General features: G+C 35.3%; 8 protein-coding genes across 15 annotated transcripts in view; 3 read left to right on the top strand and 5 right to left on the bottom strand.

Moving 5' to 3' along the window:
* Positions 1-1150, top strand: part of LOC114174079 (GRAS family protein RAM1-like) — a 2475-nt gene extending 1325 nt beyond the window's left edge. The window contains exon 2 of the mRNA XM_028058830.2: positions 1-1150. This exon is cut by the window's left edge and continues 93 nt beyond it. Within this exon, the coding sequence (XP_027914631.1) occupies positions 1-1011 (1011 nt within the window). The 3' untranslated portion in view covers positions 1012-1150.
* Positions 1151-21746: 20596 nt separating this feature from the next.
* LOC114175083 (Pollen Ole e 1 allergen and extensin family protein) lies at positions 21747-23219 on the top strand. Its single transcript, XM_028059842.2, has 2 exons — positions 21747-22215; positions 22564-23219. Exons 1-2 carry the CDS (start codon positions 22032-22034, stop codon positions 22899-22901), a joined length of 522 nt encoding a protein of 173 aa, XP_027915643.1. The 5' UTR covers positions 21747-22031; the 3' UTR covers positions 22902-23219.
* Positions 23220-35848: 12629 nt separating this feature from the next.
* On the bottom strand, positions 35849-38050 carry RWP1 (HXXXD-type acyl-transferase family protein). The gene is made up of 3 exons (XM_028057981.2): positions 37891-38050; positions 37293-37743; positions 35849-36828 (listed from the first exon to the last, which is right to left on the bottom strand). The coding sequence occupies exons 1-3, from the start codon at positions 38043-38045 to the stop codon at positions 35971-35973; spliced, it is 1464 nt and encodes a 487-aa protein (XP_027913782.1). The 5' UTR covers positions 38046-38050; the 3' UTR covers positions 35849-35970.
* An 18894-nt stretch (positions 38051-56944) lies between these two features.
* ARP2 (actin related protein 2) lies at positions 56945-73328 on the bottom strand. 8 transcript variants are annotated; one of them, XR_014993432.1, is made up of 17 exons: positions 73160-73328; positions 72903-73013; positions 72611-72745; positions 72459-72530; positions 72078-72156; positions 71676-71725; positions 69062-69165; positions 68910-68978; positions 68764-68827; positions 68111-68179; positions 67796-67879; positions 65491-65576; positions 62904-62962; positions 58416-58482; positions 57604-57824; positions 57441-57524; positions 57299-57344 (listed from the first exon to the last, which is right to left on the bottom strand). XR_014993432.1 is itself a non-coding variant. In XM_028078008.2 (15 exons), exons 1-15 carry the CDS (start codon positions 73199-73201, stop codon positions 57264-57266), a joined length of 1170 nt encoding a protein of 389 aa, XP_027933809.1. In that variant the 5' UTR covers positions 73202-73328; the 3' UTR covers positions 56945-57263. The 8 variants fall into 8 exon arrangements, 1 of the variants encoding a protein (XP_027933809.1); XR_014993426.1 differs by lacking the exon at positions 65491-65576 and having other exon boundaries at positions 57308-57344; XM_028078008.2 differs by lacking the exons at positions 57604-57824; positions 65491-65576 and having other exon boundaries at positions 56945-57344.
* Positions 73329-82442: 9114 nt separating this feature from the next.
* On the bottom strand, positions 82443-93965 carry LOC114189488 (uncharacterized). The gene is made up of 3 exons (XM_085666332.1): positions 93176-93965; positions 92996-93130; positions 82443-82591 (listed from the first exon to the last, which is right to left on the bottom strand). The coding sequence occupies exons 1-3, from the start codon at positions 93963-93965 to the stop codon at positions 82443-82445; spliced, it is 1074 nt and encodes a 357-aa protein (XP_085522458.1).
* LOC146888807 (uncharacterized) lies at positions 93966-101973 on the bottom strand. The gene is made up of 12 exons (XM_085666329.1): positions 101899-101973; positions 101084-101222; positions 100696-100764; positions 98191-98265; positions 97975-98073; positions 97224-97277; positions 97069-97126; positions 96348-96616; positions 96140-96265; positions 95878-95989; positions 94433-95352; positions 93966-94324 (listed from the first exon to the last, which is right to left on the bottom strand). The coding sequence occupies exons 1-12, from the start codon at positions 101971-101973 to the stop codon at positions 93966-93968; spliced, it is 2355 nt and encodes a 784-aa protein (XP_085522455.1).
* Positions 101974-103568: 1595 nt separating this feature from the next.
* Positions 103569-106247, bottom strand: LOC114189482 (uncharacterized). Its single transcript, XM_028078056.1, has 7 exons — positions 106089-106247; positions 105708-105975; positions 105523-105586; positions 105315-105436; positions 105158-105242; positions 104473-104593; positions 103569-103766 (listed from the first exon to the last, which is right to left on the bottom strand). The coding sequence occupies exons 1-7, from the start codon at positions 106245-106247 to the stop codon at positions 103569-103571; spliced, it is 1017 nt and encodes a 338-aa protein (XP_027933857.1).
* A 6907-nt stretch (positions 106248-113154) lies between these two features.
* LOC114185205 (uncharacterized) lies at positions 113155-121410 on the top strand. Its single transcript, XM_028072801.2, has 11 exons — positions 113155-113506; positions 114327-114389; positions 114487-114578; positions 115244-116068; positions 116199-116298; positions 116384-116533; positions 116641-117426; positions 117560-119716; positions 119794-119860; positions 120474-120622; positions 120700-121410. Exons 1-11 carry the CDS (start codon positions 113440-113442, stop codon positions 121035-121037), a joined length of 4794 nt encoding a protein of 1597 aa, XP_027928602.1. The 5' UTR covers positions 113155-113439; the 3' UTR covers positions 121038-121410.
* Positions 121411-144179: the final 22769 nt, after the last annotated feature.

Raw genomic sequence — 144179 nt, 5'->3', positions numbered from 1 at the left:
CACCACCTCAACCGAGTCGTCACTCCCTTAGGCGACTCCATGCAGCGCGTGGCGGCGTGCTTCACCGACTCGCTCAGCGCTAGGCTCAATGCCACCCTCACTCCGAAACCCTCCAAACCCATCAGCCCCTCAAACTCCATGGAAGTCCTCAAAATCTACCAGATCGTGTACCAGGCCTGCCCCTACGTCAAGTTCGCTCATTTCACCGCCAACCAGGCAATCTTCGAAGCCTTCGAAACCGAAGAGCGCGTCCACGTCATCGACCTCGACATCCTCCAGGGATACCAATGGCCCGCCTTCATGCAGGCCCTCGCCGCCCGCCCCACCACCGCTCCCTTCCTCCGCATTACCGGAGTTGGCCCCTCTCTCGACGCCGTCCGCGAAACCGGCCGCTGCCTTACCGAGCTCGCCCACTCCCTGCGCATCCCCTTCGAATTCCACGCCGTTGGAGAACAGCTCGAGGATCTCAAACCCCACATGCTGCACCGCCGTGTCGGGGAGGCTCTCGCTGTTAACGCAGTCAACCGCCTCCACCGCGTGCCCGGGAATCACCTCGGGAACCTTCTCAGCATGATACGCGACCAGGCGCCGAACATAGTGACCCTGGTGGAGCAAGAGGCTAGCCACAACGGACCCTACTTTCTGGGCCGGTTTCTCGAGGCGTTGCACTACTACTCGGCGATCTTCGACTCGCTGGACGCGACGTTTCCGGCGGATTCGGCGCAGCGGGCGAAGGTTGAGCAGTACATATTCGCGCCGGAGATAAGGAACATCGTGGCGTGCGAGGGCCCGGAGAGGTTTGAGCGGCACGAGAGGCTGGAGAAGTGGCGGAAGATAATGGAGGGGAAGGGGTTCAAGGGCGTGGCACTGAGTCCGAACGCGGTGACTCAGTCGAAGATTTTGCTCGGGTTGTACTCCTGTGAGGGGTATAGGTTGACGGAGGATAAGGGCTGCTTACTGCTTGGGTGGCAGGATCGGGCCATCGTTGCGGCGTCTGCATGGCGGTGTTGATCGATGCTATGCTCACAAACTTTTCCATTCAATGTCTCTTTGTTTTTATTACATGCCATCGTTGATGATGCTAATTGTTACATGCTTACTTTACCATAGTTTTTATCATAAACACAAAGCAATATACTACTTTTTAACACATTCATTTTGATCGGCTGAAATTTAAATGAATCTTATTAAATATGACTCTGATATATTTAATAGATTTTGTTTGTTCCATCGCGTGAGATTCACCTAAATTTCAGCTAATGGAAAAAAATGTGTTAAAAGATACTTGGAAAGCAGGTTGCTTCAAATTGTAGGACGTGGAATTGAAAAGGAGTGTGCTTGTGAAAGGAACATAGGTTGATTAATACAAACTCTACAACTGTTCCCGACTCTCATAGTAATAAGTTTGTTCTTTTCATTTTTACTACTATTCACTTTTTGGAACAATCTCAAACACAACATTGCAAATTAGAAATTAATAGAAACAGAACATACAAAAAGATGAAAGCAGAAGTTAAAGTATTACTGTATTTTTCAAGTTAGTTTTACAAGGCAACACTTTTTATATAGATGTGTGCTATTATAAAAGAATGACAGTTCTCAGGACAACTGTCCCAAGAGTGATTACTGTCCTGTCCTATAGATTAAGAGCCCCCACAAACTCAATGGGATTTTGAATTAAAAATGGATTCAACAACATTGAGATTGAAATGCAAAAGTAGAAAGCGACCGCGAGAAATTGGTTTTTTTCCGGTCTCAAATTCTAAGAAATGAGGTTTTTTTTTTTTTTTTTTTTTTTTTTTTTCCTTTATAGGCATTTCAGTGGGTTTATTACGGCAGTAGGCACATTTTTTTAAAATTACCAATATGAGCAAAACGTGTGGGAATTGAACGTTTTCATACGAAGAAATCGTTATGTCCCCAAACGTTTTTTTTGTCAAATATAGTCAGAGGGCGAAATCATGTGGGGGTGCACTATTTTAAAAAAATATGGTGGGGGACACGTTTTTACATGAAATCGTGCAGGGGGTAACGTTTTTGATGCAGTAATCGATTACCCTATGATGTAATCGATTACTGCATGTGTTGCAGTATTCTGGGTCTAATGTAATCGATTATGGACGAACAGTAATCGATTACGGACGAACAGTAATCGATCACAGGCGTAATTTTTTGAAAAAAAAAGGTTAACACAAATTTGACTGGATAGAAAAACAATGACATATAGTCGAATATGAAACAAAAAACAGTGATAATAATGGAAAAAAAACATTACAATGAATTAAAGGACTAACATAACAAATAATAGTGTCAATGTGAAAGTGCATTAAACAAATACAAAGTTTTTGAATGAAAAAAAGATCAAATGCACCTAAGAAGGAGGAAATTGGCGCCGCACATAAGCCATGTCTTCCTCAAGTTGACCAACCCGAGCATCTATATTGTCAAATCTTGAACTAACAAAAGCTCGGAGATCGCGGATCTCGTGGATAATATCATTAAGCATATCAGTAGATGCATCCTGGGTAGGCTGAAGCGGTGGAGATGGTGTACGTTCATCATGAATAGGTTCATCCTGCATATCACGTTTATGAATCCATTGACCATTTTGGTTTTTTACAAAACCAAATGAATGAATAACTTCGGCACCAATTGTAACATCCCGGCTGGATATTACGAATTTAATTAATAAAATAAGGATAAGTAATTAAGCCGCAATCAATAAAACCTCATTTCCCAAAAACGCGGGAAAATTTATAACATTTTATTAATTCCAATTAAAACCATAGTTCATAATTCATAAAAACTAAACATAATAATAAAGTCTCTCATAAGAGTTTACAAGAAATTCCAAAGAAAAATAATATAAAACTCCCAGGCTTTCCCCCACTCCGCGGCTAAGCCTCACCAGCTCCACCTACAATATCATTTGCTCACGTGTACCGCATACACGATCATTGCCAAACACAAGCATATAGGGTGAGCTAAAAAGATAACATATAAATATACACCAACCATATAATATATAATAAACTACATCAAAATTAAATCTCTTCTTTTATTTCACATGGCCAACACCATATATAATATCATTTCACCACCAAGGAACCTCTTCCTTATTTATCACATGGCCACAACCATGTAATACCAATACACACCAAGGAAGACTCGTTTCCTTCCTTCCACATGACCACAACCATGTAGTATCAATGCACATCAAGGAGACTCGTTCCAGCTCATCCACATGGCCACAACCATGCTATTCGTGTTCTACACCTTCTAGTGAATATCTCAAGGCGTCTTGCTGCCACACCTATCGGCCACAACCGATAGAGCACGTGCGGGAACCATGCTACGGATCACACACCGTAACGCCAGGTAGAGTTCCCAAATACGAACATAGTCTGTAACGTCCCAGGACTACCAAACTCGTCAATGAATCATTGAGGAGGGCAATCCATCTGGACCCATCCGTACTGGCCACAACCAACACACTCACACCGGCAACACTTGCCAACCTGAGTCACAACTCAAAGGTTCCTCGTGTCCATCCGCTATCCCGAGCCACAACTCAAGGGAAGTCATTATGGGCCACAACCCATAGAATGTCATGTGCTTAACCCCTATCCTAGGCCACAACCCAAGGATACGTTCTGGGCCACAACCCTAGGAACACCAGCAAGCCCACTATTGAGATATCTTAGAAGCCTTATAGACCACGCCTTACAAATTCCATCTCATCCCATTAATACAACAGTAACACATGCCTTGAATGCACCACAACACCCTCGCTCGCTTAGGCTAAAAGCCTTTGTTCAACCAGTCCAGCCTATCTCGCTTAAGCAAGACCCACTAGCTTGGGCGAGCCTCTAGAACCTCTGTAGCCTATGAAGTCTCGCTTAAGCGAGCTCATTCTCGCTTGAGCGAGACCCTCACTCGCCCAGAACTACGTACCTCGCCTAGGCGGCGAGTTACACAAACCACCAACCAAACCTCGATTCCTCGCTTAGGTGAAGAGCTCTCGCCTGAGCGAGACAAGCTTTCGCCCAAACAAACTAAGGTTTCGCGCCTGAGCGGAACATGCAAACAAACACCCAAACTCTCGAGTTCTCGCTTGGGCGAGGGACGCTCACCTAAGCGAGACAACTAGTCGCCCAAAAATGTCACTCTCCGCCCGAGCGAGATGAGCGAGCAGTATCAGTCCTAATTCTCTGCTAATCTCGCCTAGGCGAGCCTAGCTCACCCGAGCGAGAATTGCAAAGTTCTACACAGAGTTACGCACGCAACCACTACAACAAGGTCCAAACCATACTCTAATCCATGCTAAACAATTGAACGTAGTAAACCAACATGTGAACACAAATTTAGACCCCAAGTAGTTCCCAAAATCTATGTCTGAACCAATAGTAGCATGTATAGTGCAAAAACCCCTCTTAGTCATGCAATTTGGTAAAATTTCGTTCATCAATATCAAAACCCCCAACCCCAAATTCAGACCATACATTAGCACGAATTTTTCATGGCAAACACACATCAAATCATGCACATAAAACAACAATTACTAAAATTTGGTTCAGCTCCCCTAACCTAAAATTTCCTGCGCTTATAATTTGAATTACGCGTCTTCCCTGGAGTACCAATGCTCTCTCTTTGATCCTTTCCCAAGCCAGCCCCCAATTGCCCCAATACCCTGTCAAATTCGCTCTCCTCTAAAGGTAAAAATAATCACACTGCAGAAAACCCTTTTCTTACCCAAATTCAGCCTTTTATAGGTGCCTTAAAGGTTGGTTTAAGTGCCAAAACGAATTTTAACTTAATAATGGTTTAACTGCTATTCAATGCCCATGATTTAATGGTTTTTCAGTCCTCTCATAGAGCCCTCTGTTAGGGTTTTCTATGCCCTTTCAAATTCAAGACACACCAATTATTAGCAAAAAGAGAGTTAAATTTGGGTTACTAAGGTTCAAACCCATGACCATGCCTATTTTCAACCAAATGCACAACCACTCAACCAATTTATGTTTAGTGATAATTCCTATAAATATAGAGTTATATTATCACTCCTCACGCTCAACATATTATTGAAATTAATTATAAAACAAACAACACATAATGGTATACATAGGACTTAAACCCAAGTTCTTTCACACAATTAAGTACTCTCAATCATTTGAGCTGGTACTTTTCCACGTCAAACCCATCAAAATTTAATGTCATAAATACGCTACCTACCCACATTTATTAATTAATTATTTAATTAATTAATTAAATTATGCGGATCTTACACCAATTGGACCTATTCTCTAATTAACCTCCTCAAATGGTTCATCTTCTAGAGGAACATTAAACTTAATTAAAATATCAGTAATGTGGTTTGCATATGGTAAAGGGGCATGGTCTCTTAATGTCTTTTTCATGCAATATCTAACCAGATGACCCTAGTTAAGCTCCCTTCCGGTCAGCATTGCCCACATTAAGATAATGTATTCTTCAGTAGCTTGGGGAAGGTTAGTTGATCGGGGCACCAAACATCGACATAGGATGTAGTGCAGGATACGTGTTTCCACTTTCATTTGACCTGCCAGTATTCTTCCTCCAATATTTTCATTGTCACGACAAATCATTAATTTTGCATTGTGACTAGAATAATCATCTCTCTATTCCTCCACCATGTTTCTCTCAAAACAGACACCTTGAGTCCCCAATTGGGTTATACGATAAAACATATTTATATCCATTCTAATCTTTACATGCTTAACTTCACTAATAATAACCCTTTCATCATTAATTTGCAAGTTAGAATAAAAGACTCTAACTAATTCCGGATAATAACATTGACAATTAGTCAAAAAAGGTAATAATCCCAAATTGTGCAGTATATCATAGAACTCAAAGTTTTGCTCGACAATAAAATCATCAGGATATCTTGGTTCAACAATATCTCTGCCGGAAAATTTTTAAGTATACCTTTCTTATTGTGCTACGGAAGAGAAAAGTCTTTGTGGCTGTGAGGGTGCAATCATTTCATCAAGTTCGTTAGCGGCGGCACCACGGCGGTGGCGGGCACCAGTTTGAGTCGTGCATTTTCTTGAAGATTCAACCATTTTTTAGTGTTTTCGACGATTTTAATCTGTGGGTTTTGTGGAGAATTGAAAATCAGAAAGATTGCAACGAACGGGAGTTGATTTGGTTAAGAAATGAAGGAACAATGGTGAAAAACGGTGGAGGCAGTGGGGGCGCGAGGGGTGTTTGTGGTGTGCAACGGTGGAGAGAGAAAATGTTGTTTTTATAGTGGAAGACGAGCTGTAATTGATTACAAGGTTAATGTAATCGATTGTAATCGATTACAGCGTGAAATTGTTTTTCCCAAAACCTCCTGTTAATCGATTACAGGGCTTATGTAATCGATTACCAAGTTAAAAATAATTTTCCAAGAGCTCCTATTAGTACGTTAATCGATTACAGACTTTGTGTAATCAATTACGAGTTACAATTTTGTTGTAGGACCACGCGTTAATCGATTATGGGTATTATTTAATCGATTAAGGTAAGTTGTAATCGATTAACTTAATCTATAATCGATTACTTTCGCATCAGATTACAAAAATTGATGATTGTAATCAATTACACTATGAAGGTAATCGATTACAATATGTGTTTTTGCACCAAAACAATTGTGGTCATGGATAACATGGTCCATATAATTGATTACAGCATAACATATTTTTTTTCAAACCATTTGTACTCCATTAAATGGGTCCCTTAATGAAAAAGTTAAAAATATTGTACTAATTAAAGAAAAATAAAATGATTAACAACTTGCACATAACTTAAAATGAAAAGCAAAGAAAATAAATTAAATGAATTACGGCAACCATCTATATCTTGTTCTCCCCCGGTGATCTACAAACCATGCAGAATTGATATCTTCTTATTCTTTGGCAGGTGTTGGTGGTCTGATGTCTCTAGTTTGGATGAAAAGCTCGATATAAAAAGAGATATGTGGTTTTTTGACAGATTGGTCTAGACTTTGTACATGGTTCAAACGACTGATCATCTGTGACACGTCAAAGTCACATTTGATTTCCGCGGTGTCATGCACTAGTCGCCTGTTGCGTATTGTTGTAGGGCGATGATAGTCAATTTGTTTGACAATTCTGTGATCACCACACTCGACTAATTGAGTTATGGTTTGTAAGAATTCATTGTAGGTGCAATCATGTCTGATGGAAAAAGTTTTCGTGGCATCCAAACTAAACTCAAGACTAAAACCAGATGGACTCTCTGTGATACCAGCACCACTTAAAGGTCCACCATAATAAATAATAGTTGGTGAAGTTGGGACAGAGTTTGAGGATGATGATGATGGGGTGTTTGTAATTAAAAGAGAAAGGATTTCTTCAGGTGATCTTGTGAACGTGACATACAATTAAATCATTGTGTTCAAAGGGAAAGACGACTTACATTGCAACATTGGAAAAACATGTTCATCTGTTTTTAATTCAAATGTGTCATACATAATATTTCCTTCAGAAGTGATGGTGGGTCGTCTGAAGTATAGGTTGTTTATGGATGTGTTTGATGGGCATGGAATGGCTGCACAAACTCTTTGTTTCAACGTGTTGTATGTGCAGTTGTATGGAATGCGAAATATCTGAGGACTCTGACATATGAACTTGACTCCATCCTCACAGAGTTTCATTTCCTTATTTGTGTATAAGGTCGCTATGTAAGAATTGGTGAAATCCTGAGACTCTGTGATGCCAAACATTTCAGGGGAAAAATGTTCCATGTTAGGGTTTTGAATTAAGAAAGAAAAGATAAATGGAGATGGCAAGGAATGAATGTGTTTGACACTTGAATATTTTCATTTCCTGTAGTGTAGGAAGGTGGTATTTATAAGCATAATGACACCATTATTGAGTGAAAAGAAAAAAAAATATTATTGAGCTTCAATTGATTACGTACATATCAAGTTGTCATATTTAAATAGTACAAACGCATAGTAGAATATTGTCCCATAATCTCATAATTTTATTTCACAATAACATTATTCAACGATGGCTGCCTGTGTCGCATGGTGGCCTTTGTGCGGGTCGTCGCGGTCGTCTCTCGGGTTGTGGGGGAGGAGGGGGTGACTCACTTTCGTTATCAGTATCTTCCACTTCCACAGATTGAGAACCTTCTTTTGAAACATGAAATGGAATTTCTGGTCTGTAATATTATTGTGAAGATGATGGGCCTCAGTATGCGGATGGTGGAGTCAGTGATGGTGTCCCAAACATTTGTGATGGAACATCGCCATAGCTGGAAAATTGTGGGGCAGATGAACCACCATAATATTGGGATGGACCCGCTCCAAAGGTTGATGGCGGTGGGAAAAAACCATATGAAGTCGGGACCTGTTGAGATGACGGTGGAGGTTGCATTCTTTGATCCCAATTCCCATAACCTGGAGTTAGATTTTGTGAGTGAAGAAGGCCAAAAAAGAGTCTCTCCGTACGAAGTTACTGATGTGAAAGCGGATTTTGATATTGCTCAGGCATGTCATACTAAAAGAAAATTAATAATGAATTGACATGTTTGAAAATCAATAATAATAAAAATTCAATAGGCGAGATATAACGGATGGTATGATTTATGTACCATTGCATGTAGGGAGAGTTATCACGCAGATGGCCACTTTTAGTGAAAGGTTCGCCCTGAACAATGGAATTATGACGATTATTCCATAGTATTATAAACCGATGATGATATTGCCTCCAATTAATTTCTCCTCTTCCTCGGAGATCAATTCGGTGAACCTCATCCAGGTTCATCGGGTCGGCTGGGATACTCTGTCGCCAACCAAATTGTCTGACTACCGGTCGACTTGGTGGAATTCAATAGTTGCAAAACAGATAAGAGGAACCAATGCCCGACTTATGAGAGAAACATTTATGATGATCATGTGACTAACATGGGGTTGTCGATATGGTGTCCATAAGAATTGCAAAAATTAAGGTTAATATTAAACATAAAAAAAACAAAGGGAATTTGAACAAACAAATTAGTAGAGCACTAGTGATAATGAACCTGTTTTGGTTGAATATGATCAAATTTTTTTCGAAACTCGATCACAGTTGTTTGGTCATGGAAGACGGAATGTGTTTGCCGACACCACCTCACACTTAAGGGGAACGCAAGACCAGCCACAATCTCGTCATCTGTGACTGGTTATATTTCTGGAGAGATACATGTGAATCTCTCCCACGCCCAACACTGCAGCAATAACATGCATCCACCAATGTTGTCTTGTTGGAATTTTGTGTTGTGAACCAATGCACGATACAGACATGCCAACACTACGGATCTCCAACTAAAATTTGAAACATGATCCAATTCTCTTAACAATGGCAAGAACATAAAATGAACGAGACTGGCTGATGTATCTGGCATTAACATGCTGCCAATCAGTATGAGGATGTGTGCTCGTGCATACTGTCCAATTGTTGCTAGGTTTGCGTCATCTGGTAATTTCTCGGAATCTAGTATTTAGCCATGATAGCTTTATCCGGTTCCCTGTGATCATATTTTCTGGTGGAATGTCCTCCAATAAATCTTAACACAATTGCAGCAGGTTCACCATCAATTGGCACCCTCAATTGTAGTGAAACATCCTTAAGGGTAACAGTTGTTTCTCCTAGTGGCATGTGGAAGGTGAGTTTCAATCCTCCACCTTTCGCATAGTGCTATTATCATGAGGTGGTTAATCTCCATATTACTCACTTTCAAAACGTGACCAAAACCAGCTTGATCAATTAACATTCTGACCCTAGGGTCAATAAGATTTGTATGTTTTAAAATCCAGATAGAATGGCGTCGTGGTCGGAGCACTCTCTCGTTTCCTTCCCAAATCTGGTTCGTGATGTGGTCGTCTTGATGATGCAATACTGAAAAGTTTGCTGACAGATTATTGTTCTGAGCCATAATAAACTACGTAAAAGAATATGAAAAGATTACAAGAATATGATTTAAACTTAATGAATAAGAAAACGTACACAAAAATAATTTCATAAAATTGACCGAACCTGTGAGATTGACGGATGAGAACTTATTTTTGATACACTGCAATTCCAACTACAAAGGCAAAGCTATGAAGTCTTTTGTGATGTGAAATAAGTGTTGCACCTAACATGCCTATTTAAACTACAACAACATACTATTCATTCACATGCCTTCCCTTTTTTTTTTCTCTCTTTCTCTCACGTAACAAATGACTTGTCTCACTAATGACAACCTATTGTACTATACCTGATAAGTGCCAAAATTCAGTAAAGATTCATAACAAAATCTGGCACTTATGCTTTTAATGGATGTTCATTTCATATTGATTCTCCCTAAATCTAAGTTTCAATCACATGCTTCCAAGTTTTGATTTAAAGAAATCATTTGATCCTATTTTGTGTGTTTTTTAGGAAAGATTAAAGAGAACTCAAGAAGAGTGAAGGAGAAAGCAAGAAACAGAGAAAATAGGGAAGGAATGCTGTCAAGGTCTCTCAAACCAAAGCATTCTCGCTTAAGCTAAAGCAATTGCCGCCATTCTCGCTTAAGCGACGCAGACTCTCGCTTAAGCGAGACTGGAGACCCTCTCTTGCCGCCATTCTCGCCCAGGCGAGCTCAGATGTTGCCAATCTCGCCTAAGCGAGATCCTTTCTTCAGCTTGAAGTATTCTTGCTCGCCTAAGCGAGATGTTGGCTTCAGCACATCTCGCCCAAGCGAGAGGCTTTCTTTGGGATGAAGAATGTTGTCTCGCTCAAGCGAGACTTAGGTAGCTTGAGCGAGACTTCGTGGGTATATATTCTCCGTGCATCAGAAAGTGATTTTCAGCTGGGAATTTTTGGAGAAGAACGCATCCGCGCTGCAGAGTTGTTACTGGGAGCATCACACAGATTATAATTCTTCTTCTTTTTCTTTAGCTCTTAGGATTTTGATAGCTACCATGAGTGGCTAATCTCTTTCCTTGGGATTGAATGTAATCTACTCGAACTTGAATGTAATCTGGTGATATTTATATATAGCATTTCTGTTTTACTCAGTATTGGTATTATTGTTCTGCTCTTAATGCTTACTTCTATCTGATCAATAGATGTTTTGATTTTGATTTTTAGATCTGATTGGAAAGTATTTCTAAAAATCCGATTTGAACAATGATACTTGATATACTGTGATGCTAGGAATAGATCTCAATATATCAATTGCTTTTAACACTCGACCGTAATGCTGGATAGTTTGTTGAATATGTGAGGAATCAATATTCAGGGAACTAATCTTATGAATTTTATACGCGAGGGATCGGTATAAATGTTTTTTTGAGTGTGCATCAATATTGGTATTTTTAGATGTTATATATTATATTCATCCAGATTACAGACAAGGGAAATAGATGAAATTCAATCCCAGTTTCTTTTATTGATCTTTTAACTAATTTTCTGTTTTACTATATTTTATTTATGCAATTTAGTTTAACTGCTGATAATTCATCGAATTAAAATTTCTGCATATATATGCTGATTGAGATAATTATTAATTTTCACTGAATCCGTTCCTCGTGGGTTCGACACTCCTACTTTAAATCATTATACTACAGTTGACTTTTGGTACGCTTGCCAAGAGGCCAACAAGTATACCCCGCATGCACACTACCACATGACTTCTTCTATTCACCACACACGCCTTTCTCTTGAATAATAATGGTCTTCTGAAAGATTCTCACACCAATTTTCAATGTTGCAGGTGAATGAGAGAACGGAAAAACATGCATTATTGTGAATAGTATTGTGCAGAAGCGTGAATTATTGTGAATAGCATTGTGCAGAAGCATGAATTTGGAATAGTAATATGGCAGCTTGCAGGTGCAACAGACGTTCAGGAATCACGTTCAAGTGTTGCAAAATAAAAGTGTAAGAAAAAACGTCATGGGGGAGCACGTTTTTTAATTGAAAGTGTATGGGGGTGACGTTTTCATAGTGGAAAGTGTATAGGGGGTGACATTTTCTAAATAGAAAACGTTGGGGGTGCATGTTTTCTAAAAAGAAAATGTCGGGGGAGGGGGGGTGGTGCACGTTTTCTAAATAGAAAATGTTGGGGGATGCACGTTTTCTATATGAAAACGTTTTGGGGGTGCACGTTTTCTTTAGTTCCTTTTTTTTCTTTTCGCACCCCAACCCATTCCTTTCGATTCTGGAAACTGAAACGCATTTGGTAAATAATGTTATGCCAACCACTTTCAAGTGTTTATATATACAATCACACCACCATTTGTTCTTCTATCAATATTTCCCTACATACCAAGCTTGACATCTCAAATCTCTTAAAATATATTTGCATACCAACGTGTTCATAATGAGTTCATGGAATTATAGAGGATCTTTTTTGTCTAATCCAATCGAAGACGAACCTGTCATTCCAAACATCGTCAAAGAGTTTACTTCCGATGATTTTTATGAAGACAATGTAGACGATCAAGAAATTGTTCTGGTTCCTACTATGGATTACAATCCATATGGGGAAGTCGAACTATAGGAACGAATGCAATTCGATTCAAAAGAGACAACAATGTCTGCCATAAAACATTATCACATCACCAATGGATACAACTTCAATGTGGTAGAATCGAAACCTCATCTTTACGTTGCACGATGCATCCATTACAACAATGGATGTCAATGACGTTTGAGGGCTAGTTACAGTAAAATCAGACATCATTGGGAAATCAAGTCCATTGATGGTACACATACATGTTTCTCTACATTAATTTCACAGGATCACTGCAATCTGGATTCCACCCAAATTGCTTCCATTTTTTTTCATTTGGTCCGAACAAATCCAAGCATTCGCATCAAAAGCTTGGTAGCAAACATAAAAAGTCGTTACGGATATACGGTCACATATAGAAGAGCATGGATAGTGAAGGAAAAAGCAATTACCATGGAGTATGGTGATTAAGACCAAACTTATAATTAAGTTCCCAGATGGTTACAAGCTGCCCAACAAACTAATCCTGGGACAATTTTCCAACTTTCCGATCCTCCAATTAATGTTGATGGTGAGGATGAGACATCCACATACATTATGGAACGTTGCTTCTGGGCATTTGGACCATGCATTGAAGGTTTTAAGTATTGTAAACCTGTTGTTCAAGTCGATGGAACATTTTTAACAGGCAGATATCATGCCACCTTGCTAACTACAATTGCTCAGGATGGAAATAGAAACATATTTCCTTTGACATTTACAATAGTAGGTGCGACAAAAGAGACATTGATTTGGTTTTTTCAACTACTACGAGAGCATGTAACTCCTCAACCAAATCTATGCCTAATTATTGATAGAGGCAATGGAATTTTGTCAGCCCTATGATCGAAAGAAGTTGACTTGGAATCATACAATCTTCACTTTGTCTATTGCATACGTCATCTGGGTCCAACTTCAACAACCGCTTCAAAAATGCAGATCTCAAGAAACAATTCATTAACTTGGGTATGACATTTTCCTAACTTTACATTCCACATGCACAAAATATTTCCTTCAAACAAAATATTATTTCATTTAATTATATTTTTCTTTTTCACAACTTACGAAGTCAAACAACCTACCGTGCAAGCAAAAATTTCAGCTATGAGGTCCCAATTCCCACAAGCAGTAGCTTAGATTGATAAAATCACCTTACATAAGTGGTCTCAGGCTTATGATGGGGGGCGGAGGTACACCCACATGACTACAAACTTGGTGAAGTACATGAACTCTATGCTTAAGGGGGCTCGATCATTATCTATCTGTGCACTATTGAAAATTACATTTCAAAACATAAATGCTTGGTTTGTTGAACGTGGCTTAAAGGCAGACTCTATGTTAAGAGCTGGTGTCAATATCCAGAAGACGTCACTGCCTTGCTCCAACAAAATCACCAGAAATCCGCATATTGTCATGTTCAACGCTACGATCAAGATAATTCTGAATTCGAGGTGCAAGAGATATCGAACCCCCATCAATATCGGCCAAAACCAATCTGATTCACTGTCAGATTAAATGATTGGTGGTGTGATTGTGGTCACTTCCAAGCTAGTTGACTACCCTGTCATCACGTCATAGCTGTTAGTTCTTTTGGTCATATGCCACTTACAAATTTTATCGATCAAGTTTACAGCCTTGATTACATAAATAAGGCTTATCAAGTCCAATTTCACCCACTACGAAATGGAGACTATTGGTCAACATATACAGGTCTTAATTTCAATCCGAACCCACAAACTAGGCACAATCCGGACGACCTACAACGACTAGGATCCATAACGAAATGGATCAACCCATTACGGATAAACCAAAAAAATGCTTTTATTGTCCCACTGAGGGTCATCATAGGGGACAATGTCCATTTCGCCAATAATTTGTACATTTTTAATTTCAATTAATTTACTTGTCAATGCTTTTTTCTTCTTTCTTCAATGTCAAAATTAAGACAATTTTTATGAAAATAACATTTCTTATGCGTTCATCCACTATAATTTCAAATACTTTATTCTTTGATGGACCAAAAAACTCTATAAAATCATTACAAATTATTATGCTTGCCTTTGTATCCAATTCAAATTTAATCAACTTTTTTTTTTTAAAAATTGGGACTGTAATCGATTACAATACCTTTGTAATCAATTACATTTAACCCAAAAATAATGCATTATGCATGTAATCGATTACAGTTCGTCCGTAATCGATTACATTAGATCCAGAACACTGCAACGCATGCAGTAATCAATTACATCATAGGGTAATCAATTACTGCATGAAAAATGTTACCCCCTGAACGATTTCATGTAAAAACATGTCCCCCCACAACGATTTTTTTTAAAAATAGTGCACCCCACACGATTTCGCCCTCTGACTATAATTGACCAAAAAACGTTTGGGGGCATGACGATTTCTTCATATGAAAATGTTCAGCCCCCACACGTTTTGCCCATATTGGTAATTTTTTAAAAATATGCCTACTTCCGTAATAAACCCAACTGAAATGCCTATAAGGGAAAAAAGCCAAGAAATGAACTTGACTGGAAATTACTCTCTCTGATCTCTATTTTGCCTCCTTTCTTAGTCACAATAGGACTGTTTTTATAGTCTTTTTCCTCTATTTTACTGACATTCCAATTAGTAAGTAAGGCCTGACCTATCCTCCCGCGTTGACTTGCATAACTTTCCCGTATATCTTGCCAAGTCGTTCTCCCTGCCACGTTTTCAGATTCGTGTCTATATTCGCGGACTAGTTCCTGATATCTAGGCCTATTTTCCTCCTATTGGGTGTGCCCTCTTTCGTGGTGGAGTTTAGTATCCATACATTGGGCCTAATGGGCCAAATTAAAATTCTCCATACTAAACTTTTGGGCCTTTGGCTACACAAGTCGGATCCCGAGCTCGAACCCTTAACAACTTATACAGGTCGGATTCCGAACTCAGATCTATACCAGTACACCATACTAAACCTTTGGACCTTTGGCTACACAAGTCGGATCTCGAGCTCAGACCCTTAACAACTTATACAGCTCAGATTTCGAACTCTGACCTATACCAATACAATTTTATAAGAGCATTTGTCCATTGATCGACCGTCGGAATAATGATAAACACGAGGTTTCTTGGATAAAACATTTTTCTTGAACAAAAAATATAAATTTTCATATGTTTTCTGCATGAATGAATAACAAGAAACTAATTTTAGAAACAAAAGATCGTTAGTCACGATAGTGACCAATTTAGATACTAATTTAAAAAATTAAAAATTATTGGTTACTAAAATAGTCATTATTATAAATAAAAAAGTATAATTAATCACTAATTATAAATAAAAAACCAGAATTTGTCATTAAATTGGTCACTAATTAATTAGAGACTAATTTATAAACTAACTCATTTTAGTAGTCAAAACTTAGGTAGCTAACTTTTAGTGACCAATTTCCTTTGGTAGCTAAAACCATGGTAACTAATTTTAAAGACCAATTTTAGTAACCAATTATAACTTTTTATTCATAATAGTGACTATTTTAGTAACCAATAACTTTTAGTTTTGTAAATTGGTATCCAAATTGGTCACTATAGTTACTAATTATTATTGATCACTAAAATTGATTAGTATTTAGATGTTTTCTTGTAGTGATTGTTAGTGACTACCCTTGTACTTTGGTTGTCACAATAGAGTTGGAACAAGAGAATAAACTGATAATTTAGTGAGCAACGTTTGTATTTAGGTTATTTTAGCAACAACACTAGCCAAACAATGAAATTCAACTTTAGTCGAGGATGTAACAATAACATGTTATTTCTTTGACCACCAAGAAATAATATTTTGTGTCAAAATAAATGGCAGCACCTGAAGTAGAATGTTTATCATCTAAGTCTAAAGCCTAATAAAAATCATAGAGAGCCTTTATCGAAAAGGATTGTGAAGAAGAAGCCGGTTGAAGACATAAACAATAATGAAGTGAGCATTTCAAGTATCGCAAGATACGCTTAACTACCAGCCAATGAGAATCCAAAGAAGAAGCATAAAATTAAAACACTTTATTCACAACATAACTCAGCTCTGGTCAAATAACGATAACATATTGAAAGCATCCACAATTGATCTATAAAGGGAAGGATCATGAAAATGGTTTGAACCAGCTTTAGTAAGTTTGTAATGAGCTATCATGGGAGAAGAAACAAACTAAGTTTGTAATGAGCTTGGTCTTTTGTAAGAGACCTCTTCTTTGGGTTAAAAGAAGAGAACCACCAAGCATTTATTTTATTTCGATACTAAGAAAATAGTCTAATTTTCCCAATTGTTTGAGAGAAAATTAGAGAGAAGATAAGAAATGAGTATTTGTACCACACAAACAGAATTGCCAATAACGATTACATCATTTACATAAACCAAGATAGATACAATGTGCTTGTTTGCAACATACACAAATAGGGAGGGATCACATTTATTGCCAGCAAACCTAAGTTGAAGAATGGTATTCTCAAGCCTATGAAATCATTGACTCCAAGCTTGCTTGAGGCCATAAATGGCTTCATGTAATGTGCACACCAGAGATTTATCAACGACTTCAAATCTTGGTGGTTAGGTCATATAGATAATTTCTTGAAGATAACCATTTAGGAAATCATTATTAACATCAAGTAATTCAATTCCCATTTATTTGTTAGAGCAAGAGTAATTACCAAGTGGAAGGTAAAGAGGTTAACAAAAGAAAAAGTCTCATTAAAATCACAACTAACATCTTGATTAAATCCCATAGTCATTAATTGGGCTTTATACTTGTTGGCAAAACCGTTGACATTCTCTTTAATCCGAAATACCCATTTACAACCAACTGCATGTCTACACCGGGAAGCAAAAAAAGATTCCAGCTTTTATTAGCAATAAAAGTCTCAAATTCTTGTCTCATGACAGCCAACCATTGAGAATCAACTAGAGATTGTTTCATAATTTTTGGTTCACAATGTGCCAAAAGAAGAGAATGATGAGTTTTAGGTATGTAAATACCAGACTTAGATCTGATTTGCATGAGATAGACATTTAAGGTTGTCCTAGGAGGAGAATTTAGAGTCTGAGATGATGAAGTAGACAAAAGATCTTAAGATGTAAAGGAACATGTAGAAGGAGGAGATGATGAATTAGAAATATTAGGAACAACAATAGTAGGTTCAAGGGTTTCAAGAGAAGAATGAAAGGAAAAATTGGCACTAGGAAAAATAACAAGAATAGTGGTAGGAACTAAACATTCAACTTTGGATGAATTATTAGAATGAGAGGTAGAGAGAAATAGGTCACGAAAAGAATATGTCGACTCGTTAAACACAACATCCTTCGAGATATACAACCTACCATTTGGAGAGTGTTAGCACAAGTGACCTTGGTGTATGAATTTGATGAAGCATGTGTATGAGATCATATGAGGTTGATGAATAATTGATAAATATTTGTTGATGATCGAGCTTCTAGTTAGTTGAATCTGCAAAATGACATGAAGATAAAGAAGCTTGAATGTTGTATTGTATTCGTATACTATATGACATAGGTTAGATGTCGTTTTATCTTAGGTTTTTAACAGGTAAAAATGTCTGCTGCATATAGTTTTGGTTTGAATGTATTCAATGAGTTGAATTGTTATTCAATCGACTAATTTCACTTAAGTCAAGTGAAATCAACAGATTGTACGGACAAATCAACTTGTTGAATTCACTTATGATCAAGCTATATAAGCTGGTTTTTAAGAGAGATGAGTAACAAATTGAGATTTTTGAACGTGAAAAATAGTAATACGAATTTTGAAAACTCTCTCTCTAGAATACATAGTGTGCAACTATTGATTGAAGATCTTGCTTGATATTGGAAACATTTTTGCTTGGTGGAAGCTTGAAGAACATGTGTTGATTAATTGTTTTAAGCTTTTAATACCAATGAATTCATTAAGAACCACTAGTGTAGAACCACTAGAAACATTGATCCTGAATGTAGAAATCAAATCAAGAAAAAGATAAAAGTTGGAATCTATGAATCAAGGATCATGAACCAAGTTTTGATAGCAAAACTGAAAATGGGTTTGACCAAATTTTTGAATCTTTGAATTGCAAGAATTCATAAAGGAAAATTATAAAAAGTCAAGAAACATAAAAAAATATCTAAATAAAATTAGAAGACAACAAATCATAGAAAAAACAATGATTAATAACATGAAATTTGTGTTGCACCGAAAATCTGTAAAAATGGGTTTAAAACTTGTAAAACTAGAACTAGAATCTGTAAAATGCAGAAAACCCAGAACATGAATTGTAAATTGAATAAAAGACAAATGGAAAAATAGAATCCACTCAAAAGTAGTAAAATCAAACAAAGAACAAAGAAGAGAAATGAAAATTTGGCATTGAATTGAAAGCTGAAATCTAAATACAAGAAAAGAGTTCAATCACTATGGGATGGCTAGCAAACTTGCTCACATTGTAGTCTAGTTCCCCTCCCTCCTTCGAGCAACAACACCTCAAAGACTCCCAAAAAACTAAAACTAAAACTTTGAATTAAGTTTTATGCACGCGCGCGCGCGTGTGTGTATGTCTGTGTGTGTGTGTTGGTTTTGTTTTTATTCTACTTATTATATCCTATTTAAAGAAAATAAATACATGAACCAACTTAGACTTCTAGAAGACAAATTCTGAAAACATATTTATACAATGTATTTCTACTTACATGGTCTCCTAGGTAACTAACATAACTCCTCTTTAACTTCTTCTTGACTTCTCTAACTTCTTGCTACTCATTCCATGAATCCATGCAAGTCAGCTTGATGCTTTGTCCATCCTTGCTACCATCTTGGATTGGTGATGTTGACACTTTAAACTTTGCTTTTGGCTGTTTTTATTCTTTTACTTTGCCAACTTTCTAGGCTTCATGTCTTTAAATCTCATCTTAAGCTTGTTGGACAAAACAATTAAAGCTCAAATTAGTCAAGTCAAGAAGGTTAAATCAAAGATAGAGTCAAAACAACACGATACTAAAGTAGTCTTAAGATCAAAACCCCTTAAACTAGAATTCACTCTAAAAACACCCTTTTTAACACATGTTCACTAAAACAAGGATTTTTAGAAGAAAGAATGAAAATACTCTAAAAACAAAAAATAAGGAAAAGAAAACCTCCAAAAGAAGAGCTTCAAACTACTAGAATTGTGCCTAATTTATCACTTAACACACCCCTACACTTGGAGGTTTGCACTACTAGGCAAAGAAACAAGAAAACAACAACTAAAGACATCTCAACAGCATTGAAACATCATCTACCAACTAGCTGATCTTATTTTTTTCACAAACCAACCACCAAAAGTAGCTTCCATACCTCATAGCTGTCAAAAACACATCAAACATGTTAAGTTAAACAACATTCAATTAAAACTCAGCTTAAATCAAAATTAAAGCCTCACAAGAGAATGTTTCTCTAATTCTCTCATGCATATATGGTAAGTGTATCACTGAGCATACTCTTGGAAAGCCTCTAACATCCACTACTTATAATCAATCATAACGCAAGAACCATTAGGACTTTATTTAAAGCTTGTAATGCAACAAAGATCAAGTTTTGAGATTGTTGAGCAATAGACAAATTGAAGGTGAATTGAGTAACATAGGCATGGGGTTGTGGATGAGGCATGGTATGTTTACAGGGTGGTGTCAATGAATTTCATAAAGGACATGTCTAAGAAGAAGGTCCATGATGTTCATAATGTTGTGTTGGGTGTATATTAGAGTAGGGAGTATAACGGGGAACAATATAATTAGGGTCAAAGTGGTGATAACAATGAGCAACAATGTGACCAAATCTGTTGCAGACCTGACACTAAATTTTACATGACCACTAATTGAAAAATTTATAAAAAAATAAAAAAAATTGAAAATTCCACAAAATGACACGTGGCATGTACGGAGACGATGTTAACATTGACTTAACGGCAGGGACCAAATTGAACATTTTAAAGAATTAGAAGACCAAATTGAACCAAAAAATAATAAGGAGACCAAAATGAACCAACCCAACAAATTAGGGGACCAAAATGATAATTAAGCCATTATCCAATTTTTAATAATCACTTATTACAAGAGTCAATCGAATAATTTGTTCATAAAACGTTTTTAAATAATTTTTGAAAATGATCTAATATTTTGTATAGAAGCTATGATGACTTATGCTTCTTAAACATAGATATAAAATTTCTATATACAAATGAATCCCACATTTAGTCACTAAAGTTATATAACATTTAATGCAATGTCAACAAAATCTTCAAGCAACTTCAGATCATGTCATGAAGTTGATCAACTTCATCAACATACTTATCCTTCTTTTAACGCAAGCAATATAAATTTACAGAGATTATCTTACTAGGGACTTGTGTAGGCAAATAAGTTATATTTTAGGTTAACTCATTTTCAACTCAACCAACCACCCTTTCAATTTTTAATGTTTAACCAAACAAAGATTGAAACCATTATGAAAAAAGAGGGAAACACTGTTTTGTTTGCAGTGTTGCAAAACTCAAGGTTTGTACTGTGTAAGTGTAACCATTTAATTTTATCATGGGACCAGTAGTTGCAATCTCACCTAGTGATGCATTCTCTGAATTGACCCTTTCTCTGTTCTGAAGTTCACATGAACGACATCAATGCTCCTACCCCTCCCCAATGTTTCACGCTTTTCTTCAATGCCTTACCCTTTTATGTCATGTCAGCCATAGTCACATGCTCACAAGGTATTGCTATTCATATTAATCAACTCAATAAATGAGTCACCCATCATAATATGCTTAATACATTAACTTTCCAAAAAGGAAATAAATAGAGATTTTCTCCAGAGAAATCTGTCATCAAAATCTTACGTCTCCTTTTTCTTTATAATATGTTTTTTTCTCTTTTGGGTTTTAATTAAGAACTGATATTTTATTGAACAGAAATATCATGTGACAGAATCTAAACCACTCTGCTAAGTGCTGTAACTGTTAGTACCATTTTATGTATAAGAAAGTAAAGAGAACCGTGACAACTTATAACCCTTCGTTGATACTACACAACCCTTTTTTATGTGCCTATGGTTGCATTTTCCCGAGTGGTATATCTCTATTTAAAGGAAACCCCATTTCTCAACTTCCCCAATAGAAGCTATCTTGTTCTTCTCCAACAAAAGAATCTACCACCACTTCTCTCTCCTACTCATGAACTCCATGTCTTGCCAAACAACATTCACATGTCTTTGTTTCTTGTGAAAAAAAGATAAAATTATTTTCAACTTTTTGCTTGGAGTTGCTTCTCCACTAACCACTGCTCCTCTTTATCCACACCCCTAGAATTCATCATCTTCTACTAGCAGCTAAATGCTAATGCTCTGAAAGAAAACCGAAGTTCTACCTCCTGCTGCTCATAAAGATCACATTCGGACGCTTCCCACCATTTTTTTTTTCCAAACTTGGCCATGAATCCCATGACCCTCTTGCTCCTTTTGCCTTTGTTCACTCAGTTTTTGGAAGTTGAGCCTGCAAAACCCAAGCTTTCAGGGAAAACCAGGTTCCCCATCTCACAAATCAGTGTGATGGGCTTTGTTTATTGTGATTTCTGCTCCAACAACAGCTTTTCCGGACACAGCTACTTTTTGCCAGGTGATAACTCTCAATAAACCTCTAGTAGAATGCTTTGTGTGTAGTGTTTTAAGTTGGAATGTGCATATGAACGAGTATTTGAATGTACGAAATGGTTAGTTTCTTGCAATGTGATAAATTATGACTTGAATCTTCCTCAAAAGTGCTGTTTATGTTTAGTGTTTAGTAGTGTCTCCATATGTTGGATTCTGTCTGAAAGATGAACTCAAAAATATGTTTTTTGGTACTAAAGAAAGAAAGAACTGCTTTCCTTTTGTGTTGAGAAAACAATTACTCTCCCTAAAACAGAAAGAGTTCAAATAGGGGTGCATCTTACACTCTTTTTTCTTGATAATTATGTCCATGCAGGTGCTGAGGTAAAAGTAGACTGCATGTTCAAAGCACTCTCAGAGAAAACTGCAGAACAGATTTCACTTTCAGTTAACAGAACTACGAACAAGTATGGGATGTACAAGCTGGAAATTCCTTCAGTGGATGGTGTGAAATGTGCAGAAGATTCTGCAGTTGTGTCTTCATGCCAAGCAAGCTTAATAGGTAGCTCATCCTCTGCTTGCAATGTTCCTGGCTACAGAACCACTTCTAATGTGATTGCTATCAAAGCAAGAAAAGCGAATCTCTGCATATACAGCTTCAATGCTTTAACTTTCAGACCATCCAAGAGGGACATCACCTTGTGTGGTAATTAAAAGAACAAGCTTACACAAGTAGCCCTAGAGCTTGGTCACTTGTGTATACATACAAATTTCAAGAAAATAAATGAAAAAAAAAAAAAAACTCATATGTTCTCTTTTTGAAGCTCTTTTACTGCATTATTTGTCTGGTAATACTGTTTTCATGTTAGAGAGAGTATCATGGAAGTAGAGTTTGGATGTGAGAGATAGTTCCTTTTTGATTTATGCAGTTGATTAGGTTTGTTAAAATGTACTAGTAGATGTATATTGTACAGAGCATGTAAGTTGTTCAAGAAAGCAACCCATGAATAAACAAGTTATTGTTATGCATAATATATTTCCCACATGGATAAACACTTTGGAAAAGAGAAGGGAGAAGGAGCACATGGATCAAAATAAATGGGGCAAATCTTCAGTTCAGATCAATTTCTGCATATGCAATTTTTTTCTGAAAAAAAATGTTAACATTTCCTGGTTTGGTTTTGTAGACTAATAGTCATAAAAAACCCATCAATTCTCTATTAACTATGCCTCAAATTACTACTTGCTACCTGCTAGTAGACAATTGATTAATAACAGCATTCTATGAAAATATCCAAAAGTGCAACACAACTGAATCCAAAATTCCTAGTGTTAGCAGGATCCTTCTCCATCACTTTTAAGATTTGCCTCAATATCATAGAGCAATTGTTCTCCATCGCTTTTAAGATTTGCCTCAATGTGTCATATCATAGAGAAATTGTTCTTTGTCCATTTATATGTATACACGGGCCCTCAATCATGATGCAACTTGCTATTAACTCCAGAACTCCGTACAGAGAATATGGCAGGTAATTATCAAATATTGTCCCTCTGGTCCTTTTTAATCTGCTATACTGTGGAAGATAATTGCAACCAGCCTAATCAACAAAGGATAATCAAGAACAATGCCAAAACATACTTCTAACTTTTCATTCCACTCTTACATTTATGGCAATAATTAAGGAATGATAGTTCTTATTGAAATTTAGGGTGTTTACGGATTGAATATTGAATGATTCGAATCACATCTATTTTATATCTAAATAATTGGTTAAATTTTTTATCCAAATCTATTTTTTCAGCAAAATTAGTTTGAATATTTTAAAATCAAAATCCAAATATTTGGATCAAAATTTAAATCCAGTCCAAATATTTGGATCAAATTCAAAATATAGAATCCAATTTTTGTGAAAGAAATTTAAATTGATTTTTTTTAAATTTGGTTAGAGTTGTCAATTTGGCTCAACCCTTACGTGGACTAGGGTCAAAAAGGCCCACAGGACAAAAAAGCCCTCCATTAATGAAGTCCACAAGACCAAAAACCATACAAAAACCCTATGGGTCAAGGTCCGCCCATCAACTTTCTTCTTAAACATGAAAAATATATTATTTTTTAAAATATATTATTAAACTTTTTGTCGTCGGCTCAGGGTCGACAGGTCTATTCCTCGTGCCACCTGACCTCACACAGTCGGGTCATCGAGCCCACCTGACCCGTTAGGGTCGTCGACCCTGCCCGGTCTGTACGAGTCGTCAGGCCGACTCAACCTGTCTGAGGATCGGGTCAACTTAGCCTATCTAGGTCGTTGGGCCGACTCAGCCTTTCCGAGTCACCGAGCCTGCCCGACCCATCAAGGTCGTCAGACCTGCCCAGTCCGTATAGGTTGTCGAGCACAACTTGTTTGAGTTGGATTATCCATATTTGAAAATCTTGATTTAGAGAATGGAATCCAATTCATAAAATATATAAAATATAGATTAGATTGAAATTCAGATCCATTAAAATGGATTTTAAATGGATTGGACTTTAAATAAAATGGATTGGATCACAGCAAAAGTAGATCAGATCAAGATAATTATATTTTTTGCCCACCCCTATTGAAATCGATGAAAGATAACATAACAAATTATGGTTAAAATATGTTAATAAGATTAAATAAGTCATTTAATTTTTATAGTTTTATTTTTTAGTTTTTATATCTAAAAATAACTTCTTTCAATATAATTTTATTTTTTGTAGATATTTTTAGATATGGATCTTTCGTAGATATAATATAAAGACTGAATGTGGATTTTTTTAATATAAAAATTAGAGACATTTCTTTTTTAATTATGAGAACAAACGAGTAATTAATGGCAATTAATGTTGGCTTGTATGACGTGGAAAAGTACTAGTTCAAGTGGTTGAGAGTACTTGGTCATGTCGAAAGGAATTGGGTTTGTGTCCTATGTATGCTAATTGGGTGTTATTTTAAGTGTTTATTATTTTAAAAATATGCTTGATCATGATGAGTGATAATATAATCCTAAATTTATAGGAATTATCACGAAACATGAATTAGTTAAATTGGTTGTGCATTGACTTGACATTGGAATGGGTGTGAGTTTGAACCTTGATAGAGACAAATTAAACTTTCTTTTTGCCAAAATTCATTTTGGCATGAATGTGAAAGGCCAGAAACCCTAGCTGGCAATGGCAATTACAATCACCATTAAAGTGAGTTTAGTTTTTCTTTCCATTAACCATCATTAAGGCTTAGTAATTGGAGCAATTAAGGGGAAAAGAGAGAGGTTTGAAGGTTGTTGTTGGTTAGAACTGAGAGGAGAGGTTTCCATACCATAAATGGTTCTAATTGAGAAGAAGGAGAGTTGAATTGAGCAAGCACTAAAGGGGCCATTCTTGATCAAGGAAGAAGCTCAAGAACTACCAATTTTAAGCTAGGAATCCAGGTTAGGGGAGCTGAGTTTGTTTTATATTGTATTTTTATACATTCATGTAATGCATGAACTGTTGATATTGTATGAACTGCATGGCGGTGATGAGTAACCGCTAGGCGACACGAGCCAAGTTGCTCATTTTTTATGTTGTGGTAGTTGTTGAGCAACTTTGATCGAAGGGAAAGATATTATTATTTGAGAATGGAAAGTTGGATACTAATGTGGTGAGAAATAACAAGTAATCAGAATTAATTGGACTAAATTGGTATGAAGCTTTATGGTTTTTTTGGTGAATTTGGGGTTAATTGTAGTTGAAATTATGATGACAGAGGATTGATAATCTAGTAGTAAGAATTGAATGTAGCCACATGTTGAAAAATGGATTAGATTATCCTATTGAAGAAGAAATGGTAAAAGGTAAGGTGTTCTGGGTTTGGGTTCGTGCAGGTGTTGATGAACTCTGGAGAAATCAAGGTTTGAATGCACTGCCTAACGGTACCAAGTTTGCTGCCAGGCATCAACGCGGCAGTAGGTGCAGTGAGGTTTGGGTGACGCAAATTAAGGTGGAATTGTGATTCTAGGTAATTATTTAGGTCATACAGGGAAAATATCATAAGAGACTTGTGGTATGAGAAGTGAGAGTTGTCAACACTCAATTTCGTCCGGGTAAAAAAAAGTTTTTTTTTACCTAGATAATAATTAGGAAGAAAGTTAAAAAAATACAAAAAAATAAATATTTAATTAAGCATAAATATATATTTCAATTTTTACTTTTTATCTTATTTCAACTTTATTTTCATCTTGTTTTTGTTTTGTTTTTGTTCGTTTTACTTTTATTTTGTGGTTTTTATTTTACTTCATTTTATTTTATTACTATTATTATTGTTATTATCTTATATCATTTTTATATCCATTTTAACTTTTTTATTTTATTTTTTTGTCTTATTTCATTTCTTTTTTATTCATTCTTTTTATTTGGTTTCGTTTTTATTTTGCTTTGTTTTATTTTATGTTTGGGTTTAATATATTTTAGTGTACTTTTATTTCATTTTAGCTTATTTTTATCTTATTCCTTTTTATTTAGTCGTTTTTTTTAAAAAAAAAAAGTGATAAAAAAAGGTTTAATGAATGGTCTAAGTGATTTTGAAAGAGGTCAAGGTGCCTGCACCCGCCATCAAGCCCTACTTGCATTCGTCATTCTACCATTTCTTTATTTGGGTAATGATTAGTTGTGCAGTCTATGTTGTAGTTAGTTTGTATACGAAGATGGAAACTGTCTCTAATATCATAGGGTGGCTGAGGTGCAGGAAGTAATAATATGACAAGGCAACCTCCCTTTTGTTGGAGGGCTTATGTTCCCATGGATCGAGGATTCAAAAGGAGGGGAGAAGAAAAGGGGATTACAAACGGTTGGAAAAGGAGAAAAAAAAAAGAGGAGGATAAGACAACAGAGGGGAAGGGAAGGCAAAAAAGGAGGAAAAGAGTAACAAGCAGCTGGAACAAGGAGAACAAAGACTCGAGACCATCAGCAAGCCAAGGAGCCCCAAGAGGTGTGGCACCTCTAATACTTGAGTGAGCATGTTGCAGGTGTGTTAGGTATGATATGTTTCATTTCCAATCTTGAAAGCCATGAACGAATATGACATTATTATGTTTGCTGCATTTTATCTGTAGGAGTCGTGATTCAAATATACTGCAAGATTTTGGTAATCCCCATTCATACCTTCATGTACCTCCTACTAATTACTCATGTACCCCTATATTTTGTTTTCCACTTTTATCCTTCTTAAATAATTTCATCCTTTTATTTATTTATTTTATTTAAAACAAAAACAAAAACAAATATATTTGAAAATCATCAAAAATTGCAAAAAAAATAAAAAAAATCTAAAAAATAAAAATGTTCTCTTTCACTTTATTGTGTCTGTCCGGTCACTCGCACCGTGTGACACTTATTTTCTAAAAATCCCAAAAAAAATTTCTTTTCTTGTGGTGTTTGTCCGGCCGTCCGCGTCGTGTGACACCATTTTTCAAATAATCTCAAAAACACCAAAAAATACAAAAATTTTAAAAATACAAAATATCAACATTTCCCAACAAACATTTCTTTTAAGAACTACGTGATCCTTGATTCTCCATTGTGAGATACGTAGGAGCAAGGCCAGTCCTTGTCAGGTTCACCTCTAAAAAAATCAAATCATTTTCTTTGTTTTCCATATATCTTGTAATGAACTACATAACCCTGATTTCTCATTTTTAATGAGAATACGTAGGACCAAGGTCAATCCTTGTCAGGCCCAAAAAATAAAAAAAAAATACTTTTGTTTCTTTTTAGCATTTTTGCCTTATTATTTTTGGGGGAAAATAACATTTTTGAAAATCACATCGACTTTGCATTTTTAATTAAAGGTACCGCCCTCGGGTGGGCGCTGTAGGGTGCTAACATCTTCCCTACGCGTAACTGACTCTCGAATCTAAAATCTGGTTTTTTCGCAGACTTGTTTTATTTTTATGGTTTTCCGTAGTTTTCCAGAATAACTATGGTGACGAGTCCAAATATCTTTTTAAATCCATTTTCTTTTATGGTTCGTCATCCGTCGCGATCCCGGTTGCGACAAGAGTTAATAAATATAATGAGAAATTTAAATGGGTAAACTTGAAACTTGTAAGCATGGATTGAGAAGAAAAGGTTAGTTATTAGCTAGAGGGAAGTCTAAATGTTACTAGAATGGGAAGCCTGAGTATGTTTGGTATACGTTCAATGGCTTAGGTAGATATTGCATTGATTAATATGGAGATGCATTCATAGAGAAACAAGAGACTATGCATATAGGGACTTAGAGGTGGGAGATACTGTGTGGTATAGAACTGATTAGGGAAAACATAAACAAAATTTCTACTGTTCTAGAGTCTTTTGAAGAGGAATGGTTGTGTGATTAAATTCGGTAATGATATGGGTTAGAGTCGAGAAGCTTCCAACATGTATATGAATGTAGTTGTGATAGTATATAAGGTTGTTATAGATGTTGGGATATTGTTGTAGGACTCACATGTATTGGGAAAACTGGACTATAGAGAAAAACTAGTAAGTTTCACTGTACTGGTGTAGCGTTTGACGGTGAGGTTGGAATTGCTAGGCGACGGGATTTGTTTCGCCAGACAATAGTTGTAGGATCAGAGGCTCTAGAGGCGTGAGGCGTCTTGTGGTAGAGTTGTTTTGTCAGGCGGTCTGTAACTGAGTTTCGCTTGGCGGCTCTGGAGTAATGCTAGCCGATAATGCTGAATCAGGACTTGTGATTTGTTTGCTTTGGTTGGGTGTGGTCTACAAGGCTTTGGTGATACCTTAAAGAACGACTTGCTGGAGTGTGCCTTGAGTTGTGGCTCGAAATGTCTCCCTTGAGTTGTGGCTCGGGATAGAGGGAAAACATGTGGCATTCCTTGAGTTGTGGATCGGAATGACATCTCTTGAGTTGTGGCTCATGATAGAGGGAAAACATGTGGCATTCCTTGAGTTGTGGCTTGGAATGAAATCTCTTGAGTTGTGGCTCGGGATGGTGGATGAAAATGAGGAATCCTTTAGTTGTGACTTGTACGAATGGGTCCATAAGCTTTCCCTTCTTGGTAGTTAGTCGACGAGTTTGGTAGTCTTGGGACTAGGAAATATGTTTGTATTGGGAACTCCACCTGCTTTACAGAGTGTGGTCCGTAGCAGGTTCCCGCACGTGTTCTATAAGTTGTGGCTTGTAGGTGTGGCAACAAGGGTATCTTTAGGTATTCATATAAAGACGTAGATCATGGATAACATGGTGGTGGCCATGTGGCTTTGATCAAAGGATAGAGATCCTTTGATGAGTGTATGTTTATATATATTTGAATTATTATATGTTACTGATAGCTCACCCTATCTACTTGTGTTTGGCGATGATAGTGTATTACGTTACATGGGAGTTAGATGATGTTGCAGGTGGTACTAGTGAGGCATAGACTCGGAGCGGGGCTAACGTGGGGAAAAACTTTATCAGAGATTTTATTATTTATGGTTTTGAATAATTTTGTAAACTTTTATTTTACCCGACTTGTCTTGACCTTCAACTTAGGCTCACTCACCTCGATTCTTTGGCCCAGACCAAGTCAACTCAGTTCTTTAACCCCGGCTAACTCAACGTGCCTTTGTCTCGGGCCGACTCATTTTGATCCTTTGGCCTGTCCGAATAAATTCAAACTTAGACATGAGCTGACTTGGCTCAACGTAGCATGGTGAGTACCCAACTTGACTCAAACCAAGGTGGACTTGACTCGACTTGGGCCCGACTTGACTCAGGTGAATGTGGGCCTGACATTAGTTTATTGGAGGTAGGCCTGACATGACTCTAGCAGAGGTGGACCTAACATGACTATGCCAAAAGTGGGTCTAACATGATTCTTCCAAAGGAGGGTGTGACATCCAAAGGTGGGTTTGACATGGCTCAACCAAAGGTGGGTCAAACTTAACTTAGCATGAGGTGGGCCTGATTATAGTTGCCTAAAGCTGAGGTCAACTGACTTGGCTTATGTGGGCCCAAACTTACTCTACTCGAGGTGGGTCTGACCTTACTCGGTCCAAAGTAGGTCTAACTTAATTTGGCCTAAGATAAGCCTAGCTTAACTAGGCCCGAGGTGAGCCCAACTTGTTTAGAGTTGGGCTCAATTTGACTTAGACAAATGAAGAAATCCTTAGATGAAGGAAGTTAAAGCTAGATAAGCTCTAGAGGGTTTTGAAAAGAGGCTTAACACCAAAAGAAATTCTCTAGGGGAGGTAAAGAATTTCTTAAGAGCATTGTAAAGAGGTTTAGCATAAAGGAAACCCTACATACAAGGAAATGCCATCAATTGAGCAGAGCAAGCAAACTTTGAGTGCAAAGGTTTTAAAGAGGACATACTAGGATGACTCTTGAAATAAAGGGTAGATGTAATGTTGCAGACATTGAGTGCTAGAAGGCTATATTAGGTATAGTTCCATATTGTAAACATTTTGCTATCTGTTGTTAATGGGTTTATATAGTAATATCCTACTCATCATGAGTAGTTAAGCTTCTTTATGTTGGAATTGAATGGAATAATGACTTCTTTGTACTTTCTTCTTATTTATGCAATCATATTCAAATGTTTATGTTTTCCATTTGATTTAGTTTTGTGCTTGATTCTTAAATTGATAAGGAACCTTTGTACTTAATCATAGATATTGAATGAGATTGGAAAATGGTTCCATTATTTGAACTAAACTAAATTATCCAAAGCGAGCAACTATCAAGAGTGGAGTTTTATTTGTATGAGTTCATATTTATGCACTCATTTAATGTTTAATTATATGTATTTAATTGAAATTTTGTGTTTAAAAGGATGTCTTAATTAACAATTCTGATAATTGGGTTTATTGAACTTGTGTGTCAAAATGCACAACTTAAGTATCTTAGCTTTCCTTAGCCAAAGTGTTCCCCAACTAGTTTCACCAATTTCTCAACGAAATTCCTCAAACAAAAATTATGCTTTTTAAAAAATAAAAATAACTAAAGAAAATAAAATAAATTTTAGAAAAAGAAAATTGAGAAAAAGATGTTAGTAATAAACAAAAATAAAATAAAAACAAAATAATAAAAAAAATAAGAACTAAAATGATAAAAATTCTAACTGTGTTCCCCAACAACGACACCAAATTTGATAATGTTGTCGTTGACGCGATCAAATTAATACTATTTATCTATAACAACTCCGGTATTGTTTAGAAAATAGTCAACAAAATAGAAAGGGTAAAGTTAACCTTAGGTCGCCTCCCAACGAACACCAAATTGATTTCTAACAAATTAGCTCTTATAAAAAACTATACAAAAGAGTTAGTCAAATAAAATAAAATAAAAAATATAAGAGGATTAAGATAACAAAGAAAGAAATAAAATTTAAATGATAAAAAGAAATAAAAACAATAGTAAGAAAAATAGATTGATTCCATTGCCTTTTCAAAATAGGATTCATCATCGGTTATCTAAAGATTATTGCTCAATTAGATATTGTTGTAGATTTGCCAATTAATCAATGTAAATTCTCAATTAATTTGTTGGCGCTCTCACTATTAACCAAAGTAAATTCTCAATTAAAAGCAAGAACTATGTAGATTAGTCATAGTAAAGCTCAAGTCTGGGGTTCGATCCTCCCTGGGAACAACCCACCTGCAAGTTGGTGCTAGAGGTGATGGGTTGGGGTGTATTGGGCTGCGGACCTAACACAACCGGTTTGAGGGTGGCAGGTGGGATGCTTGGTAAGCCCAAGAGGATCCAGGGGTGTTACAAAACAACTCTATAGAAAAGTCCCCCAAGCTAGCCCACGCTCTGTCTTTATGCCTCACCAGATCCACCTGCAACATCATTTGCTCCTATGTACCGCGTACACAATCATCGCCAAACACAAGCAGATAGGGTGAGCTAACAGTTAGACAACATATATATATATATATATATATATATATATATATATATATATATATATATATATATATATATATATATATAAACATATATATCATTACAAGCACACCAAACGAATTCCATTCTTTGATTTTATTTCACATGGCCACCACTATGTTACCTGTGTTCTACGTCTTCCGATGAATATCTCAAGATGTCTTGCTGCCACACCTACCAGCCGCAACTGGTAGAGCACGTGCAGGAAACCATGCTACGGACCACACTCCGTAACGCCAGGTGGAGTTCCCCATACGAATAACATTCGTAACGTCCCAAGACTACCAAACTCGTCAGCTTAATACTGAGGAGGGCAATCTAACTAGACCCATTCGTACGCGTCACAACACGCACACTCATACCGGCAACACTCGCCAACCCAAGCCACAACTCAAGAGTTCCTCGTGTTCATCCGCCATCCCGAGCCACAACTCAAGAGATGTCATTCCGAGCCACAACTCAAGGAATGCCACATGCTTAACCCCTATCCCGAGCCACAACTCAAGAAACACCAGCAAGCCGACCTTCAAGATATCGCCAAAGCCTTGTAGACCACGCACATCCAAATCAAGCAAAACAAATTTTGCTACAGCAACATGGCTTGACGCTGCTATGGAGTCGCCAGGCGTAACACGCTTCCAGACTGCCTGGCAGGGAACACGTACCGCCAGGCGCCAAGCGCCTCAAATGCCACTGTCTGCAAGTGTCGCCTGACAGGATGACCCTCACCGCCAAGTGCCACACATTCTAGTAGCCCTTGTGTGTAGCTATCGCCTAGCGGTCAAGACAATACCACTAGGCGCTACACCAATATAACGAATTGTACTGGCTTAAACCTCTTAGATTTGATTTCAGTTCTTCTCCTCTCATCCGTGATACATCGCATAATTACCCATCATGTAAGTTCCATTATATGTTAATGAACTTACCTTAATTATGCCTTACTATCATCCTCATCCTCATTTGGCCAATTCATCACATCATAACACAATTACATGCACTCCAGTATTAAATTAACATACAACATTTCACTCTCAGTCCAATTCTCACTGTAATTGATTACCAAACCCAAGAATCCCTAATTATTCAAACCCTAGAATGAGAATGGGCCACAATGATCCAATTTCCCCTTATCACATCATGATTTTACAATTATTCACTTCCCTTTAATCAGTTAATGAATTAGACACCCTTTCCATCAATCAAAACTCGCTTAGAAAGCCCAAAACACCAAAATCGAACCCAAAATTGGTTCGCGTCACCTGGCGGGTGTTCATCATCGCCAAGCCCTTCATAGAAAACCCAAAATCTGGGTATCAAACATGTGTCGCCTGGCAGCCAGAATCATGCCACCAGGCGGTTCCTCTTCAGGAACCCAGAAACAAGCATAAAGAGATGAGTCGCCTGGCGACAGTTCATCGCCCGCTAGGCGGTTTCTGGAAAAATTCCAGAAACATAAAATCCATGTAATGTAAGGAGACGATCATACATATACATGCTATAATTCATACAATTATGCAAAAACATAAAGAGAATGTAGTCCAGCTTCCCTAACTTGGATTTCCTTGCTAAAACTTGAAGGTTCTTGGCTTCTTCCTTGATAAAAAATGGACGCCCCGTGCCTCCTTCTCACTTAGCTAGCACAATCCACTCTCTAAATTTTCTCTTCTCACAGTGCTCACTAACAACAACCTCTAATTCTCTCTCTTTTTTCCTCTTAATTGGCCAATTACCATGTCTTAATGGTGGTTAATGGCAAGGAAACAGAAAATCACCTTAATGGTGATGGTAATGACTATTCAAGGATCATTAAGAGTTGTTTTCCAGCCTTCTTGGCTACCCCTTGGCCAGCTAGGGTTCCTTTGCCCTTTTGCATTCATGCCAAAGAAAATTTTGGCAAAAAGAAAGTTTAATTTGGATCTACCAAGGTTCAAATCCATAACTATGCCAATGTCAAATCGATGCACAACCATTCAACCAATTCATGTTTCGTTATAATTCCTATAATTCTAGAATTATATTATCACTCATCATGATCTAGCACATTATTAAAATAATTATAAATTAAATAACACATAAATGGCATATATAGGACTTGAACCCAAGTAAGTCCTTTCACACAATCAAGTACTCTTTACCACTTGAGCTAGTACTTTTCTACGTAATACATGTCAGTGTTAAATGCCATAAAGGATCCCACTACCCGCATTTATTAATTATTTATTTATTTAATTAATTAAATTTCGCGGATCTTACAACTTTGCTTGACTTGAGCCTGAATTGACTCTACTCGACCTAACGTTGATCAACTCAATTTGAGATGGGTCTGACATGATGTGGGACTCGACTTCTCGACCCAATGCAAGCCCAACTTAATTGGGCTTGATGACCTGACCCAATTTCTCTCAATCCCACTTAAGCGTTATTAACCTAAATTTGGCAAGAATCAACTTGACATGGGCTTAGCCTAACTTTTGTTGGACGTGGGTTTGCCCCAACTTGGTTGAACGAGATCATGGCTCACTTGGCTCAACCTGGACGTAGGTCGACTCAACTTGATTTGATTGAATATGGGTTGGACACAACTCAATCCCTGTTGGACCCGACTTTACTTAGCCTAACATGGGTCTAGCCCTACTTAACCTCTAACTCCACCAACTTGACATTGTTTTAGCTCACCTAATTTGATTTAGGATCAACTTGACCAAGATTGGCCTAAGTTTGGATAACCCAGCTTGACTTGATCGTGCCTCTATTTGAGACTAGGCCTAACTTGAGAAGGTTTTGGCTTATCCAACGTATCTTAGGTCTAATTGAGCTTAGCATAACTTTAATGTGGCCTACTGACATATTTTTGGTTATCCAAGTCTAGTCTTAAATGACTTGAGTCCAATCTAACTCAACCTTGTATGAACCTAAGTAGTGTTATCTTATATGGATGTGACATAATCCAATAGTTCTTATTTTAAAATATTATACAAAACTTAATTTTAAATTTTCAAAATTTAGAAATTATCTTATCAAATTCAAATGTACTTAAATGAATTGGAGAGTTAAAATTTAAAAATTTGAATTTGAATATAAATTCATTTAAATAAACTTAGAATAAAACTTTTTATTTAGATAATTACAGATTGAATTTTTAAATATTTATCCTCATATTTAGGAATACGTGAATTGCAATTATTGAATAGCTTGCATCACCCTATGAAGAATTTAATTGAGTGACCAACTACAAATTTAATTATGTACATTCGTTGAATTCTGTCTAACGGTGCAATTGATCAAGCATGGGCAGGAGTAATTTGGTTCAAGCGGTGGCTGATTTGATCCGGAGATTCATACTTGGTGGCTGCCGCTTGATTCAATTATCACTGATTATTACTAAACAAATTGTGCGCACATGAAACTTTCTAATCGTGGGGCCCACAGTTCGTAAACAATTTCAGCTGAATGGGCTTGCAGTGAGAGGAATTGAATCATGCAATTTTAATTTGGTTGAACCGCAAATTTAATCTCAAATTAGTAAAACAAATTATGATACAAGATAAATTAAATCAAATAATTAATTCTTACACGTGCCATGTGTGTCAGGAAATATGGGCGGAGAAAAACAAGGAAGATCCATATCCTAAACTAACACAAGATCATTTAGGTTGTGTCCCTTTCAAGTATTTAGGTTGTGTCCTTTTCAGCATAAATTTAAATTAAATTCACAAACAAGACATAAAGTTTCAATTATTGATTGGTACAAATAAATTCATAAGCACAATAAATACTTTCTTCTTCCATAAACAACAGAATAACTTAAGACAAATAACACAATGACATAATAACACATAGTTTGTTAATTATATCTGCATCAACTCTTGGAAAATCTTCATGACAGTAGAAGGCAAACCCAGAAGCACATTTATATTTCTTCGCTCTTGGCCATGTGAGAGGAACAAAATCACTTCCTTCTCTGGAAGAGACACTGGCCCTGAAAGCACAGGGTCTCCCCATCCAAAATCAGTGGTGTGAAAGGAAAGTCTAGACCAAGTTGTGATGAGAAGAGTGCAAGCAAGAGAAGGCCTTGCTCTTGTCACCTCAAAGTAATCAATGGCTGATCTCATGTAGCTATCTGTCACCATCTTGATAGCATCTTGAATGAGTCTCACAGCAAATGAGAGAGGCTTTTGTGTTAGTTCCCCAGCTTGGCACACAGAATTTGTCAGCACAATTCCATTTCCAAAGTACCCTTTTGAAAGAGGAGGGTTGAACTTGGCCCTTCCATCAACAGCAAAAAGAAGCTTTGTTTGTTGCTCAGGTAGCATTTTCAGTGCCTTGGTTCTTGCTATCCACACAAACGCTGAGAGAACTTCAAATGTTGTGCATGCATCAAGAGCCCCATCTTGCATTGCTTTCTTCTTCAGCTCCTTTAGCTTCTCAGGGTCAAAACAGAAGGACCTGTAAACCATTTCATCTTCGTATAAAGTAGCAGTGTTTGATTTGTCTTCTATGTCAGCAAATTCTTGATGCAGGTGCTCTATCTTTGGTGGGTTTCTTGCCTTTAGTATGCTTCTATCAAGCACTGGAGGGATTGAAAGTGGCAAGTCTCTGGCCACTTGTCCCCAAGAGTTCACAAACTCCATTGCACCAATGCCATCAAACATGCAGTGGTTCATGCACAGCCCAAGAGCAAAGCCTCCACATTTGAACTTTGTCACCTGGATTATAGAGTTCACACTTTCAGAACTGCAATACCTTGTGAGAAGTGTGGGACCATTTTCTGAATCATTTTCTTGGTGAGAATGAATGCATTCACAAGTACATGGGAAAGGACGCATAATTAAGAGATGTTGTGTTGTTAAAGTTCTGACACGGATTTTTACTGTCATTATATCAGAAATAGAAGCTCCGGTATTTGCAGAATGGATAAGGTTAGCATGAAAAGAAAAGATATAGTGCTACTGATAAAAATTCAGAAACTAAACCAATTTTAGTCACAAACACTAGCATCCTTAAATTTTGTCAAACAAATGTGCTGCTAACTTTTATATGAGACATTCAAAATAGTCATATTTTTCCATTTATAAATCCTACCAAGAACTTGATAAATTGTTATAATAAAACAATTAAGAATTATGTACCAAAAACAAAGTAACTCCTGAAGGACAATGATAAAACTTACCTGAGCAACTAAAGGAGGCATCTGAAGAATGTGTTTTGCTCCAGGAATATCATAAACCAGCTTACCAAGAGTACCAGGGTCTGGTTTTGTGATGTCACCAATCTCTTCCATTGAACAGTTTGCTTGAGCCTCCACAAACAAGGCACCTTCCCCTGTGCAATCCACTATGAGTTTACCCTCTGAGCTTATAGTGAGTCTCCCAGCAAGAGGGTAATAGTGGACAAGAACCTTCTTCAGTGCATTCTTGATCACTTCCACAGCCTTCTCATTCCCCCTCTCAGCAGTTTTGAAGCAATAAACAGTTCTCACAATCACTGCAATGTTCTGGTCAAGGTTAGATAGGAAATACAAACCCTTCTTTGTTTCTTCAGCTGGTGGAACAAGAGTTGGTTCACCTAGCTTCACACTAAGCTGCTGGAAACCATTCTCATTAGCCATTTTCCTTAACAGCCTACAGAAAAAAAGCAATAGAAACATGAGTAGTGAATGGAAATAGAAGCACTCTATGAACTATTGAAAATAAGTGATCATGAAAATATAAGAGTAGAGCATGCAATGTTGAAAGCATCATCAGGAACACATGTGGTGTTTCTCATACCTGTGGTGTCCCTCACACAATATGACAAGGGTCTGAGTTCCCTCAAGGGAAAGTTGCAAGGTATATATGTATGATGTAGGTGGTGTGCTAAGATGTTCAAAACATAGCAATGGAACAAAATAAATATAATGTGAAGGTGAGAGGTAGTTGTTCATTGGCAACGGTCCAAGCTACTAATAAAATACGTGGTATCTTTAGGACTTGATTGTCTCTTTTTTTTTCACTTTTTGTGTACTGTGGATCTATGTGGGTGAGGGTAGGCCACTAGTAAAGAGACCAAAGACAAAAGGAACCAAATCAGAAGATGAACAAAGATGAGCTTGTTTGGTGAGGTTGGTATCCCAAATTTGCTAACCTAATATTTTGTTTAATTAGTTGTTCCTTCCAAGATCATCACTTTTGGAAATTAACTCAAAATAGCATCATCGTGTTTCAGTGGCATGATTTTGAAGTACGTGTTTACATTCACATTGAATCCTCCCAAAAATTAATATTCAAATTATTATTTTAAATCTTAACCCTTTATTGGGTTAAGAAATTATTTTTAAGTTTAGAAATGATTTTTTTTTTAAATCATATTATTGATGTGAGATATTCACCGACATTTTGACAAAATAATATTTTTAAGTTTATTACTTTTTAAAATTATGCCTTAGTGTATTTGTTCACACATAAGTCTATTTCCAGAACATCAATTTTCCTGTTGTGGCGCAGACAAAATCACTACACCTACATCGAGTGTTTTCTGTTTTCTTCGTTTGAAAAATCTATATAATTTAGATAAAGACTGACACATTTGTTTTAACTTTTATTTAAATTATAATTTCATAATTTTCATGCCTATTTTCAAATATTAATTTTCTGTTCATTAAAACAATCCTAAATTGTAGCTTAACTGATCTAGCTTCCCAAAGTTAATTATGTCAATAATTGAAGATGATAATAAAACAATTAATACTAATAACATGTATTATAGAAAGTCTAGAAAGTTGGAGGAGACGTTGGAGACTTTTGTGATATTACTTGTTTTGTATGTATAATAGTAACATTTGATAAGTTACATGGTTTTGGTAATATTGATGGTGCATAAGAAAACATGAGGTAACCCAAAACTGAACGTTCATTCGTAAGGAGTTTAGTCAACTATAATCTGATAAGCGAAAAATTGCTAAACTTGTAGACCTTAACTTCTTTATTGGGCACTGAAAAATCAACATGACTTTGACCTAATTTTTAGATAATATTATATCTTAACGTGCACAAGTACATGGCCAGCGTGAAGTTGACATGTATAACGACCCAGAAATAAATTATGATGAAGTCACAAGTTAAACACACAAATACAAGTTTAACTCTTAAATTAATCATCGACTCAAATTAGTTTATTTTAATGACAATTTAATTTCTAATTTCCTTTTACTTTCTAGCTTAATTTTTATGTTTTCAATTTTAAAATTTTGGTTAAATCTAATTTGGGGTTGAAAAATATGTCATGGCACATATATCAATATACCAACTCATTAAAATTTGACGGTCGAGTTAAAATTTTTAATCTGTCAATTAAGTTTAGTCTAATTCACTTAGTCTTTCAAATTGATAAAAAATTTAATCCATCAATCACGTTTAGACTAACTCACTAAGTCCTTCAAATTGATAAACTCGAGGTGAGATGTTATAAGCTATTCGTGAACCTGTTCCTATAAATTGAAAATTAAAATACAAAATAATTTAAAAATGAATTTTTTAAATCATTAACACTTATAAATTAAGTTTCAATTATTAATTATGATAATAATTTTGAATGTAAATATAATAATTATTTTAATTTATCTAATTAAAGATATTAATTAATCAATTAAAAATTTAAAATATTTATATCATTAAATATATTTTTAATATTTATATACATAAATCAATTCTAAAAGTAAAAAAAAAAAATAGTTGGTGAGTACTTCCACTAATTTGTTGTCATGTCCTTTGGTGGAACAAGTCACAAATTCTAATCTATTTTACTACGGCGGGTTAGTCTAACTCACTTTAGTTTTAGTGAACCAATGACAAATTAAGTAAAAACTAGCCAACCCAACTTATTTTGTCACTTCTAGATCCAACTTTTGATGAAGGCATGACCACCACACCAAGTACCATGCAACCCATCCCAAGGAGAGCTACAAGAAGTATGACAAAAGGGGAGTTTTTTCCATCTCTATCTTTGTTTAGCATTTCATTAGTTTGATTTCCATGAAGTTGGCTTAGTTGACTTTTCTTAGTTGACTTGTTGACATTGACTCTTCCATATTTACTTATTTTGTAGGACAATTAAAGATGACAAAGGAGGTGGAACAAATGGGAGCATAGGTGGCGCAAAAGGAGCACATATGAAAGAGAGAGAAGAAGTTAAGCATTTTAGAAAAATCTAGGATCAGGGACCACATGCCTTGGTCAAGAATCCACCTTGAAGAGTTCTAGAAACATCAAGAATGTTTGACCACGCTTGTCTTCGTTGAGACTTGTAACATCCCGACCGGATATTACAAAATAAATTAATAAAATAAGGAAGTAATAAATAAGCGTCATTTATTAAAACATCATTTCCCAAAAACACAGGAAAATTGAACATTTATTATCTCAGAATTTATTTCAAAGTCCATACTTATAAAACTCAATTACAATACCAAAATCTGATAATATAAAAGTTATTATCTCATAATTTATTTCAAAGTCCATACTTATAAAACTCAATTACAATACCAAAATCTGATAATATAAAATTTTACAATTCCTTTAAAATCATAAACTTAAAACTCGGATAAATCTTTTCTCCCATATCCCACGCTCTAGCGCTATATATGTCTCACCAGATCCACTTGTAACATCATCTGCTCCCATGTACCGCGTACACGATCATTGCCAAACACAAGCAGATAGGGTGAGCTAACAGTTAAACAACACATATATAAAACATATGTACATACAAACACACTAGAGGAATTTCTACCCTTTGATCCCATATCACATGGCACCACCATGTCTTGCTGCCACACCTACAAGCCACAACTTGTACAGCATGTGCGGGAAACCTGCTAACGCTAGGTGGAGTTCCCAATACAAACATAGTTCGTAACGTCTCAAGACTACCAAACTCGTCAGCCACACACTGAGGAGGGCAATCTATCTGGACCCATCCGTACGAGCCACAACTCGCACACTCACACCGACAACACTCGCCAACTCAAGCCATAACTCAAGAGTTCCTCGTGTTCATCCGTCATCCCAAGTCACAACTCAAGAGATGTCATTTCGAGCCACAACTCAAGAGATGTCATTTTGAGCCACAACTCAAGAGATGTCATTTTGAGCCACAACTCAAGGAATGTCACGTGCTTAACCCCTATCCCGAGCCACAACTCAAGGAATACGTTCTGAGCCACAACTCAAGGAACACTAGCAAGTCGACCTTTGAGATATCCCCAAAGCCTTATAGACCACGCACACCCATAACAAGCAAAACATATTTTCTGCCTCTGCAATATTGCTTGGTGCTACTCCTGAGCCGCCAGGCGAAACACACTTCCAGACCGTCTGGTGGGGGAAACATGCTGCCAAGCGCCAAGCACCTCTGATGTCACTAGCTTACAGGTATCGCCTGGTGACATGACCCTCATCGCCAAGCGCCACATGATCTTGTGTTCCACTATTTTGGTAGCTTTTCGCCTGGCAAGTCTATTATTACCGCCAGGCGCTACACTAGTACTTGTGTATTACTAGTTTTTCACGCTTCTACAGATCAGTTTTCCAACCCTTATACTCATCACATCACGATACTCAATCTCTAATGAAACACCACACATCTCTACCATTGGAAGTTCCTTTCCCACATGTAATACATTTGTTTCTCATCTTCTCATATTCATCAAATTCCTGGTTCAATGCCTAAGTTCATTAAATTACCCTCACTCCTAAGGTTCATACAATAATTCTCCACTGATTCATACTTTCAGTCATGATCTTAACAGTACTTCTGGTTCACGTCCTCTATTATAACACAATGCATTACCCTCCAACATTTCACATACTCATTCATTCACAATTAAGATCAAATTGCTTATAAGTTATCCAAGGACTAAGGTATCCTACCTCTACTTGACTTAAACCAGTCACTGCACCTTTTTATAATCCAACCTCACTTTCATTGTGATATTAACATTTTAAAATGTGTAATCCCTATACACCTCCTTTAATCATGCTTATCTTTCTACCTCCAAGGTATTCAAAATAGCGGATTTCTCTTTTAGTTTTACGAACCATTTTCTCTCAGCCCTCCAATAGAATTTACCCTCGTTTCCACAAGACCCAAAACGCAAAACAACCACTGCGTTCTTCGCTGTCGCCTGACTGTAACTTACCCTGTGTTAGGCGGTGCATCAGTTCTAGGAAAAATCCTAGTTTCTGTCACACCTGTCACTCTCTCCAAAATCCCCAGAACGCATTCCTCTAATGATTTTCGTAATTCAACAGCCAATTTTACATCCTGCACTAGGTAATATCAATTTGGAAGTGTGCCTACACGTCCCTACTACAATTCGCACCTTAATCCTCATTAACTTGAAAATTCCCAATTTCTCAAACCCTAACCACACGTTCATATGATTTCATCCAATTAACTTACCACCGCGGTGTAATTCAAAGGTTATAGGCCTTCAATACTTAAGTAATGGTTTAGGCTACCCTTTCCCCCATCCAAGGTCAATCTAGAATCCCAAACCTGCTCACATCGCCTAACGGATGTTCTTCACTGCCAGGCAGTTCAGACAAAAACCTAGAAATTGGGTGGCACAGTTTGCGTTGCCTGGCGGCACATAGCTCATCGCCAGGTGGTTCCTCACAGGAACCCAGAAATGAATAGAAAACAGCATGCATCGCCTAGCGGCTTTGAAGACCTGCCAGGCGGTTTCTAGAAAAATTCCAGAAATACACAATTTCACAACACATCAAATCTTAGGCATCCCATTCAATCATACATCATAAAAAGATAAATAACACGAAGAAAATTCATGGATTCCAGCTCCCCTAACTTGGTTTCCTTACTTAAATTTGAATATGTGAAAGTTTCTTCTTGACTGAAAATGGCTTCCCTTAGCTCTCCCAGAATTCAGCTCCAATTAAGCACTCACTAAACTTTGTTTTCCTCTTGAATGGCACTCCTCACAATGCTCTAAATTTTCCAATCTGAAAACTCTTCTTTTCTTCCTTAATTTGCCCCTTTAATTAGATCTTGATTGTAGTTAATGTCCAAAAATGAAAATGCCATTAAAATTAGGTTTTAATTATCATTCAATGGTTATTCCTTGGTGGTTTTCCATCCCCTTGGCTGCCCCTTCTAACTGCTAGGGTTTTGGCCTTTCACATCCATGCCAAAAAGAAAATTGGCAAAAAGAAAGTTATTTTGCTTAGGCCAAGGTTCGAACACAACCATAAAATTGTCAATTCAATGCACAACCATACAAACAATTCATACTTCGTGATAATTCCTATAATTCTAGGATTATATTATCACTCATCATGATCAAGCATATTATTAAAATAGTAATCAAATAAATAACACATAATGGCATATATAAGACTTGAACCTAAGTCCCCTCACACAATCAAGTACTCTCAACCATTTGAGCTAATACTTTTCTATGTCACATCAATCAACATTTAATGTCATAAAGGCTCCCACGACCGGCATTTATTAATTAATTAAATTTCACGGGTCTTACAAGACTCACCTTAGAGGCAATGATCACTAACACAAAAAGGGCTTATAATGTCACCCATTCAACGTCCGCCCAAAAGAAGCATAACGTCAAAAATGACTGGTGGCATTTTTTGTAAATAAATTGACAAATTTTGTATTATCCCAAGGAAGCCCTAACATCACTTAATGTTGGCCCGAAAAAGTCCTGATGTTTTCTACAAAGGACGTCGGCCTAGAGAAGCCCTAACATCACTCAATGTCGGCCCAAGGCAGCCTTGACGTCAAAATGTGTTTTAAGTCATCCCCGCGAATAAGAAAGTGTCAATTGTTTCTTCCCAGGAGCTTATCCTTCATCGTCGCCGGCAACAAAGACCTCCACAGGTGAGTTTGGCTTTGTTTTCCATCATTAAAGTTGTTGGGTTTTTGTTTGTGCATTGATTTAATCATTTTGAACCTATTGGTTTTCGCTTTCATCTCCATTTCATGTAAAGGCAATGTTTTCATCCCCATTTCATGATATTTGAAAAATTTGTAATGAAATTAATATTTATTATTAGATGTTTCATGTTGAAATGATTCTAATTTTACTTGATATTTTAATATTATTGTTGAATTGATGTTTTATATATGAATATTATTATAACTTTAGTTCATAACATTGATCGAACCGTATTTCCCGTTTGAGATTTAGTACAAATGACTAAATTTTGAATTGCTTGTATTAAATCTTGAATTGTCCAATCGGATAGTTTGAAAATACTATTTTTCATAAATGGTTATAACATGTATATTGAGGTTTATGCATAAATTTGATAAAATTTTGATTGAGGTAATTTTGTGTTGTTTTATGGATGCATATTTGATTATGATCATAAGTGATCACTTTCATTTTGTGTATTTCAAAAACCAATGCGAAATGCTGTCAAAATTTTGTCAAATTTATGATGTTTGACTTCTTCGTATATGTGTTAGCAAATTATGAAAAATATTTTTTTCAAATGGGTAAGGCCTCACCTTGTGAGAGTTAAAAGTTTGAGATTGATGGAGTTTTTTATGAACATAGTATGGTAGAAGACATGGTACGTGATGTTGGGGAAGAAAAATTTGGAAAAGCTTATTTATATGATTCTCTTAAGTCAGATTCAAAGGAAGAGTTGTACCCAGGATGCGCTAACTTTACATGACTTATAGTAACTTTGAAATTCTTCAGTTTAAAAGCAAGGAATGGATGGACCGATAAAAGTTTCACAGAATTGTTGGAGTTGTTGAATGAGATGCTTCCAGAAAATAAAATGTTACCCATTCGTAATTACGAGGAGAACAAAATTTAATGTCCAATGGATTTGGAATATCAAAAGATACAAGCATGCCCCCTACAATTATGTTTTATACAAAGATGAGTTTGCATCATTGAAGACGTGTCCAACATGTGGTTTATCACGGTTTAAAAAGAAAATTGATGGAAATAGTGGTGATGAAGACAAAAATTATGTACATGCTAAGGTGATGTTGTACTTGCCTATAATACCTAGATTCAAATGAATGTTTTCCATTGAAAAAGATATGCAAAGAACCTAAAATGACATGTTGATGGAAGAAAGTGTGATAATTTTCTTCGACACCCAACTGATTCTCCACAATGGAAAAAGATTGATGAAACATTTCCAAAATTTGGTGCAGAGCCAAGAAGCTTAAAATTTGGACTTGCTACAGATGGTATGAATCTTTATGGTAACTTAAGTAACAAATATAGTTCATGGCCAGTTTTGTTGATGATTTACAATCTATCTCCTTTGTTGTGCATGAAGAGAAAACATATGATGTTGTCCATGATGATATCGGGTTCTAAACAACCTAGAAATGACATTGATGTGTACCTTAAGTCGTTGATCGTGGATTTGAAATTGTTATGGAAAAAAGGCGCTGATGTGTACTATTCATATTTTCAAGAAACATTGTATTTGCATGCAATGTTGTTTTGCATGATAAATGATTTTCCAGCATATTGAAACTTCAGTGGTTACAGTGTTAAAGGTCATTTTGCATGTCCCATTTGTGAAGAAAACACGATTTATATTCAATTTAAGCACGGTCAAAAAATTGTGTATATTTCAATTATATAACTTTGGTGAATGTAAGATTTTTTTTATTGTATTCCATATTTAAAACTTGGAATTGGTATTTTCTAATTCATAACTAATTGTCTTCATATAGGTACATGGGCAAAGTAATTGTGGACCAAGGTCGAGCTTCAATGTATGGATTCATTGAACCTCAGACCATTTAACCTTATGGAAACACACATGAGTACATCAAAATTTATTTGCAAACATAGACGGCTAAGTTAAAAAGAGAGATATACTTTGCGCCTTACATTGATGGGTAGGTGTTATTGCTTTTAATATTTTATGAAGTATTATTAATTATTCGACTAACTACATGTGATTGATGGTAGGTATAATTGGCAACTATTGGTGATCATTCCAACACAATGCACGGTTGTATGGTTGTGTTCATGTCATTGGAAGATTAAATCTGGTTTGAAAAACATGTTACAGAAGTAAGTGTTACTTTTTTTCATATCATCTACTTAGTTATATTAAAACTAACCTATGTTTTATGTTTCCAAAATTTCATTAGAATTTTGGGTATGCCTAGAGCACAACAACTGAAAGTATTATCCAAAGGTTGGAACTCATTCATTTAAAGTTATTAATTTCTGCATGTCAACCTATGACCTTGATATGTGATTATTTTCTTTGTCATGTTTAGTGTAACAAGTAAGAAGATTCATAGCATTGTGGTTATTATATCATGTCTTGGATAAGAACAATCATTCGAGTTACAATTAAAGATGATTGGACAAAGGTAATAATATATATACCCTTCACATATTATAAATCATATCAAACTTTAAACAATGATATTCATACATAATGAAGTTGAATTATTTTTTTCAGCAGTTCAAGAATTCATCCCTTCTATCGGAGGACATTATCTAGACACTAAGACAGGAGTAAGTAGCATATCTATTGCAACGATGTTGTTAGGACCACTAGCATTAGGAATTTTTTTTAAATCTTTGTTGGATAACACTTTGTTGATGTAACTTTTAGTTTGGTTATAATTGTAATAGTTTAGACAACTTTAGTATTATTAGATATAACTATATATCTAGAACTATGCTAGAAATATTTATGAATTGTTTTTGGAATTTTTTCTGGTTGTCAGGTGTGGGAAAATTGTAAATGCAACTAAAAAAATAGTTGATTTTGACGTCTGTTGTTGCATTCCAAACAACAAAGGACGTCGAACTGTGCAACAATCGACGTCCTTTAACATATAGCAGTGCAACATCAGACATCAAAACCAGCTGCATTTTGGCTCATTTGTCACGAAATTGGACATCTGGCTCCTCATCCTTTAACGTTAAGGGATGTCAGATGTCTTTCCCACCGACATTAAGTGACGTCGAGCATTTTTTTAAACGTTAATTTTGACGTCACCCTATACGACATCAGAATTTGGACAGATGTCAAAGTTCGAAAATATTGAACGTTGAAAGGCCTTTTATTTTATTGGATGATGCACTATTTAGCCTACCTTCTAGAATGTAGGGTTTCTTAGCTTGTAGCACTTTTTGAACTTGTGTGTTTTGCTTAGAGACCCCTAAACACTTCTATATAAGGAGTCCTCTACTACTTGTAAAAGGGTTGATCATTTCATACACATTTGTGTTCAGCCTTTGTGAGAGTATCCTTTTTTGGGAGTTAGACTTTTAAGCCTTATCTTGAGCTAGACTCAAGTCGCGGCACCTTCCACTCATCTTCAAGGTTCCAATGTTTTTGCCTAGCCTTGTAGCATGCTTTTCACATCTTTCATGCCTCGCCTTTCCATTTTCATGATTTATTTCTTCTTCTTTAAATTTGGCATTTAACTTTTGTTCCTCATCATATTTTGCTTCTTGAATCAATCCATTTCTCTTCTTCTCTAGAGTCTTTTGAAGTGTACCTTCACATCTAGATAGCATGCTATCTTAATGTCGAGTAGGAATCTTCACTATAGACTTTCTTAAGCAACCTTCACCATATTCATAAATCTTAAAAGGAATCAACTCAATTCTACATCAACTTTGTTCTTTAATATCCTACAAGAAATTTTTCTTTGATTTTAAGAAAATATAATCTCTAAATATTATTGATATCATAATCATCCACCTAGGTACATGATGTAGGATTATCTTGTTCCTTTTAAAAGATTAATGAATATGGTGATGATTGATTAAGAAAACCAAGGAAATCCCCACTGGACATTCAGATAGCAAGCTATATAGATGTGAAGGTTCCTTTCCAAGGTTCTAGAGAAGAGAAGAATGAATTGATTCAAAACAAATAAGAGTGGAAAACACATAAAAAGAGTAAAACCCAAGTCACACACAAAGGAAGAAGAAAGCATAAAATGGAAAGGTAAGGAATGATAAAAATGTGAGAAGCACGCCACTACAAGGCTAGGCTAGAAGAAGCCATGGCAACCTTGAAGATGAGTGGATGTGTGCCGCCACTTGAATCAAGATTCAAGATAAGGCTTAAAAGCATTCACTCCCTAGGGAGGAAGACTCTCACAATGGTTGATACACAAAGGTGTTTAATATCTCCAAAATGTTCAACCCTTGTACTAGTGTTAGAGGTCCCCTTATATAGAAGTGCCTAGGGGCCTCTTAGCAAAAATAAATAAGCTAAAAAGGATTACAATGCAGATAAAAAAAATCTAGAGTCTAGAAAGTAGGTCAACAAAGGAGCACATGGACACATTCTAGAATCCTTCTTGGCCAAGGCAAGGTGGATGCTCCTTCTAGATGTTTCTAGACTTCTTGGTGGCTAAGGCATGTGGTCATCCTTTCTAGATGTTTCTAGAAAGCTTTTCCATCTCTCTCTCCTCCACATGGGCTTGTCTTCATGTGCCACTTGTCTACTTTGTGTACCACCTCCTTGATTATCCTACAAAACAAATAAAGTTAGTTTAGCATGTTGGCTTTAGGATAAGCTAATATTTTGAGTCAACAAGTCAACCCAAAGTCAAGGTCAACAAGTCAAATTAAAAATAGTCAACCAAGCCAACTTAATGGAATTAAAACTAAAGAAAATAAAAGCAAAGGAAGGGATCAAGGAACTCCCTTTCTTCTAAGCATTTGCCATGTGCCATCATCATTGGTAGGGATCAAGCCTTCATCAGTACTGGAAACCATGTCACTCTTCTTTTCATGTGACCTTGTATATAACATGTAAATATTATTATACATGTTTCTAGTTTCTCAAATTTGAGTTTTAGTATCCTAAGTTGTAAAATACTTTTTTAAATTTAAAATAATATTTTATCCCTTAAACTTAAAAGTTATTTTTTTTTTGACTTCATTTTGATATAAAATTATTTCATTACTCTCAATTCAAATTATATGGAAATATGCTTTAATGATATTTCTGTAGTTTTAAAATTTAGTTTCTAAAACATATCTAAAACTTTCGGTTAGAAGAGAGATGTTTTAAAATAAGTTTTTTTATAAAGAGAATTAGATATCATATTTACATATGAACCACAAGTTATCCTTAGGCCTAAAATTAAACAAAAACAACATCCCTCTTTAGTGCTAATGAAAAAGGAAAAGAAAGTGAGGATGATAAAAAATGACGAAGATAAAGTGAGCAACTAAAAGAGTACGGAGAATGATTAAAAGAGGATGATTGAGAATGAGAATTATCAAAAACAAAGATACTTTAAAATTTCAAGATTCAACAAACTCTTATATCTACATTGTTACATGAAAAATATTAAAAATATGCAAGTCCTCAAATAAGAAGAGAAGAAGTGGAATATTTTTGTTATTACATATAAGGGTCCTACATAAAGGTGTTAAAATGTTCGTTTCATACGGGTTAGTTCAATACGGATTGAGTTAAAAATGAATTAACTCAATCCACTTTTCGATATGTCAAAAGTTTTGTAACTTGACTCAAGTCATCAAGGGTCGATGATTTAGGTGAACTGACTAATATTTTGTTCTCCCTATTTATTTATATATTTCTAATATGACTCAACTCATTTATTTATAGTAGTACAATTAAAGTGTTCACTCATTCCACCAAATATTATTATAAATATAGTAGTTGAAAATTAAATTGTCCACTTATATAATTAGATAAAGAAATAATTAAGTATCCAAATTATTCAAACATTATTAAACTAATTTAATTTTTAAAAAGATCAAATTGTCAACCTACATAATTAGAAATAGTAAATCATTACAATAAAAAATATGAAAAAATAGTAACAAAATAATAAAGGGTTGTTATTGGTGGGTTACGGGTTAATCCACTTCCAACCTAACCCAAACTAATTTAACTAGTCGCATTTAGTTTGACCCACATTTAAACAAGATAGATTATTTCCAACTCAACTCGTCTTAAACCTGTGGTGAGCCAAGTTGACAAGTTTGAACCCATTTTGACACCTCTAGTTCCATATTGGTAAAGTGTAACACACTTGGTATTCTTACTTGGGTATATAAGCTCTTTAACATGAAAGAGAATGAAAAAGTATACAAAGTATGTTTCAATAGGTCTCAAACCATGTTAAATGAACCATGTTCTTTTATGTAAGCCTTATGATTTATATGATCACAATGACCAAATATTGTGTAGCTTGCCTAACAAATGAATACCATAACTGATAACTTTAAAAGCATCCAAAAGATTATACAGAATGTCTTTAAAAGAGCTCATACATAATTCCTAAAGTGAACGAGTTAGAGTTACAACAAGATGTGATAACAAAGAAAGAAGTACAAGCACAAAGCTCTTAAGTAGGAAATACATGCCTACCAAAGCTTATAAGGTTAAAGAACTTTTAGACAAACCCTTATAACATGGAGAATTTGATGTAGAAGATAAGAATCATTTATCCAAAAGAAGATTCACCAAATTTGGAAAAAGAAGGGAGGTCCCAAAGGTAGAAAAGTACAACCTCACCAAGAAAGAGACTCTAGAGAAAAGAGAAAAGAAGCTCCAATTTTTTTTACTGGTGTAAGAAACTTAGACCCTTCAAATTAGAGCTCCTATGAATGGACAACAATCAAGAAAGACATTAAATCTTATTTAAGGAGGACGTATAAAAGGTGCTCATTTCCACTTAAGAAGATCTAGATGACTTTCAGTCTGAAAATGTAGTAGAGGAAATGGCCAACCTATGCCTTATGGCAAATATATCGTTTGACCACTCAGACGAATGTAAAGATGAGGTAGACTTCTCAAACTTACACTTAGTTATAGAAGCATATCATGAGCTTTTTTCTAACTCATCTCTCAAGCTTACAGAAAATATAAGAAGAGTGGTAAAAATATTTTCTTACCAAATTGATGCTTTAAAAACCAATTATTTTCCTTTAAACCATTCTTCCTTTAAAGAAAACAATTTGATGGAAGAAAACGAAATAGTGAAAAAAGAGCTTAAAAACTTGAAAGAGAATTATAACATTATTAGTTTAGAGTTTAAGGAAAATTAAAATAAAAATATGTCACTTACTTTCAAAATCAAAGCTTCATATAAGAGATTGTCTGAAGATGACCATCCTCTAATGTTAGATAATCTAATTATAGAAAAGAAGACTCAACAGAGAGTTATATCATCAACTACAAAAGAGCATAAGAGATTGAATCTTTTAATATGGTTATCATGAAAAATTTTCGACAAAAGAGGAATGGACTTTGAGAAAGAAGAAATTGAACTCATTCATTGTCAATTAATAATAAGCGAGGTGATCAATGGGCACATAAAGTTTGATCGTACAAGTTTGAGATTAACCTCAAATTTGCAAAAACTTGACCTTGTAAAAGGGCTACCCAAAACATCATTTATGAAAATAGGTTAAATGTGCAAGAAGGAAAGGTTGAATATGTATTAAAATGTCTTCAAATTTTTGCAAAGTTGCATATGATAGTGTGTTAACAAAGGGAAGTTTTTAATAGAACAAATTTAATAGCATGCAATTTATCAAGTTTAAAGAAAAGAAGGATTTACACTTAAAATTTTCATAATGGGTCATTTGTAAATGCAAACTACATCCAGATCTTGATCAACTAATCATGTTTCTCTAAGTATACTAAATTTTTGAATATACAACAAAGTATTATTTAGAACTTGATCACTCTTGGCTAGATAACCCGAGTATTGTTTGAAGCGCAACTACTTTGGCCAAGACTTGAGTATATTTTGGAATGCAATCACTCCTAACTAAAATGGTTTTACAAAGGAAGATTGCTTTATGTAGAGTGTTGAGGAAAGAGTCATTGAATATTATTTTTTGTTTGTTAAAAAACTTAAACTTGAGTATTCACCTTCAAAGTTGCATTTGTTCACACATGGACATAGAGATGCATTAAATGCACTTCATGTAGCATTAAATTTTTAATTCTTCTTTAAACAACATCCTAATAGTTGACATGACTTATTAGGCCTAGGTTAGAGAGCTTACGCCCAAACTGAAGTAAAGCACTTGACCCTGAACGACATATAGCCATTACAAGGTTTAACATAAGGCGTGTCAAGATGCTTGTTGGAAAGGAACACATTCATCGAGATATCTTTGATGCTTGTTGGTAGACCTAAAGATGAAAAACATTTTATGCAACACATAAAGCTTGTAGAGAATTTCATGAAGTAAAACATTAGTTTGACATTTGTATGTCGTCTGACTAAAACTTTGCTTATCAGATGAAGCAAGAGATTACAATGTGTTACATCATATATTAGATGGAGCACTAGCATCTGACATGATCTATTTTAAAATTATTGCCTTATAAATAAATCATATTCGTCTATATGTACTTTATTGTTGAACTATACTTAATCCAAATCATCAAGGGTTTGTTGTACTTTACTCTAACATCATTCAAAAAGGATATGCTCTATGAGATATGCATGAAAAATAAGAAAATTAAAACATTTTTTTTCGAAGTAAGAACATTGTTTCTACATAAAGGCTTGAACTTATTCATATAGATTTATTTGGTCGTACAAAAATTACGTCTACTAGTGGTAAGAGATATGGTCTAATCATTGTAGATTACCACACTAAATTGGCATAGGTTAGATTTCTTACCCATAAAGATGAAGGTTTCAATGCCTTTTATAAAACTTTATAAAAAGTTTGAAAATAAAAAAAAAATAACATTATATCTATCAAAATTGATTGTGGAGGAGAGCTCACAAACAAACATTTTCAATAGTTTTATGATGATAGTAGTTTCATCATAATTTTTTCACTCAACATGCATCATAAAAAAATGGTGTTGTAAAGAGAAAAAATAGGTCATTGCAAAAAATGGTTAGAATTATATTGATATCTAGTTCAATTCCCTAATACTTTTAGGTATAAGTAATAAACACAACCTATTGTTTGAAAAACAAAATTTACATTGAACCTATTCTCAATAAAATTCATTATGAATTGTGGAAGGGAAAATATATAGCATATCACATTTTCATCTTTCCATATGTTAATGTTGTATCATAAGAACCAAGGAGAAATGATGACTCCCTTTGTTATTCCATGGAGAAGATTGTCACTTTCATGGAGGAAGAGATGGTAATGGAAAGTGGAAGAAAATTATTACTAACCAAGCTTCCTAAAGAAACTTTTTCTCTTCCTAAGGAATGTTCCTTGAGAATAAAACTTAAGGAAAAAGGTCATCCTTTAGTGATCTTTGGGAGAATAAGCGTGTTTTTTTAAAAGTAAATTCAATTATCATTCTTTTAAGAGTATTTTTTACAAGAAGCAAGGGAAGCTATCTATAGAATGGAATAGCTTCTCTTGCACTGTGTATAGATGATGTGGGGCTAAACATTACATTGGTCAAAAATTTTGAAGCCTCTTGGAATGAAAATTTGTGTGCTCTTTGAAGGCCTCTTTCAAGTGGTGCGACACTTCTATTTGAAACTTTCTTCACTTGCTTTTGTGCATCTATTTCTCGTCTTGCACGCCTATTCTTGGCCCCAAACAAAGACCCATAGTTGGCCTAAATAAGTCTTTTAAAAAATACAAATAATTTGTACACTTGAACAAATATTTACAAAGCTAAGAAGAAAAAGAAAAAAAAGTTTTAATATTCTACTCTCAAATTAGAGCCTTCTTCCTTGAAGCTTCCTCTTCATCAATCTTTTTAACCATAGATATAGTAGTTGGTTGTTTTCTAACAAGAACCTTGACAATTTTGACTCCAAAATAACCATGTTTTGTTATTTTGAAACTTCAAAGGTTTATAGAGTCTATAACCCTAGGATTATAATAATAGAATAAGTTATCCATGTAAGGTTTACATATCGTGTCTAATAAGAAATTTCATGATTGTACATTTTTTTTTTGTAATTTTAAAATTAATTAGAAAAAAATGAAGAAAGAAGCATATTCACCTCAACCATACCGCATTGAGGACGAATCTAATTCTACATCAAAAAGACAAAGTTGAAGACCAAAACCAAATAATAGAAACATGTAAAGAAGATCATCTATTAGAAGAAATCCTTGAATATTCAACTAACTAAGTAAGAACAAGATCCATGTTTCAAGGGAACTTTGTCTTCATATCTCAAATTGAACCTAAAATTGTCTATGAGGTGTTAGCAGATAAAGATTAGGTCCAAGCCATGTAAGACAAGTTTTACCCATTCTAAAATAGCAATATCTAGATGCTTATGGAGGTTCCCAAAGATAAGACAATCATGTGAGCTAAATGGGTCTTTCAAAACAAAATGGACAAATAAGGTAACATTGTGAGGAACAAGGCTAGACTAGCAGTCAACGAGTACTCTTAACGAGAAGTCATAGATTGTTGAAGTATAATCAATAGTTGAACCATAATATATCTCAGTTGTAACATGTTGCTCACAACTATTATGGTTAAGAATCAACTTGAAAGACTACAACATCTATGAGAGTAAAATCCCTATCTATTGTGATAATAGTGTTATCACCAGTCTTTCAATCCCATTTTGCCTTCATGTTCCAAACACATTGAAATAAAGTATCATTTTGTAAGAGATAGGGTTCAGAAAGGTGCTATAAACTTTCAATTTGTACATAGAGAAGATCGACTTGTTGATATATTTACAAAACCATGTATAGAAGATAGACTCATAAGGTGGAGAGATCTTGTTGGAATGACTTTTATAAAAGACTGATTAATTCCAAGTGTATATTTTATATTTGTTAGCAATCTTAGATGCATAGTCTTAGATGTTACTTATAAACCATGTGTACATTTACATCTGATAAATAGTTATATGATTCTATACATACACACAATGTATAGCATGTGCAACTTAAGCAAAGAAGGAGAAGAGCCTCAGTGACCCACTTGGATGAGTTTAGTAGGTCAAAAGCCAAAAGTTTGAAAAGTGACCCTAACATCTTTCTACCTTGTCCATCTATAAATTTGTCACACATGTTGGAGAAGTTATGTCTTTTGTCTTTCAACATTAAAAGGACTATTATTTAGAAACTTCTCAAACAAGAAAACAAAAAGAAAAAAAGAAAAATCTTTCTTCCATCCATAACACATTTAAAAGAGAAAATAAAAAAGTATACAATCACCCTTGGACCTCCAAACATTACCTATTTAAAATGGGTTCAAACTTATGTGTTAGCATGACTCATTAAGTCACGTTGAATTGGAAAAAATATAGTTATTTATAAATGCGCATCAAACTAAATCATTCTCACTTAAATTGGAGTTTAAATGGGTTTGAATAAAGTTGGGGTTAACATGTAACTACCAACAATAGCCCATTATCATATTTTCACTATAATCGTTTTCTTCTTGTAATTATGTAGTTTGACACCTTGGTCTCTTTTAATAATTAAATATTGTTCAATTGTGTTTGAATGGTTTGGATTGTTAAGTTATTTGTTTGTTCAATTATATAAATTGACACTGATCTTCATTTATTATCTTTATGATACGCTTTGACTATACTATTATAAAACAGGATGTTACGAATAAAAAATGTTTAAAACATCCAACCTACTAATATGTTATAAGTTGAATCATTTTACAAAATTTTCAACTTAATAAAATGTGAATCAAGTTGAATTAACTCCTTTTTAGTTCAACTCATCATTATTCTTTTAGGGTTAAATATGCTTTCAAACCCTAAACTTGGACATGAAATAGGAATTCATTTTTATCTTAAATTTTAATACATTGTGGTCTCCAAATTTTATAATCCAACAGATATACTCCTTTTAACTTAATGACATCAATTTTTTTTTTAATTGTTAAACAATAATCTAAGCTAACAATTGAGTTGAAACATATCAATTTGAAATGTCATTTATTATGTCAAAAGTATTTTACCTACTTGGATTGAAAGGATTATAACTATTCACTTTTAAGGAACCAAATTGTATCAGAATTTAAGGTAGAGATAAATCCCAATTTTGTATCCAAATTTAGAGACTAAAAACATATTTAATTCTTATTATTTGATTTTATTATTATTATTACAAGTGTGATTGAGTTATAATTTTAAGAACCAATATACCTCTAAATCAAAAAGCATTCTTTTCATTAAACTATGATAATAATAATACTAAGAAACAATAAACATTATTTTTACATATATCACGTGCATATTTAAAATATTAATTGTCCATTTACTCTATCATCATAATAATTTTCATAGTACTATTATCAACATTATCACTCCAATCATACTTAACTTTGACAGTCACAATCTTCATCTGTTCCATTTCCTCGCTTATCACTCTCGCCCCATCATTATCAATCAACCACAAACACCACTAAACAAACTCACAAAATGTAAGTTATGTAATTTCAATTTAAAATGTAGTACTAACATTTAAAAACTGAAAACCAGGAAATTTTAAAACTATAAACCACGAAACTGAAAATTAGTTTTACTTTTTAAAAATTAAATCTAAAGTCATTCCAAACAAACTTGGAAACAAATTAATATACTAAGACTTCAAGACAAAATTTAGAGTTCTTGATATTTTAAGAGACAATTACAAATTGAATAAAAGACACGAGTTAAAGGGAACCTGTGTTCTTGAAACATAGGTAGACTACGTTGGTGAAAGAAAAAAAAAAAAAAAAAAAAAAACTCAGGACTTGTGAAACTTATTCCGTATTGTCATGCAAAGCACCAATATTTTTCACAGCTAGATAATATTAATCCATTAGTTGATTATTGCTGACGTAGATGTGTAAAGTCTTCCGTAGACAAGCTTACACAAAAAAGTAAAACGAACAAGGAACACTTACAAAATTTACAACGTATATTCTTTGTTCAACATTATGCCACATAGTTTCCACCATTCTTGTTACAAAAACAAGATACAAGAATTCTCTTGTCGTATCTATCACGAAAACATAAGTGCATACACAATCACAGCTAGCCTCTAGTAGCCATAGGGACAGCTATACAATGCCAACAACAATTAATGCAAGCTATTTTAGTAGGCAGTTTTAACAACTTTGAATATTCATCACTTAGCCTCTGGAGCGCTTTTGCTTCCCAAAATGATTTCCCGTTTTCAGAGCGATCACGGAGCTCAAAGTCATGCCTGGCCACACTTGCTTAGGCAAGCAATTCCTTCTTCTAGATAATCTTCCCTGTTAATCCAAAACTCTGGTGCATCCTGTGTTTAAAATATGCCAACAACAGCCATCACATCTACATTGACACATAAGCCTATGCATAGAGAAAAACCAAAAAATTAACAGCTAACTCAAACCTTCATTATTCCTGCAAGTACAGCACCTCCAAGGTACACCATGTGCTTCCTACGTGGTGGATCCTCTATTCTTAGTCGTAATTTCTGATCACCATCAGAACAGAAAAGGTGACAATACGGAAAAATAAGTCGGCCGAATTCGTCATTATAAACTTTCACATACCACAGACTGTTCTCTTTCTTTTTTAAAGCGTCCTGTATTTCCTTAACTTACATGGTTGCATGCTACTGCCATTTTTGGAGGTACCGAAAAGGAAAGTGATAGATCCATAAACTGAGGGACTACAGAAAAGCTTTAGATTTAATTCTTTTTTAATTTTCTAGTGACACCACGTTGGGTTGGGAGGAGCACGTCTTGATGCAATCACGATTCAAAATCATGAGCTGGGAATGTCAATTTAAGGTTAGAACATAATACCGCCAAAAGGCCATATTTAACTCAAGAGAAACAGACCTTTTCCTTCCATACAGATCAATATCTTCATAATTTACTCAACAAAATAATTCTCTCTTTAGGTATTGATAAGTACCCAAGCACTCGGGGAACTCACCCTCACCCTCAGAAGCTATAGCAATTAAGAGAAGAGAACCAAACACTAAAATACTCTACCTCGCAGGTAGCAGCCATTTCCAAGACATTGACAACAGCCTCCAATACAAATTGATAAGTACCGAGGACTTCGGGAACCCACCCTCAAAAGCTAAGGAGGAGAACTAAACATTTAAATACTCCATCGAGCAACCATAAATGTGGGACTTGAGGACCCCATAATACCCAAGTTCCTATCAGGTATACATATACTACATAGCTGATCCCGATAAGGAACTCCATAGGCTAATAAGAATTATTGATTGTTTCTAAATTAACAAGCAACAACAAGTTTAAATACAAAATAAAAAAACTTCCTTTAATAATACACATGCTACATTGGATACACATGCAGAAGCAAAAGAAAAGAAGAAGCCTAAGCTTACCTTCAATCCATCTTTGTTACCCTTCAGGACAACATCAAGATAACGATCAAGTATTTCTTTTTCCAATCTGAAAAAATGGGATGGAGGAAGAATATGAATTCACCAACTTTAACTTTGAAATACAATAAGGGGTGGTAGAACTGGGATCAGATTATAGAATCTAGAAACACTAACCAAAGAAACAAGAATGTCTTTATTGGTTTTATAGAACTCCTCAAACAGTAACAACTCTCAAAAGAATTAGTTTCATTTCAGTTATTTCCCCCACAAAACTGTGCATTTGTATTTTTCACCCCCAACTACTAACAAGCTTTCCCTATTGTCTTTACTCAACTAAATGACAGCTGACCCCATTAACTATTATACATTATAATTTTTCTTATTCTTTCTCTGATACATGTATTTCGTAGAAGGTTTATCAATACTCCCTACTTTAAGTGAGACCTTGTCCTCAAGGTGGAATTGAGGGAACACTAATTGAATCTCATAAGCTTAACTCCAAACTATTCTCACAAGCTCGAAATGTTGCCACTTGAGCAACACCTCTACATCAATCCTAATCGGCTCCTCTTACTGTGGAAGAACATACAGTAACTACTTATACCGGAATGAATGGTTATCTTGATTCATTAGAAATTGGACATGTGAGGAAATTTGTTGTTGAGTTACGTGCTTACTTAAAGACAAATAAACCTTAATTCAAAGAAATCATCTCTTCTACCAAAACATTCATTGGGAAGCAGAAGTCCTTTTAAGGGACACTATTAAAGAACAGATGGAACTACAAATCTTAGTAGATACTTTTACAAGATGTTTTATTTTTTCATAGAAAAAAATTCGCTCAAAAACAAATGCAAAAATGTCCATGAGCATTTTGTCTACTACTGAGGATAGCTTCTAGAAAAATTTAGAGCTCCCTTTCTTCAGTCAAAGCAACAGGTAAAGGTTAGGTTGTGCAGTAGAGAGGTCAATGTAATTTTGGGTTTTGTTATAATTTTTTTATGTTGTTAATTAAGAGCACCAAAGGCTGCACTTGGAAGAATATGAGGAATAAAGAAAATGGACTGAATTGTATGGTAGGTCCATGAAAATATATTATGTAATGTTATTTTCTACATGTTCATGAAGACTTGAGCCCAATTTGAATACAACATATGACAAGTCCAAATTCACATGATCTAGAAGAAGCAATGGGCTCAAGTTTATGTAGTTGAGCTAAATAATTGTTTAAGCCAGTTTTCTTTATTATTAATGTAATTTTCATATTTCTTTTTATTTAAATATTTCAAATGTCTTTTAAGATGGTCTAGGATAGTGTTCTTAGGCTTCCTAAACCATAATGATAAGTAGTGGGGTAGTGCAGAGTCAATTACAGTCGAAATAAGTACTGGTGGAAATTTATTTCTAACTAGAGTCTTATGGGCCTATACTACTTGTCACCCTAAAAGCTTATAAATATGAACATTTTATAAGAAGTTAGAGATATATCAATTTTGAAAGAAAACTATAGTTTATCTTTGTGAGAACTTTGTGAAGTTCTAAATTATAAGAACTCAAATTTGATCTTTTCATATAACTTGCCGTGATCAATCTCGTGACTTATTACTCACCTTTTCATATTTTTTAAGTGTGTCGTCAATATCCTTCTCCATGTTGAATATCAGATCAGTCTCCCTTATATGTTCTCATCTGATATCAAAGCTTCAGCTCTTAGCTCTTGACATTCAATGAGTTTCTTTATTTTTTTTTTCCTTTCAATTTGTTTTTAGGACATTGAAAGAGAATTATTAAGAAAGAAGAAGGAAAGAAATGAAAGAGCATAAGATATAGAGATAAAGGGAAAACGTTTGGTGAGTATTGGGAAAAGACATGATGTAATTGTGATAAGAGAGAGATGGAGAAAAGAAAAACACAAAGCTAGTAGAAAAGAAAATTAGTGAAGAAAAAGAAACAAAAAGAGGAGTTGAGAAAAATAAAAGATAAGGAGTGAAGAGAAAAAGAAGAAAAAAAAGAAGTTGGGGAAAAAGGAAATTCAAGAAAAACTATAGAAGAAAAGAGAAAAGGAAAAATAAACAAAAAAGAAGTGGCCAAAAAAAAGAAAGGAAGATATTTTTTATGATTGCGCAAATATTGTTGTTTTGTCCATTCAACAATGAGAGGAAGAAATTTCCGTAAGATTTCTCAACAATACATAATTTATTACCAATCAATCAACCGTGTTTGCAGGCATTCTAGTTCTGAAATGAAAAACTAATAAAAGGACGATATTTGATCCGGCTATTATGTTTCTCTTGGTGGAAGTGTACTCATGACATTCCATAACGAAGGTCTTCAAAGGAGGAATAATATGATCTAGAAGGATTAATGTAATTTTGGGTTTTTTAATAATTTTTTTATGCTTTTAATTAAGAGTACCAAAGGTTGTGTTAGAATCCCTTGATTTATGTTGTAGAAAATATTTCCTTGTACAATTAAGAAGAAGAAGAAGAAGAAGAAATCTACACGAATATTGAAGGAGAAGAAAAAATAAGGTGTGCATATTGCAAAAGGCTTTATATGGACGGAAACAATCCCATAAGAAATCTACACGAATATTGAAGGAGATGAAAAAATAAGGCAAAAGGCTTTATATGGACGGAAACAATCCCATAGAGCTTGGTTTGAAAGATTCATAAAAGCTATGAAGCAATTTAGCTACAGACAAATTCGTGGAGATCATACTTCGTTTACTAATCATTCAAGGAATGAGAGGACACCAGACCTTCTAGTTTACGTTGATGATATTTGGAAACTAGAAATGATGAAAAAGAGAAGAATTGAAACAAATAGACCAAGAATTTGAACTAACAGAGCTAGGAAGACTGAAGTAGCCTACTCTAACCAGGGAACTTTCATATATCAGCAAAAATATAAAACTGATTTGTTAGCAAAAGCTGGAAAATTTGGGTGCAGACCAGTACCAACTCCCAATGGATCCTAATCACAAGTTATGTAAGGCTGAAGAGGAACCAGCGGTAGACAAAAATATATATTAGAGACTGGTCAGAAATTAATATATCTACCCAAACATTGCCGCATTTAGTGAGTATCATCAGCCAATTTATGCATGAACCAAAGGAAACTCATCTTCATGCTGTTTATAGTATTCTACATTACTTGAAGGGTGGCCTTGGAAAGGGAATATTATTCAAAAGAAATGGAAGACTAATTTGAAGCCTGTACTAATGCATATTATGCAGGTTCTCTTGTTGATAAAAGATCAAAACAACTACATATTTACTTTCCAAGGTGGAACTAAGTGATATGGAGAAGCAAAAAACAGAATGTGGTTGAAAGGTCATATGCTGAATCAGAATCAGAATCATATTAGATGTGAGTTATTATGGCTAAAAATTATAGTAGATGACTTGAAGTTTAATTTGGAGGGACCCATGAAGCTCTACTGTGATTATAAGTCAGCAATAGACATTGTAAATAATCCCATTTAGCATGACAGCACAAAACAAATGGAAATAGATAGACACTTCATTAAGCAAAGAGTAAGAGGTTTAGTATGCATGTCACACATTCCATCTGAGCAATAGCTGGCTAATGTGCTGACAAAAGGACTCAATACCACAAACTCCAATAATCTCATAACCAAGCTGGGAATGGAGGATATTTATTCCTCAACTTGAGAAGTGTTGACATATGGATGTAAATATTACACATTTATTGTAAAATAAATATAGATTGATTGAATAATAAATATAGATTTGTTTGTAAAATCCATAAAATTAAGGGATTGAGATTACAAATTTATTTGGTAGATTTGCTCCTGATTTAGAGTCTTTCTTTCTGGACATCTATTTCCTTTATTACAGGAGATTTACTTCCTTTTATTAGGATTTTGTTTTTCCTTTAAATAACCATGTATTGTTTATTTGTGAGATCAAGAAAAGTAATCTCATAATTATTGCTTACTGCCTACACAATTTTTCACACCGACAAGATAAGGATTCTGCTGTTATTAGTCTTAGAACATCAATATAGAATTCTAGAAGGTACTCTCAGCCAAAGAAAAATGCACTAGGAGGCACTTTAAATATTTTGAAAAATGGACAAAAGGCATTCACAAATATGTATCCACACAGATATGACATTAACTGTCACTTACATCTAATTATCACTACCATGGATCTAGCAGAAAAACATACTGAAGGGTTGAGACTAGGGCGTGCAATACATGTTTGGGCATATATAACAATACTTAAACTCTCGAAGTTTTAGAAAGAAAAGTTTTTTAAGAAATGTATACAGCAAGAGTGCAGACTGTTGCACCTGCCCAAACAGTTAAAGCGGGAAAAGATAAGAGAGACTATTCCATAACAAGACACGTAATATAAAATGCAAATACTTATTTAGAAGTAATAAGAATATAAACTAAAAAATCAGCAACAAAAGATTAAGAACAATTAGAACCAAGGTAAAGAAGAAATGAAAAATTACCGGCTTGGTAATCCAGGATACATGGTGCTCCCTCCACTTAAAACTATGTGTTGATATAGCTGCAAGACAAAACATTACAGCATAAATAAATTGCATGAAAGTTTCAAAATGCCATATCAGAGACAGGAGTGCTGTGAAAAGATTATGGAAAGTGTGCAAGACCCACTAGAGCTGCAGTGGTTCTATTCATAAACGCAATTTTTTCACTTAAAGGAATATTTTAATGATAGATATTTGGACAGGTGGTAGATAACGATGCAATTTAATCATAACCCATGACTCAATACAAATATGATCATGTAATAGAGATCTGACGTCAAATCAAAATATTAGTACAAAGATTGAGAACTGGCTCGATTGAGAAAGCAGAAAGGTGTAACGGTGAAGACAGAGAGCGAGAAAAGAAAAAGATTTTTGCACAAAAATAATCGCCCAAACTTATTGAGTCATACTTTCCACCTCAACTTTTATACAATGCAAGGATACAGTGATTTTCATTCCAGCCAAAGAGTTCCTTAGTGTCAAAAATCAAAGAATATATGATTGTTGAAAGAAATGCTCTTGGGACTAGTTTGGCAGGAAATGACAGACCACATAAAAAAATTCATTAGGCTCGGTGAGTAACTGGATTGAAGTTATAACAAGGTATAGCTAAAGATTAGGCTAGATAACCTCCTTTTCATAAAGTGGTAATGATTGTTGGGTAGTTTGATTTGACACTACTTCACACCAAAAAAGATGTTGATTCTAGCTATATATAATGTAAAATTTGGAAATGAAAGTTTTCTTTCACTTTTCAAGAATGAAAACTAGACTCGTTGAGACACACGTACACCGTGAATCCAAAACAAAAGCAATAGTTTGTTGAAAGATGAAAACAAGAAAAATATGTCTATTACATGGAACTCCAAATTCATTAAGTACACGGGATTTTTAAGTGTACTTTTGAGACACGTGCAAAAAGAATACACTAAATACCAAGAACTCCAAATTCATTAAGTACACGGGACTATAAAGTGTACTTTGGAGACACATGCAAAAAGAATACACTAAATACAAGGAATCTAACAAATGCAATAGTTTGTTGAAAGATGAAACAAGAAAAATATGCCTGGTAAAAGACACACTTATACTAGGAGAAAAGAATTGGCTGAACAGGAGGGGGCTAAATGGAGGTGATGGACCATATGCATAATAAGAGGGAAGAGGAATTGAAGAAAATGACCACTCGAGAGAACATGCCAATGGAGGAGTTCTTTAGAAGACAAGAAATAACGTAACCAAACTATAGGAAACATATAGACAATGAGCTGAATTTGTGTATTTCTGAGACAACACAGGTGCTTTATTTATGTTGAGAAAATTGAATCAATACAATAAATACAGGAGATAAGGTATTATCTAATAATAAAGATAACAGAATAAATGGAAGTGTCCCTGATAATACATACATAATCTAGATATTCTTGATTCTAAATAATACTCCTGAATGTAAAAGATTTGTGCTTTTTATCTATAATTATAATATTCCATCTCAAGTTAGAGCATATTAGTCACATGTGCTCAACTTGCTGCAAATATGACAGATCCTTAGTCCTCCTAGAGACATAGGAAATATGCCTGTCAACTATTCACTTGAGTTGACAAATCTAGTGGTAGTGTCTCCAACTCAAGCTTTTCTCTTGTGAAATGATAATCTACCTCAATATATTCAGTCCTCTCAAGAAAGACAGGAATAGAGGCAATGTGTAATGTTGCTTGATTGTCACATATTAGGTGACTTGAGAATTTTCTTCAAATTTAAGCTTTTTGAGGAGTTGTTTTAGCCATGTGAGCTCACAAGTGACTAATCTCATTGCCCTATATTATACTTCTTCTCTTGATCTTGACACAACATTTGGTTTTCGTACTTTTCAACATTAAATTACCTCCGATAAGAACACAATACCTTGAAGTGGAGAGTCTATCACTTGGTGACCCTACCCAATCAACATCAAAATGCCCAACAATTTGAGTATTTCCCTTGTCTTCATAAATAAGGCCTTAATCAAAAGCATTCTTAATACACTTTAACATCCACGTGATTGCATCCCATTAGTCTTGATCTTGAAAGAGAGAGTTTAGAAATTGACTTATTACGCTCACTACAAAGTCAATATATCAAGGACAAAATATGGTTCTCCTTGGTCAAGTACAACTTTGACACTGAAATACACTGGTGTCCACAGGCGTAGCATTCAACATCTTTGTTTTTCTTATAAAATTACCACAACATATTTTTTGTAAGATATGATCAAACTATCATTGGATTGCTCAACTTCTATACCAAGGAAATACCTCAAATGTTAAAGATCTATTGTTTGGAATTGTTGAACGTGTTTTAGTTGGACAATACACTACCTGTGATAAAAATATCGTCCACATATACAATATGACAGATACATCCTTGGAAAGAATGACAATAAAGCTGAGAATGATCAGTGCCACTTCGTATTATCCCAAACTATTGGGTGGTAGACCGAAAAAACTCAAACTATGCACAAGGTGATTGCTTGAGAACATACAAGAACCTGCGAAGATGACATACCATATCGGAGACACTCCTTGAGCAACAAATGGAAGAACTTGCTCCATGTACACTTCCTCATCAAGATAACCATGTAGAAATGTATTCTTGATATCAACATGAAACAAAGTCCAATGATGAATAGTTGTAATGGAGAAGAGAAATTAAATGTCATTTTGGCAACATAAGAGAAAGTGTCAGTATAATCTTACCCATAGACTTTTGTGTATCCTTTGACAACTAGGTGAGATTTATAGCAGTTAATTTTGACATCAAACTTTGTTCTAAGAGTGTATAACCACCACCAACACCCAGCAATTTATTTGTTAGCTAGAAAAGGAACCAACTTTCAAGTACCATTACTTTAAAGGGCACATATCTCATCAATCATCACTTGTCACCTTTTTGGGTGAGATAAAGCTTCACCTCGGGAGTTAGCAACAAGAACATAATAAGGGTCTTGTACTACAAAGTCAATAGATTGAGAGTCGCATTGATATACCTATGGCAGTGTTGGCATCTAAAGGCATGGTAAAGTCATTTGGTGATGAAGAATGATTGACAAAGGTGGGAAATTGACTACATATATCTTGATTAAAAGGATCAAGTATATAATATGAGACGAAAGAAAGAGATGTTAGTAGAAACAAAATACTGACTAAATTTAGGAGAGAAATACTAGTACCATTTTTGAGAACGATACTAACCTAGAAAGACACATTTCAACTACCCAGGAGAGGGTTTATTTTGACCAGGTGTGAGATTATGTACAAAACAGATAAAACAAAAATCACATGGAAGAAGAATGTAAGATGAGAATAAGGAAAATTGACAAAATGACAACCTAATCATTAAGGATAGATAATGGCATCTAATTAGTGAGATAACATGTGGTTAAGATAGAATTTTCCCAAAAATAAAGGGGAACATGAATAGAAAGGAGAAGGTTCCAAGTAGTTTTTTCATTAGCTACTCCACTTTGTTCAGGAGTATCGAGACACGAAGATTGCCAAAGAATACCATTAGATGCCATAAATTGTTAAAATTAGTATGATAGGTAATCACAAGCATTGTCACTCTAAAAAGCATGTATGGATATACTAACCAATGGTTTGATTTTATTATGAAATGAGTGAAAGATAGAAAACATTTTGATCGATTTTGCATCAACCAAATTCAATTGCATTTAGAATATTCATCAATAAAGTAAACAAAATATCTAAAACCAAAAGGAATAGCAATACAAAAAGGATACCAAATCTTTATTATTAGAGGGTACCATATTTTCTCTATTTATTGTATTGATTCCGTTTTCTTAAGATAAATAAAGCATCTACATTGTCTTAGAAACACATGATATCAACTCAATGTTTCTATTTCCTACAGTTTAGCATGATATCAATGTTTATCCTAATAAAGTTTATTGGGCCTATCATACCACTACTATCGAGTTGCTAAAAGACCACCCACAAATACATAATTCCCACATTCGAGATGTTCAAGCCCTTTTGTATGGGATTGTGTTTGAAATCTCACATTGATTAAAGACATGATCAAAGTTCAGTATATATTCGGGTGGTACGATAGGTCCAACAAATTTAACTAGGATAGACTTGGATACCATTTCAGAAAGTAGCCTTTAACATAAGTCGATCTCACAATATAGGTTTGTAAGATGAAGTTTGCACTCACTCAAACTATAATTTGGTCATATCTCTAGTCGATGTGGGATCTCCAATAATACCAAAGAGAAAACATGTGGCAATAGAATTTAAAAACTCAAATCTAAACAAATGAGATATCACAACCCCCTAGAATGGGCTTAAGAGGTCCTGACAATCATGCCTGTGACGACAAGTGGGATTCAACAAAACTAGACACATGGGTTGCACCTTTCTAGCCTACCACTGACCTCAAAGGCGATGGTGGAGCCACGTGGCAACTCCATTCGAGATGCAACCACCAACGTTGTGATCACCCGCATGGTGTGCACCTTTCTATCCCACCACTAGCCTCAAAAGCAGCAATGGTGGATAGTGGCAGTGGCTGTTGTTTACGTGGCAGCGTAGAGTTCCTAAGACTGGGAGCACATATACCAACCTAAACTATGTAAGGAAAAAAAGAAATATTTTATTGAGAACAATTACATTCTCATCATCTCTACTTCTAACAATCAATCTCTACAAAATAAGAAAATAAAATATATGTTAAAATGAATATGAACATTGTTGAGATATTTTCTACCAATCAATATGAAGATATTCAGAATAATTTTATTTTAATAATTCGCTATTTGCAGCAATGGATTTCAAAAAGAGTATCGTACCATCATCCGATTGTCAATATCCATTTCCTGAATGCAGCGAAAAACCATGTCAGCCATTCCATCACCTTCTACATCTATGAGATCCTGTTCAATGGGGAAAAGGCCAAGCAATCATAAATGCCAGCAAATTACATGCTAAGTAATTAAGCTAAAATTACAAACATAGTGAAAATACTTTTGTTATCCTCTTAAAGAAGAATTGCCATAACGATTCTGATGGGATTTTCACTTCGAAAATATGTCATTTAAAGAGACAAAAAATAAATCTGTCTTTAACAATAGAAAACATTAGTCAAATGGGCAACAAATACCTACCGGAGTGAAAAGAGCCTCAGGAGCTTGGAACCTTTCGGTACCTACTTTAATGACCCTTCCATCTGGAAGCTGATTCACATAAGATAAATTAACATGGAGGAAAAAAGGGAAGGACTATTATGAGATTGATATTGACTTGATATGATGTGATATACTACAATGTGTGATTTGATTGTAAAACCTAGAGCATGAAACCTTAATTATACTAATTTTAGATAAATAATCATGACATAAGGAAATATGATAACCTCCCATCCCCTTCACCGATGCTCATAGGATAAACAATACATTACTCATATTTTCCCTCCCCTACTCTTTTCTTGGACCAAATCAAACAACAGAAGCCTCCCCTTCCATCCTTTAGACCAAAAGCACCACGTGGGCGACAGCGATGATATCAATAATAATCAATAGTACAAAGTACTTGCATGCATTCAGGCACAAAAACAATGAATCTAATTACTGAAAGTCTTGAAAAGCACGGGTATTGAAATTCATTAAAGAACATATTCAAGTATCAACAGAACATGATCCTCCTGTCCCTCTATCCTAAGGAAAGCCATTTTAACCAGAATTTCCAACTGAATCTAGAATTATTCACACAGAACTAGTCATAAAAAGATTTCAAAATAAAATGTAGGATCTCAACTTACAGTATAATTTTTAACAAGGATGGTGGTCTCAAGCCCCAACTGGTATTCCCTCTTGTAGTCGTAACTGCGGCGAAAATAGATGGACCAACTAAGGAAAGATCACAGGACACAGAAAATCAAAGTGTGGCTTCAGATTTGTAGCTAACCTTATATAGCACAGCTTCTCTTTGATTTCCCTAACAGTCTCAAAATCAGCAGTCCTATTTAATGCATACCTTGAGGACAGAAAATTGTGTTCTAATAAGAACTTAAGTATACATAAGATATTACAACTGAAATTAAAGGAGTTGGTCCATACCCCCTCCTTGAAAGCAAATCAACAAGATAGGAGGTTATATGTCGACCAGCAACATTCATTCGTTTAGTTAGATGAGGGAAAGAATAGCCATCAACAACTGGAACCTGGATGATAACTTTCATGATTAACAGTTTTTGAACGTATATAAAGAATAAAGAATAATAATAATTTAGTATTACGGTAATGGCAAAATACTGAAAATGTTAGCCACCTTTCACACTCTTAAACCATGGATCGTTCAACATAACACTTGTGTACATGATTGGTGATCATACAGTGTTTCATTCACATACTAGACTTCACAATCATTCACAAAATGAAAATAGAAATGAGGAGTCCCCATTCTCAATAAAAGAAAATAAACAAGGAATCACAAGTCACAATATTTTATCTATTCATTGCTTCAAGAAAATTCCAATGGCAGAGTAAAAGTTTTTTCTTGAAGAATTGATATAAATTCTCTACATCAATCTTAATTCCAAACTGCAAAACCACTAAGGATGTTTTTGAGACATGATACACTGTTACTTGCATAAATCATTGGCTGGGACACACATACAACAGGATCAAAGCCAGCCACTTTGTGAGTTCTGATTCAAGCTCTCCTTTCTCAGTTGTAGGACCTTTAGATGATCCTCCAATTATTTAGCCTTATTCAAACGCCCACTAAAATGTGGGGAATCCATTCAAATGTATGGTTTATATGCTTGGTATACATATACATTAGCTGCTAACCCATGTATGTGAAAGAAAAAGGAAACACGATGGGTCCAGACTCGAAGAAGTTGGGTTAATATCGACAATGAAGGCATAAGGGGTGGTGGAGGAATTGTAATTAAAGAAATAGTGGAGAATTCATTTAGTGCAGAGAACAGGGTTCCAAAGTAGAAGGCAATGTGACAAAATGATAAATGAAGGATGTGTTAGACCTCCCATTAAAGGGGTATAAGTGAGGCAAGATAAACGGCAGTGAAAAAACAGTAACAATGACAACTGTCAGTACACAAATGTGAAAATTGTAATGCACTAATCTGTCACAGTAAAGAGAAACAGACAGACTGGGAATTTATGACAGAGCAATATATTGGGATTTGAAACAGAGTGGAGGGAGATTGAGCAGGGCTTTTTGAGTTCTGAATACTCTTGTAGAGATTGTAGTTCTTTTCTTTCCTCTGAAGATCAAGATCATCTTGTTCCTGTTGTCCATTGGTCAGGGAAGTTGTATCCCAATAAAATTCTTTCCATTTCCTTGCAATCTGATCCAGTTCTATCAGCATGACTATGGTGTCATTGAGGGAAATTGGAAAAAACTTACACTAATGAGCTTGAAGGGATGGGGGTAAAGAGAATTTGGAGACATTTCTGGTAGTCTGAGGCTCTAAGACTGTGATCAAACAATATATGATTATACTTTTGTGGGTCCATTAGCACTTACTTTTTATTAAAATTCTAATACGGATTGGTGCCTCTTGGTCGATTGGAAACCATTGTCTGGTAAGTGAAGTTACTGCTTCTTCATTTATTATCATATAATAGAAATTGGCTATTAATCTAGCTATTGAATTAAAATAACTCAGCAAACTTTAGAAAAATTAAGCTATAAGCATGCAACAAAATAGTTGGTTTTTTTTATCTGAAAAGTATAATTCAATATAAGTTGACAGAGTACATAAGAGTACTAGTTAATGTAAAATGTTATGGCAATGTTACAAATGGTACAAGCTTTCAATGAGTGGCGGATTTCAAGAAATGAGGTTACAAAAGAAGTCATTCACTAGCTGAATACTGATTCTAATTTAGACTTTTTCAACAAATTCACTAACGACAACAATATACATATATCTAGGATTCTAATCAACCAATGCTAGGGGATGGATTCAGTGACTTTTAGCTGGAGAAAGTCACGTAACTTTAGTTAATTTTCATATGTCAGATGGCCAACTTCAATTTTCCAAAAAAAAAATAAATAAAAGAAACCAATTAAAATTTGAGCAAAGTTAACTAAAGTTACGGGAAAAAGTCACTGAATCTGTTCCCCAACGATAGTGTAGATGTCCATTCTGTTTTAACACTATTTAAAAAGTATTTTGACGACATGCTCACATATCCACCATGGAATTTAAAGCTTTCATCCAATAAGTAATATTTATAAAATTACGTTATATATATAACAAATAAATTAGCAATCCAATCCAAAAATATGAACAATGCTAAACAAACTAATGATTATATTCATGCACTAAATTGAAAGAAGCCAAATATGATATTCACATAAATGCAACAGTGACATGCATTCAAAGTTAGAATCAAATAAGCTTATTCACTACCCACTGTGCAAAATATAACATTCGTTAAAGAGAGATATGACATTGTCATATGTTTGATTTAGATACTGTGCCCAATTCAATTTAAGATTTGTTATAACAATCAACAAGGGAACAAGCTTGTAAGGTTCGGCATCATAATATTTATATACAACTAACATTGTGCAAAAATTGACTGTAGTAAAAAGCAATGTACAAAGAAGGAAAGAAGTGAGATTGAAACAAATAGACAAAACCTAGTGTCATTATAGTGGTCACCATAACAAGAGGCACAGAAGCTAATTAATTACCACATGAGTGACACCATCACCAGAGTCAATAACTAATCCAGTCAACAAACCTGAGACAAGTAAAGAAACGTTGAAGTGAAAGGTGAAAGAGGGCACAAAGTGAGCACATGTTGGAGAAGGAAGAGCAAGTTTTCCAGAGAACACATTGATGGGAAAAAAAAAAAAAAAAAAAAAAACTCCCTATTTCACAAAGAAGTTCTTACAAGTTATGATATGTAATTTCACTAAATGTGATGTGTAATTATAACAGAGTATGAACAACTAAACTTTATAAATAATTAAATGCTATAAAGAGAGTCGGCATTTTTCAAAAATGTTTAATAAGACTCATGAGAGTAAACTACAATTAGACTGAGATAACAGAAAAACAAAACATCAACCTTCACTCATCTCTATAAGCACCTTGAGCATATAATGTTAGAACAGCCTGGATTTGGATAAACACTCCAGCAAAATTGTACTTCTCAAACATCATCTCGACCTGCCAGGCCAAATAGCATAAAACAACAATATTATAACTAAGAATTTAATTTTTATCCTCAGCCGATATAAAGATTTTTACATTGTCAACTAATCAGAAATTAACTAATTAGAAATTAAATTGAATACCATTTTTAAAGTAACTGTATAAAAGTCAACAATCTTACTACATGTAATTTATGATTGGATAAGCATACAAAAAAACTTTTACCTTGATAGAATTAAATAACTGTATATAAGATATACTAGTTCTTTTATTTATTCTATTTTTTCAAAGGAAAGCAACGGAATCAGTAAGCAAACCATTTTTTCACGATTCTTGGAAGGATTGAGAGGCGGATCCGTGAGTAGAATCTTACAGTCTGGAGGGTTAATCTGTCAAAATGAACCGAATTACAGAGAGAAAGAGCAACAATAGTTGAAAGAAAATTCAGAAACAAGCCCCAGAGAGTCACCTTCAATTCATTGTAAAATGCATGATCCCATACATGACACATATCATCCCAATTTTGCACTATGCCGTTGTTCACAGGATAAGATACATCAAGCTGATGCCGCAACTCTGCACAGCTTTCGCCAACAACAATATCCTAATCACAACACAAACAACCAATCTAATTTCATAAGATCATCACAATCATCGAAATCATCATCATCGTTATAAATAATAATAATGATAATAATACCTTGCAACAACAACAACCTCTTATAATAAGGCTTAACATTGAGATAATGAATTTGGATTACCTTAACCTCTTGTTCGGTAAGTGATTCTTCGTAACGGAGCATTGGCCTTCCCACTACGCAAGGAAAGACCGATGTGGGGAAATTCTCCCCAGAAAATCCACACTTCACATACTGCATTCACATATATTAAGAACAAAAGTCATTTCAGAAATATACCACCATTCAGATCGTGGAAATGCAAATGTTGCACTAATTCAGCGTATTTTGCAAGATCCGTTCCAATCCAATGCAAAAGGTGCGAGAGAGAAGAGAAGTACCCCGGTTCCGTTGTCGCAAACAACGACTTTTCGGCTGTCCATGGTGCCTTGGTGGAGCTCCTGCAGTGCCTTTTCCTCGTTTTCTAACACTTCTTTTGCTTCTCTTTTTAACACTTTCGCTTCTGACTTTGGCTTCTACCGTGAAAATGCGGCAAAGGGGTGAGTGGGATCTACGGCTTGGTGGATCCAGTAAAAGGTGATAAGCGAAACGACCCCATTGCTTTGTCGTTTTACCAGTGGAAAAAATAATCCGGTGAATAGTCCTTTATTATATTATATGTTTTAACTTTTGTATCTATAAAAAAGTTAATTAAGTTTCAAGTTTTTGATAATTTCAAAAATTTTCAATTAAATTTTTATAGTATATTGAAATTTAAAAATTATATTTTTCAATTAATTTTTGGTTATTTAATTTGTTAGTTAATTAGATTATATGATTCTTAATACAATGATTTTTATTATTTAGTTTTTTTTTATATATATAATTTTCTAATACTTTACTTATATAATTTATAACTTAAGTATAATCCAAAGTTTATCCTTTTTTACAGTCTCCAGCTCGGACACAGGTTGTCCGTTACGGTCATGTTAAATATGTTAGTAAATTGTCGAATTAAAATACTATGTAATATGATGTTAATTTTATAAAATTAAGAAATTGAACAATTAAAAATTATAAAATAACATATGACAAGTAAGACGATAGGATAGAGTAACATCACTTAGTTAACATAGCTAACAGTCATATTATTTAGTTATTGTACTATATCTAGGCTGTTTAACCTAACTACAACCATCAGATCCGCATACATAATCCCTTAAGGATGCAAATGATCATCATGTATGTCGAACAAGCAAAAGTAAGCAGTCTAAGCCGCTAACTTAAGGAAATCAAACGAGAACTTGATAGACCTAAAACACTACTAACCAGGCCCATTTACGGCCCAATCAAAAGCTCAGCCCATGACGTGGCTAGACATAATTAATAATCTACAAATATGCATGGACCCCACGAATTAAAAGTACGCATTCATTAATCCATTAATCATGAGATTTGACTTTCTGAGAAATTCTTTGCTGACTTGAGCGTCGGAGTTTTCTCCGCAGGTAACCCCTCTTGGGTACGCACCGGTGCGAGCCGACACGTCTGAGGATAGCATACATCAGCCGAAAAAGAGCCTACTGAGGAGATTGCGGATTGAGGTAAGGTAATATTCGTGTCTAACATCTCTTATTTGTTCTCCGCAGAAACAATTGGCACCCACCATGGGGCACGAAGTAATACTTTACGAATCAACCCGCACTCTCTCGAAGATGGTTTCTACCCGCAACAGAGTCGGAGTCAACAAGCAACTGAAGCAGGTCCTGTAGCACATGCTGGTACCACCCCGGACCTGACCGCTATCCTTGAAGGCCAAGCCAAAATGCAACAAGAGCTAGCTAATCCGAAGAAGCGCATGCTAATGAAATGGAGGCACTCAGACAGGAAAACTCCTGGCTAAGGAGAAAGATTGAGGATGATCCCACTCAAAAGGGAAAGCCAAGGAAACGTTAGAAGCCACAAAGTCCTCGACTTTCCAGCCTAGTGAGGAGGAAAGTGAGTACAATCCTACCCCCTACACCTTCACCACCACTCAACAGACTCCCATCATCTCAACCCATCATACACACTTCCACCCTACCCTCCTAGGACACCCTGTAGCACCTACCCCCGCTACCCCCGCTGCCACCCTTCCCACTACCCACATTCCACCTCACAACTTTACCTCCACCCTCCTCACTACCCACATCCCACCTCACAACTTTACTTCCACCTTTCCTACTCTCATCCATCATCCCATTCCACCTCACCCGTTACCATCCCAACCACCCAGGCGCCGCCACCCTTTTACCGATTTCATCGCCAACACCCCTCTCACTGCCCAGTGGGAACCCTTCACGCTGGACCGTTATACAGGTGAAACTGATCCAGACGAGCACCTCAATGTATACATAACACACGTCACCCTCTACACTTCCCACGATGTCGTTTTCTGCAAAGCCTTTCCAACCACCCTTAAAGGCCCCGCCCTCGAATGGTTCACAACTCTACCTCCATACTCCATCGACTGCTTTGACACGCTCTTCCACATGTTCACTACTCACTTTGTCGGCAGCCGTCCACATCAAACCACAACTTTTTCTCTCCTCGGTGTCAGACAGGACCAAGACGAGACATTGCGGACCTTCATCGACGGTTTCAGCAAGGCCGCCTTCCGCAGCCACACCTTAACCAAGAGATAATACTGCAATGTATGGCACTCACTCTCAAACCCGACCCCTTCGCAATGTATGAACTGAAGCTCCGCGCTGCAGACTACATCCACATGGAAGAGATGCAAACCCTCAACACAAAATTCTACAACGACTACACACCCTCCGCTGCCACCCCCCCCTAAACCACCCTCACGGCCTGATCCTAGACCCAAGGAACCCCGCCAACCTCGCTTCACCAAATACACCCTCCTGAGTGTTCCTAGATCCTGCCTTCTTGATGAAGCTCTTCAAGCCGACCTCATCCCACCACCTCGCAAAACATCCAATCCTCCCAACACTGACATGACCAAATATTGTCGCTATCACCGTAACAATGGCCATACTATAGACGAATGTAAAGCACTCTAAGACAAAATTGAAGAATTGGTTCGTGCTGGCCATTTCCTTCGCTTCATCCGCGGAGACGACAACCCACACCCTCCATGATCCGACCACCAATATCCTCCATACGATTCTCACCGCGACAAACGTCCTCACCAACCCACCAGCCATGACCCCCAACCTGCTCGCACTGATGTCGCCCCAACCGATCCCCCACTACGCAGCACCATTAACACTATCTCTGGCGACTTTGCTAGTGAAGGATCCACCTCCTCGGCCATAAAGAAGCATCTTTGCCAACTCCAGTCCATCAGCCACATAACTCACTCCCACCACAGACGCCGCATGCCTCCCATAACCTTTACAGACGATGACTTCCATGGTGTCAATCACCAATAGGATGACCCCATGGTCATCACAGTCGAACTAGAAAACTACGCAGTCAAGAAAGTCCTTATCGACTAGGGCAGTTCAGTTGACATCCTATATTGGACGACATACCAGAAACTACAACTTCCAACCACTGCGATGGTTCCCTACGATGAACTAATATACAGCTTCTCCGGGGAGAAGGTCTCCACTCGCGGCTACATCGACCTCCACACCGTCTTTCGTGATGGCACTCAAACCAAAACAATCCCCATTCATTTCCTTGTTGTAGACGCGTCTACGTCATACAATGTACTCCTTGTATCTACATCTCATCTGGCCATGAAATTTCCCTCCTCATCTGGTGACATCCTCACCATCCACGGCGATCAATGGCTCGTGCGAGAATATTACATGGCCAGCCTACGCCCACAACTACCCATCCTTCAAACAAACCATATTGAGCGTCCACTCGACTCTGACATAGCCTTATCTAGAGATGATTTGGATCCCAGAGTAGGCCGTGATGCACGCCTCGAGCCTGTCGATGAAACCATACCACTGGAACTCCCTAATGGATGCACCCTCAAGTTGGGCATCGGTCTTCAACACGACCAACGTGAAATGCTTACACCCACCCTCATCAGCAACACCGACCTCTTCACCTGGTCTACCGCTGACTTACCTGGCGTTGACCCTCAAGTCGCGGTCCACAAACTCTCCATTTACAAAGAAGTCCAGTATCTCTCTCAGAAAAAATGTAAACTTGGTGAAGAACGTCGACTTGCAGCAAAAATCGAAGCCAACAAGTTACTTAGGGCAGGTTTCATCGAAGAAGCTCACTACACCACCTGGCTCTCCAATGTAGTTCTAGTCAAAAAAGCTAACAGCAAATGGCGAAGGTGCGTCGATTACACGAATCTAAATAAGGACTATCCCAAGGACGCAAATTCTTCGGCGTTGATCATGGCAAATTCCTTGACTTCATGTTGACACAACGCGGCATAGAAGCAAATCCCGAAAAATGCAATGCTATCATTGAGAGACGAAGCCCCAACAATGTAAAAGAGGTCCAACGCCTCATTGGCCGCCTAACCACCATATCCCGTTTCCTACCGAAGTTAGCCGAGCAAACCTAGCACATCATTCAATAACTCAAGAAATCTGCAAGGTTCTCCTGGAGTAACGAATGCGAGCAGGTGTTCCAAAACCTCAAAACTATTTTAACCTCACCACTCATCGTCCACAAGCCAAACACCCATCAACCCCATCTTGTATACATCACCGCCACAGATCATACTGTAAGTGTCGCGCTAGTTTAAGATGTCAATGGCACTCAACATCCTGTATACATCATCAGCCGAACCTTACAGGATCCAGAAACCAAGTACCAAATGGTGGAGAAGTTAGCCATATCCATCGTACACACAGCACAACGCCTACACCCCTACTTCCAAAACCACATCATCATCATCAAAATCGATTACCCCATTCAGAAGATACTCCAAAAGCCAGACCTCGTCGGTCGCATGTCGTCTTGGGCCGTTGAACTATCCGAGTTCAACATCTGGTACGAACCCCACGACCCCATCAAAGATGAGTGCCTCCTCGACTTCGTCAATGACCTACAACACACCCCCGGCGAAGACCAGTGGACACTCTGTGTTGATGGTTCTTCCAATCCGAAAGGAGCAGGGGCCAGTATTGTCCTCGAAGGCCCCAACGACATCCTGATCGAAAAATCCCTCCATTTTGCCTTTAAAACCTCCAACAATCAAGCCGAATATAAAGCCATTCTCGTCGGCTTATCCCTCGCATGCGACGTTGGCGTCAAAACACTCATGTGCAAAATCGATTCCAAACTCACAATGGGCCATCTAAACGACAAATTCCAAATCAAAGACCCTACCCTCTTGCAGTATTATCACCTAGTCTGCAATGTCATTCAATCCACTTTTGAACAAGTACACATCCAACACATCCCAAGAACCAAAAATGTCAAGGCCGACATATTATCTAAACTGGCTAGTACTAAGCTCAAGAGCTGGCACAAATCCCTCTTACAACAAACACTATTCACACCATCCACAACCAACGTGTGCCTTCATCTAACCCAGAACCAAACCGACAATTGGACAACTTACATCCAGTACCTCTAAACCGGTAACCCTCACCCGATGCTAACAAGAGTTGGCTGGCTAAAGCCGCCAGGTGTAAGGACCAATTATTTTTTTTCTTCTCCTTTTATTTTAAGGGTTGCCCCAATCTATTGGGCCTAAAGGCTGGCCCAAAGAAGGTTCAGACCTAATCTGCCCTAACCCCACTCACTCCTTTCACTTTAAGAAATCCGCCCCTTCCTTTCCCCTAAAGTTGTTAAGAACTTGCTCTGCTAGGGTTTGGTTTCCGTCGCTGCTAAGTTCGCCCAAACTCGTTTCACACCAAGTAAGTTGTTCCTTAACCCATACTTTTTCTCCTTGGGCTGGTTTTCGTAGTTCCTAGTGGGGGATTCACAGTAGTGACCTCATTTCCCTTTCGTGTCACTGTTCACAACTCTCAACACTACTCTCGAAGCGACTGTGTTTGTGGGGTAAGCGTCGGGATCCCTTGCTAGCTTATTTCTAGGTAAGGGAAGTTAGGGTTTACAGTTATTTATATTTTTCGTATGCTTTCTGAGTTTGAATCATATGCTTGAAGTATACTCGTGGTTTGATTGCTTGGTATTGGTAAAAGTGTGATTTTTGGCGTTGTTCCTGTGTTTTTCACGAGTGAACAGTGGTGGGCACTGGTTTTCTCGTCCAAGCGAGCATGCCTCACCTAGGTGAGACTAACAGAGGCTCGCCCAAGCTTTTCTGTGCAAACTGTCGCTTAGGCGACTCGTCTTCATTTTGAGCGAGGTGTAATCTCGCTTAGGCGAGAAGGAGCTCGCCTGAGCGAGAATTCGCAGGAGCCACTGTTCCACTGCTCGAGCTCTCGCCTGAGCGAGAGGATCTCTCGCCTGAGCGAGGTCTTCTAGCCTAAGCGAGATTGGGGCAGGTTTTGGTGCTATAATATGAATGGCCAATGATGTGATTGCTTGCTTGACTGACTTGAATGCTTTGCTAGAAAGGTTTGAGGGATGATGCATTGATTAATATATGATGTTGAGATGAAAATGATATGTTGCTTTATTGTGTATGAATTAGAAAGCATGAGTTGTATGATTTGTTGTTTGTACATGATATCAGTATTATGGAAACTTTCTGATTGGTTGGTAAAACATCTACAAAGTTTGAGTAGGGCGTAATTCCATATCTCTTGTAGTGAGAGCTCATGGTGGTGCCTCATCTAATGGATGTAATCCCAAGGGCCCTCCTAGTGAGAGTCATTGGTGGTGCCTCCATATAAGGGCGTAATTCCACGCGAGTATCGTGGTGGCGCCTCAAGGCTAGGACGTAATTCCACAAAGGCTACATGGTGGTGCCTCATGTAAGTGTTATGATATAAGACTCTTTTACACTTGCTTACCCTTTCGCTTGTTGTATGTTTGTGTGTGGTCTTCTCCTTTGCGATGATCATCAATGTTATTGATGTGAGCATATGTGAGAGCCCCTGGCAGTGGTAATGATAATGGAAATACCGCAGCTTGATGGTTATGGACGAATATCGGGCTCACTATGGAGCCACGGCGGATGGAGTTTTATTAGATTAAGATCCTCTTGTTTTGGACAAGACTTTATGCTACTTTTAAACTAGCGTTCTTCGCTTAGGCCGTGTGTGGCTCTTTCTTTTTGGCATGGATATGTATGAGGTGCAATATACCTCCATAGCCCAAACGTTGTACTCTCTGAATACTTTATGTATGCGACGCTTTATTTTACTTGGATTTATCTATTTAATTGGGACGTTACACCAGGTACACGATGATAGGAGATGATTTATAGAAGCGTGGATACGGCCAGCCACTCCTTAAATGCGTCACAATCGAACAAGCCCAATACATAATAAAAGAATTGCACAAAGGCATATGCGGACATCACTCCGGCGCACGCACCATGACCACCAGAATCCTCCGTGCCAGCTACTTCTGGCCAACCATGGAGATAGACTGCCATACCTTTGTCAAAAAATACATACCCTGCCAGAAGCATGGCAACCTCATCCATCAAAAGCAAGAACAACTCCACTTCATACTCTCCCCATGGCCCTTCGCAAAATGGGGAATGGACATCCTCAGCCCCTTTTCCCCGGGGAAAGGTCAAGTAAAATTCCTTATAGTAGTCATCGACTACTTCACTAAATGGATAGAGGCCACCAGAATCCTCCGCGTCAGCTACTTCTGGCCAATCATGGAGGCAGACTGCCATACCTTTGTCAAAAAATACATACCCTGCCAGAAGCATGGCAACCTCATCCATCAAAAGCAAGAACAACTCCACTCCATACTCTCCCCATAGCCCTTTGCAAAATGGGGAATGGACATCCTCGGTCCCTTTTCCCCGGGGAAAGGTCAAGTAAAATTCCTTATAGTAGTCATCGACTACTTCACCAAATGGATAGAGGCCAAACCACTAGCCACCATTACAGCTCAACAAGTTCAGCAGTTCGTTTGGAAAGATATCATATGCTGATATGGCGTCCCACATACGATCATAACTGACAATGGCCGGCAATTCATAGACAAAGAACTCGCTAAGTTCTACACCGGCCTCGACATCAAACATGTAACCAGCTCTGTCGAACATCCGCAAACCAATGGGCAGGCCGAAGCAGCCAACAAAGTCATACTAGTAGAATTGCACAAACGGTTGGATAACACCAAAGGCCGATGGCCAGAAGAATTAGTGGAAGTGCTGTGGGCCTACAGATGTACCCCTAATCAGCAACAAGTGAATCTTCTTTCAGCCTAGTATACGATGCAAAGGCCATGATACCGGTAGAAATTGACAACCATCTCTATGTCGAGAACTATACAACCCAGATCAAAACCACCAAAACATGTGCACCCACCTCGACCTTCTGTCTGAATTAAGAGACAAAGCTCAAATAAGCAACTTAGCAGCTAAACAAAGAGCGACCAGAAAATATAACGCGAATTTATGCCCACGATCATTCGCCAAAGGAGAACTAGTTTGGAGGATGGCCAGCAGCGCGAGAAAGAAGGATGGCAAATTCTCCGCCAATTGGGACGACCCATACCGAATACGCAAAGATGCTGGGGGTGGCGCTTACAAGCTTGAACAATTATCAGGCGAAAAGATACCAAATACATGAAATGTGTCCCATCTCAAATTTTACTTCAGTTAGAATACTTACTGTACCGAATACTTGTAACTCTGGGTGTACTATTTTTCCTCACCTGGCATTTTTCCCTAAGGAGGGTTTTAACCAGGGAGTTTTTAACGAGGCACCCCAAAAAGTATGAATAAAACAAAGGGTTCTTGATTACACGCTCACCTCTTCATCCATCCTTTACATTGTTTTAAGTTCCCCACCCTTACCATAAGTAAGCAGCCTGGGTCGAACATTTGTTATTTAATTTTAAATCGTTTAAGTTTCCCATCCTTACCACAAGTAAGCGGTTTGAGTCGAACACCCTTAACCTAATTTGCAATCGTTTAAGTTCCCCACCCTGCCACAAGTAAGCGGCCTGGGTCGAACACCCTTAACCTAATTTGCAATCATTTTAAGTTCCCCACCCTTACCACAAGTAAGCGGCCTGGGTCGAACACCCTTAACCTAATTTGCAATCGTTTAAGTTCCCCACCCTTACCACAAGTAAGCGGACTGGGTTGAACACCCTTAACCTAATTTGCAATCGTTTAAGTTCCCCACCCTTATCACAAGTAAGCGGCCTGGGTTGAACACCCTTAACCTAATTTGAAATCGTTTAAGTTCTCCACCCTTACCACAAGTAAGCGGCCTGGGTCGAACACCTTTAACCTAATTTGCAATCGTTATAAGTTTCCCACCCTTACCACAAGTAAACGGTCTGGATCGAACACCCTTAACCTAATTTGCAATCGTTTAAGTTCCCCCTTACCACAAGTAAGCGGCCTGACTTGACCACCCTTAACCTAATTTACAATCGTTTAAGTTCCCGACAAATAACGCATACAATAAACGAACTAAGTACATAACATCATTCGAACAAGCGCGTTTCTACTACATGCTATCGTTCACAATCAAACATCAGATATAATCCACAATATGCATCACTTTAACCGACAAAGAAAAATAATGTACCAGTTATTACAAACTTAGAATGAATTGAAAAACAAAAGCATCAAGAAACTTCATCCTAAGTCAGCTCATCACCACCCATCACGACTTCTTCTTCATTCTTCTCGTCCTCAACCGCTGCTTTCTCTCTTTCCCCCTCAGGACTCGACTCAACCTCATTGACAAGTTGTCCATCCACCACGTCCTTATTTACATCTACAATATCGTCTACCAAACAAAAACAATAACGATAATAGGAAAAATATCATAATGAATGATAAAAGGTAATTGAAATTAAACAAAGAGAGTCAACACGTAGAAGAAATTTGTTTCAATTGAAATGCTACCGAACTTCACCTACATTATTGACAAAATTCACTATCATAAATCTTACAACTTGTAGTCTCTTTCTTGCCATTAACTCACTTAAATCAGTTTCTTAATGTGTCTATTGAACAAGAACTCTTAGTTAGTTTCAATTATGGTACAAATTTCTATATAAATAGCATAATTATTATGACTAAATTTCATTAAACATTCAATAATTTAAGACATGTACAATAGTTTCAAAATGAAACAAAAATATTAACAACAATAAAGGTTATGGTCTTAGTAAACACTATAAGGACTAAATACACTATTAATATTTTATTCTAGTTCTTATAAGAAGCATTTCTTCAATTAGGAGATCTTATAAAGTTATAGGGTTTTGTAAACATTTTGATAAGATTATATTATATTTACATATATTCAATTGGTTTATCAGAAATCTTATGTTAAGAGTTATTTCACTTGTCAGTAAACTCTTTACACACTTAATCACTAATTAAATAGATCAAATATAAACAATGATAAAACTTGTTGCTTCAAATTTTGTAATCACGTCAAAGGAATTATGATTTATTGAAACATTAATCACATTCACATATTCATGAGCAATTTTCTCTTACAAAATGTAGCTTATCGTCATTATGATTCATTTTTTCATGGTATACCTTTGACAATTATTGTTTGTCAAGGTAGACGATGGCAACCTAGTCTTACACCCTCGAGTTTATAGTTACATCTTTTAGCCACAAGATTTCTTTCACTATTTTAGTTATAACAATGTATTATTCTTTATTGGTTGACAACACCGTTATGTTATGTAAACTAATATTCCAACTAATAAGAGTACCATATGCACATGTGGTAGATTTTTTGGTGCCTAAACACTCACTATAGTTCGAATCAATAAGTCCTTTTATTAAAGCATCTTTAGCATGTCGTCTAGGACTATAAACTAACATTCTACCAAGCGACTCCTTCAAATATCAAAGAATTCATCGAAGAGCTTGTTGATGAACTCTCCTAAAATTTGACAAGAACCTACTAACAACACTCAACAAGGGCTATGTTAGTGTGAATGCAAACCATTGCATATATCACAGAACAAACAATGTTGGCCTATGGAATTACACTCATATAACTTTATTTCCTAACTATCTTGAAAGATTATACATCACTTAACTTGTAATGTGAAGCAAGAGGCATGGAAACATGTTTGAAGTTTATAATTTGGAAATTTTCAAGGATTTTGTTAAACAAATATCCATCAAACTCTATTTATTTTGATTAAGTGTTATTAAAACAACAAAGCATAATATATATATATATATATATATATATATATAATGTTGTATATTATACATCATATATGTTTCTTTGAGATTCTTTTGATGATTAGATACCATATTAGATAATATGATTGCATATAATACTATATACTAATGTTGTAACTAACAAAAATATTTATGAGCTTATTTTGCACATAAAATTTATTTCATCTTTACCTCCACTAAAAAGATTTCACAAATCCCAAGCCAATGTCAAATATATCCTGAAATATGTGTTAAAGTTGTTTCATGCCAATACACATTTCAATGTGTCCTATATGAACTCTAGTGAGACTATATGCTTTGTATGATCCTATGTTTTTTATTAGTTTGGTTGAAATCTCTCTTAGCAAGGTTTAACAGGTCATGCCAACTATTAAAATGTTTATTAAAAAAGGGATAAAAATTTGATGTTACATTAAGTGCATTTAATTCATCTCTACATGTATGAGTGAACAAATGAAGTTATGGGTCACATAAGTATTTAGGATAAATGGGTTAAAAAATAGGTTTTGTGAAGACATATTTTGAAAGTTTATATGTGTTTGTGAATATGTTCCACCATAGCTAGGATGACCAGCGAGGTTGCTCGGAAGAGCGAGGTGTTCCATCATAGCTAGGGCAATTGCTTGGAAGAGCGATGTGTTCTATCGTAGTGGGGGAGGTTTTCCACCATAGTCGGGGAGGCTAATACGGAAGAGCATTAGGTTCAACCATAATCGGGGAATGTTCCACCATAATCGGGGAGACTGCTCAGAAGAGTGATGATTGTGTCCAATATTTGTTTTATGTATTTGATTTGGTATCTTTGGTTTTTAAATTCTAAAAGTTTGGATTTTGTTTAAAAATGGTTACATTTTTTAAACGAGTTTCATTTTCTTAGTTAGAAATAAGATGTCTGAAAGTGATAATGGGAAAGCTCTGGATAAGAAAAAAAAGTTTTTAAGTCTATCCATTGTGACTCACCTCTCTTTCATAGGAGTCTACTTGGTGAACTTTCATATGTTTTACTTTTAACAAGGAGAAGAATCTCGGAAAAATTTATATTTTTATATGTTTTAGGATTTTATTGTGAACTTATTTTTAGGATTGAGGTTTTACGTTGTTTTGTTAGCTTACCCTTGCATTGGTTTCCACCTACAATGATAGTATTTTATATGATAACAAAAAATTAATAAGTGTAGAGGAGGATGCACAACAGTAAAGGATGAGAGTGAGGCAAGACCACTTGGTTTGTGGAGCAAACTTAGAATTTTATTCCATCATTATTTTATTTTCTTCAATTTCGTGAATTGAATAAAAGTATTCTAATGTAAGACATGAATTCTTTTCCATTTTATTTGAGATTTAAATAAATGGTTAATAATTTTATTTTTAGTAGCGATTTGAGATATTATTATTTGTATAGTTATGTACCCTAGGAAAGTAAAAGAAATGGGGTGTTACATTTTAGAGTCAGATCAATTAGGTCATAGGTGATTTGGGGGGAGTGAGCTCAACATTATTTGTCCGAGTCAAAATGTGTTGTTATGTCTCTATTGTGCATTGATTGTTTGTTATTCAATTATTGAGTTTCTGTTAAGAATCTTAGAATGGCTAGTACATAAAATGATTTGTCTCAATATATTATTGAAGAGTATGTGAAATTTGTATGATTTAGAGATAAATTTTATTATGGTGTTCCTTTAGAATTCTTAAAGTTAGAAAAATAATATGGAAAATTTATTTTCAAGGATGAAAAATTTTATTTGTTTGTAGGAATGTGAGATCCTATAAAATCATAACAAATAGCATTGTGGCACAATTGGTTAAGGTAACCGAAAATGTAATTTTTATGATATCATCAAATTAATTATTATAATAATACTAATAATAACAACAATAATAAAAGATAGAAACTTTGGTGAATATGTATTCAATTAAAGTGGTTACAAATTGAATCCCATAATATTTATCAAATAAAAACAATTAGATAAGTTGGTTTTGGCTCGTGAAAATTGGAGTTGTCATGATTTGTAGCCTTTTATCGTTAATCTCTCTTAGGCTACAAGATTTAGGGGGAATACAACTCTGTAAGTAAGGTAAGAGGCAAGCCACATTTTTAACCTCGAAAGGACGTGTTAGAAACACGAGAAAGAGTGAAGAAAATGTATAGTGGGAGGAAAAATAAAGAGAGAGAAACTAGGGAAGAAGATAAGGCCTTCAAGAGGTGAGGGGAGGTAATTAAAATATATGAATATCCAATAAGTCAAAGAGATGAAATTAGAAGAGCTTATTTAAAATAGGGTTCATATCAAATACAACTTCAAAGCTATCCTTTTTTAATTAGAAACATCCAAGGGGATTTTAATCTAATTGGTTTAAAATGTTTACTTTTTAACTAGAGTATTCCCTGACTATGGTTATCTACTTAGTTCAAAGCCAGATGGTCGTTTTGGTAAGATGTGTTTATTAAATACGATTTTAGATCATGAAAAAAGTTTAATTAAGGAAAAAATGTGCATTTCTCAACCAAATTGGAGATTAGTCCTTACTTACCGAATAATAATGCAATGAAAGCTTGTGAAGACCTATTGAATAAATTTTTGCACATTAATAACATTATAAATGTTCATAGTTTTGAGCAAGTTTGCAATAATCATTTACAACTCAACACGCCTATTGATACAATTTGTTGGCTAGCATTTCAAGTTTGGGCTTTTAAAGACCATGAGAAAACACCATAATCAAGCAATAGAGGTAAGTTTCTTGAGATGATTAAACTTCTAGCATCATATAATGATAAAGTGGCACCAGTTGTGTTAGAAAATGCTCCATATAATGTAAAGTATACTTTTCATCATATTCAAAAAGAAAACTTGCACATTTTTTCTAGAAAAGTAAGAAGTCACACTTGAGTAGAAATTGGAGATACTAAATTTTTCATAATTGTTCATGAAGCACATGATGAATCTAAAAAAGAGCATATGGCTATATTTTTTAGATTTGTAGATAAGGTTGGTAACATAAAAGAACGATTTTTTTGTGTTTCTCTCGAAGCATAATCTTGATGTTTCTGATATTTGCGGGCAAGGGTATGATGTGCTAGTAATATGAGGGGATAATGGAATAGATTGCAAACATTATTTCTTCATTATGTTTATTATTTGCATTATTTTACCCATAAATTGCAACTTGCTTTGGTGGCTACTTCGAGATAGGTTATTCCAATTCATCAATTCTTTTTCCAAATTTGGTTTTTATTGTAAATATTGTGTGTTCCTCTAGGAAATGACATTATGAGTTGCAAGCGGTTGAATTAGATGAAATAACTCAATTGTTAGAAATGTGTGAACTACGAGTTGGTGATACTAATCGGAGCTCACATTTTTGCTCTATTTGTAATATGATGAAGCTATATATAATGCGTTTTGTCTTGTCTTCAAAAAACTATTTTTGATGGATTAACTTATTCTTAAAGGGGTGACATTGATGTTGCATTTAGTATGTTGTCTTCATTTTAGTTTATATTGATTTTACACATGATGAAAAACATTGTGGGAATTACTAATTGTCTTTGTCAAGCTTTGTAGAAACAATCTCAGGATATACTAAATGTATGGATGGTAATGTGGGCTTGGTCCAACGAGCCGACCCATAGGACTGCCAAAAATACGGGGCGGGTCGAGATATTGAACCTGTAGGCCCACTAAAGCCCAGTCCACACGGGCTGGCCCGCGACGCGCATAGGTTGGCCCACGACCTACATAACCTAACACCTTTTACCCTAACTTAATAACAAGTTCATGTTTTGATGTTGTTTATTACACGTGTTTTGATGGTCCAAGGCTTGTTTTATTGGACTATTATGATGTTGTTTATTGGGCTTGTTTTAATGCTCTAGGACCTATTTTATTTGAATCTTTTGATGCTCCAAATATAAAATTATGATGTTCCAAATATTATGGATTGTTTTGATTTGTTATATTGGACTATTTTCATGCTCTAGGTTCATTTTATTAGACTATTTTGATGCTTCAAATATTAAAATTATGATGTCTAGGACTTGTTTTTTTTAAGTCAGGATGCCCAAATACGTGGGCCAACGAGCTGGCCCAAGTGTATATAGGATAGGCCATGTTTTCAAGCCCATAACTTCTCTATGGGGCAGGCTAACCCGACTAGCAATGTGGTGGCCTAATGTAGACCATGCCTAAATAGGTCGGGCCGGTCCACATTTTCATCCCTAACTGAATGTTATGCAATTGGTTTGTTTTATTAAAATTTATATTCAAAAGTTGAGAGAGGACAGTTGGCAAAATTTATTGAAAGGTGTGATATTGTTTTGTGAACAACATGACATTGATATTCCTAATTTTAATTCTACTTATGTTGTAGATGATGGTTGTACAAAAAAAAACCATGTCACTATAAAACATCATTTTAAGGTGAATATATTTTTTGTTGTAGTGGATAAGCAATTTCAAAATTAAATGACAAGTTTAGTGAAAAAACAATGACACTTTTAACTCTAAGCAATGCCTTTGTTCCTAAGGATGCCTATAAAGCTTTTAATATTGAGGATATATGCACCCTTGTGAACAAATATTATCCTTTATATTTTAGCGAGCAAGAGAATATTAATTTAAAATTTCAACTTCAACATTTTATTCTTGATGCTCTTAACCATCCAAAATTAAAAACTTTATTAACCATGCTTGAATGATGTCAATCATTGACAATAATAGGAAAGTCAATGACATTTTATTTGATTAATATTTTAATTCATCTTATTTTAACTCTTCTTGTTTCGACATTTACAATAGAAAGTTTTTTTTTTATAATGAAGATTATAAAAAACAAGATTAAGAAATAAAATGAAAATGAATTTATCGTCGATAATATGATTATTTACTATGAAAAAGAAATAGTTGAAAATCGTAATTTTGATTCAATTGTTATTAATGATTTTAAGAATTTGAAAGAAAAAAACAATATTTTAAATGTGTTATTTTTTTCATAAATGCGATTATATTGATTATCTATTTTTTTCTCTATCAATAATTAAATATAAAATATTAATCAATATTTACCATATATATATATATATATATATATATATATATATATATATATAAAGGAGAAAGGGCGAGAGAATAGGCAACTACATTTTTTACAAAAACACTTTATAGCACATGAATTACCTATTCTTCTTACATAAAATTAGATTATTTGAGTTTTAATAAAAAATGAAATAAAAGAGATTTAAACTTTATTATGAAAACTAAGCTCCAATAATATTACTAGAAAAAAACATTTATTTCCAATTGATACAAACAATGAAATAAAATTTTAAAATGAATTTATTATGTCGAGATAAGAATTTTTCAAGGAAGATAAAATTAAAAAAAAAAATTTGACTTTTCAAAAAATCTAAGACAAGCTTGTGTGCTAGTTAAAAGAAATTAGAGAAGCTACGAGAAAACTTTTATAAATTAATGGCTTAATCATATCCTTGGTTCCCATTTTGGAGATAAAATCTCAATTTGGTACCCTTATTTTTAAAAGTCTCAATTTGGTCCCTTTTTTCATTAAAATGTCTCAAATGTGCTCTTTTTGTTAAGTTGGGCTAGACGGTGTTAACTAAACAATGACATGGCAAGTTGACCAGTGGTAGAATTGTGACGAGGAATAAAGCATAATGACGTGGAAGGGGAAATTTAAAAAAAAATAGTTAAGTTAAATTATGATTAGGGTTTTTAAATGTTGGGGAAATTGGGAATTTTGTCATTCGAACCTTCACTACAACAAAAATTACTTTAGATAACGGCATAAAATTGTGATGTAAATGATAAAAACCGTGGTCTAAAGATTAGACTGCAATTTTTTAGGCGTGGTATAGGTGAGTGTAGCTATAGATAATAGACAACAGTTTTTAGTACGACAATACTTTTAAAACCGTTGCTTAAAATCCTCATAATAGACAACAATTTTTCAGATTGATTTTAGACTTCACCTATATCTTTAGACCACATTTTTACTGGTTTTGCCCACATATTTTAAATCAGCAGTTATATAATCATGGACTTTCATGATATTTATACAACATTTATAAAAATATTGTTTATCATATGTTTAAGCCACATTTATTTAGTCGTTGTCTAATTTAGTGTGGTCTAAACTACAAAATGTTGTAGTGCTTGCAAAGGTTGAGTTTCACCCTCTCCCAGCTTAGAAGAATACTGTATAGAGGCAAGCTAACAGGGAAGATGAGGGGAGGATCCAATCAACTCTGGATAGTGAGGAAGCTATTCCTGGAAATGGGGACTGGGTTGTAAAGGTGGGAATCACTTTCTTTTATAGTGCCAATCTTAGCTGTTCAGCACTTTACAATAAGCAGATTCCTTACAATTTTGTTATACTAGTTTTTTGACCATTATTTTTAATATTGATTATAAATTATAAAATTATAAAAAAAATGTCTACAATTTATTATTAATCTAATGAAAACAATGATATTGTCATATAACAAAGTTCAATAACCATAATTGATGAAGTACACAACTTTGAAGATCAACATTACAAAATTATGCTTAATCTAATCACAACAACAACCATTAACGAACACTTCAACATTTGGTTCAATGAAATCATTGTCTGCTTGAAAGGCAACAATATATCCTTCTTTTAATTCATTTTTAGAACAAAATAGCCTCCAACCTTGACCTATCTTTGTTGAACTTCTCTGTTTGTTCGATATTAGTATTTTGCAATTCACTATAGTTTTAGGCCCTATAAGATAGACATCTTCTACATTCTTCTCTAGAATGAAGTTGGCAAACTTTGATGGCAAATCCTACATGATTCATAAGGTTATTGTTAGTACATTAAGTATTTCAATTTAATTATACTAATAAGGATAAGAAGAAACCAAAAGGAATATACCAAGTGACTTGCTTTGCTTTGATACTTTGTCAATTTCACTGCAAATATAGATCTTGTATTTTGATGACTGATACGGTGCATAAATGTTGTCAAACTCCTTGTTGTACAACCACCTTTAAACACTATGAGGTGAAATAAAGAATTTCCCAAATACTGAAACTGGATGTAAGAATCACTTTGAATGTGATACAAATTTTTTATATTACTCCAACCTTCAATGATCCTTGCGTTATCTGAATCCATGTTATAGCAAAGTGTCAATCGACAACTCCAAATGGCTACAAAATAATGAGGACACTAAATTATTTTTCAACAATAAATAAAGACATTAACAATCTTTTGTCTGCAAGAACACAAACATAAACCAAAACATATATAAGTTATCAACTAACTTATATATAACTTATTTTAAAATTATAATTAAAAAATATGATATTCTAAATGAGAAAAAATAGTTAAATAATTAAATAATAAAATAGAAGTATAAATTATATTATATGTAAACTCAGGTTCATAAAAATAAAATAAAGAAATAATAATTCTTTAAATAAAGAAAAAAAACCAACTGAAATAAAGAAAAAATTTAGAAGATTGAAATAAAGAAACTATGAATCTTTATATATATATATATATATATATATATATATATATATATATATATATATGAAAGGCCAGTACATTAAGTAAATTAACGTTAAAAACGTTAATAAATGTTATTTCATTCACTCAAAAAATAAACTATATTTGATTGTAATTCTACTATAGTAGGGATGAGGATGATACAATTGGAAGACACACCAACAAAATGAAAGTAACAAAATTACACAGCAAAGAAAACATACAACAGCACATGTCAATGCATACTATTAGATCTAAATGTGTTTTTGTGTTAAAATTGAAGACATACCTGAGAGCATATGTAGATGGTGTTGAACTTCCAAAGTATTGTTGTCTAATTTTGGGTTTGCTCGATTTCCATTTTTGTAATTGCAGAAGAAATGGACGTTGAAATGTAGTGGTGGGTGAAAAATGTGGATGCAATAGTAAAGTGAAAGTCGGGAATGGAATGGGAAAGTTTAAGTCAGAATGGAAAACATTATCACGTGCAAACAGTGACAACAAATTTTAAATTTTTATTGGTAACTGGTAGCAAAAGTAACGTAAAACATAAAGTATAGAAGTTTCAGCAAAAGTAACAACAAAATTTAAGAAGTTTCATTCTTTAACATTTATACAATTAAAAGAAATGAAATGCAATTATGTAAATTTAAATGAATGTTGTTTTTTCAGTAACACCCAAGCATATTTATCTACACATTTATTCTTGACAATACAATAGAGCAACAAATAACAATTCAAAATCAACATATATATATATATATATATATATATATATAACGAATATCAGAATCAGTAATGTATTAATATATAAGTAGCTTTACTGGAATCCAATGAAGTAGATCCTGGAAAACAGATGAATATCTAATACAACTATCAAAACATGTATCAATCACTGTATATTATACACTACTAATCTGCATCAATTGTAATGTGCACCAAAAATTGTTGCAGCTTTCCAAAAAAAAAACATGAAATTGTATATGGACCCAAAATATCAGTTAATCTACACCAATTGTAATCTGCATCGAAAAAATGAATTAGAGTTAAATGTACAATAATTGAAAAATTAGAATAATGTTGTTAAAGTAATTTTTATACCTTTATCAAAGATTTTCAAATATTTTTTTGTAAACCACATTTGTAGTTGTAGTGGTTACTTTTCCCTCTTCATCCAAAATTAAGATTTTTAGTGCTTTCTTTGATGTCACTCTAGAAATTGCTACGTACAATTGTCCATGAGTAAAAACTGGGCGAGGAAGATAAAGTCCAACTTTAGAAAGAGTTTGGCCTTGGCTTTTGTTTATTGTCATTGCAAAGCATAGAGATATTGGAAATTGTCTTCTTTGAAATTTGAACAGGATGCTGGAATCAAAAGGTGTCAAGTTCATTCTTGGCATGAAAATTTTGTCAACAACATTTTTCCTGTTATTACCGGCAGAGATAACATTCTTTTCCAGATCATTAACTTGCAACCTTGTACCATTGCAAAGACCATTTGCTTGATCAATGTTTCTTAAAAGCATAATTGGTACGCCAACTTTCAATTTAATCCTATGATTTGGAATTCCTGAACATTTGATATCATTTAGAAACTCTTGAGTAAACCACTCACCTTGAATTTCTTGATCATCATCAGATTGGCAAGGAATATCTGAACTTAAATAAACTTGTTCTTCACCAGGAATCAAAGATAAAATGAAGTCATTTACTTGTTCAACACTATCAATTGTAGGGCAAAGTATAACACCGTCATCAAAGAATCCAGGAGTCATGATATTTTCAATTAGACCACCATAAACAAATTTGACTAAAGAAAGTAAAGGTATTTCACTTTCCTGAATTAGAAGATTTATTGGTATTGAAATGTTTACTTCACCACTTTCATTCAAATTCATAGTTCCATCTCCAATTTTAAGAATCCAATCAGCAAATTCTTTTATATCTTTTGCAGTTTCATTTGAAGCAGCAGTCTTTAACCTCATGTTTTGTGATAGCTTAAGAACTATGCAATATTGCCACAAATTAGAGTAGTTAATTGATGAGTTCACAATATCAAAACTTGATCCCTTTCTTACTACTGGCAAGATTTGTCTAGAATCACCGCCCAAGACAACAACCTTTCCACCAAATGGTTTGTCAGCATTATGTTCATTTGTAGCTCTCATAATGTCTCTCAATGTTCTATCAAAAGCTTGAAAGCATAGCTTATTCATCATAGGAGCTTCATCCCATATTATAAGTTTTGTTTCCATCAATAGTTTAACACGAAGACTTCCTAAATTAATGTTGTAGGTTGATTCATCATTGATTGTTAATGGTATGCAAAAAGTAGAATGAGCAGTTTTACCTCCAAGAAGCAATAAAGATGCAATGCCACTTGAAGCTACATTAAGGGCAATCATTCACGTGGCTCTAATAGCAGCTGACAAAAGTTTCCAGAGATATGTTTTTCCAGTACCACCATAACCATATAAGAAAAAGAAATTCCTTACCTCTGAATTCACTACTGTCATAATTTTGTTATAAACATGTAGTTGCTCATTAGTGACTGGCTGCAATAGAGATTGATGTAGCTTCTCCACTTGTTCTTTATCATAATTCATTTCATCAATAATGAACCTGTTGTGAAATTTGAATGAATTTGAAAGATTAGGTTGAGGAAGGGAACTATAATTTGTTAAAGCTCGCCCATTTGAATTTAGAAGTTCTTGTACTTCTAGGAGACAAAGATTGTGTAAATCATGTTCTTCCATTTGAAAACCTACAAAATAGAACATGTAATCAATAAATAAACATGGAATAAACAATGGAGATTACTTCTATTTAGTACCTGGTATGTTCAAGTCTTTTCTTTTTTGATATAGGATACCATCTGCCAGTAAAGTCCAAGTTGCATCCCAAACAACATTTGGCTTTGACATTGTATTCATGATTAACAAAGCAACAAATAACCTTCTAAGTTGATTTCCAGATGCAAGATGGCTAGCCTCTTTAATGGCATCAATGAATTCTTTATCATCTGTCAATAATCCTAATTCTTGGCAAGCCTCTTGGTATGTGGAGAATGTTTTGTCGTTAATTGTCTTTATACTATCATAATCAATACAACCTTTTTGTTTTGTTAGTAAGAATCTCATGTAGTAGCATTCACCTGATTTTAGAGGAACATATGTTAGTCGACCAATACTATAACCCTGCTTTCTTAGTTTCCATTGTTTTTGTTGAGACATCCAAACAAACTTTGTTGGAAATTCAACATAGGTCAAGTTCCTGCCTTCCTCAAATTTTTTGTTAGCTTTAAACCAAGCTAGAAACATGGTATTCATATTTTCATTCCTTTCCAATACATCATCAATTTGATCATCATCTTTAAACAAAACTGGTTCTTGATCTTGTAAGTGAAAAGTTAAACGTTGAACATTTGGCAATCTATGATGGATATCGAAACGATAAATTCTCCAAACTGCTTCACATGCAAATAAATATCTACAATCATAGTATCTTTTAATCTCATCAACAATACGCATTTCTGTAGATTCATTCTCTTTGTCTGTAATTTTCATTGTTGCTCTATCAGGACCTTTGTTGACATATTTGAACAAATACTTGGTTGAGTTGGATTTGTTGCAATCTTTTGTATTAACATGAGCTTGAAAACGCATTAAGAGAAGAGGACTATAAGGCACGACATTTTCATTACCTAATTTATGTCCATTTTTCAACACAAATAAACCATCATCTCTACGTCTATATATAGGATATCCATCTTCATCAATTGTAGTTGAATGTCTAAATTTTTTAGGAAAAAATTTAGAACACCGACCTTCTTTCATACATGGTGAGTTGAATCTAGCGGCTCCGCACGGACCATGTATCATATATGTTTGAACAACCTTTGAAAGTTTTGGATATAGATCTGGATGAGGAAGTTTAGCAAAGATGACTTGATCTATGTACTTTGCATTTTCTAACTTGTTTGAGTCACTCAACCATAATAATATATGAGCATGTGGCATACCTCTCTTTTGAAATTCAACTGTATACATACCTAAATTTTGAACATAATTATTAGAGAAAACAATTGGCAGTAAGAAGACTAAATTAAGAAAAGTAGTATGGTATACCTGCATTCACTTTGCCAAAGAAATTATTCTTCTTGAAATATGTCATCATTTGGTCTAATTTCATTTTAAAAACTCTGCAAACAATGTCTGGCCTATCTGAAGCAGTTAATCCTCTTGATTTGACAAAATCAAGAATTTCAGGCTAATTTACATTACATGTGATTGTTATAACAAATCTAGATAGCCATACCTCTTACAAATTGTCATAGCATCTTGACAATTATTGAACATGTATCTCATACCACCTGTAAATGAAGCTGGCAAAACAATACGCTTACCAATGGAAGAAGCATCACTTTCACCTTTGTTAACAGCTTATTGTAACCCATTCAGAATATCGGAACGAATGAGGTTTTGATTATTTCGTATGAAAGACAAACTTTGGGCTTCAATCATAGTGTATGTATCCACTAAAAACTGTTGAAACAATCTACGTGAATTTACAACGTTACCAAATTCAACCTTTCTATCTTGTATTCTAAAAGCAATGAATTCTCGTAAAGAAATGCGAATTCTCTTTCTACTTTGTCCATATTTGTGACAATCTCTAACTGGAATATCCTCTTGATAACCACCCTCTTCATATGGGAAAATCAAAGGATATTGCAGAGGAATGAAACATGTGTGTGTTTCATGCAGTCTTGTTAACTGACCAGAAACTTTTGTTGACAATGATGTCCCTTCCTACATCTAAGGTGCTCAAATCACCAATTATCAATGTTGCGACTTCATTTGCTATTGGTGTATTATATACTTTAGGATCCTTAAAGCGATGTCTAAATAACCTCAATTCAAAATCTGATTGTTCATCATCATGTATAAAATCTCTTACTCTTCTGAATGTTTGAGCAAGAACATTGTGTTTGTCAATCATGTTTTTTAACTCTTTAATCAATGATTTATCAAATATGGATTGTTGTGTATCAGACCTGTAAAATTAGAAATTAGTCAATTATATACGCAATGATCGGTAAAACATAAATAAAGTATGTACACATACCCAAATTGACTAATTCTCTTTGTTGTTTCATTTTCTGTGTCATAAATATATAGTTGTGCAAATTTTGGATTTGACCCTTTTTCGGGCAATAAACTTTCAAAGCGATGGTAATTTTGACCACTTAGAATAAATTGAGGAGGACCATATCCATCATTGATTGACAAATGGATCTTAGCACTAATGGATGTAAATGAGAACATGTTGTTGTAAATTCTTATGTAATGTAAGAAATGTTGGCTTGTAGTGTCTTCACCTTTGAACAACTTTTGAAGCAATTGTGGAGGTTTCTTCAACAATGGAAGTTGGACTTTTCCCTTTTGACAACAAAGAGAGAAATCTACTTGTTTTAATCTTTTGCATTTATCAGATCTTTCTTCGTACCACAATTGAGCTTGACAATAAGGACACTCAATTGAACACTCCCCAACATCAACATTTGCTAAGTACATAAACAACATATATTTCATTACTTAAATATCATTTATATTTATATGTACAATATAGTAATATAAAAAGACTAAAAAGTATTGTTGCACCTTGAATTTCAGCTTTTGAATACAAATCAGAGGAGAAATGTCCAATTATGTAATCTGAAAGAAAAAAAAGAATCAATTTTACATAAAGAAACAATAATTATTTATTCTTTAAAATTAACCATTATTGATTACCATCATTTTCATCTTCGTCAGAATTATTTTCAAAATCCAATATCTTTGAAATAGATCTAATAGTATGCTCCCTAGAAAGCTGACAGAATTGTACACATTCAACATATATTGAAATGAATATTAGGAATATGAATTTGTAACAATTAAAGTAATTAAAGTAATCAAATTAATTTTGTTAATATTAGAAATTACCATGACTTTGGTTTTGTTGAACATAAAAATGATTAACAACTTCAGAAAAAGCAGAACAATTCAATGAAGTAAGACTGGAGCTGCTACCAAGAATTTCTTTATCTAACAGTGGTTGTGTATTAAACAGATTCGTTTTCTTTCTTCCACTATGACAATCAAATTGAACCATACCTCCAAGTACATCCATAAATTCATGAACTGAATTCAACATTTATATAAACATGAAATATCAATTGATATATATGATTTTGTAATTCTGATTTTAATTTTATATTGTACTAAAATATATTTATACATTTGAATAACTAAAATAACTTTCAGTTGCATTTGAAAAACTAAAATTAATAAAATATATTCAAGTACTGTGTTTGAACTTTTTCTACTAAGAGAAAAGCATAAAAAAAAGAAATTTAAGTTAGATTTGTACCTGTGTTGTTACTGTTGGTATTGTGCAAAATTGGAGCATTGGTTATCTGAATTGAAGTACAATCCATTCTAGATCCAATGGAGGTAGAACCATGAATTTCTACTAAGAGATGTAGTAATAGTAACATTTAGTATGAAAGGAATGGAAATCAAGATAAATTAATAATAGATATATGATGAATTAGTCATTAACAATTATTATCAGCAATGGTATTACTTTTTTCTGCCAACTTCTGATTCATAATAAGTTTCCTTCTTCTTCGTGCAGCTTTACCATTATTTGGGTCAATGCCTGCAAAATGTAGTTAAATAAATGATTATCAAATGCATTAGAAAGATGAAATAGAAGTAACATGAAACAAAGTGATTATGAAATGATGTCATTTTATTATCCATGTATGTCAATTCAATAATATGCATTAAAGATCATCAATGAGAATAATACGTCTTTAGTGGTAGCATTTGTACTAAATTTGAATGAATTTTAAATTAAATTAACAAACTTACCACACAATATGTCAACTCCAAAAGTGGCTTTCTATTTGTAGATTGAATTCTTTTATCCTACAGGTGTTTATCTTGATTGAGAGATAAAGAGGTTTTGATAGTTGCATCTGGGGTAAAATTTTCTTTCCATACTGGTAGAATTGTTCAAAATTCAGATAAGAACAGAATAGATAAATTTTATTTCAACTAAATTTGTTTACTTTAGTAGCAAAAGCAATGTAACTATGCAACACAAATAATAAACATATTGAAAAATATCAAACTGTAAGTTTTTACAAATTCCATATTTGTGTTAGTGCATTGAATAAATTGGTTGTGGTGCCTTTTTGATATCAATATCTATGAAGGAAATTAAAAATAGATTGACAATAATGTATCCAGTAATAAACGTTTAAGTTGGATCAAATTTATAGTGAATGAAAAAATGATTACCACAATGTCTTAATTGAGAAAAAGGTGTAGTATTAGGAAAAGGAAATACTTCACTATGAATGGATTTTTCCTCATTTGTAACTACAATCAAGAGAACAAAATAAAAATAACATACATGAAGGAAGATTGGTATTTACATCTTTGTTTTTACATCTGAATGTGGATTTCATTGAATTGGATGAGAAACGAATGAAATGAGATACACAAAATGAAGAAAGTTTAAAATGCAATGTCAGAAACATAAATTTATTTAACCTAAGGACTTCATCATGCTATTTGAAATATTTTGTGAGACAATGCTCTTCCTTTTTCTTCTTCCATTTCTTGAATCATTTGAATCCATTTTTTTGTAGTAATGTTCAAAGTGTGCAGAAGTTATGTATTGTATTGTTGTATTATGGTGCTTTACAAATTCAGAATAGGTTGGAAATAAAAAAAGATTAAGATTTAAAATTAATAATACAAAAATAATAACAAACCCAATTAACAATGCACTGTGAAGAAAGTAAAAGCAGAAAGCACAGTAAAAAGCTATGAATAGATGTAGGCACATTTTGATATTTCCATGCACATTCTTCCTGAGGTAGGTAATGTAAGTACAAACTTTTTACACAAAAGAACAAACATTTCATTGATATGGAAATATCAGAACTGAACATATAACTCAATATTTGGAACAACGTACCTTTTCAAAAAGATTTGATCTGCAATGTCCAAATTGATGATTTGCAGACAATGCAATGCTTCAATTCAGAATGTGCATCTGTGCTATATGTCCTTTTTTGGCTAACTCAAAAGTACTATGGTTTGTAATAGTCAACCCTCAAAGTGGACATTTGTTTCTACATTTAGTGTAACATGCAACTAATAAAATATTTGTTTAAAAAGTCATGGCAAACCAAAATAATTTAATTCTTTTGAATTTTAAAAATTTAAATTAACTTCAAAAAAAATTAATTTAAATTACAACACTTGTTAAAGAGTTACAAATAAATTGGATTTTAATTTTTTCAAGGTTACTATATTATTCGAATAAGTTATAGATTACTAAAAAACAATTAAAAGCAATATTGCAACAAAGATTAAAATATTTTTTTTAGAGAAATTAAAATAAGTTTATTCAAATTATTGTGTCATAGGAGAATTTTTTAGTCGAAGATTTCAATTTATATTCAGTTAGTATTTCCAAATATTAGCACTGCAAAATACAATATTTACTTCTTTATTATGACTTCAAACGTTTTTTTAGGAAAATCAATCAAATCTTTTAAGATATTTGAATTCCTCTCATACTCATTTTGAATTATTTTTATTATCAGAATTGAATACTTGTTTTATAAAATAATTATTTAAATAAATATTCTATTACGAAATAAACAAAAACGTAATACATACGTATAATACATATTTTGAAGGATGAAAATAATTAAAATATTAAAGTTGACCATAACTAACTTACGTAAAATAGTTATAGATATGGCTTCTAATTATTAGAAGCAACAAAATTAGGATGGTAAAAGTATTACAAACAAAATAAAAGCACACTACTTTGAAAGTTCTAGAAAAACCATACATAATATCAAAAGTAAACTGAAAAAAAAGTGCAATATTAAAAACTGAATTCTTTTTTGACGTAGACTTTGATCTTCTTCTTTGTCATTTTTTTTGTCAGCTACAAACACAAGAATATCTCCTTCTTTCAACCGATTGAATGTGCAAAAGTCCTTCCATCCCTTCCCAATCTTACTTGACTTATTAGGTGAATTATGGAGCAAAAGCTTACATTGAACAATGAAAGTGTTGTCACGTTCCTGCAATTCCAACCTCCTGAATCTACGTTTACGAACGTAATCTGCAAAATCAGATTATAGGTCCTGAAAAAAGAACTAAATAAGTAACAAAAAAAAATATATAAACAAAATAACATTTAAAACAAAAATATAAAATCACAAAGTTCACCAGATGGTTGGCTTTACATTGAGATTTTGTATATTTCACTCTAAAAAGATGTTTCTTTCGCAACCAAATTAGGTTTGAAAGAAACTTCTGCGCTGTCGATATTGTAGACATGTTGGAGAATACAATGATTTGGACGGTTGAGTTGCCAACATATCTAAATAAAATTTGATGGATATGTTGCAATTTATAAAAAACTCTTAGGCTAGACCAACCATCAGTGAGCACGGGATGATTCACATCCATATTAAAAGTTAACTGATGTTGATTCCCTTGAATATCTTCTACCTGCCAAGCCGGTCCTAATTCTTGACCAAACATAGCAAAAAATATTGGATCAACCTGACCAAACTCCTAATGAGACAAAAAACAAAAAGAAGGGTCAAAAACATCAATAAGACAAATATTAAACTGATCATGAAAGCAAAAAGATTTCAATCAAGGAATAAAAACATGCATGGGTGATGTAAGCAAAAAAAAAATCGAGATAGATGAAACATGAAAAAAAAGTCGTTAATTTGAACGATTATTGAAGAAAGTTGCCATCTTTAGAAAAATCAAAATAGTAAGTAAGATTTGCAACAAAGTAAAAATAAAACTTGTGTTATGAAAGCAAAAAAATGTCGACATACATTAAGAATGCATCAAATCAGAATATGTCATTGATTTGAACAATTATTGAAGAAAGATGACATTTTAATAACCAAAAAACATAAGAAGTAAGATTTACAGCAAAAGTAAAAAAAAAAATGCATGGATGATGAAAGAAAATATAGCTTGACATACATGAAGCATGGAAAACAAAAAGAAAAAGCTGACCTTTGAACGATTATTGAAGAAAGTTTAAATTTTTAGAAAGAAAATCGAGAATAAGTAAGATTGTCAACAAAGTCAAAAAAGAAATGTATGATTTTGAACGAATAAGATGGATGGAAGAGACAATGTGTTACGGATTAAACTTTTGTAAAAAACAAAAAGCAAAGAATTCACAAAGAACATACTTTTTGAACTTTTTGTAAAGTAAACGTACCTGATTATGAACAAAATGAAACATAGTGAACCTTCCTAAAGTTTTTCTGGCAGCCACACTCACAGAAGAATCCATGGAAGTAGGTTTAGGGGAGTGACCCTTATGTTTCCTTGATTGATAATAAACCAAAAACTTGATGGATAATAAGGCAAACAGACAGTTATATAGATATAAAAAGATTAATATTGATTTTAATTAAAATAAAATAGTTTATAAAAAAACAATCATATATTATTGAAAAAAAGATTTTGAAAACTAAATTTAACCTATCCAATAACTTATAGATATCGCTTATTTTGAAATTATAATTACAAAATATGATTCTTTATTTCATAATTTTTTTCATAGCAATAAACTATTAAGGAATACAATATTTATAAATATTTATAAATTATTTTTCATAAACTATAAATATTTTTCATAAAATATTTAAGTCATACATATATTTTTTACAAATAAAATTAATAATCAAAAGTTGAAAGAGTAATAACAAATAAAAATAATAATTAAAAGTTCAAACAGTAATAAAAAATATTCAAAAAACAGATAACTAATTAAATAATAAATAAAAGTGAATATTATATATATTTTACTTATAAATAAGAAAAATAAACGTTGATTTAAAGTTATTTAAAATAAAAATAAAATATTTAAAGTTAAGGTACTTAATGTAAAAAAAAATAGACAATTGTTTACAAAATTATAAGAGTAATCATTTTTTATCTGAAAACATTAACAAAATAAAACTTAAGAAAAACTTAAGAAAATAAAAATAAACTTTGACTCTTTACATGGAAAATTATTTAGGTTTATTGCTTGGTTGATTAAAAACGAAGCCCAATACATTGAGTAAAAAGTAAATTTTAAAATTTTAATAATTTTTGTTTCTGTGTAGGCAAGACAATAAAAAAAAAAATTTGAAAATATATATATTATGAGCAGAATTGTGTAATATTCATTGTAAAATGTATTAATCAATCACCGAAAGGAGAATTGTGTAAAATATTTGATAAAGGTAGAATGGTTTTGAAAACATTAAATAAGTTTTATATGTTGTGAAACCAATAATGTAGTTGAAAAATCTTCACATACATAAAAACTTAATCACTTTCATGTAGCTAGCATGATAATGTAGTTGACATAAAAATTAATATCAACACTTCGACATTCAGCTAGCAACATATACTCAAGTTTAAAAATAACCATAGACAACAAAAGTATCTATATTTTTAGAAATATATTTAAAAAATGTACACAAATACTGAAAAGATACATTTTTTTATAACACAATACACAAATAAAAAACTCAAGGAAATAACTCTGGTCAACTTACTTCTTTCATGTAGCTAGCATGATTATAGTGTTGACAATATAAAATAATATCAAGACACTTTGATTCAGCTAGCAAATTGTGACTATAAACATAGAGTACAAAATTAAGAATAATAAGCCTGAAATCTTTTTAGAATTGACTTATATTTAATGTAGTTCATAATTAAATAAAAAGATACTTGAAGTCAATGTTTTCAAAATAACAACCTAAGAACAACAAAAAATATTGGTCATGAGTACAAATACTTAAAAGCAACAAATGTTTTCCAAAAAATAACATAACCAACATAAAACACTAAATAAAGTCTATTACAATTTTTAGTTTGAAATGATAGAAATCACTTTTCATTCTTGATATTCTTCTTCAACATCTTCACTGGAATCTTCTTATTTTTTTGAACCATAGATCGAATCTGTCTTTTAAGTGCTGGAAGAGGTGGTTGAGTAGCCAAGTCAAGATTGTCCAGATGAGATGATTCTTTGCGGGTTAACTCATCAATTTCAACATCAATTACAGCTTTATTATTCAACGATTCCTTTGCAGAAACATGGCTTAATACTATAGTGTTCAAAAGATCACTTAGAGTCTCAACATCATTTGATTCTTTTGTGAATTTGATCAACAAATCATAAAAATAAACTTCAAAAAGTTAGCATATACAAAGCTTTACAAATAAAGTAAAATTGTAATCTTCAACTACCTCTGCAATGGAATCAGATGAGATTTGATTTGTTAGGTCATTTACTTTGCTTTCTTCTTCATTTGTAGAGTATAGATCTAAAAAAATTCCAATTAAAATAAGATTACAATTAAAGAAAAATATATGATAAGACGTAAAAAGAAATAAATAAGATCTTACCAAAGACTTAACTTCAACATCAGTAAAGCTTTCAATGAGTTTTTCATCCATGCACACTTTTTTAACTCTGAATGATTGTTCAAATTTGCTATTATAATCATCTTGCACTCAACTTTGAACAGATAGGTCTTATCAATTAGGACTTCAAACTCTTTAAGCAAGTCTCTAGCAGCAGTGTTCTATTACAAAAAGTATAAATATAAATGATGTAACTTAATGAAAAAGCATTATTGTAGATAACAATAATGATTTAAATAATTGGAAAAGAAGTACCAAATATAGAATAGGAAAATATTGATTCTGAATTACTTTGAAAATCAAACAAAACATTTAAGTTAAATGTCAACAATATAAGAAGAATTGATTACATATGAAACTTAACCTTGTCTTGTAAGTCAAGAATATCAGAGCATGATTTCTTCAACATTGCACTTGCATCACGATCAAATACAACAAAAATTGTAGAATTCGTAGCATCAATTACACGAAGTTTAAGTTTATACCTAAAAAAACATTAAAGACATTATGAACATTATTAATTTTTTATAATATTATATTCATAAAATCTGAATTCTGAAGATTAATAATATTACCTAGGTGTAACCTTAATGTCATGTTTGTTACACTTTTCACAAAAAAATATTTTGGAATAAGGATAGACTGCTTTTTTGCAGATACATGTTGTATACCACCAATCATCATGATCTAGCACATGTTTGATAATAGCCTTTACTACAAAAGTACTTTCCTGAAAAATAAAAAATGCAACAATATGAATAAAAATATGAAAAGTAATGAACAAAAAAATATTTATGTGCAACATAGAGAAAAATATTTGAACCTGTTTAAAATCTTTGAGACCTTCAATTGAACTCCTAGGATCCAACTTAATGAAATCATCTTCTAAGCTAACTTTAGAAGACTGACAAAGTTGGGTAAGAGGTTGAGAAGGAGATTCAGTACTATCCCACATCCTACAAAAAAAATATCTTATATATATATATATATATATATATATATGTATATCTATCTATAAACAAAGATATATCTTATGTATATATACTTACATTTTTTTCAACTTCGTTGCATCTTCACCATCACAGTTAAAAATTATCTTCGTACAGTTCGTACAGTTTTGAATAGAAACTTTATCTACAAAATACAACATGTCAAAAACAATTCAAAAAATTAATACAACTGTAATAATCAATCAAAGTTAGTTACCTTGGAAGGTCTTCACTTTGCAAAAATGTAAAGCAATGACAACATGTTGATCCTCTCCGGAGGCTAAAAATACATTTAACATATCAACATATTGACCAAATAAAGTACACTCTAGTCGCAAACTATTGCATGTTAAACATCAGATAAAAGAGAAACAAATGAAATCAATAAAAAAGAAGAACAACGGTAAAGAAGAACATCCGCTTACCCATCAGCTTCAATAAGGATGGCATTCATTTTGGTCTTCTTACCACCTTTCTCTAGCTCTCTCTCTGTTCCAACACCAGTAAACATTCCAATGACATCAACAAAAAAAGGAAACAATAACAAAAAAAAAAACATTAATGAAAAGTTAAACGCAAAGAAAAAGAAAAAAAATAGAAATATACTTACTAACTAAGTAATCTGTGTCAAAACCAGTAGCTTTGATGGTTGAAAAAGGGGTGTATGTAGTTCTAGTTTTCGGAACTAAGGTACTTTCAACCATATTGACCTTGGTTCCAAATTGGAAGTTGATCTTATAGGCGTGATTTGTAGTTCTATAAGAACCACCACTACATGAAGCACTAAAAGATTGAATGGTGTAAACCTTATCCTCTTTGATTTCAGTCTGAAATTTGTATATCAATGTGCGTCTAACAGATGCATGGATTAGGACACCCTGCACAAACACTTTCATAAATTGCATAATAAAATCATATTGAAACTTAAAAAAAACTATAAAACTTAGGAAAAGTAAGAAAATAACATGCGTTTATAGTATTAGAAGGGTACCTCTTTGTCTTGAAGAACAATTTCCATGGAAAATGGAGATTTTCCTTTTGTGCAATCTTCAACAAACCATAACCTTACCACTCTTGCAATGATATTCCAGTTTTCCTTCTCCGGGTTGAGTTCTTGTAAGGAGTGGGTGTGTTTTTGGATAACAGACATGGTGTAAGGAATGAGGGAAATTAGACAATAGTGAAAGAAGGAAGGCTTGGAGACATGTATTTGTACAAAACAAAAACACATGAGTGAATTTTAATTTGAATTTTACATTAAATTTAAATTAAAATTGGAAGATCATACATAATAAATAACACCATACGCATGCTCTGGTTTTGGTTTCACAAATTTAGAAAAAATCGGGAAAAGCAAAAGCACTTTTTTGACATGAGTAAAGATATTTACTAAAACCATACGCATACTGTGGTTTTGGTTAACCAAATGGAGTAAAAATTGGGAAAAGTGATTGTCAAACATATGAAGACCATAGAAGAAACCAAAAGCTCTTTTTCACATGGCTCAATGTTGTGCAAGAAAAGGAAAAAGGCAGATAGTAGTAGAAAAAGAAAACCTACAACAACATTAAATGTTGCAAAAGGTTGAAAAATAATCGGAAAAAGGAAATAAAGATCTGATTTCAAATAAAGATGTCGTTTGAACATTTGAAAAAAAGGAAATTATGAAAACAACACAAAGAAGAAAAAGGAAAGAACTCACCTAATGGAAACAGTAACATAAATGTTGTAACGTAGATGAAAAAGGAAAGAACTGACCTGATGTATGCATATCAAAAGAGAAACATAAGATATCAAAAAAACCTACATAAAATAAAATAAACATAAAATTAAAAATCGTGGAAAGGTACGTCAATTTAAAATTTTTAAATAATATAAATAAGAAAATCGTTTCGAAAAAGATCAGGTCAACAAACAATTAATTACAAAATAATTATTTAAATTTAACAAACATATTATAGAGATTGTACAAAAATAATACCTATTAAGAGTGTATTTTGTAAAAGTATGTTGATTTTTATCGTTATAGAAAAAGTTATACAAAAGCAAATGATAGCATGGACATATTTTGTCTAATCTATTAATTCTGATATACAATCCCATCGAGAACTTTTGTTCTCGCTTTGAACTTCTGAAGCATGAAAATTAGTATAGTAGTTGGACATCTTTTTTGAATAAAATTGCTTCCTTTTTTCTGAAATTCCAACACTGCCTAAGACAACAGTGCCAGCTTGGTTTGAAATCAACATATCTGAGTAATATAGGTAAAAAAAATACAGAATTGAGTAAACCCCCAAAATAACATATATAAAAAAAATTAACTGGATTTAAGTGATAACCTTTGATAACCTCTCTTCATCAGAAGTCAATTTTGTAATGAAGGGAAAGTAATAGCAACTATAAAAACTCCATAACAATGTAATCAGTGTTTAGTGTATAACAACAATCAATCATAGCATTAAAAAATTAATCTGTTATCAAAGGATCAAGCTTTTCTTTCATCTAAAACAATTGTCATTTTAGACACAATGACACATAAAAAACAAAAAACATCAAAATAAAAATGTCATCACAAATTTTTTTTCGTCTCTTCATGAGAACTGAACTTTGCAATAATCTAAACTCCATAACAATGGAAGACATGTTTAATCAAAACATGTGAATCATCAAAACATGTAAATAATAGAACATTGTACTGCAATATGCTTTAGAGTAAAACATAAGCTTGATACTCTAAAAAGAAACAACAGAGAGTAAATGTAAGATTTATATGCTAAACAACCAATCCCACTTCATGTTTGTTAGTTTTAATTTATTGTCTTGAGTGCATATACAAATGAAGATAAATCCATTAAATGTTAAGCATTTCCTTCTACAATTAATAAGCACCTTTCTCAGGTAGTAGAAAGAAATAAAAGATTACACAGCCCACAAAACAATAATTTTCAAACAGTATTATGGTGCCAAGAAATCAACAAACACAAGCCATGCATGTGAAAAAAAACTTATAATTATATCTTTGAATCAACAATACAAAAAAAAAAATCAATACAACATATTAAAGGCATTCCATTATCAATTTAATTCAACTGTGGAATCAGCTTTTGAGTTTTATTACCTTTAAAATTTGGTTAGCATTATCAACTACTCCTCAGACTCTGCTTATCTCAATGCCATATTCAGAACTAATTCACATGATTTGCTTATCAGTTAAGTTGGCCACAATTTCTGCAAGAAATTATGAAAATGCAGGTCTTGACAACAGAAATTATGAATGCATTTAAACAAAAATAAACCTGAAATCTTGGTGTTTCTTGAAAGTTGAGGTCCAATCAGATCAAACTTCAACACACATTAAGAATAAAAGCTCAAATTACATCCTGGATGGAGAAAAATGATTTTATCAGACATCATAATAATTTTTAGAATATTTTTATGATGTGTTTTACACACAAAAAGAAAGAAGTGGTTGCTTACTTGTCATCCGAAACTGGAATTCGCAATCCTCGTCATGATAAAGGTATCTTCTTAGAGCATCTACTTCGGCCTTGCCTCTTGTAAAGACTTCTTGTATCTTTTTCTTTGTTAATGAAGGCATAACCCAAAAAAAAATCTACAAAAAAAATCTACACAAACAAAAAAAAAACAAAACCTGAGTTAGAAGAAACATAAAATAAATGTAAACGAAGTTGGAATCACTGACATTCAAAAAAAAATTAGGGTTTCAAAATGAATAGTGAAGAGATCAAAATAGAAAGTATGATTCGAAGAAGATATGAGAAAGAAATGGTAGAGTTTGAGGCGACAAAGAAGTGGAGGGGGTTTGAGTCGGCAGAGACGTCGAGAGGGTTTAAGGCGGCAAAGAGGTCGAGAGCGTTTGAGACAGAAGAGAGGTGGAGAGCGTTTGAGGCGAAAGAGAGGTCGAGAGCGTTTAAGTCGGAAGAGAGGTGGAGAGCGTTTGAGGCGAAAGAGCGATAGAGAGCATTTGAGGCGGTAGAGAGGTGGATAGGGTTTGAGACGGCAAAGAGGTGGAGAGTGCGAAAGACATGGTAGGGTTCGAGAGATGTAAAGTGAATAGAGTTTTTGAAAAAAGTGAGAGAGGTGGAAAGTGAGAAAGAATGGTTGAGAAGACTGGTTGAGAAGACACGTGTAAAAATTACTTTAAGAGGTAAAAAATATTTGAATTCTGAAATGGAAGAATGCCTAAGAAGATGACACGTGTAAAATTTTGCTTTTTGTCATCCTTTCAATTGTATTATAGATAAATATAAAGCATTTGGTCAAAATCGTCCTGCAAGCTCGCCTACAGAGCCCAAGGTCTATCAGAGAAGGACCAACAAGTAGAAAAAGGTAGTTGTTGGGAAATGATGTGGCAAAGTTTGGATGTCCAATCAAGTTCATCCCCTTTTAGCAAAAAGAGATTCTAAAGATGTTGAGGATGAAACAAGCTTACATGGGTGGCCATTGCTTAATGAGAAAATTGAGAGATCAAAAAGTAACCATAAAAGTTATACCTCAACTCGAAAATCTGGTAAGAAATGGAGAAAATATGTTCAGAAAGGAGGAATCTGGGAAGAAGCTTTGTCGAGAGAGATTGGCTTTCAGATAATTCCATTGAAGATAAATCGAAATCAAAGGAGGATTATTGGGAGTAAGCGCTCCAAGCATATTGGGAGAGATGATACTACTTCAGAAGGGGATTATTCTCCTCTGCCACTTCATAGAAAGCCTATAACCAAGCATTCAGAATCTAGTGAAAATGATGCAATGTCTGATTATTTGTTGGATGATGATTCTTGTATACAAAATCAAAGGAGGGCTAACACTAATGAAGCTAAATTTATTGACACTGATGTGTTTTCAGATGATACAATGGGCTATGGTTCTGATTGGTTGTGGAGACGGGAGCTTAGCAATGAGCAAGATGCTATTTCAGACGATTCATTAAGTGTTGGTTCTCTTCAGCTGCGTGGAAAGACGCCCAAGGGCAAGTATCGCAAATACATTACTGAAGAATACATGATTTCTGATGACCAAAGGGAGGTTTATTTTTGGAAGTAGAGAGGGAAGATATGTAAAGGCAAACAAAGATCAAGGGTGAGTTAGAATGACAGAATCCCCAACTTTCCAAATGTTTAAAAACCTAATCCTAATTTAACTTAACTATTATTTTCTTAAAAAAAATTCCCCTTCCACGTCACTCTGCTCTATTCCTCGTCATAGTTCCACCACTGGTCAACCTTGTCATGTCACTGTTCAGTTAACGTCGTCTAGTCCAACTTAACAAAAAAGACACATTTGAGATATTTTAGCAAAAAAGGAGACCAAAATGAGACTTTTAGAAAAAAGGGTACCAAATTGAGATTTTACCTCCAAGATAGGATCAAAGACATGATTAAACCTAAATTAATTCATATGTAAGTCCATTTTGACTTCTTGACAATCTTATATAAGAAAGCTCAAACCAACGAGATCAAACCCGGATAGACTATGCAGCGGAGCTACCATCGCCCTATTGACCACGAGTATTTCTCGCATATGCTCACACCAATAAATTGATGATCATCACAAAGAGAGAGATCCACACCACAAAACATACAACAAACAAAAGGGTAAGCTAGAGCCAAAAAGGATTTTATCATGCAATCAGATATATGTTAACAGTCAAATATACACACATCATCCAAGCATGCTATGACTTTCAAATCAATACACTAAGACTCGACTTGACTCATCCGGATACATATAATCTGGTCAGATTCAGCGGATGCTTGCATTTGTGGTGGATTACCCTACTCACCCCCGAGCTGCTCACCCCCGAGCTATGTGTTACAAGTGTTACAATGATTCAATCCCTCACACATAAGGTTAGCCCTTAATGAGTTTCAGGCCTCTTACTACTTTCACCACAAGAGTCAGTCCGCTCTAAGTGAGACTAACTGACTCCTTAGAGTGTCAGGATGCAACCTTACCTTGAATCCTTACCAAATTATATAGATGGGACACCACCATGGACACTCACTAACAGGGGCCATGGAATTACGTCCCAACCACTGAAGCACTACCCTGAAATCTCACCTAGAGATTTCAAGGAATTACGTACTGACACGGACCAAACATACTCAATCAATCAGGTAATATTTATCATGCACGTAACTCTCACACCAACCTTTATAAGCCAATCCTCATTCATATTTCATGTTGAATCCATTCCAACTCATCCTTCCCAATCCATGAATATAGAATTTCACCTCATATCAATACCATGCCATTTTGATACCAACTGTTTCATTGAAATCACATGCCAAGATCATACCCAAAATTCATCATTTGCCCACCTATGAACAATTCCATATCTCATATCAAATTCATACCCAACTCATCATATTCAATTCATGTTAAACTCATAAGCCACAAACCATAATCCATCATATTCACACAAAGTCACTCAATTCATACTTTAAACGGCATAATCAGTCCAAACATATATTAGTATCCAAAAACAAAGAAAACAAGGAGCAAACCTACCCCTTGCGCAACCCCTCGCTCAGGCAGAAGGCTCTCGCTCAGGCGAGCTCCCTTCGCCTAGGCGAGAGCTTGACAATCTGGAACACAGGCCATTCACACTAGTTCGCTTAGGCGAGATCTCCTCGCCTGAGCGAGGCATTCTCATGCTCAAAATAAGGATGGCCCGCTTGAGCGACAGCTCGCGCAAAAGGCCTGGGCGAGCCTCTGCCAGTCTCGCTTAGGCAAGCCTCTACCAGTCTCGCCCGCTTAGGCGAGACTAGCTCACTTGGGCGAGACTATCAGTTCTCGCCCTTGTTCTCACCTGCAACAGTCACATTTTCGCACCAAACAACAAACGCAAGCACTTTGCATGTTCATAGTAACATATAACCCATACAACACCAAACAAAACCAAGAATAGGCCAAAAATCATTTAAAACACAAAGCCCTAACTCCCCTTACTTGGAAAGAGCTATCCAAAAGACTCGTATACACAAACAGTGAGCACCACAGCTCCGGGAATGACTTAGTGAGCTGGAAACATAGCATAATGGAACAAAACAAGGGCATTGAGATGAGCCTCAGAGTAAACACGAAAATAAGACTAGGAGAGATCTAATATGAGCTAAGGAGCAACTTACGTGGAGTCGAAAGAGCTTAAGCAAGCTTGACGAATGCTAAGGATCAAACCCTAGCAGAGCTTCTGTTGAGAACGAAGGGGTTTGAGGACTGATGTTTTCTGAAAGTGAGATGGGAGTGAGAGTGTTAGGCTGGTTTAGGGTTTTTGACTCCTCATGACAAGCCCTTAAGACCCAATTAGATTTGTGGCAGCCCTTAAACATAAGGACATAAAATATCGGGTCTTACATTATACCCATTTTTTTTCTATTTCAATTATAACTATAAAAATTAATAATTTTTTTTATTGTTTCTTTTCTGTATTGACATTTTACAATTTAATATAAATTTTAATAATGTTTTTTCTATCTTAATAACTATCATAATATCTAATTTTTAATTGTATTTTTATTTTTTATTTTTATTATCAAAAAAATTCGATGCAAATAGCGGTAGATTCCTTTGTTTTCATTAGTGTATTTAATGTAGTTTAAGAAAGTTATGTTTTAAACGAGAGACATTATGGCAAGAATGTTTTAAGTACTAAAACTTACGCAATTAAATTAAACACTAATTTTAATGATCTCGAAATTAGAATAAATCTTTTTGTGTGAAGTATTTAAATTGTTATAATAATATTATGACTTATAAAATTAAGATAAAGAACTTAAGCATTGTGAATATTGTGAGATAATTTAAATTTTATAAACTAAATCCAATTTTCAGAGACAAATTCGCAAGCTTTGAATATTTAGAAAGACCTAATAAAGATACTATATAATAACCAACCCTAATTTATCCGATCTGGAAATTAACCCAAGTGAAAAAACAAAGTTAGATTAGAATTTTTTATCATTTATATCATTTATCTCATTAAAAACTAAAACAGAAAAAAAAAATGCAATAATATATGACAGTCTTGTGGTTGCTTCTGATGTTTACCACACCACACCACACACCCTGAGCCCTCAAACCCTTACCGCATTCATTCGCTCTCTCTTTCCTTCGCTCTATCTTTCTACCTCTCTCCCTCTCTCTCTATCTATCTTATACCCTGCAATTCGCAAACCCTACCCTCTCAATCTTCGACGCGCACTTCAACGTTCAACCCTACCTCTCTCTCGCATTCCTTCGTCTATTCGCATTTCCTCTCCTTCTTCTGTTCCGTTTTCGGATCTCTCTGTTTTCGAATTCCGACAATCCCGAACTCCACGGCGATGGGCGACGGCAAGGTCAATCTCCCTGACGATCTCTTCCTCTCCAAGACTTCTGATTCCCTCAGAGGTGATTTGATTTGATTCATTCGAATTCTCTTCAACTTTCAATTAGGGCTTTTTTTTTTCGAGTTTGTTGAAACACACGTTTTCATTGTCTCGCAATCATTGCTCGATCTCCTTGTCTGGATCCGTTGAATCTCAATCCGCGATTTGTTCTGCGTGTCAATTGCGCGCCCGACAGACGGGCCTGTTCATGCTTGTGTGGCTCTGCAATTTGTTTGTTTTTTATTTTTGTTTTTGTTTTTTTCCCTCTATGTGATTTTGTTAGTGTTTTTATTTTAATTATGGGTTAAGTTGACTTTAGCTTGGGGATTGATCTATGTAAGCGTCAATTGATTTAGTCAGTATATATTGTGATGTATGTACTGCTGTTTGCTGAGAAGTGTGGTTTTCTAAGGCCGTTTTTTGAGGGATTAGGAGTAGCTCACTTTGCTGCTGTTGGTAATCTGAATCTGGAATTATCGTGAATTTTTTTTTATTGCATAAGTAACCTGATTTGATTGTGCTGTTGGTGGGGTTGTTTTCTTCGGCGTGTGCGGCTGGTTGATTTGATTTTTCTGTTGACTTTTTCTAAAAGGTTTTAATGATATGTAATTGTAATTTTGGATGCATATTGCAGATCCCGTCATTTAGCACTTTTATGATATATTTTCAGAAGCTACTCTTTGTATCTTACGAGGAATGAATTTAACTGCCTTTTGTTTTGATTTGTTTTTCTTAAAATACTTCTTGTACAATTTATGTTACTGTACTTTAGGCATTTTTAAAAAGATAGTTATAAACAAATTGGAATGGCATGTCTGTTAATTTGCATTTTGGTTTGTTAGATGAAGCATCCGGAGGACATGGTGGGGAGAAAGGAATTGCAGCGCTACTTGATGATTCGAAAGGTATCGTGTTTATCTTTGTCCAAGTTAAAATCTAGTCATGTTTTTTTATTTAATGCATAAATTGTTATGGTTAATTGATGAAACATTTTACTTTCAGATCAATTGTCATCTGACAACAGCATACCCCTATCCCCACAGTGGCTGTATTCCAAACCTGTTGATGCAAGGACAACTGCCAATCCGGTGGGGGTACGTATTATTTGATGTTTTGGTTTTGCCTGTGCTATTGGACACCCTTCCCCTTCCATGAAACCTATCCGTGTCTCTATTGTTATTCTAAATCATTTTGGCCACTAAAAGTTTGTAATTTCAGAAACGTGAGTATAACATGTCACTATTGTTTATGCATTTTTTTTCCTACAATACCGGCAGTGAACTTGTTGGAAACACTGAGACGGAAGGATTTTGGTCATGGATTCATTTCTTGTTTTTTTTGGCAATTTTAAGGGTTTGTGATGTTTGTTTGATTTGCCTGGTACTGTTATTAAACTTAAAGTGGAGAGGGTATATCTTCTTGCTCTGAGTTTTAGTTGTTTTTAATTTAGAATATTCTTCCAACTTAATCACAAAGTGTTTTTCTGGACCCATCTGTCTCATGTAATCATGGGGTTCTAGTTTAAACTATCAATGTCGATTTAGGTTCCTAATTTGCACGGTAAGATTTTCTAGGCCTTCTTCTAATACAAACATGTAACTGATTAATATCTATTTGGTCGATTAATCAGGTTTTCTTTTAAAAACTGAATTCTTATGTTATGTGTTGTTCTTAGGGTTAAATTTGAGTGGTTATTTAAACTGTAGAATTTGATATGATAAATGATAGGATGACATCTCTACTTGGCTTTTTGCCTCAGGTGAACTCAACTGATCCCATACTGAAAGATAGTTGGCGTTTGGAGGGGTCCCAGGACAAGAAAGACTGGAGGAGGGCAGCTCCTGATGTTGACATCAGTCGCCGCTGGCGTGAAGAGGAGAGGGAAACAAGCTTGCTTGGGAGAAGGGATCGCAGAAAAGAAGATCGTCGTTTGGAGAATACTTCAACATCAGAGAATAGATCCTTGCCCTCTGATCGCTGGCACGAGAGCCGTGGTTCTGGCCATGACTCTAGAAGAGAGAATAAGTGGTCATCAAGATGGGGTCCTGAAGATAAAGAGAAGGATTCTAGAAGTGAAAAAAGAAACGATGTTGAGAAGGAAGATGGTCACACTGAAAAACAGTCTTCTGTTGGTGGCAATCGCATTGGGTCTGACCGTGACACTGATTCTCGTGATAAATGGAGGCCACGACATCGATTGGAAGCTCAAGCTGCTGGTGTGGCTACATACCGTGCTGCACCTGGATTTGGGCTGGAGAAAGGACGTATAGAAGGCTCCAATGTGCGATTTTCACCAGGAAGAGGAAGGGCTAACCTTAATGGAAACTTACAAATTGTAAGGTCTCCTATAGGCTCTAGTCTTGGATCTGCACTTGTGGATAGGAATAAAACTATACTGGGGAAGTCTAGCCTTGGTGCCGATTTGTATTACTACCCGAGGGGTAAGCTCCTTGACATATATCGCAAGCAAAAGGTTGATCCAAATTTTGATAGCCTGCCTTCTGAGATGGAGTATACATCGCCCTTTACTGAACCTGGTGCTGTTGAACCATTAGCATTTGTTGCTCCTGGTGCTGAGGAAGAGGTATGCGAAATGCAAAATATGAAGCAAGACTTCCATCATGCCTTATCGATGTGTTTCAATTTTTGTATTCTTGAAGGGTCATTTTCTTTTCAGTATTGATATATTGATTATATATTTTTTCATCTTTTAGGTTGTCCTTAAAGAAATATGGAAAGGAAAAATTACTAGCAGTGAAGTTGCGGGCTATTCCTTTAGAGGAAGGGATGGAGGGTCAAATGATGATATTTCAGGTAACGTATGCATGGATTTGTTTGTTACTGTAAAATAATTCAAAGCTTACTCTTTCTTATCGTCTCCTGCCTTGGCTTATTTCAGGCCCTGTTATTGTAAGTGAAGGAAAACAGCAACCTTCCATTGGCAGCAGTGCAAAGGTTATATCAGGAAGTGATATCTCGGATGATTCTGATCAAATATTAATTAGTTCAGCATCAACTGCTGGTGGTTTATTGAGAAACATTGTTGGGGGTGAGAAATCAATGCTTTTTTTATTGTACTGTGCTAGTCTGTTGAAAGTAAAGATTTTTCAGTTTTTTTACACATATTGATTGAATACAAATAATCATCATTTTTAGAAGTTGCAACTGTCCAAGATGGCAAGCAGAAACAAATGCCTGCTATTGGTGTGCATGGCAGAGATGAGAGTTCTGTTAGCAGGATTGGAGACGGCAGCATTCCAGGAAACAAAGTTGTTGAATCAGCAACTTTTGATCTCCATCAGGGACAATCTTTAGCTTTTCTGGAACATGCTAATCGGAATGGTGTTGATTCAATTGGTGGTTCTGAAATCAATAGCAGTCTACCTGATGATTCTCGCAATCTCTTTGATTTTTCATCTCTGCAGCAAACTCCAAACATTAATCAACAGGACTTCAAAGTTAATGAGAAGACATATGTGCCTGAAAGTGTTATTGCTCTTGAGGAGTTGAGTTTGTGCTATCTGGATCCTCAAGGGGAAATTCAAGGACCCTTTCTTGGGATTGACATTATTTTGTGGTTCGAACAAGGATTTTTTGGAATGGACTTGCCTGTTCGCTTGTCAGATGCTCCTGAAGGATCACCATTTCACGAACTTGGTGACATTATGCCTCATTTGAAAGTCAAGTCAGGATTAGGCTCTGGTAGTAATAGGGTTATTCAATCAGAACCTTCTGATGCCATTGGAAGGAACCTAAAAGTAGATGTGCATAATTTTGATTATGATGGGTCTTCTGCCAGCGATGATCAACCTTGGTCTTCTTCCCGACCTGATACTAGCTCAAGTGTTGGTATTCCTTCTCAAATACCCAATCAAAGTTATCACTCTGAGGTCAAGTTCTCTGATGATCAGGGCTTCGGTAATATTGTTGCACATGATGAGGGTAATATATTGGCTTTCTCATACATACTGCTACTTTCATGTCTACATACTATTAATTTTCTTAGCAAATTATGTGGCCTTATTTGTGATATATGCATCTATTTCTTCTTTTATTCATATATTTGTTTTTGTAGATATCTCTTTGTCAAAATTGGCTGGAAGCATAAATGATAAACCTTTGATGAGGCCTATGGATGTCAATGCTTTGCATTCTCATCCTACTGGAAAACCTGTTGCCAATGAAGTTGCAGTGAGTGATTCTCACCATGAAGCTGATAAGTTGCACCCATTTGGGTTATTGATGTCTGAACTCAGAGATGGTTCTCATTTAAGGCGTGCACAATCTTCCAATAGTTCTATGAGGTTGGGTGATCAGGGTCATTTTCTAGATCCGTTAATGGATAGAGATGCTCCTTTTACTGATCAACAAAGCTGTATTAGTGGCATGGTTAATCAACCTTCTTTCAGGGAGAAATGGGGTGATAAATATGGGACAATTAGACATTTTCAGGAAGATCAGTTCCTTTCCCATATGGGACAAATTCAGAAAGAAAGGCTTCAGCAGCAGAGTAATATATCTAATCATTTCCCTGCTCATCTTAATGGGTCAGAGTTAGAGAGGTTTCCAGGTTTTGCACTTTCGCAGAACATGAACTCCAACCTACAGCAGATGATGCAGAATTCTGGGTCAGATTTTGAACGTATTCTGGAACATCAGATTCAACAATACCAGCTTGAGTTACAGCAACAGCAAGATATGCATCACCAACAATTATTACACCAACAGATGAAACTTCAGCCCCAGCAACAGTCTCAAGTCCAACAATTGCTTCATGAACAGTTTATGCAGCAGCCAATCCCTGATCCCAACTTTGGGCAGTCCAAACATGATATTTCGAGGGATAACCTGTTAGATCAGGTACAAATGAGGAGATATATTAATGACTTGCATCTGAATTCACATTCTTTAAGGCACCTTGATCCATCAATGGAACATATTATCCAAGCAAATATGGGCCTCAATGCTGCACAAGGAAGGCAAGCTGATTTGTCAGACCTCTTGTTGCAAGCAAGGCATGGTAATATATTACCTTCTGAACAACAGCTTCATTTTCAGCAAGATCAGTTGCAGGCACAGCAGCTATCTTTGGCTCTTAGACAGCAGTTAGGCTTAGATGGAGAAAGGCATTTTGGTAGGTCATGGCCAATTAATGAAACAGGACAGTTGATTAGAAATCCTGGAACCCATCAACTAGGTCTTTCAGCAGGATTTAATGTTTCAGATATTCACAAACAGCAGCAGAGGCTTGTGACACAAGAGGAGCAATTAAATTACTTGGGGAGGAATCTTCCAGAGCAGAACCAGAGAGGGTTCTATGATAATCCTATGATGTTTGAGAGGTCTGCACCTATTTCCCAAGGAAGGGAATTACATGACCGTCGTCGCTATTTACATCGAGGTGATCAGATGGATTCTTTATCCTCTCATCATCTACAACCTACTGACGATCTCTTTGGTCACCACCCTGATGCCTTCAAGGGTTCACTCCACGTCAACAATGGACATGTGGAAAATAGCTGGATTGATCCCCGGGTGCAACTACAGCAGCATCTTGAAGCTGTGAGGCAGAGAAGAGAGTTAGGCGATACTGTTTCATCAACAGATCTGAACATGTCTGGATCTGTTGGCTCTCATGAAGACAGTTCCGCACGAGGTTTTATGGACCTACTTCATAAAAAACTGGGTGTTCAATCCGCACAACCATCAGCTGTTGATAAATGGCATCCTCTTTCATCAAGAAGTGACAAATCTTGGCATGTTCCAGAGGCTAGTTCAATAATGCATCCTTTTGAGCTTCAGCCTGATCATCAGCAAGTCCATCTGAATGACCCTTTTTTAGAAAGGGCTCAGAGTACTAATTCCAATGCCTTAATCCATGATCATTTATCCAGCATGCATATCTCTGACCAATACAACAATCTAGGGAACACTGAAAGAATGCCTCTTCGGTCTAGATCTGGTTCATTACTTGAAGAACAACCAGTGTTATCTGCAAATATGGACCCTTTACATCCCAATTACAGAATTCCTTTTCAGATTGGTAAATCATCTATGGAAAAGGACTTACTGGAGTTAGAAGCAAATAAGGGTCAGAGACATGAATATATGGGCACAATTAATAATTTAGTTCCTGGGATGTCGGACATGTCAGAGCAAGTGGAAAACATCATGAATTCCATGGAACTACCTGCAATTGCCCATAGTAGACATAGCTCACTGAGCAGTGCAGGTAATATAGCACACAACTGTCGTTTTTTGTTGAACTTCTGTATATGATGGTTGAAAATAATAAACAAGATTCTGCAGGTGGTGATGGCTCATTTGGTCGAGAGATAGGTTTGAATAATTCACGAGATGAGGTTTCTGGTGACAGGTAGCATCTTTTTTTGCAAACGGTTCCTTTAGGTCCTAATTGAATATGGTTAACTGGGTTCTATAAATTTCTCTTGCTGACCGGTTTTTATTACACGTTTGTTGAGTTCAAAGTCTATTCCTGTATATGGTGCTTTACTGTTTTTAATTTTGTCTATTCCTGTTTATCATTTAGCAGTAGGCTTTGCCCAAGGTTGTTATAGTCTGGATAGCCCATACTATTGTTCTGAAACTTTTGCACTAACTGCAAAATTTTCCCCATGTTTGAAGAAGTTTGCAGATAATTATTTATTTTATATACTTTTTGAATGCAACTGAGTAGGATTTCATTGACTAAATTTATCTAAAAGTGATAAAGTAATTAATCTCCCAAAATGGTGAAAATGGGCTGGGGCTACATATTGGAAAGGAGGAGTAGCAGAAGAATGACAATTTGTTCTAGTTATGACTTTGTACTCGAGTTATTATTGTCAAAAGGGATAGCAATTTGGATATATCTAGGTTCATGCATTCGTCTTGATGCATTTGCATGCATACATGGATGAATTGATATAATTGAATGATTATTGTTGGAAAAAAATTATTAAAGATGTTTGATTGTCTTTTATTGGCAGGATACCTCCTTCAACCAAAGGTTTTGATAATACTTTCCATAAGCGCCCCCATGTGTCTCGGGTTTTATCTTCACCTGATGTCCAGTCAGACCAGCCATCCGCACCCAGTGTCAATCAAAATAACTTAATAAATCTCACATCTAGTGAAGGTATGTGATTTTCTCACAACATTTTACATTTTACGTATGAAAATTTCAGCAGTCTGAAATAGAAGATTGTATGGTAGGGAGACGAGAACCGTCTGCAAATTCGTCAATGAGTAGCATGACAGATGCTCAGGCTGCTGGAAAAAAAGAGGTTCGGTTTAGATCTTCTTCGTTCAGTGAAGGTGCTGTGTCAGAGACATCATTTATGGACATGCTGAAAAAGCCCGTTCTTCCTGAGGTGGTGGTGGAGTCGCATGCCGGTAGTGGAATTGGGAGTGAGTCATCTGATGCAGCACAAGCAGCAAGAGGGGGGAAAAAGAAAGGGAAGAAAGGAAAACAGATAGATCCTTCTCTTCTTGGTTTCAAGGTCTCCAGTAACCGGATCATGATGGGTGAGATTCAACGCCCTGAAGATTGATAGTTAATTGCTTGTAGATTAGGTGTAAAATTTTGCGAATTTTTGTTTTTTTTGGGGGGATAAAGGATGAAATGGTGTACAGTCCGCTAGAGCATAGCTATAATATCTGAATACATCTGTTTTTTACGATAGGTGTATAATAGATTTGCATTTTTAAAGCGTCGACGAGTGTGTACATAGTCAGTCAGTCAGTCACTGATGAGTGTATATAAACGAGGAAGCTATGCTTGTTATATGGCTATGCTTATTATATGGTGGATGATTTTGGTGTGTGGGAGGAGGGGGGATAGACACAATAGAAGAATCAAAGAGAATTAATTGTATCCATCGTGGTTTGTTCAAGAGTTAAATTCTTATTCTCTTCATTTCAAAACTAGGTCGAGTAAATCATGTTGTATTCCCTATCTTTTTTAATATAAAGTATTAAAATTAAATATTGCAATGCCGTGGTATCGATTCGTAAGATTAAAATTTAAACTTCATTTTGTTTTGAAGCTTGCTTATGAGAATTGAGAATAATGAATATAAATTATTAATGTATTTTTGAATGATTAAGTTCAGTAGATAAGGAATTTAACGATAACCGTTGAAGATCATCTTCTATCCTGTGTCACCGAATGAAAAAGATAAGAGCCTGTTAAATGAAAGAAGCAATTTTGGATCACTTTTTTTTTCAAAGTTTTATTAGTTATGATTGGTGGACGTTCTCCAACATAAATATATTAGCATGTGGCAGTTCCCATTCCCAAATGATGATGAGGAATGACAATTCCAAAGTGGTTGGTGCATCCCATAGCCTATGAGTGATGTCCATCCCACAGTCCATAATTATTTGACCTTTTTGGACTTATCCAATACCTTCATGAGACGACCAAAGACCAAGTTCTATTATTTTGGATAGTTGCGATAAGGTTCAGCTATTAAATATAAGAATAATTTATGTTATTGGTCGACACAAAAATATTTCTTCCATATTTAATTTTAAAAATAGTACTGTACTCCGTAAAATACAACAGAACTCTAATAACTCACTTTTGAAAACAAAAAGTATTTTACAGTTTTGTTTATAGTTAAATTTATATGTTTTAATACTTTCTTCTGCCCTTCTTTAAAGGTGATAGAGCAAGTTATCCAGCTCGACGTGGGTTTGGAATTCATTGGACCTTGAAAATGAAGTTCAAACTTATTATTTAGCTTTTGTGAGATAGGGTCAACTCAAGTTATCGTCTAATAACTCAGGGCGATTGCTTCCAACCACTCTTAACATATTCTCACCCAAACCGTTATACAACTCATTTGTTACCAAATCACAAGAGTCTAACATTCAACTTTATCATCAACAATACAACCAAAATTATTGTATATTTACAATGGATGATCGTCCACTGTTATTGTACTATTATTACGCCAAAAATATATTATTATTATTAATATTTTTTTATCATTGTTGTTTTTTAATTTTTACTTAATAAGAATTAAGAAGAATGTCTGATTTATGAAAGATTTGTTGCTTTCAACAAATATATTTAATACATTTTTTAAAATTTAAAAAACGTATATAAATTTTAGAAATATTCGTAATTGTTTTTAATAAGAATGAAGTGATTATGATTAATGATAATTAGTATTTAATTTGAATTTATGAGTATTATGATCTAAGTTATAATTATCAATAATAATAATAATAATAATTAATAATTATTATAAAATTAAGTTAATATAAATTAATAAAATATTTAAAATTATAATTAATGACTATTTATATCTAATTCAAACTTTTAAGTATTGTTAAAAATGTTATAAAATATGATTATGAGTAATCATTATAACTAATAATTATTTTAACATTGTGCTAAAAATAAAAATAATAAAATATTTAAAACATTAACTTAGAATGTTGATTTAAATGATGATAGAGGGAGTCATATACTTTAGAATGATTTTTAAATTAAGTCATACTTATTAATGATGGTTTTAGTATGAAGTTTAAGATGTTGACAATTATTATATAGTGAGTTATAAAATTGGAAATGTTAATTTAAATTATTTTCTAATATTAAGAACTATTACTAGTAATTTAAGTATGTTATTAAAAATTTTAATTAGAAACAATAACTGTTTTTTTTTGGTTTTGAAGGAAATAAAGATGCTAGGTATAATTGTGGATGTCACTTATAAATGAAGTGGGCTATGATGTTAAAACAAAAATAAAAGGAGTAAATGATATGACAGTTATGAAGTGGATTTTGATAAAAAAAAAGATAAAAACAACATATTTGATGATCATGACATGGATAAAGTATATTTTGTTTTAAAGGAAAAGTAACGGTATAGATTTTCTATTGGATATTTTGGTGCTATCATCTATTGGGTGTGACGATAAAACAAATTACTTTTTAATTATTATTTATTTATTTATATTATTTTTTATACTATACTAAAAAAAAATTTGAAACATAATTTTACGATAACATATTACATGATTAAAATATTCATATAAACATATATTTACAATACTGTATGCATCTTATATCTACACCATTTATTATATTTTCTACACTAGAAGAGGAAGAAGTGTTATTTATTTACGGTTTTCCCTTCATATACTGACTTTCAAATAGGTGGAGGGAAAAAACTTATGGATATGATTCACTTGGACTGTTGGGATAAAAAGAAGGTACTCCAATTTGTCTTTCTGACAATCGATGCATTTGAAGTAGAGAGGAAAGTAATAGTAGAGTTTCCTGTTCCCTGAAATGTCACATAATTATTCACTGCATTGGTTTGCCATACATTCTCCAAGAAAACAACCACAATGTCAGCGAAGAAGGATCAAACATGTTGGGAGCAGCCCATCTATGATAAGGTTATAAAATTTTGTTTTTCACACACAATCATAAAATAGGGAAGTGAGACAAATATTACATAAAAAAATATACAACATATCATAATAAGATAAAATGAAATGAAAATTCTCCCAAATCATAAAACTGGATTTTATCATATTTTATAAAGATATTGATTAATTTTGTAGTGACTAGTTAGGATAAATGAGCTCATGGCCAACCAAGTAACATCTCATCTTGAGTAATACTAACTCGTTTAAATCCCCAAGGTCATACCTCCAATTTAAATAATCAAATTTTTATTTATCATAAATTTTATTTCAATATTAAACCATATAATTATATAAATAAATAAATAGATATGATCAATAAGTAATTAAAATAAATATAAATAAATAAAAAAGACTAGTACATAAATGGAGATAAATATAAATAAGTAAATGAAAGTAAATATAAATTGAATAAATAGGACCACTGCACAATTAGAGATGAATATAAATAAATAAATAAGAATGAGAACTAAGTATAAATTAGAATGAGGTTAGGGACATCTCACTTAAGGTAAATATAAAGATAAAAATAATTAAAGTAAAAAGATAAAATGATAGATGTCTTATCTCCTTACCTTAGTTATTGTGAAAGATATATCCCAAAAATTTGTAGTTACTCTGTGAACATTTTAGCCTTCTTCTTCTTCTTTTTATCTTCAATGTCAATCTCCACACTTTTCACACTCACAAACTCCTCTTCTATTTCTTTTTTTGATCTTACTTTCTCCGTTTCCCTTTCACATTCACTACCCCTATTTATAATACATGTGTAATCATTACCTTCAGTTAGAAAACACTGTACATTTTCTTCTCCTTTCAATTTCTCTGGTGAGTTTCGTTTCTTATGGATAAACTTTCCATATATTTTTTTTTCTAACCTGTATTGTATTAAATCTCAAATAGCATTTATTATCCATCTTATTCGATGCAAATACGTGGAGCAGAGAATTGTGGTGAAGATTTTTCTCTCTTGTTTTTTTTCCATTATATATCAATATATGAGTTTATTTATTATTATATGTACAAGTTTATTTGTAACCGTAATTAATATATATTTTATATGATTATATATACATATTTACGTAAACTTAACTTTTATATTTTATTGTTTATATATATATATATATTTATTATAATTTAGTTTTATTTCTAATTGATACAAAAAAATAAAAAATAAGATTTTTAATGTCTTTACAACAATCTATCATTGGAAAATGAAATAATTCTACACGTTGAAAATACATTTTGATATTTTAACATATTGAATCCATTGGTTGTTATATCTTAATTATTTCATAACTTTGATGTTAGATTTTTATATTTTAGAAACCCATGGTGTGTTAATTGACAAAGAAAACTTTGGTTACATACATAAAAAATGGAAGATAAAGAAAACAATCCTCTCAAAGACAAAAATCTAAATCAACATTTTAGTAACAAATTTAACAATATAGCGCATGTCGTAGACTTCTATTTATTGTGTACAGTTCTTGTTCACTACACTTACCAACATCGTCTAATTGATCATTACTAATGAGAAATTGATGTTGCAAGAATTTATAAGTAGTTGAGTAAGTCTTTTTTTTAAATAATTTGTAGTGTCTTTTATTTTAATTTCATTTCAAAATTTCTTTTATTTTTTTTTTTGATGTTACATTGAGCATTAAAGATACACTATATTGGTATTTAATTTTTTTTAATATATTTCAAAATTTCAAAATCAGTGCTCATTAGTGTATTTTGAATGCACACTAAAAGAACAATACATGAAAACCCATCAAAAAATCCAAAGCAAAAAATAATGAAGTCAATGACCATTCCTATGGTTGGAGTTGGTTGGATAAGTATGAAAAATTTACCTTCTATTGAAAAAAAGTTCGTTTAGTAAAGGTAAAAAACACAACTTACAACTTACTTAGCATACATCAATTATAGGGCGATGGGTGTGAAGTTGTTTTTGATAAAGACCAATGTGTAGTTTACAACCTTGATGAGACTAAATCATTTCCTACAAATATACATCGCAAATTTTATAAAATCTATATAGTTTTAGAAACACAATCTCATTAGGGTATTTTAGTTATGTTATTTAAAAACAATATTCTATAAGTTGTGTATAAGAGGCAAGCAATTTAAAATATCTTTTCAAATTGTTGATTGAGTTTCCAATCAAAGACCTAATTTAACTTATACAATTGGACTTGTTTAGATCTACCAAAATTACATCTATTGGTGGTAAATGATATAATTTAATAATTGCATATAATTACACTAAAGAGACATGGGTGAGAAACCACGAGAACAAGACTTTCAAAGTCTTTTCATAATTCTATAACAACAATAAAAAAAAAGTCAATTATTTATAGTAGAAGTGGTCATGGTAAAGAATTTGAAAGTAAAAATTTTCAAGTTTTGTCTTTTGCTAAACTTAGTATATTAACCATAGTTTTTTTAACTTCAAGAATGCCTTAAGGTGTAATGGAGAAGAAAAATCTCTCTTTACAAGAAATCGTTCCAATGATGATCAACACAAAGTCTACTCCAAATAATTTCTCAACAAAAGCAATTAACACAACTTGTGCTAGAATATGATCTAGCACACTCTAAAATTTTGATTTAGTGTTGGTAAACAATAAAGCACAAATCATGAAAACACTTTGTCTATACGACACAAGTTTTATAAAAGACAGATCATGTGACATGCGATGAGCTTCGTTTGACAAACAACACAACACATGTAATCTCTTTCCATCATCTAATCATAAGATGATACACATGCACACAATGTTTTAAGTTAACGTTGTACCTAATGAAAATATTTATGAGATTATTTTATGTTGTAGAGGATATTCTCATCTTTACATATGCCAAGATGATCTTACAAAGGAAAAGTCAATGTAAAAAATATCTTAAAGGACGTGCTAAAAATGCTTCACGTTAATGCATATTTTGACGCACCGATGTCAACTTTGGAGATACTATCTTCCTTGTAAGGTGCTATGTCATACTATAGTTTTGTGAAAAGCTCTCTAATTGAGGCTTGATAAGTCTTGCCACTATTAAGATTTTACTTTAAGAATTTATAAGCATTTAATAAAGCATGAAGAACATTTAATGCACCTCTATGTTCATTGGTGAACATACAAAGCCCTAGAGATGGAAATTAAGTGAAGTCTCTTAATCAATAAAAGCGGATTTGCAATGACTATTTTCTCAACTCCAGTTTTAAAGAAATCTTCCAAGTTGAAGACAAGAAAGACAAGATGTCGCAATCGAGATCGCGGCGGGACGGCGAAAATAATTTTAAAAGAAATAGAGGAGTCGCCACCATAGTTTATTATGGAAAGCTATAGAAAAACCTTAAAAAGAATGGTCACTGACTTGGGTTTGGGAGTCGGTTATGTGTGGGAAAGGTATTAGCACGCCACAACGCCCGTCTTAAGACGATTCCCTCGTTAATTAAGTGTGCAAGATAGAATTTAATGTTTAAAATATTCGTTGTTCCCCAAAAAATCAAACAAAATAAAAAACACATACAAAAATAATAAAGATTAAAAACAAAATTATTTTTTACTTTTTTGGCCCGACAAGGATTGTACCTTGCTCCTATGCCATTTGGAAAATGAGGGATAACGTAGTTCTTTTAAAGAGACTGTTTGATATTATTATTATTTTCTAAATTTTAGATATATATATATATATATATATATATATATATATATATATATATATTATTAATATCAAGAGAACCCGAAATTCTACATGATAAAAGATTTAGTTATCAAGCAAATCCGAGATTTGACATGATATTTAAAATGATTTTATAATTTTTATTTTTTATTATTATTAATTTAAAAAAAAAAAAAGAATTAAAAGCCTATGAAGGAGTGTTTTGATTATCAAGCAAGTCCGAGACTTGACATGATATTCAATATTCATATAAAAGAAATAATACAATTTTTTTATTTATTATTATCTTTTTTAGAGAGAATTAAAGTCTACGAAATAATTTTTTTTATCAAGATAAATGGCATTCCAAATAAAAGAAAAGAGAAGGATTGAGCATATTAATGACAAATCCAAAATCATTTAACGTGCGAACCCCAAACACATTTAATCATACAACAGGTCAATCGACCATACATTTGATATTATAAGAGAATTATGAATAACATATTAGGAGCAAAGAAAATTTACCTTAAGGTGACCCCTTTTGTGTGTGTGCTCTGGTAATAAAAAAGGAGAGGGTTTTTCGAAATTTTTTTCAGTGTCTTGCATTGGAGAAGTTTTGTGCTTATATAGTCACTTGGGTACCATAGAAATCCTAGTCTTTAATTATAATAAAATATACGAGGAAGGAATTGGTCCTGATGAAACATATTATAGAAATTAAATGGTCGCATATCCACGGTATTAGTTATAATTATTAACGAAATATTGCTTGTAATTACTAGAATCATATTTTCCATCACATAAAGATCTTGATCAAATCATAACATATTATCATATAGTTGATTCTAATTATTACCAGAAATATTTTCTTCCAATTATTAAAATCGTACCCTTCTCTAAAAAGTAGAGATTATAAAATGTCCTTTTCTGATATGTCATGGCTGGAGTGTAAATAACAAACCGTGAGGATGAAAGGATGTACATAACATTTGGGCCCATGGAAAGGGTTTGATAATTAAAAACAAATTAAATTCTCCCTTTTTTTTTCTTTTTTATTTTTTTTCCATGGTAGAATTAAAGTTAAAAAACCTACCATCAATCAAAATATATTTATTTTATTTTATTTTATTTTTTACAAAACAAATACATTCACCCAGATGAAATTTGGTGTTGACACAAGATACCAAGAATGAATTGCAAAAACACTGTTAATTTTATTGCTTAAAGTTTTAGTACCTAGAACTTCACAAGAATATTGCTTATGCATGAATAAAAAATTAATCGAGTGTTTTAAACCTTGAATTCATCGATAGATATGCTTTCTCAACCTAGTGAGCAAAACCTTATGATTGTTTAGATCAATCCCTTTATTCACCAAACTCTCAACAATGAGTAGCTACTTTCTAAACAATACTCATGTCTCAGTCATAAGTGGTTGCATTCCAAAAAATACTCAATCTTAGCTAAAAGTGGTTGATATTCTAAGGGAGAGTTATATTGTTTTCTAAGGGTTTTTCAAAATTTTTGCAAAGTGTTTGATGATATAAAACAAATGATAGTTTTAGTTGATAAACACATTGTTAAGTAGTTTTCTTGAAAAATTGCGTCTAATGAGGAACAAATGATAGTTCAACTTTAATTCTAAGGGATAATTGGATGTATAAATATTAATTGAATTGATATGCAAGGTCATAAACAAAGGTCGAAAGTAGCGCAATTGGTTAGAGCCTTGTTAAAGGATGGATGATCATGGGTTTGATTCTTTACATGTGCATTTGTAACAAATATTTTTATATATTAACTTAGCATTTTCTTGAACGTGAAAAATAACTTAGCATTTTATTTGTGTTTATGTGATTAATGTCTTGGTTATGAGATAAAAAATGTTTATCTTTATGGTACAAGAAGGTTAGGTTTTTAGTGTAAGGGGTCGTAAACCATTTTCTTATTATACTTGATTTATGGAATGAAGGAATTGTGAAATACATCTTTGGGTTACATTTTGGTGTAAAGGGATGTTAAACCTTGTTCTCATTATTTTTGTGATTATGAATGAAGAATTGGTTGCAATTTAAAATATGGAATTATAAAGGGGTAATTTCGTTCTTATAGATGGAATATGATAACAAGTTTCTTTAATGGTTGAATTCATGGTAGTAGTGTAAAATGTATCGTTTAGGATTAAGTTTATTTTTTGTGTCTATGATTGCTGTCAATTTTGTGGTGAATATGAGATGAGATGGATGGAAAATTTGCTTTGATGGTGGGGTTAAGATGTTTAATCTAGTTACTTTAATTTTTGGTTTGGCTGAATCAATAGGGAAAATTAGGGATTTTGATCTTCATCTTGTTACCATGTGAAATTATTTGAGGTTAGAGAAATTGTTGTGAATGGAATTTGTTTCCTTTGGAGTGTTAATTATGGTTGAAGTAAGCATGATTTTATAATGGGTTTTTGGTTGAGGCTGCGAAATTTTGTGAAGTGCAGGGCATTGAAAGTAAGTTGATTAGAAATTTTGTTAAAAGTGTTTGATGGATTGAATTTGTCATTTAGAAAAGTAGAGGTGAAATGTTGTATGGAATAAGATTGCTTTGTTGTTGTTCTTACACATATGGGAAAATATGTGGTGTAATAGCAATTGGAGATGTTTTCTTTTGATGTTGAAATTATGGTTTGTGTTCCTGTAGAGAACAAATAATATGAGTTAGGCACAAGTGTCACCTTACCACGTAGTCCGCTATCTCTTCAGTTGATCTCTCTCCGGTTGATACATGTCAGCTTGAACCCAGGAGGGGTTACCTGCAGAAGAGTCTCCGAAGCTCAAGTAAGTCAAAGCTCTCAGAAAGTCAAATCAGTGATTAATGAATGCGTACCTTTAATTTGTGGGGTCCATGCGTATTTATAGAGCATTAATGATGTTCGTTTATCCAATGGGCCGGGCCTTGGCTTGGGCCCTAGCCTGGGTTATGAGTGGGCCTGGGCCCTAACCCAGGCCCCCAAGGTCCATCGAACGCGGGGACCTCCATTTTACTAAGTCTTCGAAGGCGGTCTGATCCGTTTACTTCTTGGCTTGTCAGATGTCGTCCTTGGCCGCGTACTATCCGTGTTGGCCATTTTGTTGTTACTTTAGCCTTTGTTTAGTTAAATTTGAGACCATGGCGGCCCAGGTCGTGTACTTGGGTTGTCTCTGGCATGTTCGTGAGGTTTATCATTTATATGGTTAAATTGACCAGGTCCGGTATAAGTTAGACTTACTCGGCCTAGGCTGAATACTTGGCTGCCTTGATGTATTTTTTACTTATTTGATTGAGTTCGGTTAGGTGTGGTACACCAGTCCACCAGCCTTGTCCGATAGGAGTTGTCGGTCAAGGGTGATATGTGTTGGTATGCTAGTGCAACCGGCTAGGTGTGATACACCAGTCTCCCAGCCTTTAAGTGTGATGAATAGTGTTAAGGCTAAAAAGTGGTAACCGTCAGAAGGTAGGTGAAGGGGTGCCATGGGTCCAATCAAGAAGTTTTGGCACCGTCGTTTTTCAAAAGTCGTATCTTTTGCAATGATGGTGTCGACTGGTCTGGGGTTTTAGTTTGGCGGGAAGAGTTTTCGTCGTTTGGGACCCTGGACTATAAATATAGGTTTGAAATTGGGTGAGGGGTTACTTGTTTCATTTGCGAGAGTTATGAATTCAGAGATCTTGTGCGCATCATACTGTCCGATTAGTTCCCAAATTCAACTGACATCTTCCCGTAAAAATGAAAATAGGTATGTCTAGTAGTGATAGTATGTCTACGTCTAGTAGTAGTGAGAGTACTGAGTCAGAGAGAAGTAAGGATAGACAACTTGACGGAGAGGGTACGAGTTCTGGGGTTGTTACAAGTGGGATTCCAATGGAGATTGTGAGGGAGGTTCGAGAGGATCCCCCCGAAGAGTTGGAGGAGAGCAATTGGCCGGCGAAAGGTGGCTATGGGTGGGCGGCTGCTGACGTTCGTGACCAATCATCTTTGTTCAGGTGGTCCCGTCTACTGAACTCTTGGTTAAACTACACACCTTTCATCTCCAAGGGTGTCAGTGGGGACATTGTTTCTCTAGAGAGGGTTAGTGCTATCGACCGGGTATGCCATGGGCAGGAGGGGGCTACCGAGAAGTTTTTCTACATGTATATGTGCCACTTTTCTCAACTTCATGTGCGATTGCCGTTAGACGGTTTCACTATGGGCGTTGAATGTGGCACCTACACAGCTACATTCGAATAGTTGGGCCTACTTGCAGGCTTTCCGCATCCTGTGCCAGTCCTTATACTTGGAGCCCACTCCTTATGCTTTCTTGTATTTTTACGACACCAAACCTCGGCGGCCGGCTACTTGGCTATCTTTGATAAGTCACCCCAGCATCAGCAGACTGGATGCCTTCTCCCAGTCTTTCAAGCATTTCAAGGATGGGTACTTCAAGGTCGTCGTTAAAGAAGGAGGAAAAGCTTATTTTTTGAACGCAGATGGAAGCACCAAGTTCCCTTTTAGTTGGACAAAAAATCCTTCTCGGTATAAGGACATGAGGATGGATGAATTGTCGGCTGGTGATAAGGAGGTTGTGGAGATCTTGTTGAAGTTTGTTGATAAGTTGCCAAGGGCCTAGTTAGAGTTTATAATTTGGTGCACCCGATAATAGATATTGAAGGTATCTGTTTATTACTTAAGCTGTGTTAATAATTCTAAGTTGTTTTGATCCGAGTTGTGATGTATTATTGTAGGGCATATGGCGCAGTCTGGAAAGAAGAATTTGGCGCTTTTTCAAACGTTGAGGAAGGAGATGGCCGCTAAGGCCAAGGCGGCTGGGAAAACTGATCTTCCCAACTTACAAGAATCTGTGGTGGAGGTGCATGTGCACGGTGGGACGAAAAGGAAGGCTGAGCTTCCGCCTCGACCTGGGAAGGGAAAAGATGTGAAGAAAGTAAGGGCGACCCTACTCGGAACGGGGTCGGCTAGCGGAGCAGGATCGACCAGTGGGGAGAAGGGGCCGGAATCTGGATTGATCGAACTACCGAAAATATCTGTGAGGAAGGACATTTCAATTACCCTCCTAGATACCATTGTAAATTCTATTGACAACATGGATGCGGACCACATTGTGAGAACAATGGTCGAGTTTGGGAGCAAGGCTTTCGTGTTGAGCCGGCGTGTGGGGTCTCTTTATAGGAGGGAAGTGAAAGAGGGGGGCCGGGAAAAGCTGGAGGAGCTGCAGGGGAAGGTGGACAAGTTGGAGGAGGAAAAAGCTGCGTTGGAGAAGGCAAAGGAGAGTTGGGATGCAGAGAGGAAGAGGTTGGTGACTTGGAGGGTGCGTTGCTTGGATTCTGAGGAGAAATTGAATAAGAGAATAGGGGAATTGGAGGAGGACTATGATGACTTGAATGATAAGTATGATGGAGCTGTTGGTGAGCTTGATGACCTGAAGAATAGCATGATCCAGGAACATATCAACGATTTTGAGAAGGGATTGCGTCAAGCTGCTTTTTTCCATCAAGATGTGGACGTAACAGATTCGAGGTTTGATGTGAATAAGGATGTTGTTGATGGGAAGTTGGTCCAGGAGGATGAGGACAGTGGCAATGAGGAGGCGCAGGAGAAGGTGGCGGAGGAGGAGAAGAAGGCGGGCGATTCCGAGGACGCACCTGCCCCCACAGACTAGGATTTTGGTCGTAACTGATTCAAGAATATTATTTGAGCCTGTCTGTAATATTTGGCACATTTAGCTACATTGGTATATTATTGCACTTGTGTTTAAATGCGATTAAGATTCTGCATGTTATTATGTATGTTGTGTTTTATTTATATGTGGTGTATGTGTGTCGCTATAAGTTGTAAGTTAGGGGTGTTCGACCCAGGCCGCTTACTTGGGGTAAGGGTGGGGAACTTAAACGAATTAACCATGAGGTAAGGGTGTTCGACCCAGGCCGCTTACTTGGGGTAAGGGTGGGGAACTTAAACGAATTAAGCAAAAGATAAGGGTGTTCGACCCAGGCCACTTACTTGGGGTAAGGGTGGGGAACTTAAACGAATTAAGCAAAAGATAAGGGTGTTCGACCCCGGCCGCTTACTTGGGGTAAGGGTGGGGAACTTAAACGAATTAAGCAAAAGATAAGGGTGTTCGACCCAGGCCGCTTACTTGGGGTAAGGGTGGGAAACTTAAACGAATTAAGCAAAAGATAAGGGTGTTCGACCCAGGCCGCTTACTTGGGGTAAGGGTGGGGAACTTAAACGAATATGAAAGAAACACATGGAAAAGTCGTATAGTTGGGAACCCTTCTTTTTATTTATTGAATAGGGGTGCCTCGTTAAAACCTCCTTGGCCAAAACCCTCCTTAGGGAAAAAAGACCAGGTGAGGAAAAAGAGTACACTCGGGGTTACAAGTATTGGTTCGATTACATTACACATTCAGCTGAAGTAGAACTTGAGGTGGGATACATTCCAAGTGTTGGGAATCTCTTCCCTAGATAATTGTTCTAGGCGATAAGCTCCTCCTCTTGCATCTTCGCGTATGCGGTACGGGCCGTCCCAATTGGCGGAGAACTTGTCATCCTTCTTTCTAGCACTGCTGGCCATTCTCCATACTAGGTCCCCGATGACGAATGATCGTGGACATAGATTTGCATTATATTTCCCGGCAGCTCGTTGTTTGGCGGCTAAATTGCGTATCTGGGCTTTTTCTCTGAGTTCGGGTAGAAGGTCGAGATGTAAGGCCATGTTTTGGTGATTGTGGGTTGGGTCGTACAGTTCTCGGCGCAGGGATGGTTCGCCAATTTCTACTGGTATCATGGCGTCTGCGCCGTAGACTAGGCTGAATGGGGATTCGTTTATTGATGATTGGGGGGTGCATCTGTAAGCCCATAGTACTTCTATTAACTCTTCAGGCCATCGGCCTTTGGCGGTATCCAATCTCTTGCGCAGCTCCACGAGGATAACTTTATTTGTCGCCTCTGCTTGTCCATTGGTTTGTGGATGTTCTACAGAACTTGTGATGTGCTTGATGCCTAGGCCAGTGTAGAATTTGGCTAACTCTTTGTTGATAAATTGTCGGCCATTGTCTGTGATGATGGTATGTGGTACACCATATCTGCATATAATGTCCTTCCACACAAATTGTTAAACTTGCTGGGCCGTGATGGTAGTTAGTGGCTTGGCTTCGATCCATTTAGTGAAATAATCGACGGCTACAATTAGGAATTTTACCTGCCCCTTGCCGGGTGAAAAGGTGCCGAGAATGTCCATTCCCCACTTAGCGAATGGCCATGGGGACAATATGTGGTGTAGTTGTTCTTGTTTCTGGGGAATAAGGTTGCCATGTTTCTGACATGGCTTGCATTTCTGGACATGATCTTGGCAGTCTGCTTCTATGGTCGGCCAGAAGTATCCGGCTCTAAGAACTCTAGTAGCCATGGTGCGTGCATCGGAATGATAACTACAAATGCCTTCGTGTAGCTCTTTGATGATATATTGGGCTTGCTCTACCGTGACACATTTAAGGAGGGGTTAGCCATATCCGCGTTTGTAGAGGTCATCGCCTATCATGGTGTACCTGGCGGCCTTAGCCAGCCATGTTTTGTCCGCGTCTGGGGGGGGTTGCCGGTTTTGAGGTATTGGATGTAGGGGGTGGTCCAGTTTTGGCTTTGGGAGGGGGTGACGTTGCTAGCTGGGGTGTGGGTTAAATTTTGACAAGTGTGTGTGATGGAAGGTGTGGATAATGTTTGCTGTAGTAAGGATCGGTGACAGTTTTTGAGCTTGGTGCTGGCCAATTTGGAAAAGATATCGGCCCTGACGTTGTCGGTTCTTGGGATGTGTTCGACGCGGACTTGTTCGAAGGCGGTTTGAATGACTGCACGGACCAGATGGTAATACTGTAGAAGGATGGGGTCTTTGATCTGGAACTCGTCATTTAGATGACCTACAATAAGTTTGGAGTCGGTTTTGCACGTTAATCTCTTGACGCCTACCTCTCGGGCTAAGGAAAGGCCGGCGAGGATGACTTCATATTTGGCTTGGTTATTTGACGTTTTGAAAGCAAAGTGAAGGGATTTTTCAATGAGGATGTCGTTGGGGCCTTCTAAGACGATGCCGGCGCCGACACCCCTTGGATTTGAGGAACCATCTACATGAAGCGTCAACTGGTCCTTTATAGGTGGTTGTTGTAGGTCGTTGATGAAGTCTAAGAGACACTGGGCTTTGATGGGGCCGTGGGGTTCATATCGGATGTTGAATTCTGATAGTTCCACAGCCCATGATGACATGCGTCCGGCTAGATCTGGTTTTTGTAATATTTTTTGGATTGGGTAGTCGGTCTTAATAGTTATGGTGTGGTTTTGGAAATATGGGCGTAGACGACGTGCCGCGTGGACCAAAGATAGGGCCAGCTTTTCTACCATCTGGTTTCAGGATCTTGTAACGTTCTGTTCACGAAATACACAGGATGTTGTGTGCCTTCTTTTTCTTGGACCAGCGCGGCACTGACTGTATAATCGGTGGCTGTGATGTATACGAGCAGGGGTTGATGGGTGTCCAGCTTGTGGAGGATAGGTGGGGAGGTTAGGGTTGTTTTTAGTTTTTGGAATATCTGTTCACAATCATCTGTCCACGTGAATCGGGTGGATTTCTTTAGGAGTTGGATTATGGGTTGGGTCTATTCGACTAGTTTGGGTAGGAAACGGGAAATGGCTGAGACGACCAATGAGACGTTGGACCTCTTTAATAGTAGTGGGACTGCGCATTTTGATGATAGCCTTGCATTTTTCAGGGTTGGCCTCTATGCCGCGTTGGCTTAACATAAAACCAAGGAACTTGCCCCGGTCAACGCCGAATACGCATTTGTCGGGGTTGAGCCGGAGGTTGTATTAGCGTAGCGCAGAGAAAATTGCTGACAGGTCTTTAGCATGTTGGTGATAGCTTGGGGATTTGACAACCATATCGTCGACGTATACTTTGACACAGTGTCCCATTAGGTGGCTGAACACCTTGTCCATTAGCCGTTGGTAAGTTGCTCCGGCGTTTTTGAGGCCAAAGGGCATGACCCTATAGAAGTAGTTGGCATCGTCCGTGATGAAGGCGGTTTTGTGCATGTCTGATGCAGCCATGGGGATTTGGTTATATCCTGAATATGCATCCAAAAAACTAAGCACCTTGTTCCCTGCCGCGCCGTCTACTCCAGGGAGGTCGGCGACCGACTAGGCGAAAAGATCGGTGTTGTTGATAAGGATGGGTGTGATGGTGGCACGCTCGTCAGAGTTTAAACCGGTGCCTAGGTTAATAGAGTGACCATTGGGAAGTTGTAGAGGAGAGGTCTCCTCAACTGGTTCGAGGCGAACATCCAAACCTATTTTGGGGTCAAGATCTTCGCCGGATAGGGCTATACTGGAGCCAGGGGGTCTCTCAATATGGTTGGTTTGTTGGATTGGTAGTTGTGGTCGCAAGCTGGCCATGTAGCATTCTCGTGCCAAGCGCTGGTCGCAGTGGATGGTAAAGATGTCGCCAGATGGGGCAGGGAACTTCACGGCTAAGTGAGGGGTGGAGACGACGGCGCCAAGAATTGAGGGAAGGGCGGCCCAAGAGGATGTTATAGGATGTTGGCGCGTCGACGATGAGGAAGCGGATTGGGATGGTTTTAGTTTGGGTTCCCTCCCGAAAGACGGTGTGGAGGTCAATGTAGCCCCGGGTGGATACCTGTTCACCGGAAAAGCCATATATTGGCTCATCATATAGGACCATGGCGGTGTCAGGAAGTTGAAGTTTTTGGTAGGTGGCCCAGTAGAGGATATCAACAGAACTGCCCTGATCAACAAGGACTTTCTTGACAGCATAATTTTCGATTTCAACAGTGATGACCATGGGGTCGTCTTGTTGGTGGTCAAGGTCGTGGAAGTCATCATCTGTGAAGACGATAGGAGGCATACGGCGTCTGTGGTGGGAATGGTGATGTGGTTGATGGATTGTATATGGCGAAGGTATCTTTTTCTGGCAGAGGCGGTGGAGCCTCCGCTTGCGAAGCCACCAGAGATGGTGTTAATGGTGCCACGTAAGGGAGGGTCGGCAGGGGTGGTGTCGGTGCAGGCCGGTTCCGGTTCTTGATTGGTGGGTTGGGCGGGGTGCCTGTCGTGACGGGAGTCATGTGGTGGACGTCTGTGATCGAGTCGAGGGGGTGGCGGGATCGAAAGGAGGAGGAATGGTCGTCTCTACGGATAAAGTGGCGAAAGTGGCCAGCACGGACCAGTTCTTCTATTTTATCCTGGAGTGCTTTGCATTCTTTTGTAGTGTGGCCATGGTTGCGGTGGTAGCGGCAATATTTGGTCATGTCGATGTTGGGGGATGTAGTTGTCTTGCGTGGTGGAGGGATTAGATCAGCTTGGAGGGCTTCGTCGAGGATGCGGGAGCGGGCTACGGTAAGGGGGGCGTATCTGGTGAAGCAAGGTTGGCGGGGTTCGCGTGGGCGAGTATCAGGACGTGGGTTAGGATGTGGGGTGGGGTTGGCGGGGGTGGCTGCATAGTCGTTGCAGAATTTGGTGTGAAGGGTTTGCATTTCCTCCATGCGGACATAGTCAGCTGCACGCAACTTGAGCTCGTGCATGAAGACAGGTGGGTGGAGATAGACGTTGTTGGCGAAGGGGCCGGGTTGTAGGGTAAGGGCCATGCACTGGAGGATCATCTCCTGATTGAGGTGTGGTGTACGAAGGGCTGCCTTACTAAAGCGATCTCTGAACGCTCTGAGTGGTTCGTTTTGTTCCTGTCTGATGCCTAGGAGGGATATGGTGGTAGTTTGATGTGGGTGGCTGCCGGCGAAATGGGTGGAGAACATGTGGGAGAGGACGTCGAAACTATCGATGGAGTAAGGCGGAAGGGTTGTGAACCATTCTAGGGCAAGGCCCTTGAGAGTGGTGGGGAAAGCTTTGCAAAAGACTGCGTCTTGGGATGTGTATAGGGCGACATGGGTGATGTAGACCTTAAGGTGTTCGTCAGGGTCGGTTTTGCCAATATAGCGATCCAGGGTGAAAGGTTCCCACTGGGCTGGAAGTGGGGTGTTGGCGATAAAGTCAGTGAAGGGGTGACGGCGCCTGGGCTGGTGGGGGGGAGCATGTGAGGTGGGATGGGATGGTTGATCATAGCGGGGAAGGTGGAGGTTAGGTTGTGAGGGGGGATGTGGGTTGTCGGAAGATATTGTGGGTTGTATGGTGGAATATGTGTGGTGTGTAGGGTGGTGGGTATGTTGTAGGGGATCTGAGTGGTAGGGAGGGTAGCGACGGGGGTTGGGGGTGCGGTAAGTCCCGGTTGACCAGATGGGAAGTGATGGGGATGGGTAGAGGTAATGGGTGTTTGTTGGGTGGTGGTGAAGGTGTGAGGGGTGGGGTTGTATTCACTTTCTTCCTCTGTGGGCTGGAAGGCCGGGGACTTCATAACTTCAGAAGTTTCTTTGGCTTTTCCCTTCAGATTGAGATCAGCCTCAATCCTTCGCCTCAGGCGAGAGTTCTCTTGCCTCAATGCCTCCATTTCATCAGCGCTGCGTTTCTTCAGATCCGCGAGTTCTTGTTGCATCTTTGCTTGGTCGTCTAGGATGGCGGCCAGATCAGGGGTGATGCCAGGAGGTCTAGAGGGACCAGCATCCGCTTGCTTGTTCACTCCAGCTTTGCTACGGGTGGAAACCATCTTCAGAGAAAAACGGGTACTAGAGGTGTTCGTCTCGTGCCCCACGGTGGGCGCCAATTGTTCCTGCAGAGAACAAATAATATGAGTTAGGCACAAGTGTCACCTTACCACGTAGTCCGCTATCTCTTCAGTTGGTCTCTCCCCGGTTGATACATGTCAGCTTGAACCCAGGAGGGGTTACCTGCAGAAGAGTCTCCGAAGCTCAAGTAAGTCAAAGCTCTCAGAAAGTCAAATCAGTGATTAATGAATGCGTACCTTTAATTCATGGGGTCCATGCGTATTTATAGAGCATTAATGATGTTCGTTTATCCAATGGGCCGGGCCTTGGCTTGGGCCCTAGCCTAGGTTATGAGTGGGCCTGGGCCCTAACCCAGGCCCCCAAGGTCCATCGAACGCGGGGACCTCCATTTTACTAAGTCTTCGTGGGCGGTCCGATCCGTTTACTTCTTGGCTTGTCAGATGTCGTCCTTGGCCGCGTACTATCCGTGTTGGCCATTTTGTTGTTACTTTAGCCTTTGTTCAGTTAAATTCGAGACCATGGCGGCCCAGGTCGTGTACTTGGGTTGTCTTTGGCATGTTCGTGAGGTTTATCATTTATATGGTTAAATTGACCAGGTCCGGTATAAGTTAGACTTACTCGGCCTAGGCTGAATACTTGGCTGCCTTGATGTATTTTTTACTTATTTGATTGAGTTCGGTTAGGTGTGGTACAATTTGTGTTGGAGTACTATGATTTGGTTAAATTTGGGGTCTTGGATAAAGTTAGTGGAGTGAGTATGGTTCCAAAGGGAATTGTTAATTTGGGTTCAGGTGTAGTGAGATTTTATGTGTTTATTAAGAATCCATCAGTTGGGTCAATGTTTGGGTGAATTTTAGTTCTTGGTTTGCATCTTTCATTTTCGAAGTCAAATCCACAAGTTGTGGTAAAATACCCTAGTCACTTGTGGAACTCATTGTTTTGACTCTTGCACATTAGAAGCCAAATCTACAAGTTGTGGGAAAAATCCATTGGTCACTTGTGGAACTTGTTGTTTTGACTCTTGTATATTCGAAGTCAAATCCACAATTTGTGGAAGAATCCACAAGTCACTTGTGGAGCTCGCTGGTTCACATTTTTTGTTTTTTGGAGCTAAATCCACAGGTTGTGGAAAACTCCATTGGTCACCCGTGGAACTTACTGTTTTGCTGTTGTGATTTTTTTTAACATGACATTGTTACTAGTTTAAAAAATGTGGTTATTTATGTATTATTTGGTGCATATGTCAATATCCTTAAGTGTAAGGGAATATTGCTTGGGGTTATGTTATGATAATGATTTATGATTAATCTTATGATGATGTGACATGATATGATGTAATTGCATGATGAGTTGATGTATGTTTAATATTGTGATGAGGTACGATATGTAGGGGTGTACATATGTGATGAGACTGTATGAACTCTCTAATAGTTGTAAAGCTAGGATGGTTTCTTTACCTAGAGGACTTTGTTGAGTCAAGGTAAAGGGGTTTCATTCCTTTGTAAGTCTTTGGCATGAGCTTAGCAAGAGTGTTGAGTGGGTTGTTGTTGAGAACCCAAGGCTTTGTCGAGCGGGTTGAGTTGTTGCCAGTAAGTTTATGGAAAGTAGGGGAAAATATTTTTCCAAGAGGCGTTGGTGTGCAAGAAGAATATAATGGTTGGCTATGAGAGAATGACATACCGTTAATATTACTTGGTGGTAATATTCTGATGAGTTCAAGTTGTGGTGTTGAGAACATGTATTGGTCATTTTTTTTATGAATAAATTATGTTACATTATAATATGCAACGTGAGTTACATGTTAATATGCATGTGATGTCATACATGGTTACCTCACCTTTGCATGTTTGTGGATGTGGTTTCCACCTGCGATGATCTTATGACTTACATTGTACGGGAGTAGATGTGGATGCAAATGCTAGTAGAGAAGTTTAGCTGTGAGGAGCTCGTGGGAAAGCTTTATGGGAGTTTTATGAAAATTATTTAGAAGTGTTACTTTTGAATAAGGCAAATATATTAGTTTGGCTGAGTTTTGAACTTGAAATGACTTGTAATGAGTTTTGGTTTTAACGACTTAAACCGGTTTGGTTTATTTTATTATTGCCTTATTTTGAATAATAAAGTTTTATTCAGATGCACTTTTTGGCAATTGGTTGTCGAAAAATGTTGTGAAGTTTCCTATTTAATAGGTGTTATCAAAGTTTTATATTTTGGCATTTTGGAAATAATAAAATTACATGTGGCATCTCGAAAAGGGTGTTATAGATTGCCTGTCTAAAAACATTTTTCAAACTTTGCTTTGGTAAAATTATCCTTATGAGATTAGTTACAAGTAAATGATATGTAATATAAAGAGATAAATTAAATAAAGATTTACATTGTGTTTTTGTACCCATTTAAATCTAGCTTTAATTAACTGATTAGGTTTCACTAGGTTGACTATTGATGCAAGATACAAATGACTGTTATTTGAACATTGGCCACTCCTAGTTAAAATGAGTATTATTCAAAACATAGCCACTCATGGCTAAACACAAAGTATGATTTGGAGCATAGCCAATCTTGACTATAATTAAGTATTATTTTGAATGTAACCACTTTTGATTATGATAATGATGCCAATGTTATTTTTGGTGGGGAGAAAATAATTGGCACAAAAATACAACAACATTATCATCCTAAGGTGGTTGGTGCACATGACGAGACTATGGACTCTTTAGCGCAAGTGGTAAAACTTGCAATGGAGCCTATGGTGTAGTCTGTGGTGGAGCTTATGGTGGAGCTTGTAGCGAAGCCTATGATGAAGCCTATGGTAAAGCTTGTGGCTCAGTCTTTTGTGGTGCAAGATGTTATGGTATAGCCTGTTGCTCAATCACAGCCTAAGCTAGAGGTGGTTAATCATGATAATGTTTGTGTTGAGAATGGATCTTCTCTCGATAAGAATCTAGATGGTGGCGTGCCAATGAAATTTGATTCCTTTGCTGATATGCTCTCTTTGAAGGACATCACTCTCATTGTTAATAATTTGTAAGGTTTACAACAATAAGATTCAACTTTGAGTAGTTCTGAGATAGTTCCTTAATTCTTTAACGTCTAAGAAAATTCGTTTTGAAGAGGAAATGAAAATAACCTCTAAATGGACTAATATGCTTGATGAGAGAGAAGATTCTAATACTGAAGTAGATGAGCCAATTCAAACTACAATGAAACCTGGTAAGGGTTGGGCAAATAAAGTTTATACAAAATCCTCCAAAGTAAGGACTTTTAAAAATTAAAGGCCTCCTAGGTTAGCTAATGATATTTTTTTTTAATATGTCCAGGAGTTTGTATTTTTCCTGGTATATGAAGTTCAAAGTATTGAATGATTTTTGTGAAGAAAATCAAGGGTTTACTATTATCCATCCATGTTTTTACTTAGTTTTTTTCCCTTTTATAATAGGTGTTTCTTCCCATATGTACAATGTAATTTTATCATGGATTTGGTGTGGTTCCTTCATGTTTTTCTTTTTTATTTTTAATAAAATTTTCATGTAATGATAGTGATGCCATGAGTTATTTGGAAGTTAAGAAACGTACAAAATTACAATAAAATTAAATAAAAATTTAAATACTTAGGTTTTTATTTTTTATTTTGTTTTTATAAACAATAAACTATTGGTTACAATTTTTTTTTTCAATTTATAGTGTTTTATTGCATATATTGAATATATTTATTGTGTAGAATATTTTTGGTAGTCAAGTCAAAATCATCTAATATTAATTAGGAAATGTTAGAAGTGGGCTTTAAGCCTAACTCAACCCCACAAAACCGGCTTGTAAGGTTAGGTTTGCACCTCACTTATATACTATGAAATTGCCTTACCTCTAGTCAATTTGGGACTTCCAACACACCCTCTCACGCCGAGGTATATACATCTCGTGCGTGGGATAAAAAATTAGTGGGTGGTTCGTTAGCGGCCCGATATTAGGTGGAATAGAATGTCCAAGAAAGTTCGTTAGGATAGGCTCTAACGTGGCTCTGATACCATGTTAGAAGTGAGTTTTAAGCCTAACTCACTTATAAGTCTAAGTCCCACATTGGCTAGAAATGAGAAAGTAAAACACTATATAAGAATAAAGACCCATAAACTCATTGCCTTAAGGTTTTTGGTTGAGAGTGGTGTCAATGCCTTATGTGGTTGGGCTCAGGTCTCATTGGTGTTGTATCTCCCTAGGGATATCCCCTCCTTATAAACCTAACAAATGGTATCAGAGCCAAGTTAGAGCCTATCCTAGAGAACTTTCTTGGACATTCTATTCCACCTAATATCGGGCCGCTAACGAACCACCCACTAATTTCACGAGATGTATATACCTCGGCGTGAGGGGGTATATTGGAAGTCCCACATCGACTAGAGATAAGGCCAATTCACAATATATTAGTGAGGTGCAAACCTCACCTTATAAACCGGTTTTTTTTAGGGTTAAGTTAGGCTTAAAGCCCACTTCTAGCAGGAAACATATCTTCTCTTTTAATTTTAAAGGGTTAAATATGCTTTTAATACCTTAGCTTTCATGCAAAATTGGATTCTGTCCTTATTCCAGAATCATTTTCATCAACATGTGGATACACGTGACAATGTCATTTTCCATATCAACAAATCTTTAATGTTGTTTGGTGACAAGGATTACATCCATTTAATTTTAAAATTTGGAATCAAACTGTATCAAAGTTCAATTTTTTGTCATAATTTAGAGGGACTAAAAATATATTTAACAAAAAAAAAATTAAAAAGAAATTAAAAATTGAAAAGTACTCTCTGATCACAAAGAGCTAATGCTCAATCCAACAACATATCATCATCTTTTCCCTTATTCTTCTGAACTAATTAGCATCT

Source organism: Vigna unguiculata, chromosome 1 (genome assembly GCF_037176805.1).
Source record: "Vigna unguiculata cultivar grain cowpea cultivar isolate G323 ecotype 2 chromosome 1, ASM3717680v1, whole genome shotgun sequence".
NCBI classification, from domain to species: domain Eukaryota; kingdom Viridiplantae; phylum Streptophyta; class Magnoliopsida; order Fabales; family Fabaceae; genus Vigna; species Vigna unguiculata.
This window is presented reverse-complemented; position numbering and strand designations above follow the sequence as displayed.

What these genes read in the sequence shown, in the direction of transcription:
- LOC114189488 (XM_085666332.1), bottom strand. Translation starts at nt 93,965, where the DNA reads ATGATTGCCCTTAATGTAGCTTCAAGTGGCATTGCATCTTTATTGCTT. An exon ending in TGATGATCAAGAAATTCAAG is followed by an intron (nt 93,131 to 93,175) that starts GTGAGTGGTTTA and finishes TCAAATGTTCAG; the next exon opens with GAATTCCAAATCATAGGATT. An exon ending in AAAGAATGTTATCTCTGCCG is followed by an intron (nt 82,592 to 92,995) that starts GTAATAACAGGA and finishes TTTGTTTGGTAG; the next exon opens with ACGATATTGTAGATGTAAAT.
- LOC114189482 (XM_028078056.1), bottom strand. Translation starts at nt 106,247, where the DNA reads ATGTCTGTTATCCAAAAACACACCCACTCCTTACAAGAACTCAACCCG. An exon ending in TTGTTCTTCAAGACAAAGAG is followed by an intron (nt 105,976 to 106,088) that starts GTACCCTTCTAA and finishes GTGTTTGTGCAG; the next exon opens with GGTGTCCTAATCCATGCATC. An exon ending in CAAAGTGAAGACCTTCCAAG is followed by an intron (nt 105,243 to 105,314) that starts GTAACTAACTTT and finishes TGTATTTTGTAG; the next exon opens with ATAAAGTTTCTATTCAAAAC.
- RWP1 (XM_028057981.2), bottom strand. Translation starts at nt 38,045, where the DNA reads ATGAACAACTACCTCTCACCTTCACATTATATTTATTTTGTTCCATTG. An exon ending in TTGTGTGAGGGACACCACAG is followed by an intron (nt 37,744 to 37,890) that starts GTATGAGAAACA and finishes TTTTTTCTGTAG; the next exon opens with GCTGTTAAGGAAAATGGCTA. An exon ending in TGCCTCCTTTAGTTGCTCAG is followed by an intron (nt 36,829 to 37,292) that starts GTAAGTTTTATC and finishes TCTATAATCCAG; the next exon opens with GTGACAAAGTTCAAATGTGG.
- LOC114175083 (XM_028059842.2), top strand. Translation starts at nt 22,032, where the DNA reads ATGAATCCCATGACCCTCTTGCTCCTTTTGCCTTTGTTCACTCAGTTT. An exon ending in ACACAGCTACTTTTTGCCAG is followed by an intron (nt 22,216 to 22,563) that starts GTGATAACTCTC and finishes ATGTCCATGCAG; the next exon opens with GTGCTGAGGTAAAAGTAGAC.
- ARP2 (XM_028078008.2), bottom strand. Translation starts at nt 73,201, where the DNA reads ATGGACAGCCGAAAAGTCGTTGTTTGCGACAACGGAACCGGG. An exon ending in CATTTTACAATGAATTGAAG is followed by an intron (nt 72,531 to 72,610) that starts GTGACTCTCTGG and finishes TCATTTTGACAG; the next exon opens with ATTAACCCTCCAGACTGTAA. An exon ending in ATATTGACAATCGGATGATG is followed by an intron (nt 62,963 to 67,795) that starts GTACGATACTCT and finishes TTTGTCTTGCAG; the next exon opens with CTATATCAACACATAGTTTT.
- LOC146888807 (XM_085666329.1), bottom strand. Translation starts at nt 101,973, where the DNA reads ATGGATTCTTCTGTGAGTGTGGCTGCCAGAAAAACTTTAGGAAGGTTC. An exon ending in TTCATTTTGTTCATAATCAG is followed by an intron (nt 101,223 to 101,898) that starts GTACGTTTACTT and finishes TTGTCTCATTAG; the next exon opens with GAGTTTGGTCAGGTTGATCC. An exon ending in TTGGACTTTACTGGCAGATG is followed by an intron (nt 94,325 to 94,432) that starts GTATCCTATATC and finishes TCTATTTTGTAG; the next exon opens with GTTTTCAAATGGAAGAACAT.
- LOC114185205 (XM_028072801.2), top strand. Translation starts at nt 113,440, where the DNA reads ATGGGCGACGGCAAGGTCAATCTCCCTGACGATCTCTTCCTCTCCAAG. An exon ending in GCTACTTGATGATTCGAAAG is followed by an intron (nt 114,390 to 114,486) that starts GTATCGTGTTTA and finishes TTTTACTTTCAG; the next exon opens with ATCAATTGTCATCTGACAAC. An exon ending in GTCAAATGATGATATTTCAG is followed by an intron (nt 116,299 to 116,383) that starts GTAACGTATGCA and finishes GGCTTATTTCAG; the next exon opens with GCCCTGTTATTGTAAGTGAA.